Genomic DNA, 106,287 nt, shown 5'->3' on the forward strand with positions numbered 1-106,287 from the left:
CCTGGCCAACATGGTGAAACCCCATCTCTACTAAAAATACAAAAATTAGCCGGGCATTGTGGTGGGCGCCTGTAATCCCAGCTACTTGGGAGGCTGAGGCAGGAGAATCGCTTGAACCCGGGAGGCGGAGGTTGCAGTGAGGTGAGATCGATCGTGCCATTGCACTCCAGTCTGGGCGACAAGAGCAAGACTCCATCTCAGGAAAAGAAAAAAAGAAGAAGAAGAAGAAGAAAGGTAAGAACCTCAGAAGCTAGAAGTGGCTGCTCCATCACCTTTTCCTTCCGTAGGAGCCTGAGTATGCCACAGCACTTACCACCTATCCTAACATCCTCAAGTATTGGCTTGTCTGCTCCTCTTGCAGCAGGTGAAGACAGGGCCCCTCCCCTACCTGTCCTAGGGCAGCAGGTGTGAAATTAATCTATAAACTCAGATATGCAAGAAATACTACTTTTGAAATGTTCCTTAAATGAACTTAATTCCTACTCCAAGCTACTGCACTAGAGTGCTGATGAGAAATTCAACATCAGGCACTCTTGGGGGATCCCATCTGCCAAGGGTTATGCAAAGGTCACAGAAACCTCAAGACCCAAGGGAGGCCTCCTACCTGCCTCCTACACCATCCCATCATTGGACATCAGTCTCACCAGTGAGTGTTCTGACCCCTGTGGTTCCAGCAGGTATATCTCTTCAAGTCCTAGACTCTGCATTTGAGACATAAGAATTCAGATATGACAGCCTCTGGGCTTGGACTTGACCTCCCCAGATACCCCCTGAAGCCATCTACTCAACAGTCCCGTCAGTTGCCCCGTCACAGACAGAAATTAGAGCTCAGTGCCCACTCTGGCTGGATGTACACACTAATCCCTTCGCAGTCCTAAAGAATTCTCTCCCTCTCCTCAGCCCCTCCAGGGCATAACCTCTTCCCCAAGTTTACAAGTTTACTTTTTTTTTTTTAAGACTTTTTTTTTTTTTTTAAGGCTTGCTTTGTGGTCCAGGCTGGAGTGCAAAGGTAGGATCATAGCTCACTGTAACCTCAAACTCCTGGGCTCAAGGGATCCTCCTGTCTCAGGCTCCAAGTTGCTGGGATTACAGGTGTGAGCCTCTATGCCTGGCATTTTCCCCTGGTGTAAGACATTTACAAAAGGCCTTTGACATCAGGCTCGCTTTGCCATCAGGACATCACTCCCAGACCTGCCAAAACTATTGCCTACTCTATAGTGAAAAGAAAAACATAGGCAGAAAAAACAAAACTCTCTATTTCACTAAATTCTCCTGCCACACCTGCATGCCTGGTATTTGCTTCAAGCCCTGCTCTGAGTAAGCATACAATATATTATTTATTCCATCAGATCATGAGGGGCCACTCTCCTTGTCTGCCTTCATCTTTGACAACATTGTCCTGTTCTTTCTCTTTTCTCTCTTATTCTCTTGATGCATAATTCAAAAAATATCACATAATACACACTCACAGTTAAAAAATATATCCAAAAGCACCAAAAGGTTTATTCTGAATAACATCATTTCCTACAAGTTTAACTCTTATGCTATTTCTTAGTGCCATATGTCTAAGTACTTTGCCTATACCTCTGTTTCTTGATTTACCTATTTTAAACATTACCAGATGACTTCCTACTATAAAAAGTGAAGATTTAACTCTCTTGCCAACTCTCCTCTCCTGTCACTGCATCCTCTAAATATAGTCATACCATGATATATAGATCATGATCATATTATCATATTGAGATCATAATTACAGTTTATATTATTGTGGATTACTATTACATAATATGTATTATCACATATTACATTATTTTGACTATATAAATGTTCTCTGCAGACAAAAGTAGTGCACTTTTCCTTTGTCACTCATCTTTTCGTTTTTCTTAAAGGTTCTAATGCCCTTCTCTTTTTAAAATACCTCTATCTTGATATTGCCTTTCAAATTCTTCATCATATGAGATGGATTCAAAACATAATGTTTAAGATATACTTAGAAGAAAATATAGGTGAATGTGTTTATAACTTCGAGGTATAAAATAACTTTTTTTTTTTAATAAAATGGAGACCGGGTCTCACTATGTTGCCCAAGCTGGTCTTGAACTCCTGGGCTCAAGCGCTCCACCCGCCTCAGCCTCCCAAAGTGTTGGGATTACAGGCATGAGCCACTCTGCTTGGCCAAAAAGAGTTTCTTAAACAAGTCATAAAACCATAAAACATAAATCATTAAAGTTCAACACCATTAAATTTAAAAACAAATGGGAGTTCAGGGTAGGGATGGAAAATTAATTACATGCCTTTATTTTCACTTCTCACTAAGCCCCGACTAAAACTACAGTAAATTTTTTTGGTGCATGTATGCGTGTAAAGGCATAAACCAAGACCAGGCGCAGTGGCTTACACCTGTAATCCCAACACTTTGGGAGGCCAAGACACTCACTTCAGCTCAGGAGTTTGAGACCAACCTGGGCAACACAATGAGACCTCGTCTGTACAAAAAATCAAAAAAGTAGCCGGTGTGGTGGCGTGTGCCTGTGGTCCCAACTATTCAGGAGGCTGAGGTGGGAGGACCACTTGAGCCTGGGAGCCATATAGCCTGGGCTAAAAAGTGAGAGATCCTGTCTCAAAGTAAATAAATTAATTTTAAAAATAAAATAAAGGCATAAACCCACAAAAGCCCAAATGGGAGAGGAGATAAAGGTAACTTTCCAAAAGCCCACTGCTGAGACACATAAATATTTCAATAAAAATAGATACAAAGCATAAAATAAAATTATAAATATGAAGGATTTCTAATGTCTTATTCGTGAATACAGTAAAAATTCATATTGACTGAATATTCATATGCCAGTATCCAACAGAGAAACAATTAATGACTTCTACTAGAAATGTAAAAAGAAAAAAAAAAATCCTAAAGATGAATTATCTCTAAAATCTACAAAATCTTCATTCCTTGAGCATGAAAACTCATTTTAATCCCTGGAATCCTGACTTTTCTTTATCACAGCACCACAGAAGCACTTCATTGCTTTAAAAGTCAGTTATCACTATTTTCTAACAATGAGTCCTCCTCAGTGTCATCCAGAAAATTATTAATACCATGTATTTTTGTTGTTCTTATTTGCTCCTTTTTTGAGATAGGGTCTTGCTCTGTCACCCAGGCTGAAGTGAGTGGCGCAATCTCAGCTCACTGCAGCCTCAACCTCCTGGGCTCAAGCAATCCTTCCACCTCAGCCTCCTGAGTAGGTAGGACTACAGGCACACACCACCATGCCCAGCTAATTTTGTTCATTTTTTGTAGAGATGAGCTCTCACTATGTTGCCCAGGCTGGTCTTAAAACTCCTGAGCTCAAGGGATCCTCCCACCTAGGCCTCCCAAAGTGCTGGGATTACAGGCATGAGCCACTGTGCCTGGCCATACCATGTTTTTAAATAATTTCACCACTATCTCTTCCATGAAATGATAACATACACACACACACTAATGAAATCATGGGCTGACTCCTACTTGTCAATGTTGCCTCAGAATCTCCTTCTGCTTCTCCCGGTTCACTCCTTCCTTGTCAATATTTTAAGGGCTTCTTTCTTTGATACAGATATAGAGGATAGGTGGGACTAGTAAAGAATTAGAGCTAGCTAGGCATGGCGGCTCACGCCTATAATCCCAGCACTTTGGGAGGCTGAGTCGGGCAGCTGGCTTGAAGCCAGGAGTTTGAAGCCAGCCTGGGCAACAAAGCAAGACCCCTGTCTCTACAAAAAAAAAAAAAAAGAAAAGAAAAGAAAAAATTAGCCAGGCATGGTGGCACATGCCTATTGTCCTAGCGACTTGGAGGCTGAGGTGGGAGGATCACTTGATTGCCTAGGAGTTCGAGGCTGCAGTGAGCTATGATCACACCACTGCAGACTGGGTGACAGAGCAATACCCCATCTTTAAAAAACAAAAAATTAGAGCCAATAGATCTTCAGGCCAGGAGCCATGGCTCATGCCTGTAATCCCAGCACTTTGGGAGGCTGAGGTGGGAGGATCTCTTGAACTCGTTCGAGGCTGCAGTGAAAAACAAACAAGCCTCAGTTAGTCCTATGAACCTGCAACCAATTCCAAAGTAAGCAGTTGGCCAGGCGCGGTGGCACACACCTGTAATCTCAGCACTTTGGGAAGCAGAGGTAGGAGAACGGCTTGAGCCCAAGAGTTTGAGACCAGACTGAACAACATGGCAAGACGCTGTCTCTACATTTTACTACAAGAAACTGTTTTTTAAGTGAAAGCAAGTTTATTAAGAAAGTAGAGGAATAAAAGAATGGTTATTCCATAGGCAAAGTAGCCTACAAAAAAACTTTTTTAGAGTAAGCAACTAGGTTTCTTAAGAACCCCTCCCTTCAGGATACTTGAGCCACACTTTGGCTGGCCACAATTCCTACTCATTAATGATATCCTTTTAGAGGGCTGTGATTACCAACAACTGTCGGGTTCTTTCTTTTGATACCTTTCTTTTAAAAATTAAAAATTATGGGCTGGGGGCAGTGGCTTATGCCTGCCATCCCAGTACTTTGGGAGGCCAAGGCAGGTGGATCACCTGAGGTCAGGTGTTCGAAACCAGCCTGGGCAACATGGTGAAACTCCATCTCTACTAAAAATACAGAAATTAGCCAGGCATGGTGGTGGGTGCCTGTAATCCCAGCTATTCGGGAGGCTGAGGCAGGAGAATTGCTTGAACCCAGGAGGTTGCAGTGAGCCGAGGTCACACCATTGCGCTCCAGCCTGGGCAACAGAGCAAGGCTCCGTCTCAAAAAAAAAATTAATTATGGGGCTACCAGAACAACACCTAGGTATCCTCTACCATGCCAAATGACCTAGTGAGAGTCAGAGGGGTGGGGTCTGTCACTTGTTGTCTATGAAAGGTGATGTTAATTTGTTTCCCAGCTGTAATCACTTACCTGTGAAATATGTCTTAAGCTTCAGCTGGTATCCTTTGTGAAGTACTTTCTCTTTCTCACATCCAGGCATTACTTCTCCTTGTATTTGGGGACAAAAAAATACTGTTTTGTTAAAGTCATCAACGTTTCTATCCTTTGCCATCAGTCTTGGGCTGGATTACCATTTTTATGGATGCTGAAGTTGCCAACTCTCTTTTTTTCTAACGCCTATATTTGTAATTCTTTTTTTGAGACAGGGTCTTGCTCTGTTGCCCAGGCTGGAGTGCAGTGGTGCAATAATAGCTCACTGCAGCCTCCAACTCTTGGCCTCAAGGGGTCCTCCAGCCTCATCCTCCCAAAGTGCTGGGATTACAGGTATGAGCCACTGTGTCAGGCCTCTATTTGTAATTCTTCTAGTAGTGCCTACTTTAAGGGGAATTGTATGACCTTGTGACCTTGGTGACCTACGTCTACTGCTATGTCAAGAAGCTGACAGCTCTGTTTTCTTCAAGACAACCATTTCTCAGTTGGCAGCAAACTAAAACACCCCAGAGAAACTCTGTTACCATATTCTTTGAGACTTTTGCTTTAGAATCATGGGTTGTGTTAATAATAAATTTCAATCCAATATTAAAAGAATAACTGAACACCACTTGTGAAGGCCTAAGCTGCCAGCGCCAGCTTCTGCTCGGAGTATCTCCTGCGCTTTGTGAGCCTCCGCCAGCTGGGAGGTGCTCACGGCCCCGCTCGGCCACCAGGAGGCTCTTCTTCTGGCAGCAGTCCTCTGTCTGCTAAAGGAAAACAGGCGTGGGGGTTGAATTTTCTATTCTCATTTCCTTCATCTTTCTAGGACCAATTTGTTTTCAATTATTTTTACGATTTGTTCTCACATGTGTCTCATTCTAGGCCAAAGGTTGCGCGTTTCCCTGTGTCCACTTATGAGCAAGACAAGTTCCTTTTCCGCCCATGTCAGGCTATAGCCCTTCATCCTCCAGCCCCAGCCTTGCGCCTCGCACACGGTTAGCATCTCAATACATTTCCGTGGAGTAAGGAAACCTTTCTTAGCGTTGGCCCCGTAATGAGTGGTGTAAGATATCTATCGAGTGCGAGGGAAGTGCCAGAGGTGATGTGAACCCTCCTTCAGCCTTTAAGCCAAACAGTAATTATTTCAAGACTTCAACATTGGGCACCTTGGGCTCTGGGTAAATCGGGAATATTTGGGGCGTGGGAGGGAAAGATAAATGCTTCATATTCGCCGACAAACACGGGCCTTCCCCCGGCCACCGGGCTGGGCCGGCCCCGCAGAGGACCCCCGGGGCTCGGGGGCCTGGGTGGCTGGGGTTTGGCGGGACGGGGGGTGCCCTAGTCTGGGGTAACTGTCGGCCTAGGTCATCGGAGGCGCGGGCACCACCCACAGCCTGAGCCTCCCCTCCATACGCCCGGCCCGCGCGCGGGGACCCCAGGGACGGCGGGGCCAGGGAGCCGGGAGGGCGCCAGAGGCTCTTCCAGGCCCAGGGACTTCGGACGCCCGCGCACCGCAGCCTCTCTGAGGAGCTCGCGGGGTCACAGCCGCGTGCGCCTACACCTCTGCCGCAGCCGCGCCCCGCTCCAGAGCCTCCCTTCCCAGGCTCAGGGCGCCCCCTGCAGGCCCAGACGGGGAGCTGCATGGGCACGCTCACGGGCGCGGACACATCCGCACACACGCCCCAGTCGCGCACAGCCCCACAGACACAGTTCGGGATACGCACATTCATGCCTGCGACATACACTAGCCATCTAGTCAGGGTCCTCTCCCTACGATCATTCACCCACCCCGACCCCCACCACGGACTTGGGTGACTCCCCTGCCCCAATGGCTAGTACGCCCGCATTCAGGATCTCCTACCCCTGAGGCAGGGATTTGGCCAGACCTGGGAGCACGAAAGTTGGGCAGGCTCCTTGAAAGACGTTGAGGCTAGGTTGGGCTGAGTGGGTTGATCTGCCCTGAGCTGGAAGAAGATTCCCAGGGCTCAGGCCGAACCAAGAACCCTGTATAGACGACTTGGCTGGGAAGAGGGTGAACAAGGCAAAGCACGTAGCGCTGATGCCTCTGTACCTGTGATCAGAAACTGTTTCAAAGACCTCCCTGACCTCCAGTCCCCCACCCCCATTGGATTATCTAAACCAACAGCTGTAGGTAGGTGCCTTAAACCCTTCACCCACCGGGCCTGTGTCCTTTCCCTTTTTGCCGTGATAGTGGGTACCTTCGTAACACCCTGACTGCCACCTCCTTCCCTGATTCCTCTTTCTCTTCCTGATCTGTTCATGTTGGCGAGGTCCAGGACTTAGAACTTGGACCTCTTCTATCTACACTCACTCTCTTGGTGACCTCATTGTCTTATACCTTTAAATACCATCCATTTACTCCCAAATTTGTGTCTTCATCTAGAATCTCTTCCCTGAACTCCAGACTCATCCCAGCTACCTACTTAACATTTCCATTAATATGCCCAACATGCAGCTTCAACTTAAGTCTATACCAGGGTCCTGATCTCCCCACAAACCCACTCCTCTTCAATCATCCTCATCTTGTTAACTAAAATCATATCCAAGTTCCTCAAGTCAAAAACCTTGCAGTATTCTCTCCTCTTCTTTCTCTCATATCCTATGCTGAACCCCTCAGCAAAGTCTATTGGCTCTACTTTGTTTCCAGAATCTGAGCACTTCTCACCAACTCCACGCACCATCATCTCCTCCCTGGATTGTTGCAACGGCCTCCACCCTGGTTTCCCTGCTTCCATTCTTGCACCAGTTTGGTCTACTTTCCATTCAACAGCTAGAGAGAGTTTATGTCAGATCATGTCACACTTGTTCAATACCTTCCAATAGCTCCCCATCTCACTCAGCAGAATATAACAATGGCCTACAAACCCTGTGTTATCTGGCCCCTGTTATTATCTAACTGTATGTCTCTACCACCCTCCCCTTTTGGCCTCCTTGCTATTCCTCAGATACGCTCTTGCCTCTTTGCCCTTGCTGTTTTCTCTACCTAGAACATCTTCCCACAGACCTCTGCATGAATTTCTCCCTCACCTTCTTCAGGTCAACTCTCTGCTCAAATGTTATTAGTAAAGGTTTTCCTGACTGCCTTATTTAAAATAAGCCTCCCTCAATACTCCCTAACCCTCTTGCCTTCTTTATTTTTCTTCATAGCACTTATTGCCATCTGAGATAGTATAGACGTTTCTTGTTTGCTTATTGTCTGTCTCTTTCATTAGCATAACAACTCTGCAAGAGCAGGAACGTGTATCTGTTGTGCTTACTGCTGTATCTCAGTGCCAAGAACGGTGTCTGGCACATAGGAGGCCCTCAGTAAATATTTATTGAATGAATGTGTAACAGATGCCTTGTTTATTATTATTTCATTATTTCACCCTTTCCTGCTGATTCTCAGGGTCCTTCCCAACAGGCACTCCAGGCAGATGGTATTGAAATTGAATTAAAACCTTTCCACCAGCTTTGCACTATATGATTGTGTCATTTAGGATCTTGGCAGGAAACAAATGGCATGCTCAAAAAAGGTTAATGGAAAAGAATTTAGTGAAGGGACCACTTACAGAGGTGAGAGCACGGTTGTTGTAGGCAGCCACTGCACATGAATTAGTATAGCGCCAAACCTCAGACCATCTCTTCTTCTAGGCAAAGTGTACACTAAATATACGGCCCTAAATTCTGTCCACTGAGAGGACTTCCCTTAACCACTGTATTTCAGGACCATCCCTGGTTGGGGCTGTAATCAGCTGTCTCTTCCAGCTAATGCCAGCATACCTAACAGACCCTCTGTTAACCGTTTGTAGAGAACATCTCCGTGAAGCTGTAAGTGTGATCAGAGGAAGAAGCAGAAAACAACACAAGTAGGAGTCCAAGCCATCTGACCATGCTTTTATTCATACCTTCTGAAACTTCCAAGGTCTGGTGTCATATATACAATTCATTTCATGATGAATGCTGCTGTGCACATCCAACTATATGATTTGCTTAGATAGCACCCTTAGGTCACATTGTCACTGGATGAACTATAATCTGAGTTTTAGACCAGGGCCCCAAGGCCTATCAAGAGCTGCTTTTCAAATAGAAAAGAACTGTTAGCAGAAGAAGCATGGCCTTACTCCACTACACTTAAGATTCTTTGCTTTAACTCTCTTATTAGGGCTCCTACAGCACACCCTTATCTGCCACAGACAACATGAAGTTCACTGGATTTGTGGGTCATTCAGCCAGAGCAGCGGGGCAACTTTCCCTGGAGCCTGGACCTCATTCAAAACTATCAGCTTCGGCTGGGCACGGTGGCTCACACCTGTAATCCCAGCACTTTGGGAGGCCGTGGCAGGTGGATCACCTGAGGTCGGGAGTTCAAGACCAACCTAAACAACACGGAGAAACCCCATCTCTACTAAAAAGACAAAATTAGCCAGGTGTGGTGGTGCATGCGCATAGTCCTAGCTACTCAGGAGGCTGAGGCAGGAGAATCACTTGAACCTGGGAGCTGAGATCGCGCGATTGCACTCCAGCCTGGGCAAACAAGAGTGAAACTCCATCTCAAAAAAGAAAAAAAAAAAACCTGTCATCTTTATGAGCCTTTATGCAATATCCAGTCAAAATTTTGCAGTAGTACATATAAATACGGTATATATTGCCTCTAAAACCCAAAATGCTCTTTAACGTTATGCCCTAGATGACTATTTTTCAGCTCGTCCCCATCTCCTTAGCCTGGAAATTTCACCACATCTTGAAAAACACTGACTAGGAGGAAGATTTATAGAATCCGCCTGTGAAAGAGATCCAGGATCTCCCAGCCCCCCACCCAATCAAGAGGATTCAGTTCTGGGAAACTGGCTTAAGTCTAGGAACTGGGTAAGACTGTAAATCCTTAATATAACCTGAAAATCAAGTTTCTACTTACCAGGTCTAGAATTTTTCCACTTGTATGGGTTGAGTAGAACATTAGTAAGCTGTCCATGTATTTCATTACTAGGAACACCATGATTAATTAGCTACCACCACATATTCCTATGGGGCAAAGTACATGATTACCACACGTGCCTACAGATTTCACAGTAATTTCACTCACCTCACTCATGGTTACGTGGTAACACCTGTCCTCTACCACGCAAGAATTCCATCATTCACCTTGAAATACCGGTCCCAAGAGAGCATCTCACAACCTCATGTCTAGCCTATTAAAGAAGTCACACAGTGCTTTTCAAAGAGTTGGCGTTACCCTCACTAATGTGTTCTTGCTGCCTTGAAGAAGAAAGTATCTTTCTGGGCCCTTCGGAGGTGTACAAAATAGGTAATTTCAACACTCATTTCTAACCTTTGAACCTCTTCCTCTACTTTACTATTCTAGGTATAGTCCAAGGACCACAGCATCAGCATCATTTAAAAGTTTGTGAAACATGAAGGCTGGGCACAGTGGCTCAGGCCTGTAATCCCAGCACTTTGGGAGGCTGAGGCGTGTGGATCATCTGAGGTCAGGAGTTCAAGACCAGCCTGGCCAACATGATGAAACCCTGTCTCTACTAAAAATACAAAAGTTAGCTGGGCGTGATGGCGTGTGCCTGTAATCCCAGCTACTTGGGAGGCTGAGGCAAGAGAATCGCTTGAACCCAGGAGGCAGAGGTTGCAGTGAGCCGAGATTGTGCCACTGCACTCCAGCCTGGGCGACAAAGGTGAAACTCCATCTCAAAAAAAAAAAAAAAAATTAGCCAGGCGTGGTGGTGCGTGCCTCTAATCCCAGCTACTTGGGTGGCTGAGGCAGGAGAATTGCTTGAACGTAGGAGGCAGAGGCTGCAGTTAGCTGAGATTGTGCCACTGCACTCCAGCCTGGGTGACATATTGAGACTCTGTATTAAAAAAAAAAAAAAAAAAAAAAAGAGAGATAGACCCGTGGAAGGGAGGCAACCCAAAAGGATCACTGTAGACCAGTGGGCCTCAATCTGTAGACCACTTTGGGAAGCCAAGGTGAGCCTTGGGATTCTCCTGCCTCAGCCTCCTGAGTAGCTGAGGAGTCAGGAGTTGAGATGGGGTTTCACCATGTTGGCCAGGCTGGTCTCAAACTCCTGTTCCAGATAAACAAAACTTAGGAAGTTCATTAATAGTAGACCTGCCCATAAGAAAAGCTAAAGGGAGAAACAAAAAACAAACAAACAAAGAAATGCTAAAGGGAGACCTTCAGAATGAAACAAAAGGACAAAAAGTAATAACTTACAGCCACACAAAGAAACAAAGATCTCTGATAAACATAACAACATAGCAGGCTGGGCGCAGTGAACTTCTTGGATATGTATATTCATACTTTTCATCAGATTTCAGATGTTTTGTCATTATTTCTTCAATTTTTTTAATGCCCTGTTCTCTCTATTCTCCTCCTGAGACTCCTGTGATGAGGTATATTTGATGGTATCCCTGAGGCTCATTTGGATCTCAAACTTTAGCACGTATCAGAGTCACCTGGAGGGTGTGTGAAAATGCAGTTTGCTGGACCCCATCCTCAGAGTCTCAGATGTGGTAAGTGGGAAATAAAATCTAAGAATTCGTGTTTCTAACAAGTTCCCAAGTGATGCTGCTGCTGCTACCCAAAGGCTACTCTTTGAGAACAACTGTCACAGGGGAAATTATTCACTGCCAGAACTGCAGCAAGATGAAGGATTTGGGGAATTAATACCCCAGCCTCTCTCTTTCCACCACTGATCTCATGTTGCTGTTTCCCATGGGCCAGCCCCAAACAGAAGCCAGAGAGCAGGGGACCCTGAGTAATGCTATCTGCAGAGGTCAGCCTTCCAGGGAGCAGAGCAGGGCCGTGACGAGTGGAGAATGGATAGGTTGAGGCAAACAGAATAACCAGAACCACCACGGACAGAAGAATGGATAGATCAATGGAAAGAGGGGTGGATGGATGAATTAATGAACAGATACCTGAATAAAAGGATAGAAGGCCAGGCATGGTGGTTCATGCCTGTAATCCCAACACTTTGGGAAGCGGAGGCGAGCAGATCATTTGAGGTCAGGAGTTCGAAACCAGCCTAGCCAACAAAGTGAAACCTCACCTCTACTAAAAATACAAAAATTAGCTGGATGTGATGGTGGGTGCCTGTAATCCCAGCTACTCAGGAGGCTGAGGCAGGAGAATCCCTTGAGCCCGGGAGGTGGAGGTTGCTCTGAGCCAAGATCATGCCATTGTACTCCAGCCTGGGTGACAGAGTGAGACTCTGTCTCAAAAAAAAAAAAAAAAAAAAAAAGGACAAAAGAAGAACAATGGCTAACAGAGCTTATTGTGCGTCAGCCTCTAAGCTAAGAGCTTTACTCAGGGTACCTCATTTAATCCTAAGAAGCAGATCTTCTACCATTCCCATTTTACATATAAGGACACTAAGACACAGAGACTGGAGAATTTTCACCTTGTCGCAGTTATTAAGTGGTAGAATCTGAATCCCAAGCTAGGCGCTCTGTCTACAGTCTCCCTCCTCTGTACCGTGTACTACCTGCGCTGTGCCATGACCAAGTGGCAGACAGGCGGTGTGGGGTTGAGGTAAAGAATGAAAACCCTAGAGCACACCTGGGTCCAAATCATGCTCCAGTTACTTACTAACTGTGTGGCTTTGTGCTCTGAGCCTCATCTTCCTTATGTGTAAAATAAGAATAATAACATGAAAATAAGAAAAACTACATCAATGGTATTGTTTTGGGAAAGTTAAGCAAGGTAATAGTGGCAAAGTCCTTGACATAGAGCCTAGCACATTGTAAACAATCAAAAATACCATTACTATTATTATGATTGATGAATGGGAAGAAGCTAAGTCAGAAATTTAAGAGGAAAATGTTCCCTCTCCCTCTCCACATCCAAAAGAGGGTCTAGGGCTTGGGTGACGATGGGTGAATGGGTGTTTCATATTTAGTTTCTCTTTCAAGGCCTTCTCTTCTGACCTTTCTCATAAGGATGGGAAGTCACTTGTCCCCTCCCCCATCAGCCAATTCCTTGAAATTTTAAGATTTGTCTGAATATGAGCTGGCCAGCCCCTCTCCTTAGAAATCCCCTCTTGGTTCCCAGGACTGAGAAAAGGGGGAAAATGAAGGGGGCTATTCCAAGCCAGGCTCCCTCCAGCTGTTCCTTTGACCCAGGTGTTGGACATAGGAAAACGGTAAATAGAGGAAGGGGAGGGTTTGCTGAGCCCCAGAGGCCTGAGATGTGGGATGGGGGTCCTGGGTCTCCTCCCAAGGTACCTGGCCTTTCAGCTCTGCTTGCCCCAAGGGAAGGACTGGTTCCCACATGGTGGGTGGGCAGGCACTGTGATGACCTTGGAGGCCACCCCAGGCTCTCATGGTTGTCCCGAGGGTGCCAGTGAGCCTTCTTCACCGCCAGCCTCCCAAGAAAGAAGCACCAGTGAGGACAAGGGATAAACCTGAGGAAGGGAGCACAGTTCCTCACCGTGGCCCCTACCTTTGACCGTCACTTCTGAACCCCAGCTTCATGGTTGATGATTCAAATGCCCCCAGTGGGATGACAGGGCAATCCCTCTCGCTGGAGAAACAGTGCACAGCCCCTTTACTGGGCCAGACTGCAGACTTAAGTTCTCAGAGCAAGAGCCAAGGAAAGCAGAAGGAAAGGGCAACTGCAGGGGAAGAAGGGGGGCGGGGTGAGGTTCTGCCGGAAAGAGGGGGGTAACCGGGGAATCACAGAATGGGACGTGAAGGGGAATTTCAGGCAGAGAAAGTGAAGCTCTGGCCATAAATAGGAGTCAGCTGCAGGGCTCACATTCCCAGCCTCACATCACTCACACCTTGCATTTCACCCCTGCGTCCCAGTCGCCCTGCAGCCTCACACAGATCCTGCGCACACCCAGACAGCTCGCGCTCACATATTCGCCATTGGCCTGCCTCTGTTCACCCTCCATGGCCCTGCTACTGGCCCTCAGCCTGCTGGTTCTCTGGACTTCCCCAGGTAAGGCTGAAGGGAGAGTCAGGGTCAGGGGCAGTGGGGGGCTGGCTGTAGGTAATGTCTAGATCTCAGATTGCCTGGCACTGGACGTAAGGGATATGGTGAGTTCAGGTGAATGCTTAGGTCTGCATGTTTCGGTGAGCCTGGCTGGTCCCTGCATGTGTGCCTGTAAGTGTGGGTGTCCCTGTGCTCCTGAATCCCAACGCGGGTGTGTCTCTTAGCACATCCTGGGGCCTATGGCTGTGCAAGCTCTATTTCCTGCTGCCTCCGTTTCCCAGGCAGAAGGAGATTTGCTTAAGGTAGGGAGAATGGCAGACACTAAGCCAAGGCTGATATTAAAAAATTTTAGCAATTAATAAGGCTCCTAACACCAGCCTACCCCACCCCACGCCCCTCCCACACTATGACCTGCATTAACTCTTTACTTGCTGGATTGTCCTGGGAGAGAGGTTGGGGTGATCAGGGCACCAGGAAGTCATTTGTGGGGCTCAGGGCAGTGGTTATTTACAAAACAGTTTAGAAGTATGACAATATATTTAGCAACCAGTAGAGCCAGAGCCATATTAGTGCATACTGGCTGAATACCAGGTCTAACTCCTCCCCCACCCCACCAGACACACACACACACACACACACACACACACATACACAGATGTCCTCAATCCGACCTAGGGCCATGGCCACGCCACCCTCAAGGGTCCCTGTGTCCTGTGTCAACCTTCTTTCCCCATCCCAGCCCCAACTCTGAGTGGCACCAATGATGCTGAAGACTGCTGCCTGTCTGTGACCCAGAAACCCATCCCGGGGTACATCGTGAGGAACTTCCGCTACCTTCTCATCAAGGATGGCTGCAGGGTGCCTGCTGTAGTGTGAGTTGTGGGGAGGGTGTCTAGCCTCATCTCCCGTTTCAGCCCTTGTTGAGAGTCCCACCTTCCTATTCCCCTTCTCCATGCCAAGCCCAACCCCTTCAAGGAAATCCCTGAAGCAGGTTCCCAGACATGGTCCCCATGCATGCTGGATTCTGGGGCTCCATTCTCTCTGGCCTCTCACCCCAGGTTCACCACACTGAGGGGCCGCCAGCTCTGTGCACCCCCAGACCAGCTCTGGGTAGAACGCATCATCCAGAGACTGCAGAGGACCTCAGCCAAGGCAAGCCTGGCCCTCCCTGGCCCTGTCTCCTCCCTCTGAGCTCCTGTCTAAGATTCCAGCCCTTGACCCTTCCTCTCCTTCCTCCTCTAGATGAAGCGCCGCAGCAGTTAACCCATGACAGCACCAGAGGGAGCCCGGAGTCCGAGTGAAGTGTTGTGAATTATTACCTAAGCTGGGGAACCGAGAACCAGAAGGAAGCACCAGGCCTCCAGCTCCTCTGCACCAGACCTGACCAGCCAGGACAGGGCCTGGGGTGTGTGTGAGTGTGAGTGTGAGCGAGAGGGTGAGTGTGGTCAGAGTAAAGCTGCTCCACCCCCAGACTGCAATGCTACCAATAAAGCCACATGGTGTTTACAACTAATTGATCACAACCAGTTACGGATTTCTTTGTTCTTTCTCCACTCCAACTGCTTGACTAGCCTTAAAAAAAAAAAAAAAAAAAAAAAAAAAAAGCCACCTGGCACCCATAGATCTGTCTGCTGTCTCTTTGCTGTCTAGCCAGGAGGACAGGAATAGGAAGTGGGAGGTGGAATGGCAGGATCTATTTTCTCTTCTGTGGCCTAGGGGGTCTCCTCGCTCACCCCCACTTAACAACCTGATGCTCTCAGGATCAGCCGCATTGCTTTCCATGGTTCAGCGACACTAAGCTTGGGTCAGTTCCCTGAATGAGCCAGTGTCTCATGCCTCCCAGTCTTTGCTCTCCAAGGCAGGTGTTCAAGCACCCAGGTGTCTGAGGGATCCAGTGTCACTGGGGGGAAGGGAGTTGTGGGGAACCAGCTCTCACGGCTGGGGGAGGTGGAGTGGGGCAAAGGGCCCAGCTCTACTGCCTGGGGGGAGAATACCCATCCACCCATGCCCTTCCCTTGGTCTGGCACACTCTTATCTCTCCTGTGCCCACCTGGCTTCCCATCTGGGTCCAGACACCTCTTCCTCCAGGAAGCCTTCCCTGACCCCACGCTGGGTTAGGTAGCCTCCTGCAGTGGCCCCTCACAGCATTCATCACACTGACTTGTATTTGCTGGTTTGTCCAAATTTGTCCATGTTCTTGGACTGGGATCACATCTATTTTGGGTTCCACTGTTTTTCTGGTGTCCAGCATGCTGCTTGGCACAAGGAAGTCCCTCCATAAACATTTGTTTAGAGAATGAATAAATATGTGAGGAAAGGCTCAGCAGCCAGGGCTGAGGGTCCATCTGTTCATTCTGTCCATACAGAATCTGACCTCCAGGCCAGCCTTCCTCTCTCAGCCAAACTGAGCAAGGTCCAGTCCCATCTTTGCAATCCTGGGGCCATGCCTCTCAGGGACACTGACAGACAGACCTTGGAGTCAGAGGTCAGAGACAGGAGACAGGCCCACGGGGTGGAAGAAGGAGTAGCCAGGGAAGCACAGGAGATTCCACATAGAGGAGCCCTACCACCACCCCTACAGTCTACATGGGCTCCAGGGCTCAAAGGCAATACTGAGACCAGAGACATCTCCCCAGATGAGACCAGAAAGGAATCTCAGCTCTGGGAGATGAGAGCCGTGTGACTCTTGGAGCATCCCACAGGGCTTCTCTGTACAGAGTGAGCACCTCGTACTTGAGAAGTGCCCTGGGGAAGCAGGCTAGCCTCCAGACGGTGTTCTCTAAGGGCCTCTCCAGCTGGAAGTGACAAGTCTGTGCCACTGGGGTCTGATGACAGCAAGGAGGCCAGATTAAGCACCCTTGCCTGGGAAGAGAGGTCATTATATCAGGTATACCTCAGCCAGCAACAAAACCAGGACTTGAAATGGGAGAAATGGTGAGGGAGTTGTGGCAGCCCCTCCTCACTGAGAGCATGACATCCTCTTCCTCTCGTCTGCTCCCAGATGCAGGTGCTCAAAACCTTGGGTATCCCAGGTCTCAGAATCACCTGGGATACCAGGTGGGTGGGAGGGATAGGGATAGTTTTCAAGAACAGCTGCAATAACCCATCCATTCATGCATCCATGCATCCATTCATTCAGCTGTTTCTGCATTCATCAGACCTCCATCCAGCCAACTGTCCACTCACCCACTTCCCACCCAGCCATTCTTTCATCCACCCACCAAGCCAGCCAGCCATGACGTTCTAGGTCTCCCAGCTGTGGACCCCGTGCCCTGCATCCCAGCAGGCTGGTGTCTCAGAGGACAAATGCACATGGGAGGGGAGCACATTGCCTGAAATCCTTCTCAGTGCCAGTGACATTTAGAGGAAGTCAGCCTGCCACAGAAGCAACAAAAGTGATCTTTCTGGACTATCGGAGGAACACACAGACAGAGCAGGGCAGGTGAGAGTGGGAGCCTTGAGGAAGATGCTACCAGGACAGGGGCCCCTGGACGCTACCTCCATGACACTGCCGCCAGGAGGTACAGAGCAAATCTTGAATTCACCGCCTGGGCCAGAGTCCCATGATCCTGTCTCTGCCCCACTCATTGTGTGACTCTGGGCAAGTTCCTTTTCCATTCTGCACCCCGAGACCCAGTTTCCCCATTTGTCAGACGGGAGAGAGGAGCTTGATTTTTGAGACTCCTTCCAAACAAAGACTTGACTCCTGAATCTTTGGTTCTCATGCTAAACCCCCAGCATTTGCATAGACACCCCACAAAGTCTTGCACATCCAGAAAACTCTCCCTGGGGCCACCCTCTGAGATCAAAGGAGATGCTGAGGCTCATAAAAAGAAAAATAATCTAGGAGCTTGTGAAGTGCCTTGGATTCAATTGACCCTGGAAGCCTGGGAAATGAAGAACTTGGAGGAAATCTGAGGGGGTGGACACCAGAGTCCCAGAGGAGCTGGCAGGCAACCCTCCCCACCCCTTCTACAGCCAATGCTTTTCATCCTAGCTTTCTGCCTTCCTCTTTTTCCTGCCCCCCAACCATACCAACCCATCCTGGGCACTGGGTCTTACCCCCGCCCAGGTACAATTGTATCTCCCCGCCAGGTACAATTGCCCAGCAATCTGAGCAATTGGAGCAACTGAGCATCCTGCCCCACTCTAACATTCTCAGCACTATGATTCCATTTAATCAACATCTGCTTCCTGTTTCACAGTGAGTCACTGACAATTGTTGCATTTTCATTTATCCAGAGTTCTGGTGGGCCAGGAGCCCACCAGAGATTGTCATCTCTCTGAGGAGTGGCGTGGACTCCTAGCTTCCCAGTTAGGATGTGGAGGCCTTGTTGCCTGCCTCTAGATAGACACCTTCTTCTCTAGGGCACATGGCATCTGTTACAGGTTCAAGGCCTGCAGCTGGGTGATACCTCCCATCCTAAAGGCCAATATCTCAGCAGCCAATATCTCCCTAAAAGTATCTGACATCCCTGCTCAGGTTGCTCTTAGCCTTTGGGGGATGAAAATCTCCCCCTCCTATTTGTTGAGAGAGCTCCCAAGGGAGAGGTTGGGCCTCACCCAACTCCATTGCTAACATTGCTCTGCCAGGGTCTGGCATGAAATAAGCCCCAATACACATATGATTAACAAAAATGGAACTGAACATGGCCTTTTCCCACCATGCCCCGCCCCCCACCAGGAGCACATCCAGTTCTCAAGACAGCTGGAGCTATCTCTGTTGTGTGGTTGAGCGTTTGTTCAGAGCCAGCTTCATACGGTTTTGATCATGTTTTGATCATCTCATATTCAACTTCTCGGCAGGCAAGCTCCATGTCACCCCCTCCTTCTAGGCTACGGGAAACTCAGAAACCACCAGAAAACCTTAGATATAAGAGTTTCATGAAGGCTCAGGACTCCTAATTGGGAAATTTCCTCCAAGTGCCCCTCTGTAGAACTCAGCAGGTATTTCTCCAGTCAGATAACTTTCTAGGTGATCCCTGAGACTTTGTCCACATGGAAAGACATGGCTGTGAGTATTAGCTAATTCACCACTGATGCTTACCAGGTACTGGGCACTGCTTTAAGTGCTATTACCATTCTTATGTTGCAGCTGAGAAAACTGAGGTACAGAGGTTAAGTCACCTGCCCAGGATGGACAGCTAGAAAAAAGGCAGAGCTGGGGTTCCTGTCTGGGCAGTTTGGCTCCAGAATATCTACTCTGAACTATTACTCATACCACTTCTCTGAGTTGACCTATCTCCTAATTACAAATGGAGAACAGTACAGCAAGGCCAGATGTGGAGAAGCGGCCCATGGGAATAGGGAAAGCCACTACTTTTGGGTGCTGGACATGTGCAAGTCTCCAAGCTGAGTCCTTTCTTGGCACTACATCACTGCATCCTCAAACGATCCCATGAGGTGTTCATTAGTACCATTCTGTGTATAAGGAATTTGAAGCACAGAGGAGAATGACCTCCCAAGTCAACTCAACTGGTGAGTGGCAAAGCTGGGATTGCAGTCTAAGCCTGACTGATGGGCAGTACTTGGACTGAGGGCTGGGGGGCTGGGAAGTCTAGTTGGGGTAGAAAAGTTCAGCTTGCTAGAAAGAGCTGGGGAAAAAACAAGAAAGGAAGCTGGTGGCCACATGTGGGGTCCTAACACTTGAATCCAGACACAAAGACACACCCTAGAGGGCTTCCAGCTTCCCGGGCCTCTGCAGTAGAAGGGGCATCAACTTCCCCAGAGCCTCAAAGAGGGAGTTTACTCAGGCCTCAGTTTTCCCAACAACAGAGTAGAGAAGGGGATTGGGCTACAGCAATGCCCACCCTACTCCTATTCCCAGGGGAGTATCAGATGCCAGGACCTGGTGATATTGAAGGAAATGAGGAATGTAGGAACAGCTCTGGGGATCTGGAGGGTAGGGATAGAGGCAGGACAAGGAACCTTGTGACAGGCAGGGCTTCTGGAAAGGAGTGGGGCCAGGCGTCTGATCGGCAGATGGCAGAGGACCTCTGAAGAGCAAAGCATCTGAGGGCAGCAAGGCAGCATCAACTCTCAAAAGGTCCATTTCTGAGAGACACTCCATCTCCCAAGGGGCCAGGGGCAGGCAGGGCAAGGTTGGAGGAAAAGAGCAGGGACAGAACCTCTAAGGATCAGGGTAGATGAGGGAATCAGGCCTCCCCACCCTACTTCTAGGGCCTTTGGGTCTTCCCCGTGGCTCCAGGGGGATGCAGAAGATGTGAGCCGCCCTGGGCTCCAACCTGGCAGAGGTGGGAGAGCTTTCACCCCAGCCGCAGGAACACTACCATTCTGGGACAACCAGATCTCCTAGGGCTTTTGATCTCAGAATCCCAGTCCCTGGAAATCTGAGCCTAACACCATCCAAACCCCAATCACCACGTCAACGTCATTTCTGTCAAACCATCATTTCAAGGGTCCTCTCCCAAGAGGAAGCCAGCCCTTCTTTCAGGGCCTCAACACTGTAAAGTGCTCATCAGTTGAGGAACCCCCATCCCTGACAGGATGTCCCAATGCCTATTATGTCCTCATTGCTGACAGGACACCCATTAATGTCAAGGTCCCCCCGTTACTATCAAGCCACCATTCCTCTCAGGAAACCCCACCACTGTCAGGAACACTTAAACCTGTCAGGCAGGACAGCAGCACTGCACACCTCCAGGGGGCACCATCCTCTCTGTAGTCTACATAAATGGCTCCTGGTATGGCAGCACTGAGTGCCAGAGTATCACTCTGAATGTTAGTGTAGGGCCCCCAGCAGTCTCAGCGCTGCCATCACATAGGTTTCCAGCCCTGGGAAAACCCCTCGTGTCTAAAGTGATGCCTCATCGTCTGCAACCCAGAACACTTATTCATGCCAGGCACTATTCTAGGTGCTGGTGATACGATAGTGAACAAGACAGATACGGTCTTGGTCTTCATGAAGCTTCCCCCTCTCCTCCAAAAACAAAAGGCAAATAAACAAGTGTTGATCAGGATTCTTACTTGCAAGCCACTGAAACTCAATGGCTGATTCCAACAGAAAAGGAGTTTATTATAAAAAGACCCTGGGAAGATGCAGAAAATAGCAAGAATAAGTGAGCCTAGGCAGCCAGAACCACTCCCAGAGCATACAGTACAGTACAGATGGTCCAGACAGGCCTCCAAGACAGCATGGTGGCACCACCAAAAGGGGATGCCAAGTGGCCAGGACAATGCTTATATCCAGACAACTGGAGCCTTTGCCCTGCATCCCATGTTGTAGATGACCCTGATCTGGCCCTCCTCTAATCATATCTCTGGACACAGGAAAAAAAAGTCCACAGGACCAAGGGAGTACCCACCCAGAACTCATTCTTTTCTTCTAGGCCACATTTCAGGAATTGAAAAACAGAGAATTTCCTGCCCAAATGCCCCCAAGTAGCTTCCAATATCATTATGGGCCTCTTCCTCAGATTTGTTCTTCCTAGGATAGACTATGTTACTGATATACACACTACCAGGTCCAGAGGGTAGCCAAGAAGTAGCTATTTACAGGGAATGTAGAAGGAGCTTGTATGTATGGGGCTGGAGCGTTTACACCCAGACACATGAGACCCTTCATGGTGCAGGATAGAACTGTGGATAGGAAGAGGAGAGGGACAAGTGGAGGGCTAGTGATGGGCTCTCCCCTTACCACCTCATTCCATCATGGATCTCCAAGGAGTTCAAGAATTCTCAACTTGAACCTAGCCTCCAAGTTGTTTTGAAAGTATATTTTTTGGCTGGGCATGGTGGCTCACGCCTTTAATCCCAGCACTTTGGGAGGCCAAGGTGGGTGGATCACCTGAGGTCAGGAGTTCGAGACCAGCTTGGCCAACATGGCAAAACCCTTTCTCTGTTAAAAATACAAAAATTTGCCAGGTATGGTGGCGCATGCCTGTAATCCCAGCTACTTGGGAGGCTGAGGCAGGAGAATCTCTTGAACCCAGGAGGCAAAGGTTGCAGTGAGCTGAGATCGTGCCATTGCACTCCAGCCTGGGCAACAGAGCAAAACTCCGTCTCAAAAAAACAAAAAGAAAAAAAAGAGAAAGAAAGAAAGTATATTTTTCAAGGTAAGGAAGACAGACACATTTTTTATTTGACAACTTGTTCGCTTGATTTTTACCTTTTAAATATTTAGATAGTGGGCCTCCATTTGTACTATTGCCCCAAGCTTCACCAGTGTTAGGTGGTCAGCCTGCCAGATGCCACCTCTGGAATCATAGCTACAGCTGCCCCTGTAAAATAGACATCACTTTCACCACCACTGCTACCACCACCAAAAATGGATTCTCTAATAATCCCACTCCTTCACATCACTACTAGTTTCCTATTCGCAGTCTTATGATTAGCAAAGCCTAGGTCATGTGTCCAAGTCCTAGTGCAGAGGGGGCTGGGAAAATTAGTATGTGACCTTTGGAGATTCTATGATGGAAAGCAAAGTCTACCAGTAACCAAGAGTAATATAATAGGAAATTTCTCAAACACAGAAAGGGGCTAACTTTGTGGGCAATGAAAATAATAATAATAAATATCTCTATAGTCCACACTATGGCTATCCAAGATCAACATACATCCTTCTTCCCAAACCCTAGACTTCTTAGAAAATTAAGAGTATCACCTAACATAATATCACCTTTGTTTATACAGCCAAAAAAAATTCACCCCTCCCCAAAGACAGACAACTCAGAGCCTTAGAAATTACCACATCCATCTTAGTCTGTTTAGGTTGTCATAACAAAATACCATAGACTGTGTAGCTTAAACAACAGAAATTTATTTTCTCACAGTTCTGAAGGTTAGAAGTCCATGATCAAAAGTGCTAAGATGGGCCAGGCTCAGTGGCTCATGACTGTAATCCCTGCACTTTGGGAGGCCAAAGCAGGAAGATCATTTCAGCCCAGGAATTTGAGACCAGTCTGGGCAATGGCTCTACAAACAAAAAAGAAATAATTAGCCAGGTGTGGTGGCAGGTGCCTGTAGTCCCAGTTACTTGGGAAGCTGAGCTGGGAGGAACTCTCGAGCCTGGGAGGTTGAGACTGCAGTGAGCCGTGATCATGACACTGCACTCCATCCTGGGCAACAGCAAGACCCTGCGTCAAAAAAAAAAGTGCCAAGATAGTCACTTTCTGGTGAGGGCTTTTTGTGTGGCTTGCAACCAGCCAGCCGCCTTCTTACTATGTGACAGAGAGAGACAAAGAGAGGTCCCTTCCTCTTCTTCTAAGTCTATACTCCTATCGGATTATGACCTCATTTAACCTCTTTTTTTTCTTCTTTTTTGAGATGGAGTCTCACTCTGTCACCCAGGCTGGAGTACAGTGGCATGATCTTGGCTCAATGCAATCTCCACCTCCTAGGTTCAAGCAATTCTCCTGCCTCAGCCTCCCAAGTAGCTGGGACTACAGGTACACACCACCACACCCAGCTAATTTTTGTATTTTTAGTAGAGACAGGGCTTCACCATGTTGGCCAAGCTGGTCTTGAACTCCTGACCTCAGGTGATCCACCCACCTCGGTCTCCCAAAGGGCTGGGATTACAGGTGTGAGCCACCACATCTGGCATCATTTAACCTTAACTACCTCCTAAAGACCCCATCTTCAGATACAGTCACATTTAGGGTCACATACGAATTTGGGGGGGACACAATTCATTCCATAGCAACATCTGATTCTAAATCCAAGATATTGGGGTGACATGTTTTCCCCCTCCAGTTTTATTGTAATCTTACATCTCTATTTTCTAACAGCTGGTAACCACCACCAACACACCTGATTGGTCAGAATAGGCTAGGTAATGCTGTAATAACAAATGGCATCCAAATCTGAGGAGCATAATGCAACAAAATTCTATTCCCCATGCGTACCAAGCCTGCTGTGGGTCCAGGCAAGTCTCCAGCACAGCTGTAGTCCATGTGGCTGCTCAAGTTTTCAAGTGTTTTGATCTTTTGGCAAGCTTCTTCATCTCAACACAGGCTTCCATGGTCGCTCCAGTCAAGGAAGACAGCAAGGGAAATTCTTGCTTAAATGTTTTTGTCCACAAGTGACATATGCCATTTCTGTTCACATTTTATTGGCCAAAGTGGGTCACACAGCCATACCTAACATCGAGGTGGTAACTCCCAAGATGAGAAGTAAAACCAGAATCTTGCTGAGTAGTAGTAATACCACCACAACCTATATTCAAGAATGCAATAAAGGAGGATAAAAGAAAAGAGGAGTCAGTTAAAGAACAGAAAAATAGACACATTTCACAAGGAAGGGAATATGGATAAAAGTTACAATCAGTAGTTCTGCAACTGGTTCTGGGACTTAGCTGACATTTATTATCCTCTTCTTGTATTGGTTTTCTTATTTTATTTTATTTTATTTTATTTTATTTTTTGAGACAGGGTCTCCCTCGGTCACCCAGACTGGAGTGCAGTGGTGCGATCTCGGCTCACTGCAACCTCCGCCTCCCAGATTCAAGCAATTCTCCCGCCTCAGCCTCCTGAGTAGCTGGGACTACAGGCACCCCCCACCATGCTTGGCTAATTTTTGTATTTTTAGTAGAGATGGGGTTTTACCATGTTGGCCAGGCTGGTCTCAAACTCCTGACCTCAGGTGATCTGCCCACCTTGTCCTCCAAAGTGTTGAGATTACAGGCATGAGCCACTGCACCCAGCCTTGTATTGGTTTTCTATTGCTGTAAAAGAAATCACCACAAATTTAGCAGCTTAAAATAACTCAAATTTATTATCTCACAGCTTCTGTGAGCCAGAAGTGTAGGTCTAGGTTGACTGGGTCCTCTGATCTTGGCCTCACTAGGCTGAACTCAAGGTGTCATACAAACATATTCAGACTGTCAGGCAAAAATAAAAATTAAAAATATAAAAGAAATGAACTCAAGGTGTCATCCAGCACTGCAATCTCATCAGAGGCTCAGAGCTCTCTTCCAAACTCACTGCTATTTTTGGTAGTTGTGCTTGTAGGACTGAAGCTCCCAGTTCTTAGAACTGCCTGCCATTCACTGACACATCATCCTCTCCACAATATGGAAGTTTTTTGAGAAGGAGTCTTGCTCTGTCACCAGGCTGGAGTGCAGTGCCGCGATCTCGGCTCACTGCAACCTCCGGCTCCTGGGTTCAAGCAATTCTCATGCCTCACCCTCCTGAGTAGCTGGAATTACAGGCACGTGCCACCACACCCAGCTAATTTTTGTATTTTTAGTAGAGACGGGGTTTCACCATGTTGGCCAGGATGGTCTCGATCTCCTGACCGCGTGATCCACCCGCCACTGTCTTTCAGGATCACCCTGAATGGGGCCTTAATGCTATAGTGATCCACCCTAAACTAGTTCCAGAAAATTGTGCAGAATAATATATACCCAGCTGAAAAATTGGATTATGAGTTAATGGTCATCAAGAACTCTCCATGAGGCTGCAGGTGCAGACTAAGGGAAAGGTGACAATGACCCAGGAGCAAGCATGCTGGAAATGTGAGCAACCTGCTCTTGGGCTTCATACTGCATGTTAATTGGCCACAGACACCTCAAACACCACTGGATCTGCTGAGTCAAAGGGCCAAGTGAGAGACAATGGCACTGCCACCAATTCTACTGCCACCACCAAAATGGATTCCCCATGGTCCTTGCTTCTTTGCATCACTAGTACTTGATTCACAGCCCTGAGAAGGTACATCCAGATTGGCTGGACTTTCTTAGATGCAAGGGACGCTGGGAATGTGAGTATCTGGCCTGTTAGGCTTTTATGCAGGAAGGGGGTTCAAACCTGACAGGTGTTAGCTTAAACTCTAAAGGGACGGAAATAATGGAATAGACATACCTAAAGGGGCCGGGTGTGATGGCTCAGGCCTGTAATCCCAGCACTTTGGGAGGCCAAGGCGGACGGATCACCTGAGGTCAGGGGTTTGAGACCAGCTGGCCAACATGGTGAAACCCCATCTCTACTAAAAATACAAAAATTAGCCGGGCATGGTAGCCCATGCCTGTAGTCCCAGAGACTCAGGAGGCTGAGGTGGAAGAATTGCCTGAACCCAGGAGGCGGAGGTTGCAGTGAGCCGAGATCGCGTCACTGCACTCCAGCCTGGGTGACAGAGCAAGACTCTGTCTCAAAAAAAAAAAAAAAAGAAAGAAAGAAAGAAAGAGCCAGGCGTGGTGGCTCTTAATCCCAGCACTTTGGAAAGCCGAGGCGGGTGGATCACCTGAGGTCAGAAGTTCAAGAACAGCCTGGTCAACATGGTGAAACCCTGTCTCTACTAAATATGCAAAAATTAGCTGGGCGTGGTGGCAGGCGCCTGTAATCCCAGCTACTCAGGAGGCTGAGGCAGGAGAATCGCTTGAACCCAGGAGGCAGAGATTGCAGAGTGAGCCAATATCGTGCCATTGCGCTCCAGCCTGGGCAACAAGAGCAAAACGTCATTACAAAAAAAGAAAAAAGAAAGGAAGGAAGGAAAGAAGGAAGGAAGGAAGGAAAGAAGCAAGGAAGGAAGAAAGGAAAGAAAGAAATATATAAAGGGGGGGAGTTTAGTAAGTATTAACTCACATGATCACAAGGTCCCACAATAGGCCGTCTGCAGGCTGAGGAGCAAGGAGAGCCAGTCCGAGTCCCCAGACTGAAGAACTTGGAGTCCAACGTTCAAGGCCAGGAAACATCCAGGACGGGAGAAAGATGTAGGCTGGGAGGCTAGGCCAGTCTCTCTTTTCACATTTTTCTGCCTGCATATATTGCCAGCAGCAATTAGATTGTGCTCACTCACGTTAAGGGTGGGTCTGTCTTTCCCAGCCCACTGACTCAAATGTTAATCTTCTTTGGCAACACCCTCACAGACACACCCAGGATCAATACTTTGTATCCTTCACTCCAATCAAATTGACACTCAGTATTAACCACCAGGACACCTAAAAGAGAAGAAGCCAGCCATTCAAGGAGGAATGACCAGTGTGGCCAGAGGACAATGGACGAGGAGGAGATGGCATAAGAAGAGGTAGGACACAGAGGCTGGAATCATAGGATCCAAGTCTTTGCAGGCCACAGGAAGGAGTGAGCATTTTCTTCTATAAGTGCTGTGAAAGATTTAATCTGAGGAGTAACATGATCTCATTAACAGTTTACTGGCCGGGCACGGTGGCTCACGCTTGTAATTGCAGCACTTTGGGAGGCCCAGGTGGGCGGATCACGAGGTCAGGAGATCGAGAACATCCTGGCTAACACGGTGAAACCCCGTCTCTACTAAAAATACAAAAAATTAGCAGGGCGTGGTGGCAGGCGCCTGCAGTCCCAGCTACTCGGGAGGCTGAGGCAGGAGAATGGCACGAACCCGGGAGGCGGAGCTTGCAGTGAGCCAAGATTGCGCCACTGCACTCCAGCCTGGGCGACAGAGTGAGACTCCGTCTCAAAAAAACAACAAAACAAAACAAAACAAAAAACAGTTTACAAAGACCCTATCAGCAGTCTGGAAAAATTAATTGTACAAAGAATGGGGAAGTCAGAGGGCTTTTCCAGTAGTCTAGGAAAGAGATGATGCTGGCCTAACCTAGGTGGTGGCAGTTGGAATAGAGAAGAGGAATCCAATACGGACTTACAAGTAGAACAAGAGGCTGAGCTGATGGATTATATTTGAAGCATAAGGGCAAGGAAAAACCAGGGATGACACCAGGCTTCAGGCTTGAGCCCCTGGAGGGACGGTGGCTTCCTTTTCTGAGATGGATAACTGGGGAGAAGACAAGCTAGGAAGGAGGTGTTGAGAATCAGGAGTTTGGTTTTGGAATAAGGTATCTGATATAGTTTGGAAATGTGTCCCTGCCCAAATCTCATGTTGAATCGTCATCCCCAGTATTGGAAATGGGGCCTGGCGGGAGGTGATTGGATCATGGCAATGGATTTCTCATGGATGACTTAGCACCATCCCCTTGGTGCTGTCCTCCCGAAAATGAGTGAGTTCTCATGTGATCTAGCTGTTTAAGAGTGTGTGGCATCTCCTCTATTTCTCTCTTGCTCCTGCCCCTGCCATATGAGACGCCTGCTCCCCCTTCACCTTCTGCCATGATTGTAAGCTTCCTGAGGCCTCCTCAGAAGCAAATGCCAGTGTTATGCTTCTGTATTGCTTGCAGAACTGTGAGCCAACTAAACCTTTTTTCTTATAAATTACCCAGTTTCAGGTATTTCTTTATAACAATGCAAAAACAGCCCAATCCAGTATCTGTAAGAAAGCCAAGGAAATCGCAAATAGGCAGTTGGCTCTGCAGCCTGGAACCCAGAAGTAGATCTGTACACCATCCCTGGCTCTTCCAGGGTCTCACTCTGTTGCCCAGACTGGAGTGCAGTGGCATAATCATGGCTCACTTCAGCCTCAACTTCCCAGGCTCAAGAGATCCTCCACCTCAGCCTCCTGAGAAGCTGGGACTACAGGTGCCTGCCACCATGCCCAGCAAAGTTTTGTATTTTTTGTAGTGATGTGGTTTCCCCATTGTGCCTAGGCTGGTCTTGAACTCCTGGGCTCAAGTGATCCACCTGCCTTGGCCTTCCAAAGTGCTGGGATTACAGGCATGAGCCACCATGCCCAGCCCAACTTCTACCTCTTTAATGTCTCTGGTATCTGTGCCACTTCTTCAGCCCTGCTACTACAGCCCAGCCCTGACTTCAGCCTCTTTCCTAAGGGCAGTTGCAACATCTGGGCTTGGCCATCCCCATGGCTCCTTCCTCAGGAATTTTTCAAAATTATATATGACCAGAAATAACTCCCCCACTCCACCTCCCACACACATATAGCCTCTCCCACCACTAGCCCTTTCCCCACCCCACCTACATTGGGATTAATCACAAACTCTTATGTCCCTCCTCTGAGCCTTTGTGCTTGCTGTTCATTCTATCCGGAATGTCCTTTCTCCATTCCCACCCATCCTTGAGGTTCTTTTTGCAAAGCTCTCTCCTTCAGGCAGCCTCCCCTCCCTACTTCCCTCTGACGCCCCAGGGCTCCCCATCTCCAACCACACAGCAGAGGTCACCCTCAGCTTTGCATCCAGGGGCCCTTGTTTCCTGAGCTTCTCCCAAGCAAGCTCAGCCCAGGCCCAGGCACCCTGAGGTTCGAAGTGACCCAAATTGCAGGGAATAGAGGAGATAACTATTGAGGAAATCCTGGCAGTGGCGTTACTTCAAGCTCCAGGGGATAGGAGGCAGGGAAGCGGTGTATGCTATTGCTCAAGACTTCTTCCTATCCTGATATCCCATCACCTCCAGAAGTTCTGTGCAATGTTCCACCCACACTCTGGACTGCAGAGCCAAGCTCTGCCCCTCCAGCTGGACTGAGACCCTCCAGACATGAATAGAGGATTTCCAAAAGGATAGGAAGTGAAGCAGACCCCTTCCCAGGATCAGGGACTTTCAGAAGTTGAGTAATTTGGTTTCTTGCTCATTTCCAGCTCGTTTCTGGAACAAGACATGACAGCCCACTTAGGCCAGATCCCCACTTCCACAGGCCAGGAACCACACACTCCATTTTCTCTGTATGCTAGATGCCCTCTGCAGGCCCCATGAGGTTGAGAATCCAGGCCAGGAGCCCCTTTTCCCTAGGCACTGGACGCCCCCTGCAGGCCCTGGAGATTGAGAACCACAAAGAGATGGATTGAAAAAGCAGCCAGAAAACAAACCCACCCAGCGCAGGGGCTCACACCTGTACTCCTAGCACTGCGGGAGGCCAAGGCGGGCGGATCACTTGAGCCCAGGAGTTTGAGACCAGCCTGGGCAACACGGTGAAACCCCATCTCTACTAAAAATACAAAAAATTAGTGGGGTGTGGTGGCACGCACCTGTAGTCCCAGCTACTTGGGAGGTGGGAGGATAGCTTGAGCCCAGTGGCGGTTACAGTGAGCCGAGATCACGCCACTGCATTCCAGCCTGAGTGACACAGAGAGACCCTGTCTCAAAAAACAAAAACAACAACAACAACAAAAACATACACAAACACATAATTGCTGACACCCTTACCCACCTACGCATCTCTACCCACACACATACATACACAGACACATAATCAATCACACAGCCAATCACTCACATACACCAAGGACACACTACAATCGTTTAAGCATACAATCACAGTGCAAACACAAGGGCACTCCCTGTTCATGTTCCCAATAATAGAATATAATATGTCTTCCCCATTGATCCAGATTAGGATTGGCAAACTATGGCCCATGGGCCAAATGCAGCCTGCCACCTGTTTCTGTAAATAGAGTTTTATTGGAATACAGCCATGCTTATTCATTTAAATATATCTATGGCTGCTTTTGTGCTACAACAGCAAAGCTGAGTAGTTACTACAAAGACTGTATGGCCCACAGAATCTTAAATATTTACTATCTGGACATTTACTGAAAGTTTACCAATCCTGATCCAGACTCAGCTTCAGAATTGAAGTTGGCAAGTGAAACAAGACTAATTGCCTTCAGTGTCTTGGCATTGAAAGATGCTCAGAGAAATAAATGGATGGGACGGATGGATGGATAGATGGGCAGATGGACACATACAGGTAATAAAGCAGAGTTTTGCTCCAAATACCAGTGTTCCACTCGATATAAAGTGGGAAATCTTGGGAAAATTAACCTTTCTGGGTCTTAGTTTCCCCATGTGTATAATAGGGATAATACAGTCATTTTTACTAAGGGCTTTTTCGGTTGCAAATGGCAAAAACCCAATTCAAATCAGCTTAAGCAAAAAGTTAAATTTGTTATATCAAAACTAGGTATGAGGCCAGGTGCAGTGGCTCACGCCTATAATCCCAGCACTTTGGGAGGCTGAGGCAGGTGGCTTGCTTAACCTCAGGACTTTGACACCTGCCTGGGCAACATGGCGAAATTCTGTCTCTATAAAAATTAGCCAGGCTGGCCGGGTGTGGTGGCTCACACCTGTAATCCCAGCACTCTGGGAGGCCAAGGCAGGCAGATCACAAGGTCAGGAGATCGAGACCATCCTGGCTAACATGGTGAAACCCCATCTCTACTAAAAATACAAAAAATTAGCCAGGCGTGGCGGCAGGTGCCTGTAGTCCCAGCTACTCGGGAGGCTGAGGCAGGAGAATGGCGTGAACCCAGGAGGCGGAGCTTGCAGTGAGCTAAGATCGCACCACTGCACTCCAGCATGGGCGACAGAGCGAGACTCTGTCTCAAAAAAAAAAAAAAAATTAGCCAGGCTGTGGCACCCACCTACTCAGGAGGCTGAGGTGGGAGAATCACTTGAGCCCAAGAGGCAGAGGTTGCAGTGAGCTGAGATCGCACCACTGCACTCCAGACTAGGCAACAGAGCGAGGCTCCATCTTAAAAAAACAAACGAACAACAACAACAAAAAAGCTTCTCGTTAAGGAGAAGATTATCTGCAACCCTGGCTGGATCCAGGGGTTGAAATGTTGTTATCTCCTTCTCTTACCTTAATTCCTCTCTTTTTTTTTTTTTTTTTTTGAAATAGAGTCTCGCTCTGTAGCCCGGACCGGACTGCAGTGGCACGATCTCGGCTCACTGCAACCTCCCGCTCCCAGGTTAGAGAATTCTCCTACCTCATCTCTCGAGTAGCTGGGACTGCAGATACATGCCACCATGACTGGCTAATTTTTGTATTTTTAGTAGAGACAGGATTTCACTAGGTTGGCTAGGCTGGTGTCAAACTTCTGACCCCAGGTGATCTGCCCGCCTTGGCCTCCCAAAATGCTGGGATTACAGGCATGAGCCACCGTGCCTTGACTAATCTTTTTGTGTAGGGATCTCATTCCTGTCATAGACAGGTTGCTATGGTTTGAATATTTGTCCCCTCCAAAACTCATGCTGAAATTTAATCCCTGGCTGGGCATGGTGGTGCACACCTGTAGCTGTAGTCTCAGCTACTTGGGAAGCTGAGGCAGAAGAACTGGCTGAGACCAGGAGTTCAAGGCTGCAGTGAGCCATGATCATGCCACTGCACTCCAGCCTGGGCGACAGAGTGAGACTTCGTCTCTTAAAAATATATAACAAATTAAAAATAAATAAAAGAAATGTAATCCCAAATGTGGCAATATTGAAAGGTGGGGCCTTTAAGTAGTGATTGGGTCATGAGGGCTCTGCCTTGATGAATGGATGAATCCATCCATGGAGTAATGGGTTATTATGGGTGTGGGACTAGGGGCTTCCTAAGAAGAGACACGGGCTAGGACACTCAGCCCCCTCACCATGTGATGCCCTGTGCCACACCTCAGGACCCTGCAGAGAGTCCCCACCGGCAAGAAGGATCTCACCAGGTATGGCCCCTCAATCTTGGACTTCTCAGCCTCCATAACTGTAAGAAATAAATTTTTTCTTTATAAATTGCTCAGATTTAGGTATTCTGTTTTAAGCAACAGAAAATGGTCTAAGATACAGGTGCTCTTCTAGTAGCAAGAAATATGGCCACTAGAAGCCTCAAGCCTAAATTTTTATATTGATTGATCTAAAAGAGACTCTTTCTCCTAGCATCCAAACACCAAATCTCATAGAAAGCTCTGGTTAACTGTACTTGTGATACATATTCAGTTCTTCAGTCTATCACAGTGGCCAGGAAAAGGGGTACTCTGATCAGAGCACTGTAGCTGACAGCCCCACCAAGACCATGTTAAGTGGGAAAGGAGTTTCCTACAGGAACCACAAAAAGGGGTATAGAAAAGTAGAAAAGTGGTCTGCATGAACAAAAACAGCCCACAGCAATCTACTTCATAGATTTGTCATGAGACAATGAATTTAAAGCATTTAGCATGGTGCCTGGCACTTAAGTATCAATAAATGTTAATTATTACCATAACTGAGGGACAAATAAATGAAGGGAAACAATAAATGAATAATGGTTGAACATACAGATGAACAGGTCACAATGAATATATGAAAAAATAAATGAAAGATGAAAGAAGGAAGAATGGGCTGATGAAGAGACAAAGATGAGTGGACATATAGACACATGGATGGATGGATGGATGGATGGATGGATGGATGGGGCAGAAAAATACAGGCAATTAAATCTGCTCCATTATATACTCTAGATCTGGAATGGGAAACAGAATAGCACTCCACAATAGTGTCTTCTGAGAGGTCTATCTCTTGGGTCTGGCAGAACAGTTCTCTGGGTGACCGTACACTGACCCAGTTCTCCTCCCTTTCTCACTTGGAATGCAAAATCTTGAGATAAGGAAGAGGTGACAGAAACAGATAAGCAACAGGCTCTGTTCTAGTCCCACCCCAGAAACAGAATATCCTTCAATGTTTTAGCCCAGGAATTCACATTGTCCTGGGGTATAAAACCCAAGGCAGGCTGCTTTCTGGAGTCCTTGGCTGCAGCGCAAGTGCAGCATAGGCAGATGAAACCATCTGCCCTGGGCAGCTTTCCTGAGCCTCGGGGGCTGCCTCACAATTAATCCTGGGATTCTGTTTCCCTTGCTGCCTACCTGAAAGTAATAAATCCATTTCATATAACTTGTTGGATGTGTTCTCCCACTGGACTCAGACAAATTGGCAACCAGTACACAGTAAGCCTGCTTCACAGGACTCCCTCATTCCTTTCTTTCCCTGTTACTCTGTGAGCTGACCAAACCCTCTCCTCAAAATCCCTCTCAATTCCCAGGATAGGGAGGCCACGGTAGAGAACAGGCGTGTTCTAGGCCAAGTTCTCCTCCAGCTATTCTAACTCAGCTTTGGGGCATAGGAAAATGGGTCAATAAGGGAGAGGGACAGTGCTGTCTGGGCCAGGAAGGTGAAGTCCTAGAGTCCAGAGATGAGAGACAGGGGAGCTGAACCTGCTTCCAAAGAATGTTCCCTTTAGCTTCACTTTCCAAGGGAGGAATGGATCTCAGATGGTGGATATATAGGCACTGTGATGGGCCCAGGGAGGTCTGGAGAATCTGGGAGGGGACCTTCTCATCCCTACCCTGCTCCAGTGATTGTCTCTCAGGGAATCCAGGAGGTGGCTATGTCCCATCTTTCCCACTCCTCCTACTCCCAGGTGTCTTAGTACTACAGAGAAGAGCCGGCAGTGAGGAACCTAGGGAAGAGACACATTCCTACCTCTGACCCTAACTCCCAGCCTTGAGACTGATGGCTCAAATGCCTCCAAAGGAGCAACATCACAAACCTTGCAAATCTTCCCCTAATGGTAATAGTGCAAACACTCCTCCCCTTGTCCAAACTGCTTATTGCTGAGATTCTCAGAGCTGAAGCCAAAAAGTGAAAAACAGGTGCAGTCTACTGCGGAGAGTTGTGAAAGAGAAAAGAGTTTCCTCCACAAAAAGGGAGAGAGAGGCAATGGGGAGCTATCCAGCAGGAAGGTATTCTGCTACCAACTCATGGACTGCAATTCACTTGTGACACTAGCCATGTAGAGTTAGCACCAGATTCCACAGATTTAAGGGAAAGATCCCCAACAGACTGTCCCCAGTTTAGATACCAGCCACAAGTAGGGTCTCCAAGCCACCCACATTTCTGGCCAACTGGCTACAAGTCTGAGAGTTTCCCAAAACCCCTGTCAGTTTTGATAATTTGCTAGAGTGACTCACAGAACTCAGGAAAGTGCTGTGTTTAATTAGTTTATTAAGGGTATAAATCAGAAACAGCCAAATGAAAAGACACACAGGATGAAGTCTAGGAGGGTCTCAAATGCAGAGCTTCTCTCAGTGGTTTCTCCTTGTGGAGACAAGGTGCATCAGCCTCCTGGGACATCAATGTGTTCATCAACCAGAAAGTTTTATGAGCTTTGGTGTCCAGTTTTTATTGAGGTTTCCTTACATCAGCATAATTGAATTACTGGCCACATACCTGAATTCAATCTCCAGCGCCCCCTTCCTCCCCAGAGGTCAGCCTGGCCCAAAGTCTCAACTCTCTAATCACATGGTTGGTCTTTACGGTGGACCAACCTCTAACCTGAGTCATCTCATCTCTTAGCATAAACCCAGGTGTGTTCCAAGGGGCTCATGAGTAATAAAGACACTCCTATTACTTGGGAAATTCCAAAGGTTTCGTCTCCCTCTCAGGAGCCAGGGACAAAGGCCAGTCAAATTATTTATTACACACCAGAAGGGGAGGAAGTTTCTGAACGTAGAAAATGAAAGTTTTAGGGGGCCATAAATAGGAGACAGCCACAGCCTCCTACAGATCCACACACACTCATGGACCCTCAGTCTTCCAAGGACTCCCTCGCCCTCATGATCATGATCCCTCCCCTGCTTGCTCTCCCCATTCAACCTCACACACAGTCTCACAGACTCCACACAAGCAGAAGGCCTCCTGCACACCCATGCACACCTGCTGCTCCCAGGGACTCTCCTCATTTTTCCATCTGTGCTCATCCTCCATGGCCTCTTGTGTGGCACCACTTCTCTTCTCAGCATACTGGTTTTCTTGCCACGAGTGAGTAAAATGGGGCAGGGGTTAAACGGTAAGGTGAGGGGCATGGCAGGGATCAATGCGCAGGTCTCAGGGAGTCTGTAAAGGAAGCTGAGTTCATGTTGTGAATCCAAAAGTATCTGAGATGGGTCTCAATCAATTTAGAAAGTTTATTTTGCCAAGGTTGAGCACACACTCATGACATGATACAGCCTCAAGAGGTTCTGACAACACGTGCTAAAGGTGGTCGGGGCACAGCTTGGTTTTATACATTTTGGGGAGACATAAGACATCAATCAATACGTGTAAGTGTACACTGGTTCAGTCTGGAAAGGCGGGACAACTCGAAGTGGGGGCTTCCAGGTCATAGGTAGATAAGAGACAAAAGCCTGCGTTTTTTTGGGTCTTTGATCAGTCTTTCAACGAATACACAATTTACATGGAGTGGGGAATAAAGGAACAGTCACACTGATGCCTTAGTCTGGCTCAGTGGATCTGCATTTTTGCATAAACAATAAGGCAGAAGAAGCAATCAGATACGCATTTGTCTCAGGTGAGCAGAGGGATGACTTTGAGTTCTGTCTATTGTCCTGCACCTGTGAAGATAAGCTATCAGTTTACATTGCCAGGGTGAAATTCAACACAACTGTTTTAAGGTAAAGATCTTGAGGCCCACAAGGAATTTCCCTGTGGACAAATTGTGAGGGAGGTATGTAGCTTTTTCTTTGTAGCTATCTCTTTTAGGAATAAAACGAGAGGCAGGTTTGCCTGACACAATTCCCAGCTTGACTTTCCCCTTGGCTTAATGATTTGGGGGTTCTGAGATTTATTCTCCTTTCACAATGTCAACGTCCAGGTCCAAGTATGAACCTGAGACTGTACATATGCCAAATGGGTGTGCCCTTGTGATGACTGCACATCCTGTGTGACATGGGTATACCTGTGCATCGTGTGTATTCCTTTGCAGTCTATGTGTGTGCCTGTGTGGTGTGGGTATGCCTATACCCTTTGTGTGCACCTGTGTGATGTAGATGTGCCTGTACCCCAGCTGTTCCTGTATGTATCAGTGCCTGGATGGGTCCTGGAGCCTCTGGCTGCTCTTCTCTTTATAGGATCTGTCTCTCTAGCCTGGACTTCCCAGAGGAAGAAGAGCACAGTGCATGGGGGTGGAGTAGAGAGCAACACTAAAGCTCTGGACACAGATATCCCAAGTTCCAGTCAGGCCTGTGGCCTTCCCATCTTAAGCCCTAAAGCTAATACTCACTCCCTAGCTCTGGGTGATACCAACAACTCTGAGGACTCTGCCTCTTAGCAAATCAACACCCAATTCCTGGGAACATTTTTGGTGCCTTCTGCGACCTCCTCTTCAGGGATGGCTGCAGGGCACTTTGTCCTATGAGTCGGGGTGGAGAATGTCCAGTCTCCTCCCCTCCCAATCACTTCCTCCATCATCCAGGTCTCCATTCACCATCTTACTTCCTTCACTTCTCCTTGCCCAATCCCTCCCACAAGGAAGCCCCTAAAACAGGTTCCCAGATCTGGTCCCCAGCATCTGCCCCTCACACCAGGGCCTTTCGGGAAGATGAGTTCTACGGCTCCATTCTCTCTGACTCCAGATTCACCACACTGAAAGACAGCCTCTAGATCAGCCCTGGATGGATTGCACCATCTGGAGACTGCAGAAGACTTCTGCCAAGGAAAGTCTGGCCCTCCCCAGTCCTGTCTGCCCCCTCTGAGCCCCGTCTAAGATTACAGCCCATGGCCCTTCCTCTCCTTCCTTTCCCAGAGCAAGAGCCACAGCAGTTAGCCCATGAGAGTGCTAGAGAGAGGCCTGGCCTGGGGAACCAAGGACCAGAAGGGAAGACCAGGCCTCTAGTCCCTCGGCACCAGACCTGACCCAGCCAGGCCTGGAATGTCAACATGAGTGTGAATGTGAGTGACAGGGTGAACGTGGTGAAAGCATAGCTTCCCAACTCCCAGAATGCAGTGCTTCCAATAAAACCACCTAGCACCCATGGATCTCTCTGTCTGCTATCTGTATGTGGCTCAGGCAAGGGAAGACAAGAATGAGAGGGAGAAAGAGGGTGGGATGGGGGACAGAAGAGGGGTATCCATTCCTCACATTTCAACCAGAGGAAACTTTCACCCCACTTATTTCTGGTCACTCCCTCCTATACAGTCAGCCCAGCCCCAAGACTGTCTTTCCCCTTACTCAAACCAACTACAGCTCAGTATTAGGCCTTGACTGGGATGTCAGAGGTCTGGGGCAGCTATTTCCAACCTCCCACACTGGGTTAATTGCCCTTTCTTGGCACCTTCTACTTCTTCCAGCCAGCCTGCTCCATTTATAGTAACAATCTCACTATTCTCTTTTGATCCTCCCAGCTCTACCCCTACCTCTCAGAGGGCAGACAAGGCGCCTGTCTTGTGTTTTGTTTTGTTTTGTTTTGTTTTCTTTGTTTTTTGTTTTGTTTTGTTTTGTTTGAGACGGAGTCTCACTCTGTCACCCAGGCTGGAGTGCAGTGGTGCGATCTCAGCTCATAGCAACCTCCGCCTCCCAGTTTCAAGCAATTCTCTGCCTCAGCCTCCCGAGTAGCTGGGATTACAGGAGCCTGCCACCACGCCAGGCTAACTTCTGTATTTTTAGTAGAGACGGGGTTTCACCATCTTGGCCAGGCTGGTCTTGAACTCTGAACTCGTGATCCACCCACCTCGGCCTCCCAAAGTGCTGGGATTAAAGGCGAAAGCCACCGTGCCCGGCCACCTGTCTTCTTTACTACTACATCCCCATGCCCAGCACAGTGCCTAACACAGGTGGTCATTCAGCAAATATTTGTTGATTGAATGAATGTAGCAAAAAAAAAAAAAAATCACAGGAAGATAGGTCTCAGGCCAGAGAGGAAGGGCAATGACCCTCCGGCCATTCAGTGACTTAGCCGAGGCCACTCAACCAGGTATTTCCGTAACCTGGCCTTTTCTAGACTGGACTCTATCTGAGGACCTATTCCTCCTCAGCCCAGGGTCATACAAGGGGAGGGAGGCAGGCAAGAGAGGCACTTGGCAGGGCAGAAGCCCAGGGAGGGGTAGAGGAGACGTGGGGATTGGGAAAACAGTACTGGACTTAGTCCCAACTCTCTTTTCTTGCTGCCTGCTGCGGAAGCCTCGGCCCCCCAAGGTGTAGCTCCAAAACCTGACTTGACAACTATAAAAGAGGGTCCTTTGCCCGCATCTTAATCAACCGACTCCGCCCCTGGCCTCACCCCGTAAGATGACGTTTCGACTCCGCCTCCTCTGGGAGACATGCACATCCCACCCCTTCCGGGGGACAGGCAAACCTAGTGCGCAACGGCATCCCTGTGACGTAATAGTAACGGTCCGTTTCCGGGGTGGAGCCAGGGAGGGCGGGAGTTTAGGCTGCGCTGACCCCTCTCAGCCCCCCCTCCAGGTGACCCCAGCCCCTGAAAATCCTCACCCAGGGCCCCAAATCTCCCAGCCCCATGACCGCCAAACCTCTCGCCCTGGCCCCCTAAATGCCCCAGGCCCCGGAGATGACCGGCCTCCTCACCCCTTAACTTCCAGTGCCTCCCAAATCTCCAAGCCCACCCTGTCCCGTGGTGGCAACTGAGGCTTCCCGGGGGCATCAGCCTCAGATTACCTGAGAACTGGGCAGCTTCGCCCTTAGAATGACGGAGAAGGGGACCTGGGGCTAGGGAATCCCTGATTCAATCATGCCGCTCCCCAGGAGACGTTCGGAGCCCAGGACATGTCGGGAATGAGGAGATACGAGGTGGCGCTGGAGGCGGAGGAGGAGTGAGTGGAGGCGGGTTCTGCGGAGGAGGAACCAGGCGGCTCCGGGGTGGGGGAGGGTGGAGTTCTGCGGGGGCGAGGGGTGGGCAGGGCGAGCCTCCCAGGGGCGTGGGCGCGAAGGGAGCCGCTTTTAGGAGCGGGGCGGAGCCTTCCTCGAGGGCGAGGCACCGCAGGGCGGAGTCTGTAGGGTCAGCTCCTCCCCGCCCCGCCCCGCCCCGCCCGGCTCTGCCCTCTCTCTGCAGGATCTACTGGGGCTGTTTCTACTTTTTCCCCTGGCTTCGCATGTGGCGGAGGGAGCGGAGGTGAGGGGGCTGCGATACCGCGGACCCGCCCTGGGCATGGACGGGACTCAGTCTCTGAGGATCCATCGGGGGGAATCCGGTAGCTCCCGCCCCGCCTCATGCCAGTGTCGGGTCGCCCCACAGCTCGGCGCACCCCGGGGAGCAGAAGCTGGAGCCTCTGCGAGGCCTGATGAGCTGTCTGTCCAGCGGCCTGGGTCCTACTCCCCAGCGCTCGGGTCGTGGCCTCCCCCGCCGCAGCCCCACCGCCGCTGCCCAGCCAGGCAGTGCATTAAAGATTTAAACCGAAGCCCACCGTACTGACCTCCTGACTCTGCCGCCGCTGTCGCCATTCGAGCCGAGCGCCCCTCCCCACACTGGCTCTGTTCCGTACTGACAGGACGTCCCTCCCTGGAAGGGTGCCCTTCCACGTCAAAGCCCCTCATCAGTGTCAGGCTTCCTGTTACTATCAATGACTGTCTCCCCCAATCCCAACCCCCAAAAACCCATACTGTGAGTCGCCTATATGGAGAAAATTAAATAATCCTGCCTGTTACTCCCTTCCTCGGAGCCAGAACTTTGCCAGCTGTCTGAAGAATCTTCTCTGCTGGGAGTGTATCTAAAACATTTTAAGCAGAGGTGTAGGATGCAGGCTGTAAATGATAAGAGGGGGAGATTTCCTAGAAGCTGCCTGCCACAGAGGAGCGACTTGGGTTGGCGACCTTTTCTACAGTTCATACCCCAGCTTTTGGCTCCTCCAGTCTGATCCCAAGTTTAGAGATCCTTGGCATCAGCCTACCTAACAGTTCTTGCTCCCTCCCTAGGAGAGTCCAAGGTCCACTGCTCTCTGCCGCCCCCTTCTGTCACCCAATCAGCCTGGGACCCACTAACTCCTCAAGTGGTGAGAATCAGGGACTGCTATGTGGGCCTGCCTTCAGTTAGGGACTGGACCCAGCACCAGAAAGGGCACCACAAGATTAAGTTAAAGAAACAGACGGCCCAGTTTCTGGCTGGGGCCAAAGCTACAGCAGATTGTGGCTGGGGAGAAGACTTGGTCTTAAAGGGGAGAGATGGGTGCACACCCAAAAGCATTTGTTTTCTGCCTTCCGAAGGCCTCTGGACCGACAAGTCCAGGGAAGACCAGAAAGTAGGTAGCGCACAGCCAACTGATGAAGAAGGTCTATGACAAGACCGAGGAACCTGGGAGATTTCCTTGGGATTTCCTCAGTGGCTACACCCAACAAGCCTTGGGACACAAGAGAAAGGCCTAAGCCCTATCCCAAAAGAAAGCCTACTCCATAGAGAGTGGCTGACCCTACAGCAGACGACTGCAACAAGATAAGGGCTGGATTACTGCGTTATGACTTGGTTTATGTTTCAAATATAGAGCAGGACTTGCAGATTGAGATCCCTGGACCAGGAGTGGGAAATTCTTAAAGGAGCCAGGGGCACTGAACTTGGCAGCATACCCCCACCCTAGGCAGCTCCCAGCTTCCTGGAAAGGACTGGATAAAGATGAATAGGAGCTTTGCATTGCGGGGAGGGGGTAAAGAACGGAGTGACAGCTGGGTATGGGATTAGGAGAGAAGCGGCTATACCTGGAGGGTGGGATGCAGGGGGTATAGCAGTTGGACATGAGGGTGTGACTGAACCCGGGTAGGGAGGGGGGATGTTCCTCCAGGCCCAGGAAGGAGGCTGGAATTTGAGTAAAACAAAGATGTAATTGAGTGCTTGAGTCCGATGTCTTCAACAAGTCAGGGACTGGATCTGGAGACCCTAGGCCCCTGCTGGCAAGAGGTTGGCATTCCTGGAACAGGACTAGACAAAAACAGGAAGGTAAGATTCATTGGGCCTTTTACCTGTTTTGACAACAGTAACCTAGCACCAAAGAGCTTTTATCTTCCCTCCTTATCTACCCCACCTTTCCTCCCTGTCTCATCATCCTGGGAAAGCTGCCCCACCTCAGCATCTCCAAAACACCCTTAATATTACCATAAAGGGCCTTCCCCCAGCTTCTCTGAATGTGGCTGGCCTCAGCCAAGAACCCTCCTCAGCCAGAAGGTCCTGCTCTAGGGACCCATTCCCATCAGTTTCTTCTGATAAGACAGGCAGGCCAAGCCAGGAAGTGGGGAGGAGAAGGTGAAGGCAAGTTGGTGCTGGCCTGCCCTCTGCTCCCACCCCACTCACAACTCCCCTATCAGAATCTGTGTGTGCTAGTGTGAATTTGCTTGTGATTGGATGACTGTGAAAACACAACTGGGTGGGAGAGGGACTTTGAGTATAACCGGGGCTATATAATTTTGTCTATGGTTGTCTGATCATGAGTATGACTTTGTGAGGTTGACCAAGTGATTGAGGAGTGACTTTGAATGTGTGGTTATGGGTATTTGAGTGTGAATGTCTATCATTAGATGCTGCTGTGGATGCTTGACTGCCCTTACTCATTGTTCTATCAGTCTCTACATCACACACTAATCCTTTCCCCAGCTTCACTGCCCAGGGCTTAGGAGCACATGGGAAATGGCTATCCTAGATGAGGAAGGAGTCTGTGGCAACAGGCCGAGAATTAGGGCCCAGGAGTGTCACAGGTTACTACAATACATCTCCAACTGCCTCTGACTCACCTAGTGCCCCAGGTAAAAGACACCCAGATAAAAGGTAGGGGAGGAGGAGAGAGAGAGAAGGAAGAGTCTAGGCTGAGCAACATGAAGGGGCCCTCAACCTTCTGCAGCCTCCTGCTGCTGTCATTGCTCCTGAGCCCAGACCCTACAGCAGGTGAGTACTTGGGGGTATAGAAAGCTGGGGGTCTGGGTGAATGGGATGAAGTTGAAAAAGACCCAGGAAATCCAACCTAACCTCCAGCTATCTGGCAGAGAGGTTCTTGGTCAGGATCCCTCTGAACACATGGCCCTGTTGCCCCCTAGCATTCCTACTGCCACCCAGCACTGCCTGCTGTACTCAGCTCTACCGAAAGCCACTCTCAGACAAGCTACTGAGAAAGGTCATCCAGGTGGAACTGCAGGAGGCTGATGGGGACTGTCACCTCCAGGCTTTCGTGTGAGCTCCCACCCCTGATACCCCTGACTCTGACCTCAGTCCCAACCCCTAATGCTGATCCCAACCCCAGCCCTAACTGCTAATTCTGATACCAACTCAGGTTTTCATCTGGTCCTTGCTCCTAACCCCTAATTAGGGTCATTGGGGATGACCCTAATCTCATCCCCAAGCTATGGTCATAGCTTTGGACCTTTCTCTACCCAGGCTTCACCTGGCTCAACGCAGCATCTGCATCCACCCCCAGAACCCCAGCCTGTCACAGTGGTTTGAGCACCAAGAGAGAAAGCTCCACGGGACTCTGCCCAAGCTGAATTTTGGGATGCTAAGGAAAATGGGCTGAAGCCCCCAATAGCCAAATAATAAAGCAGCATTGGATAATAATCTCTAAGTATAATCTCCAAGAACTTCCTTATTCTCTTTATTCACACCTGCACAGTCCCTGCAAGGGGAAAGGCCAAGAGCCAAGGACCCACACACACTCCCCAGGTACCTACATACATGCATGCAGAGAATACATGTTCCCTGCCTCACAGACACATGGTCACACATGGACACAGATGTACACATTACACACGTTCCTCGAGCAGAACTCCAACTCTGGGGTGAAATCAGAGGTACAAGCACCTTTCAGCTGCAAATTTGAAATATAGGGTCTCACAGAAATGGGCTCCAAACAGAACTTCCAGCTGAGACCCAACCATAGGGATCTACTGTCCTGCATGGTTTCTATCTGTCCATCCATCCACACCAGCAAGACAGAATTATAGGTGGAATCTGCCGAAGCCCTCCTGGGTCCGCTACAGGTTTGGAGCTCCTAGAAGAAGCAGGAGGCAAATCAGGAGAGACAGTAAGACCAGATCTTGGCCCAGACACCCTGAGAATGAGGAAGGTGACTCAGGTCTAAGCTTAAGACTCTTAAGATGAGTAGAGGAGCCCAGCTCTGAGGGAGCCTCTTCAACACACTGAAGATACGGGAGTGGACCTAGCTCTGGGCCCAGGCACATTAAGAATGAAGGAGGGGACCTAGCACTGATCCAAGACACCTGGAAAAAAAAGGATGAATATCCAGCTCTGAGTCTAATACCCTGGAAGAGTATTAATACTAATACTAATACCCTGAAGGGAAATCCACCTGGGGTCCTTCCTCAGTACCCTGAGAGGAGGGAAAGAGACCTACTTCTGAGCCCAGGGACTCAAGAATGAAAGGCCCAGCCCTCAGCCTAGACATCATTAAAATGAGGAGACCCAACTTGGATTCCCAGCATGTTTAAAATGACTAGGGCAGCCAGCTTTTAATCTGGACATTCAAAATAGGGGCACACATCTCCAAGTCCAAATCTGGATGTCCTACTCACCTGGATGCCTGTCCACTGGAATCACTGAGGCCAAGAACCCAGGCTTTGGGGATCCATCCTTCCCGCCCCGTCTCAGCCTCAGCCTGGGGCATAGAAAGTCAGCTGTCTCTCCAACAATGTGGGGTATCTCAGTCTCCTCCAAAGGGTTTATTAGTAAAGGGTCAGGAGAGGAATCAGTTAAAATCAAGTGGGGCATGGGGGATGGAGGTATGGGGAGGTAGTTCCAGAATCAGACAGGTTCAGCGGGCAGTCATGAAGGGTGGAGATGAATGTGGTCTATGGGCATCAGAGCATTTGTGAGGATCAGAGGCTGAGGGACCAATGGCAGTCACTTACCAGAGCCCCAGTGCCAGGGCCCCAGCCACCAGTCCCAGGAAAGAAAGGATTCCCAAAGACACCAGCACAGCTACCTGCTCCACAGAGTCCCTGTGATCTGAGGGGGAGGGCCACATGTCACTGAGAGCAAGCCTGACCAAGCTCGGTGTCCCCTTTTCTCTGGGGTTTTCAGTCCTTTACAAGTCTTGCCCATCTGCCCAAGCTCACCAAGTAGCCGAGGATGTGGTTGGAGGGAAGGCCTTGGAGGAGCAGGGCTGTCCACCTGAGGCTCCACCTCTGGCTGCGTGTGTAGCTGGCCCCAAGCTGGTATCTCCTTTGGTACGGTCCCTAAAGGAAGGCAAGACCCAATAAGTGTCCATACGCTGGTGGGGACGGGGGTCACGTCCTGTGCTCTAGGCCAAGGCCTAGGTTGGAAGTCAAGGTACCTAGGAGGAGGAGCCTGATAGGGCATGGCCAGCTCCTAGGGAGCATGGCAAGCTCCAAGCTTGTAGAAGTGGAGCCTGTAACTGCAGGAGTGGAGGCCAAGGGGCAGGACTTAAGCTAAGACAGGGCTGTAGGCAAACAAGTCTGAAGTCTGGGGCAGCAATTGCCGTGCCTGTGTGGGCAGGGCATGTGCCACCTGGCTGTCTTTTGGAACTGGTTCAGCTGATAGATGCTTTGGGATGGGGCCTCTGCCCTTTTCTTTGGCTTTGTCTCTCACCAGTGCTCGGGGTTCCCCAGGCCTCCGGGCTCCAGGTGCTCCAGGTGCCAGCATCTAGAAAGTCCCGGGCACTGACTCGTACAGCATGGGGCAGCCCAGCCACAGCATCTGTGATCACCTCCTCCAGTCCAGCTGGCTCCACCTGGGGGTAAACATGACTCACTGTTACCCAGCTTGTAAGTGCAGGGCCTTCCCAGCCACCATCTACAAAGAGCACCCCTTGCTCCCAGTCTCATCCTAAAGCCTAGTGGAGCTGTCTAGGTCTCATGTTGGGTGTCTGGTGGGGCTGAGTCTACACCTAGTGTTTGTAAGACGGCAGTAGTGATTACTTAGAGAGGCTGTGGCATCAGGCGGCCTGGGTTCAAATCTTTGGTGAACCACATATTGAATGACCCTTTGGGCCTCTCTGTGACTCAGTTTCTTCATTTGTAAAATAGAGGTGAATACACCTAAACAAAACAATGTATGCAAAAAGTGTAGCCAGGTACCCCACAGGCAGGCAGCACTAAATAAATATTAGTTATTATCTGATGCTGCTGCTCCCTAGTCCTGATACCAGCCAATCTTTAACATCTCCTGAGACACAAATTCACTGCTATCCTTAGCTGAGTATATGAGTGTTTGTAGGAGAATGTGCCTCTAGGTGAAAGGCACTCCTTTTCCTAAGAGTTATTTTTAGGCCGGGTGCCGTGGCTCACACCTGTAATCTCAGCACTTTGGGAGGCCGAGGTGGGCAGATCGTGAGGTCATGAGTTCGAGACCAGCCTGGGCAATATGGTGAAACCCCATCTCTACTAAAAATACAAAAATTAGCCAGGCATGGTGGTGGGCACCTGTAGTCCCAGCTACTCGGGAGGCTGAGGCAGAAGAATTGCTTGAACCCGGGAGGTGGAGGTTGCAGTGAGCCGAGATCACACCACTGCACTCCAGCCTGGGTGACAGAGCGAGACTCCCTCTCAAAAAAAAAAGAGTTATTTTTTTAAAAGCCATTGCTATCTTCCCACAGATGGGCTTTACATCATAGTTATAGCCCACAGGACAGACATTCAGTCTGTCAGTCACCGCTGCAACCCAGCACCCAGTACAAAGCCTGGCCCACAGGGAAGTGTTGGGTCTTCAGTGACCTGCCAGCACTGGAAAGCTATACAGAACACCCAGGATCATGAAATCAGAGACAGGACCCACAGCCGCGGGTTGGGACACACTCCAGGCCTCACCGTGGACCAGGCTGGATGCTGCGCCGGACGGTACTGCAAACGGAACTTGAGCAGGAAGTGGGGCTGGCGCGGCCAGGAGGCAGGGTATGTCCAGCTGGCTCGCAGGCGTCGGGGGTAACCTGGTACCGACTCTACCCGCAGGCCCTGGGGTGGGTCAGGGCGCACTAAGGGCATCAAGACACAAAGTTAGGGTAGGCTATGGGTCTCCGTCACTTCCCCACCACTTCCCAAAGTGTGTGTTTAAAGGAGCCTTAGCCAGACACTGTTGAGAGGGGAGGGGAAATCTTAAACTTGATCATCCATTAGACTCAGACCGGTCATCTGTATTATGAAATGGGCTGAGGCCGGGTGTGGTGGCTCGTGCCTGTAATCCCAGCACTCTGGAAGACTGAGGCGGGAGGATCACTTGATGCCACGAGTTTGAGACCAGCGTGGGCAACATAGCAAAACCCTGTCTCTACAAAAAACTTTAAAAATTAACCAGACATGGTGGCACATGCCTGTAATCTCAGCTACTTGGGAGGCTGAAGTGAGGGGATAGCTTGAGCCCAGAAGTTGCAGGCCGCAGTGAGCCAAGATCACACCACTGAACTTCATCCAGCCTGGGCACAAAGTGAGACCCTATCTCAACAAAAAAAGGAAGAGAAAGAAAAAAAGAAACCACCTGAGATCTGCGGGTGGACTTTTGAAGTGCTTGTTGAGTGAATAAAAGAGCAATTCTTATTTTCATCCAAGGAAGACAAATTGGCCCAAATTCCAGCTAGAGTTTTAGTGTCCCACTCCCATGCACAGGTCAAGGAAGGAGGGGCCAGCAAGGGAGGACATGACATATGGCTGCATTCGGTACAGGGCCCAGAGCAGGGCCTGCTCTGAGGCTAGGCAGCCAATCCGGCAGTGTGGGTAGCAGCAGCAGCCTCTAGAGTGTGTGCTGAAATAACCATGCCTCCTGGGCTCTGATCCCTTTGCCTTCTCAGGCTCCACAGGGCCTTCTCTGTGTGAAATGGAGTCTATGTTGGGAGGAAACTGGGAGCTGTGGGAGTGGAGAGATCTGAGTCCATTTGGGGTCTCTATGATGGGGGTCTGGGGTGGGTACTCACAGATGCTCTGCAAGCTCACATCCAGCAGGCGTGTGCTGGCACCCAGTGGGTTCACCTCAGTCACATTAATCCGGTACTGGCTCCAGAACTCAGCCCCGTGGACAACACAGCGGGCAGCCCCTAGGGGATCCTGTGGGCATGGCCAGGGCCCTGTGGATGGACTCCTCCTAGAAGGGAGGACGTGGTCTTCGGCTTTGAAAATGCCTACTGTGGGACCCAGCTGGAGCCCCCATATGCTCCCTCACGTCCTACCTCTGGCTATCAGCTCCTAGGACTGTCTTCTTCCTGGTGGGGAGGGGGCCATCTGAAGTCAGGAAGGAAAAGTGGGCCTTCTGCCCTCTCTGAGGCTTTCCTCAGAACCTACCTCCCTGCCTCCCACACCCACATTGCGTCAGCATACCCAAATGTGTAGGCATCCACACCTGATCACGCACACACCTGTAGGAGGTGAGGTAGCGGGTGGGTAAACCGCTGATCTGGCTGGGACTCCAAGTGCAAGAGAAGTTCTCATAGTCGGCTGCTTGGCAGGAGACAACAGGGCGGGCTGGAGGGTCTAGAGGCAGAGGGTACACCTGGAGACTGAGCAGTCCTCAGGTCCTCCTGGTCCCAGAGGGCTTACTTAGATCCTATACTCCCTCAGGATCCCTATGTGTCATCAGTGCCACCCTCCCCAACTCACAGCCCAGCTGCAGGGTCACTGTGCCCCCAAGTGCACCATCCAGGGTCCGGCAGATGTAGGTGCCCTCATCAGTGCTGTCTGCCTGGGCCAGGACCAGTTCATGCCCTAGCCCAGAGTCAGGTCCCTGGAGCAGCTTTGGCTCCCCGTCCCGAAACCAGGACACTGGGTCCCTGGAAGTAAGATGAGGTGACAATGGACAAAGACAAGATGTCAAACATAAGTCAGACCATGCCACAGCTCTCCATTGGCTTCTAGCTGCATTTGCAATAGAACCCAAATTTCTTTTACTGGCTTTCAAAGCCCCTTGTGAGCCAGCCCTTGCCTTCCTTTCCTTCTTCAGCTCCTGTCTCTCTCCCCCTCACCCACTGAAAACTCCAGCTACATTGGTCTTCTTTCTATTCCTCGGGGGTATTGAGCTCATTCCCACCTCAGGGCATTTTGCACTAGCTGTTCCCTCTGTCAGGAGCGCTTATACCTTAATGCGTGCATAGCTGCCTCCTTCCTGACCTTCAGAAATCAGCTTCAACATCACCTCCTCAGAGAGACCTTTCCTAACTACCAGTTAAAAGGTAACCACGGGCCAGCACGGTGGCTCACGCCTGTAATCTAGCACTTTGGGAGGCTGAGGCGGGTGGATTACTTGAAGTCAGGAGTTCGAAGCCTGACCAACATGATAAAACACCGTCTCTACTAAAAATACAAAAAAAAATTAGCCGGGCCTGGTGGCGCATGCCTGTAATCCCAGCTACTTGGGAGGCTGAGGCGGGAGAATTGCTTGAACCCAGGAGGCAGAGGTTGCAGTGAGCCCAGATTGCACCACTGCACTCCAGCCTGGGCAACAGAGTGAGACTGTCTCAAAAAAAAAAAAAAGTAACCACTCAGTTGTCCTCTTTGACATCCCTCTCTTTGGTTTTTCTGCCCTGCAGGTATTACTATCTGGCAAGATTCTCCTTTGCTTATTGTCTTCCCCACTAAGATGTAAGCTCTGAGAAGGCAGGCACCTTGCCTGGCATTAGCACTGCTGTATCCCAGAGCCTAGAATAGACCTGGCACTTGGCAGGTGCTCAAAACATACCAGTTGAATTTTCTGTTGAATAAGGATAATTAGAGGGTTAGGACAGATAGAGAGGTGAGGATTACAGACAGAGCGGGCAAGGACGGGAGGGGCGGGACATGAGGACTAGGCAGAGTCAAGAAAGGGTCATGAGTGTCAGACCAACAGGCAGGTGGGGCACTTACCCGGCAGTCACTCCAGGACAACACAGCTTCACAGACCTGCCGGGCTGCCCATACTGGACCCCTGTGGAGGGCACTTCTGAGGTGAGGCTCTTCTTTTACCCCCCTCCCCACTTTGTGAGAATGACAGATAAGAAGCAGACTGTTAAAACCTGGGTGGTGGGGGGCTCACTGGATCAAAGCATCATGTTATAATCTGGAGACAGAGGTCAGAGAACAGGGTAGAGAGGGGACCCAGGTTGGATGACAAGAGCAGGGGTGGTGTCACAAGTTAGGCATGGGAAGGGGCCACAGTGAGGATGGCAAGTCACAAGTCAGAGTTGGGGGGTTGTAGAGCAGGGTTCTTCTCACCTGGGGGGCCCCAGGCCTGGGGGCAGGGGGAGGAGGCAGACACCAGGGCTGTAGCCACGGCCACCAGGACCCTGCTCAGCCCTGAGCAGCTGCTGCTCATCTGTGGGGAGAGGTAGAGTCAGAAATCCCCGACCCCTGAGATGGGAGGCTAAAGCCTGGCTCTTTCTCTCCAAAACTGAGGCTTCCTAGGAGAAAAATTGATGCAGCAAGTGGGGTAAGGCTGTTAGAAATCACTGGGGGAACTGACCTGAGGTCCCCTTTCCCACTGTATAGGCAGTGCTTCGCATGTGCGTGCACACACACACACACATATACACGGACACACACACCCCCTCACACCCTCCATCTCAGTCCTGGGCTTAGGGCCCAGAACAAAAGCCGGAGGCAACAGACTGTGCCAGCAACTCCCCCTCCACCGCCCTTGGCGCCCACCCCTGGCACCAAGCACTGGCACCAGCTCAGCCACTCCCATTAACCCCTCCAGTCCAGCTGTTGGGAATTCTGGTATTTACCCCCACCTGGTCCAGGGCTTATCACTGCCTCTGATTAACCTGGGCAGACCTTATCACCCTGGGGGAAGGGTGTCACTATGGATCTGAGCCCATCCTGCACTCCCGCCCTGAGGCCTACCCCTGCTCTGGTTGCCAGGCTTCTCGCCTGAACCTGGCTCCTTGCTCTGGCTACTTGGGCCATTCAGCTGGGCCTGGCTCTTGACACTTCGTTGGTCTCCAGTCTGTGAAGCTGGATGGGGCTAGGGTGCAGGCTGGGGCTGTGTAGTTAAGCAGATCCAGATGCCCTGGCTGCTGCCAGAGGCTGGGAGTGGGCGAGGAGCCAGCAGATGGAAATGGAGACAGGGTGGCGGGGAGGGGAGGGGAGGGAAGGGGATGAGAGGCTGAGAGGAACTGGGAGCCTGCAGGGACAGGCATGGGGGCCACAGCACCAAGACATACTCAGAGATCAGGACTAGGAGGTGATGGGGCAGTGTGGGAAGTGTTGGAAAGACTGGATTGGGGTCAGCGGAAACTCAAAAAGCTAACAGTGTGTCTATATGGCAGGTGGGGGATGCTAGGAGAGAGAGATTCTGGACGAGGGGGAGCAGAAGGAGGAAGGCAGTGGTGAAGTGGATGGAGAACGAAGGGGCAGGCGGGGAAAGGGCTCTGGGAACAAGACCAGAAGAGGAAGAGCATGGACCCTTCAGGAGTAGCAGTAGAGCAGAGCAGGGCCTCCACCTGTCTGTGTGTCTGTCTGAGTGTGTCCAGTTGGCTCACCCCTGGCCACCCAGCCACACTTACCCTGCTTAGCCCCACCCTACCTCGGTGATCCCAGCAGCAGAGTGTCCATGGCCTCCAGGACTTCCTCTCACCAGCTACAGCCCCCGTCTCCTACTCCACTCAGTTCTGGGACCCCAGAGCCATCCCCTCCTTCCCCTTCCCTGCCCCGCCCCCTCTAAGCCCTGGAGCTCCGCCGCCCCTAGCCAGGCCCCCTCCCCGCTCCTGCCTCCTCCCTCCTTCCCTCCCACCCAAGGCCCTGGGAAGGGAAGAGGCCTCCCCCAAGTCTGGAAAGGAAGCCACAGACACAGCCAAGGCCAGCAAGAGGGAAAGGAGGGTGGCTAATACTTATGTCCCTGTCAGTGAGAGATGCCCTGTGTTTTCACACAGCCAGACATAGTCACATTCACACATAGACTCAAGAGGCACAGTTAACAAAAGGGCATGACTTTGAACACACGTGGACACAATCAAATGAAAAATCAGATACAAAGTCCCCCTCTTTTCACTCCTCACCAAATGTTTCCTTAGGGTACAGCTGGCTGTGCTTCCAGGGGAAGGGAGGCCCCAGGTTGGGGGATATAAGGAGAGGCCAAAGAGTCCAGTTCCCCCTCCCCTGGAAGTTCCAGCCATTTCTCACCTCCCCCTCCATTCTTTGGGCCCCAGCACCAGGAAATGCCTTTGGTCCCTTGGTGCCAGATACACAAGACCCACAGTTACCCTCAGACTCACACACTCTTACATGCGGTCACTCACAGTCACACGGGCACAGTCACACGGGCACAGCCACACAGCCTCAGACTCAGACACACTTACACATATTCATACACTCACGCAGTCACACACGCACACAGCCCCTACCAGGGCTCACAGCACCGCCTAAAAGCAACTCTTCATCATGGTCTAAGCCCCCTCTCTCAGGGAGCTCTTAGCAGTGGCAGACCCGCATCTCATCACTGTTACAAGCCCCGAACTAGCCAGAGATCAAGATCAGCAGGGAAGGCAGGCATAGGGGCACAGGGAGAGACAGAGAGGCAGGAGAGGCAAAACTGGAAATGCACCCACACAGAGAGACCAGGGGAACAAAGCTGTGATGAAACACACAGAGGTAAGACAGCAATAGGGAGAGAAAACGGCACGTAAGGGAAACTGAGCCAAGCAGGGAAACAGAAAATAAGGAGCAGTAGACCTGATGCTGGGGATTCTTGAGCAGAGGAAGAAGGAGGGGAAGCCACGTGTGTTGTGGGTGTGTCTGTCCATGCTGGACACTTAAGAGAAAGGTCAGTCCCATGGGCTCTTGAAGTAGGTCCCCCAATACATGAATACAGCTGTAGTCCCACACGGTTTAAGTTAGGACCCAGGACACACACATAGTCACAAACCTCACTTTTGCTCTGCTACTGCTGAAGTCACACATTGGCACACACAAAGCCAGCCACCCACTCTCACGCTGGCAGACATGGTCTCAAACCCCACAGAGACCTTCCCAAAACATATTCCCTCATGTGGTCACAGTCCCTCTCACACAAACACACAACCCAGTCCCATCAAAAATGTGCATTGACAGATACACACATAATCCCACACTTGCACAGCCACATGCACCCCCAGCTCCATGCACACTGACACACGCAGTCACATTAGCTGACAGCTGCACCAAGTGACACTCAGAATCGCACACAATGATACTGTCACACAGACACAGCCTCACAGGCACACACACACTGACAGTCGTTAGTCACTCCCGGCCTTTCAGATCATACATCACCCTGCCCCGCCCACTCCTGACAAGACTTTGGCGTCTACACCAGGCCTCACCTTCCGCGGCCGCTGCCGCCAGCGCCCTCTGCCCTCGCCCTCTGCCCCGGCCTCTACTCCCTCCCGCCCTGGGCCCCCGCAGCGGGGGCGGCTCCGCCCAGGCGCCAATGGAAGGAGAGGAGCAAAATAGGGGGGCTCCTGGCCCATTGGAGACTCCAACTGCCAATCACCTCCACCCCCACCTCCGCCGGACACTTCCTGTCCCGTCCCGGACTGAAGAGGCGGCCTGGGACAGTGTCTGGAGCTGGATTCCTGGGTCTCCGCCTGAAGGCCCATCCACCCTGCAACAGCAGGACTGGAAACAACAGCCACTGGCCAGGTGATTGGAGAAGCTGAAGGTGCCCCTGACTCCAGATAAGATAAAGAAGAAGGAGGGCTGTGTAGGGCAGTGGTTCTCAAACTTTGCTGGATATTGTGGTTTGAAAACTGCAAAACCCCACCCCATACCAATTAAATCAGAATCTCTGGAGGTTGGACCTAGGCATCAGTATTGTTTAAAACTTCCCAGATGATTCCAAAATGCGGCCAAATCAGAGGTGTGAGGTGTGTTGGGTATATGTATGCCTCAAGAAACCAGCCACCCACCCAGGGTTCTCATCTACTCCCCAGTCATGGGAAGCTCGAGGGAAATGTGTGCATACTATGTCTATCAGATCTTCTAGACCAGGGCAACACTCCCAAGTTCCAGGTACTTCCCCTCCAGGATCTCAGGGAAGAAAAACCCTGGTCTGGAAGGCAGGCAGCTAAGTTTCTCCTGGGCCAGATTCAGTCACTGTCCAGCCTTAGTGTGATTTCCCTACCCACAGGCTTGGTTCCCCTGGGAAAAGAATGAAGGCAAAAACCATTCTGGCCATCCCTGCATCATTCACAATCCCTGCCTTCACCTTCAAATTTGGAGGACACCAGGTGGCATCAGGTCTCCTGTGTTGCATAGACTGTTGTTCCCACAGCGTTGCCAGGGAAACAGGTCCAGAGGGGACTGAATAAACCCCAGGTCACTCTGAGAGCCATACCTTCCTTCCAGGCCCTAGGGTTCCTAACTCTAGCAGTCCCTTCTCTGTCAGAGCTGTTTCTGTTTGTGCAATGATTGGGGCACAAGGGCAGCAGAAGTATATGGTGCCCGCACATGTGAGAGTCTGGAGGAGCCAAGGACACAAAGCCACGTACACGCTCCCTACACGCTCCCTACCCGCCCCTTTAGCCCCTGTGGGCTGGAGCAGAGCCAAGCTGCAGCCACTCACAAAGCCAGGGTTCTGGCCAGCAGCCCAGGATCTGGCCACTGACCACTGAGATCAGGATCCAGCTCACCCGCTCCCCATCAAACCCTCAGGCCCAGGCTTGGAGCTGACACCGTAGGGGTGGTGGCAAAGGGGGCTCTGGCCTTCCCAAAGCCTCAGCCACAACCAAGACACAAGATTTTACAACAGTTTCCTAAACTGGGAATGCTGTCATTACACCAAGAGTAAGAGAATCTATAGGCCAGATATAATACTGAATATTAATTTTGTTCAGAAATTTGGGGTAAATTTTTGCATCAAGATTTTACACATCTGTAGACAGAAAAGTTGTAGCTGGAGCTATGCCTTTAGCTTTTAACCCTGGATCTCTGAAGGTTCACACTCCTCTGATATTAGAGTATGTGATAAAAGTTTGAGATGCACAGTTTTATTAATGCTATATCTGCCCAAATTCTAGGCCAAGATTCAAGGCCCTTTCTGCTTAATTTAGCAAGACTGTTGAAAAAAAAAAAGGATTCAAGGCCTTGTGGTCGGCGTGGTCAGGCGATGGTTGCTGTCTCCCTGTCCTTCTGCCCCAGGCGGTAATGAACCTCAGGAAGTGCCCTTAGTCTCTCTGCAGCCTGGAAAAGGGACAGGGAGCAATTAAGGAGGATAAAGGCTGGGCTGCCAAGAATGGTGGCATGGACTTCTTTTTTTCTTTTTCTTTTTTTTTTTTTTTGAGACAAGGTCTTGCTCTGTTGCCCAGGCTGGAATGCAATGATGCCATGATCATGGCTCACTGCAGCCTCAAACTCCTGGGCCCAAGTGATCCTATCTCAGCCTCCCAAGTATCTGGGACCACAGGTATATGCCACCACACCTGGCTAACTTTTTAAATTTTTTTGGTAGAGACGGGGGTTTCCTATGTTTCCCAGGCTAGTCTCAAACTTCTGGGCTCAAGCAATCCTCCCATCTTGACCTCCCAAAGTGCTGGGATTAAGGCATGAGCCACCACACCTGGCCAATGGTATGGAGTTCTGGGTGCTCAGGAGACATTTTGCTGGATATTGTGGTTTGAAATATGAATATGAAATATGAATATGAATATGAAATATGAATGCCACAGGCCTACTGGGTATGTGCCACCAGGGGATGAAAGAGTTGAGCAGCTCCTGAGTCCCAAGGAATGCACAGGTTGTTATGGGAACTATCAGGGTCAGACTGTTGGGTTCGCTGGAGGAAGCAGAAGAGAAAGGGGATCTGAGGACCATACTCTCCTTCCAGGCCCTAGGGCTCCTAACTTTGGCAGTCCCTTCCTGCCAGAGCTGTTTTCTGCCTTGTGCAATGACTGGAGCACAAGCGCAACAGAAGTATCAGGTGCCTGCACATACTGCATGTGAGAGTCTGGAGACGCCAGACTGCTCTGAGTCCTGACCTGCTCAGGGGTGAGGTCCCTCTGAGCCTGAGCAAGCATTTCGTAGCCAACCATGAATTTCCGGACAGTGGCAGAGCGCAGGAGCGGAGGGTAGTAATGAGCGTGCAGCTGCCAGTGGTCCCAGTTGGCCCCAGCCTCTGATCCTGTGGGAGCCCCTGACAGAAAGAAGAGAGACAGTGGGGAGAGAGAGCCCTTTTACAGTTATCCAGCTTAGCACCTACCCCCAAACCCAACCAGGTATCTGAAAACTACATCTCCCAGGATCCCCTGCCTGAGAAGAGCTGGCAGGAGATTAGAAAGCACATTGGAGACATAGTTTCACCAAGTTTGCTGCTCCACCCTCAGTCCCAGCATCTCTGCTCTGGCCACTTCCCCCAGCAACTGTTTCAAGGCTTACTCCTTTGGGGTTGCAGTTCACTGGGCTGAGCCCCAGGAGCCCAGAAATGGTGTTGGGGCTAGATATAGGTACTTGAAAAGCCTCACCATGCCAGCCCATGGAGTAGGGAAAGGACGTCTCAAAGAGGTTGTCATACTTGGTCAAGAGCTTCTTCATGATGGAGGCTAGATCTGGAATCAGAGCCTGACTCTCAGCCTGGGGTCCAGATGCTGACCCTACTGGGAGCAACCCCCGTCCAGTGCCTAGCCCCAGGATCCTACTTGGGAGACTGACCATCACGCTCAGCAGGCGTCAGCTCAGGTAGCCGCCGCACATGCCGAAGGGGCAGCAGCAGTGTCTGGTAGGGCCATGTTGCCCAGAAGGGGACCAGTACTAACCAGTGCTCACTGGTTAGGACCAGACGTTCCTAGGCAGACAGAATGGATAGGAGGCCATCAAGGTGACATAGGAGCCGGAGTGGGGTCAGCAAATAGGCAGGGGAAGCAGAAGAAAAGAATGTGCCCAGGATCTGATGTCTTCTCACCACCTCTACCACTAACCACCCGAGTCTAAGTCACCATCATCTTTCCTTTAGATTACTGGATTATTGCTAAGGCCTCCTAGCAAGTCTCTCTCTACTAGTTCCCCTCTAGCTTTCTCCTTTACACACCTCTCTCTCGTGGGATAAGAAAGTTAGGGACTCCTTGGGGACACAGGGCTTGGCTCTCTCCCACCTTCCTGAGTAGCTCCTGGCGGCTGTACTCCATTAGCAGGGGCTCTCCATGCTGACTCTTATAGGCCTGCTGAGATCGCTCCTCACGCTGGGCAATATCTGGCAGGAAACTGCTGGCCCATACCTGTCAAGGGGCAAAAGCAGAGAAGAACAGGCAGGTCCTTTACCTCCAAGCCTCCACATCATTGGCATATCTCCTTTGTCCCATCCATTAATCCTGTTCCCATGTCCACAGTGCTGGCTCAGACTCAGCCAAGAAACCCACTGGAGTCCCTGACACCCTTACCTGGCAGTGGGGGTGGGGGTTGGAACAGCCCATCATGGCACCTTTGTTTTCAAAGATCTATCAGATAGGGATAGGGACCTTTGTTAGCCAAAAGACACCAAGTCAACTCCCTCCTGACCACACCCTGTGGAAACAGAAATGTTACTCCCCAGAACCAAAGCTTCATCACCCCCTTCCTGCCCATCCAGGGGAAGGGGCGACCTCACAAACCTGCACCCAAGGGTACTGGGCACCCAGCTCCTCTGTGACTGAGGCCCATGCATCAACAACAGCCCGGATCTCAGGGACCGACATGAGTGGCAGCGTTACATCCGACCAGGGGTGGAAGCACATGACCTTACTGGGTGGTGACGGGAGAAAAGATAATCAAGAGGTAGGGCTTGGCTGTGCTACGGGCAGGGCCCAACCCCGAAGCTGAGTCTCCAACCCTGGTTTGAAAGTTATAAGAGGGGAAATCCATAGTTACCAGACTCCTCGAGCAGACTTTGCTTGGAAAAGGGGATGATCACTGGGTCCTGAGGTAAAGGAGTATCACTCTCTGCAGCAGAAGTCCCTCAAGAGGTCTAGCCACCCTCCTCCCCAGCAGCAGTTGGAGCCAGGTTACCTGGACTGGGGGCATCAGGCTGCAGAGCTGGGAAGTCGTTGTCAAACAGGAAGGTGCTATCGTAGTGGGGATTCACCTACTGACAAGGATGGGCTAGAAGCACTCACTGCCCCATACCACCAGTTACCTGGTGGGCTTCAAAGACTGGACAGGCTACAAGGGAGTAGGGAAGGCCCACCCTAGGGGACCAAAAAGCTTAGTGGGACATGATCCAGAAGGAGGTTCACTATCCCTGTGGGTGGAGGACAGCTCTAAGAGGGAACTACTCCCCGTGGCCCAGCCTGCAGATGCAGGGCTCTGCAGGCTTACCTCTCCATTGGCTCGGATGGCCCCAGGACACAGAGGGTTGAGGGGGTCATGGCGGGGCACTGTCTTCAGAAGCTGGGGCTCCACTTGACCCTGCCAGGGCCGCTTCATGCGGTGAGCTGACACCAGCACCCACTCATCCTGCAGCGGGTTGTAGCGGATATGCTGATGGTCTGGGGGCAGACAGTCAAGATCAGTCCTCAGAGCTCTCTAGCTCCCTCTCTCCTGGGTCTCACCCACCAGCAGGCCCAAGCTCGGGAGCGCCCTCTCAGCCCTGTCCCGCTCAGGAGCTAGAGGCCCAGGATTGGACTTTCCCAGCGCCAATTGGCCTGCAGCTCGTCGTACACGGGCGATTGTACGCCTTGTCGGTCTGGCTCGGGATGAGCGTTCCAACCTTCGGAGGGGACGAAAGCTTCCTAAGGAAGGGGAGGGCTCGGCTCCGCGCCCCAGCGAGTCCCTGCCGCGGTGCAGTTACCGTTTGCCCGGAAGGTTGCTGCTGCGGTGTCCGTCTCCGACGCCTGCTGGCGTTGCTCAGAATCGGTTCCACTGCGCAACATGAGTCCACCGGGGGATCCGCTGGAAAATCTGCAGGGCCGTGCCTCACCCTTCACTTTCTCCGTCTACACCACCCCTCCCCGCGCCGCCCCCGATGATTGGCCAGCCGCCAGCACGTGACTGACTGACTGGGCTGCCCTGCCACCTGGGGGCGGGGCTCAGAACAGCTGTGAACCCTGGGGACCGACATTGATGATCCTACTTCACCCAGAGCTAGAGCCACTACACTGGAAGAACCTCTGTGAAAGCTGCCTACTGCAGAATCCTTGGGCTCCAGGATGCCTACAGGACTTGCTTGCTGCAATCATTCATTTGATCTTTCATTCAGCAAATATTTACCGAGCATCTAGCATGTGCTGGGCACCTAGGCTGTGTAAAGCATTGGGATACACATGTCAGGCATGGCCTCTGCCCTGCCTGAGCTTACATTCTAGGGCGAGTAAGGATATGACCCTGGATCAACAGCGCCTCAGTCACCTGCTCAGTGGCTGTAGCGGAGGAGAGGCAAACTTGGTGGGGTCTGTGTGGAGTACTTCACCATAACCATATCCTATCCCCAAAAGCAAAAACAGATTTTTTTTTTTTGCTGAGTAACCATATTCTCTTTTTCTCTCACTCTTGCTCTCCTTCCTCTCTCTCTCTCTCTTTCATACACGCACCAAGACAGCACAAGAAGTGGGAGGGGTAAAAGGGCTATAAAAATATCTAAAAATGGCCGGGCTCGGTGGCTCACGCCTGTAATCCCAACACTTTAGGAGACCGAGGCGGGCGGATCACGAGGTCAAGAGATTGAGACCATCCTGGCCAACATGGTGAAACCCCGCCAACATGGTGAAACCCCGTCTGTAGTAAAAAAAAAAAAAATTAGCTGGTCGTGGTGGCGTGCACCTGTAGTCCCACCTACTCGGGAGGCTGAGGCAGGAGAATCACTTGAACCCCGGAGGCAGAGGTTGCAGTGAGCCGAGATCGCGCCCCTGCACTCTAGCCTGGCGACAGAGCAGACTCCATCACAAAAAAAAAAAAAAAAAAGTAAAAGAAAGTCTGAAAATGTGGAGAGTACAAGACTATCAGAAACTCCAGCCACCATCTAGGTGGGGCCTAGTGTTTCCTTTACACATCCCCTTCCCTTTTCTAAATTTTCCTTGGATGGGACCAATTGGCTAACACTAGGATAAAATTCAAATTAATTCCTCCCCTGGTACTTTTGTTTGTTTGTTTGTTTGTTTGTTTGAGAGAGAGTCTCACTCTGCCACCCAGGCTGGAGTGCAGTGGCGTGATCTTGGCTCACTGCAACCTCCACCTCCCAGGTTCAAGCAATTCTTCTGCCTCAGCCTCCCGAGTAGCTGGGATTACAGCTGTGTGCCACCACACCCGGCTAATTTTTGTATTTTTAGTAGAGACGGGGTTTCACATGTTGGCCAGGCTGGTCTTGAACTCCTGACTTCAAGTGATCCTCCCGCCTCAGCCTCCCAAACAGCTGGCCCCCTGGTAATTTTAAAGAGCCATCTAAATATTGTCTAAACCTCTTCCCCATTTCACAGTGGGGGCCAGAGGACTCAAGGTCACCCAGAGAATTAGTGGCCAAGCTGAGATTTGAATGCAAGTTTCCAAGGCTTTTTCCAGTGCTGTGAGATGCCTCTGAGACTTCAGTGGAATGCAGGACAGAGACCCAGTGAGTTAGAAGTTGAGCCATAGCAGGGACATCCCTTCCCCCAGTCAAGACCAAGCCAAGCCAGGTGTTTTGCAATTGAGCTGCAAAAACTAGGTCATGGGTCATTTACTTGATCTCTGCCCTAGGGTCCTCAGACTGGAATAGGAAGAGGCTACCTTCAGAGGTAGGGGGCAGGGAGCTGAGGACTGAGAAACGGGGGTTTTACCTGTCCCACTAGCTGTTCATATTACCCAAAGAGGTGAGACAGGAACAGGAGATCTGCTTTTCCATTCTCTCAGTTATATTTGTTTGAGTGACTAGAGTTTGTAGACAGCTCCATTTTCCCAAGAACACCAGTGCTTCAGTGCCACCCCCTGAATCATGCTAACTGCATCCTGACCCCCATCAGGAACATCTCTTCAGGAACATCTCCATAACTCTCCTCTATGACTCCCCAACGTCATTTTTTGGAGGAAGAGGAGAATGACTAAGATGGGGCCTAACCAGCTCCCTCCCTGCCAGATCCCAGAGGTGTTGTTACAGTAAAGGGGTCCCAATCCAGACCCCAAGAGAGGATTCTTGGATCTTACACAAGAAAGAATTCAAGGTGAGTCCATAGTGTGAAGTGAAAGCAAGTTTATCAGGAAAGTGAAGGAATAAAAAAATGGCTGCTCTATAGACAGAGCACCCCTGAGGGCTGCTGGTTGTCCATTTTTATGGGTTTTTTTTTTTTTTTTGAGACAGAGTTTCACTCTGTTGCCCAGGCTGGAGTGCAGTGGCTTGATCTCGGCTCACCGCCACCTCTGCCTCCCAGGTTCAAGTGATTCTCCTGCCTCAGCCTCCCAAGTAGCTGGAATTACAGGCACCCACCATCACGCCTGGCTAATTTTTGTATTTTTTAGAGACAGGGTTTCACCATGTTGGCCAGGCTGGTCTTGAACGCCTGACCTCAGGTAATCTGCCCATCTCGGCCTTCCCAAAGTGCTGGGATTACAGACATAAGCCACCACACCTGGAAAGGCATGGAAAAGCTTTCTGAAAGACCAGATAGGGGAGGTGTAGGCCCAGATGATCCCGGAAAGCTGTTCCTGGAATGGGGAGCAGAGACCAAATTTGGGAGCTAATCCCTGCTGCCCAGGGTTCTTAGTGAATTGTCGAGTCGGGAATGCCACAGAAGCCAGAACCAATACAAAAACATGTTCCCTCAATCCTGCATTCTCCTCTAGATAATCCCTTCTTTATCCTTAATTTCTCTGCCAAGTTTCTTTTTTTTTTTTTTTTTTTTTTTTTAGATGGAGTCTCGTTCTGTCGCCCAGGCTGGAGTGCAGTGGTGCAATCTAGGCTCACTGCAACATCCGCCTCCTGGATTCAAGTGATTCTCCTGCCTCAGCCTCCCCAGTAGCTGGGATTACAGGCATGCACCACCACACCCAGCTAATTTTTGTATTTGTAGTAGAGACAGGGTTTCACCATGTTGGCCAGGCTGGTCTCAAATTCCTGATCTCAGGTGATCTGCCTGCCTCTGCCGCCTAAAGTACTGGGATTACAGGCGTGAGCCACCGTGCCCGGCCTGCCAAATTTCTTAAAAACAGAGGCCATCTTTCTGGTCTCTACTCTTAGCTGCATGGTATATTGTAACACATCTTTTGCCCTATATTTGTCAGGGTAAGTAATCTTAATTGCTGTAACAAACACTCCCAAAACTCAATGGCTTAGCACTACAGTCAATTCTGGGGGTAACAGGGAGCTCTGTTCCAAGCAGTATTTAGGGATCCAGGTGCCATCCATCTAGTAGCTATGTCATTTCCTAGGGCCTCAGAATATTCCACTAGAGATCCTCTATAACTACAGTAATAGACGAGGGAAGAAAGAAAATGAAAAGAAATTCAAGCTGGGCATGGTAGTATGTGCCTGTAGTCCCCCAGCTCTTGGGAAGCCAAGGTGGGAGATCACTTGAGCCCAAGAGTTTGATACCAGTCTGGGAATGACATAGCACAATCCTGTCTCTTAAAAAGAGAAAGAGAAAAAAAAAAAAATGAATCTCAGAGGAGACTTTAGGAGCCAGCCCTAGAAATGTCATACATCATGTCTATCTATATTTCATTGGCCAGAATGCAATCACATGATCCAGAGTAGACTGTGGAATGTAATCTAGCTGTCCAAGAGCAAAAGGAAATGGATTTGTGAATGTATAGCATTGTCTCTGCCACATGCCCCTACTGAGAAGTCTAATTATCATTTCCCATCATCTCATTGAATCTCACAATTATATTTCACTGTGTTAACCCTTCATTCTGTCACTCTTTTTTAAATTTTTTTAGATGGAGTTTCGCTCTCGTTGCCCAAGCTGGAGTGCAATGGCGTGATCTCAGCTCACAGCAACCTCCGCCTCCCAGGTTCAAGCGATTCTCCTGCCTCAGCCTCCCGAGTAGCTGGGATTACAGGTATGCGCCACCACACCTGGCTAATTTTGTATTTTTAGAAGAGATGGGGTTTCTCCATGTTGGTCAGGCTGGTCTTGAACTGCCAACCTCAGGTGATTCCCCCATCTTGGCCTCCCAAAGTGCTGGGATTACAGGTGTGAGCCACCGTGCCTGGCCCATTCCATCACTCTTGAGAAAGAAAAGAAACTTTTTATCTGAGAAATGCCAGCCCCTTTTAATTATCAGGCCCAGAGAGGCATTAAAATGTGACAGCATGGGCCTGGCGCGGTGGCTCACGCCTGTAATCCCAGCAATTTGGGAGGCCAAGGTGGGCGAATCACGAGGTCAGGAGTTCAAGACCAGCCTGGCCAACATGGTGAAACCCCGTCTCTACTAAAAATACAAAAAAATTAACTGGGCATGGTGGCGGGCGCCTGTAATCCCAGCTACTCAGGAGGCTGAGGCAGGAGAATTGCTTGAACCCAGGAGGCAGAGGTTGCAGTGAGCCAGGATCGCGCCACTGCACTCCAGCCCCGGCGACAGTGCAAGAGACTCCGTTTCAAAATAATAATAATAGTAATAATTTTTAAAAGAAAAAAAAAAGGCTGGATGCGGTGGCTCACGCTTGTAATCCCAGCACACTGGGAAACCAAGGCGGGCAGGATCACTTGAGGTCAGGAGTTTGAGACCAGCCTGGCCATTATGGTGAAACCCTGTCTCTACTAAAAATACAAAAAGCTGGGCGTAGTGGCAGGTGCTTGTAATTCCAGCTACTCGGGTGGTGGAGGCAGGAGAATCGCTTCAACCCAGGAGGCAGAGGTTGCAGTGAGCCGAGATTGCGCCACTGCACTTCAGCCTGGGCGACAGGGTATGACTCAGTCTCAAAAAAAAAAAAAAAAAAAAGTGACAGCATGTAACAGCAGTCATATCTCACCTTCCCCCACCCCCATGGAGCTAAATAATTACCTCTTGAAGCCACTTGCTATGTGGGCTCTAAATTGATACCACATAGCCATAAAATGCCATAGTCTAGACACCATAACTCATACCCTATAGTTCAACAAGGTATAGCCAATCACTAATCAATGTTGTTTCTGTAAACCAGTAAGAATTTCTGTTAAACAATTTTGTATCAGCCCACTCCTTGTCCTCTTTTGCCTTTAAAAACTTGCTTGTGGCTGAGTATGATGGTTCATACCTGTAATTCCAGCACTTTGGGAGGCTGAGGCAGGATGATCCCTTGAGCCCAAGAGGTCAAGGCTGCAATGAGCTGTGATCATGCCACTGAACTCCAGCCTGGATAACAGAGCAAGATCCGGTCTCAAAAAATAAAAATAGGCCGGGCGCAGTGGCTCATGCCTATGATCCCAGCACTTTGGGAGGCCGAGGCGGGCGAATCACAAGGTCAGAGTTCAAGACCAGCCTGGCCAACATGGTGAAACCCCATCTCTACTAAAAAAAAAAAAATTAGCTGGATGTTGTGGCGGGCGCCTGTAGTCCCAGCTACTCGGGAGGCTGAGGCAGGAGAATTTCTTGAACTGGGAGGCAGAGGTTGCAGTAAGCCAAGATTGTGCCACTGCACTCCAGCCTGGGCGACAGTGGAGACACCGTCTCAAAAAAATAAAATTAAATTACGTTAAAATAAAGTGTCTGGGTGCAGTGGCTCACACCTGTAGTCCCACACTTTGGGAGGCCGAGGAGGGTGGATCACCTGAGGTCAGGAGTTAGAGACCAGCCTGGCCAACATGGCAAAAACCTGTCTCCACTAAAACTACAAAAATTAGCCAGGCACGGTGGTGCACACCTGTGGTCCCAGCTACTCGGAAGGCTGAGGGAGGAGGATAGCTTGAACCTGAGAGGCGGGAGTTGCAGTGAGCCAAGATTGCACCACTGCACTGCAGCCTAGGCAACAGAGTAAGAATCCATCTCCAAGAAAATAAAAAATAGAAATAAAAACAACTTATAAAAATAAAAAATGCTTGTATCAACATTTCCCCAAGGCAACTTGGAAGAGTGTCCCGAGCAGTCGTTCTCTACCTTGGCCCAAATAAACTCTCTATATTAATTTTGCCTCAGCTTTTTTTTTTCCTCACTGTTGTTTTTGTTTGTGTGTTTTTCTTTTTTGAGACAGAGTCTCACTCTGTCGCCCAGGCTGGAGTGCAATGGTGCAATCTCCACTCACTGCAACTTCCACCTCCCGGGTTCAAACGATTCTCCTGCCTCAGCCCCCCAAGTAGCTGGGCCAAGTGGGTGGCACACGCCACCGCGCCTGGCTAATTTTTGTATTTTTTAGTAGAGATGGGGTTTCACCATGTTGGTCAGGCTGGTCTCGAACTCCTGACCTCGTGATCCGCCTGCCTTGGCCTCCCAAAGTGCTGGGATTACAGGCGTGAGCCACCGTGCCCGGCCTGTTTTGTTTTTTTGAGACGGAGTTTCGCTCTTTCACAGAGGCTGGAGTGCAATGGCATGATCTCGGCTCATCGCAACCTCCGCCTCCTGGGTTCAAGTGATTCTCCTGCCTCAGCCTCCCGAGTAGCTGGGATTACAAGCATGCGCCACCACACCCAGCTAATTTTGTATTTTAGTAGAGACAGGGTTTCTCCGTGTTGGTCAGGCTGGTCTCAAACTCCCAACCTCAGGTGATCCACCTGCCTCGGCCTCCCAAAATGCTGGGATTACAGGCGTGACCCACAGTGCCCGGCCCCTTTTCTTTCTTTTTTTTTTTTTTTTTGGAGACAGGGTCTCCCTCTGTTGCCCAGGCTGGAGTGCAGTGGCACGATCTTGGCTCATTGCAACCTCCACCTTCTGGGTTCAAGCGATTCTCCTGCTTCAGCCTCCTGAGTAGCTGGGACTACAGGCACCTGCTACCACGCCCGGCTAATTTTTTTGTATTTTAGTAGAGACGAGGTTTCACCATGTTGCCCAGGGTGGTCTCGAACTTCTGAGCTCAGGAAATCTGCCTGCCCGTCTTGGCCTCCCAAAGTGCTGGGACTACAGATGTGTGCCACTGCGCCCAGCCCTTTTTTTTTTTTTTTTTTTTTTTTTGAGGCAGAGTCTCGCTCTGTTGGCTCACTGCAACCTCCACTTCCCAGGCTCAAGCAGTCCTCCCACTTCAGCCTCCTGAGTAGCTGGGACTACAGGTGTGTGCCCCCACTCCTAATTTTTGTACTTTTTGCAGAGATGGGGTTTCACCATGTTGCCAAGGCTGGTCTCGAATACCTGGACTCAAGTGTTCCGTCTGCCTCAGCCTCCCAAAGTGTTGGGATTACAGGTGTGAGCCACCTCGCCCAGCCTCAGTTTCTTTCTTTAAGGTCAAAAACGTATGAGGGTACTCTCTTCCAGTTCCTTTATGTTTTATATATATAACCATCACATAAAATGCTCACCATGTGAGGCACTAAATGCTTTATAAATATTAACCCATCTAATCTCATCACAATGAAGATATGTACTATGAGGTAGGTACTTTTCTCCATTCCATTTTACAGGTAAGAAAACTAAGTTACAGAGATTTTAAGTAACCTGCCCAAGATCAGACAATTAGTAGGTAGCAGGAGCCAGGCTTTGAACTCACGCAGTCCAGCTCCAGAGTTTATTTCTTAATCACTGCACAATGCTGCCTCTTTTCTCTTTTGTTTCTTTTCCTTTTTGCTTTCTTCTTCCTCTGCCTACCCTTTGCTGTTGGTGCTCTCCAGGCTCTGTCTTTAGCCTTATCTTACTCTATTCTCTCTCCCTGTGAGATTTCATCCATTCTTACAGGTTTTCTGTAGACTCTCCAGTGAGATCTCTAAGCTGGGGAGTGGGACCATTGTTTCTAGCCATATCCCTAGTGGTCACCACAGAACTTGGCACACACAAGTGCAAACAAAATATCTGAATGAATGACAACTCCCAGCTCTATCTCCAGACTGGAGCTGAGCTTCCAGACCTGGACACTCAACTGCCCACTAGACATGCAAAGGATGTTAGCCAAATAAGGGGAAAGTGGGGATAGGAAAAAGGGGGAAAGAGTATTCCAGGAAGAAGAGATCAAGCCCTGCCAACTCCATTTCCAGAGTTCTTAAGCTCATTTCTTTCTTCCATCTCCACTGACACAGACCTTCCCTCTTACCTGGCCCACAGTCATGGTCTCCCTGACTCATCTTGCTCCCCTCCACTCGACAGTCCTGTGTCACTCGGTGGCAAAATCTAATCCCCTTCCTCCCTTGCTGATAACCCTCAGCTGGTTTACAAGGCCTCCTCTCACATTTTGTACTGCAGAACAGAGAAGGAATTGTAGGCCCCTGAAGACCCCAAGCTGTCTCTCCTCGGAGGCCTTTGCTCTAGGGGCTGGTCCCTGTGGGCTGGCATGCCCCTTCTGCGCGCTCTTAAAGACACTGCTCAGGTGTCACTGCCTCTGGAATGCCCACTCTGGGGCTCCCAGCTTGAACTGCCTCCTCTCCGCTTCAGTCTCGGGAAAGGCGGGCCTTAACAATCGTTGAGTCCCAGAAGGCTCCACTTCCGGGCTCGTCTGCTTCACCAGCCAGTGAGCTCGGGCGAGCCAGTCCATTCTGGGTCTCACTACCCCCACACCTATCCGTCTGTAGAGTAGCGCTAGGTCAGACCTCGCCTGAAGACCCTGACATCTGCCGCTGGGCGACTTGGCCCCGCCCCCTTGCCTCTCTTGCGCGGCGCCGCCCCACTCCTCCGTGCTTCCCCCGAGGAAATGGTTCAACCGAAGGGGCGGTGCCAAGGTGCCCGGGCCGCTCCGATTGGTCGGGGCGAGCCGTACCACGGCGGTGGCGGGGGAGCGCTTCGTGGGCAGCCGGCGGGCTCCGAGGCCGTGAGCGCAAAGCCTCAGGCCCCGGCTCTCTCCTGAGCTGTGCCGTGCCAGGCCGCCCGCCGGGATGCAGTGGGCCGTGGGCCGGCGGTGGGCGTGGGCCGCGCTGCTCCTGGCTGTCGCAGCGGTGCTGACCCAGGTCGTCTGGCTCTGGCTGGGTACGCAGAGCTTCGTCTTCCAGCGCGAAGAGATAGCGCAGTTGGCGCGGCAGTACGCTGGTGAGCGGGCAGAGGGCAGGGAGGGGAGCGGCCGGCCCGGGAGCGGAGCCTAGGGTTCCGGAGGCGCCATCCCCGGACCCAGGACAGGTGCCAGCCCTGACTCCGCCGCCCTTCTGCCTCCGCCAGGGCTGGACCACGAGCTGGCCTTCTCTCGACTGATCGTGGAGCTGCGGCGGCTGCACCCAGGCCACGTGCTGCCCGACGAGGAGCTGCAGTGGGTGTTCGTGAATGCGGGTGGCTGGATGGGCGCCATGTGCCTTCTACACGCCTCGCTGTCCGAGTATGTGCTGCTCTTCGGCACCGCCTTGGGCTCCCGCGGCCACTCGGGTCAGTGCTAGCGGCGGGCCGGACTGGGAGGCTGGGGTTGTAAAGGGGTCCATGCCCTCCTTTCTGATGTTTGGCTGGGCCATGCAATGGCGCGAATACCCTGATAGTGTCACTGTGCGATTGTCACTCAGGGCGCTACTGGGCTGAGATCTCGGATACCATCATCTCTGGCACCTTCCACCAGTGGAGAGAGGGCACCACCAAAAGTGAGGTCTTTTACCCAGGTGGGTAAGAAGGCTCTGTCAGAGAAGTGGGTCCCTTCACGCAGGGGGTGCCCACAATTGCGGGGAGCATGGCATGGAAAAGGAGTGTGTTGGGGGGGCCCTCCTCATTGTTCCCTTCCTCCACCCTCCCATAAGCCACAGGTGATTGGTTGGGGCAGAGCTGAGGGACTCTTGCTGTCCTCTGTCAAGGGGAAACAAAACTTAACAACTTCCTGTTAAACATGTCTGATTTTTATCTGCCCAGGCACAATTTTGCCCAGACAATATTCCAACAACTGTTGGGGAGACAGTGGGTAATCAGAAATGCTCTCAATACCCCAAAAGACAAGACAGACAGTTATCTTTTTGTTTGTTTGTTTGTTTTTTGAGACGGAGTCTTGCTCAGTCGCCCAGGCTGGCGCGCAGTGGCGCGATCTCGGCTCACTGCAAGCCCCGACTCCCGGGTTCACGCCATTCTCCTGCCTCAGCCTCCCGAATAGCTGGGACTACAGGCGCCCGCCATCACGCCCGGCTAATTTTTTTTGTATTTTTAGTAGAGACGGGGTTTCACCATGCCAGCCAGGATGGTCTCGATCTCCTGACTTCGTGATCCACCAGCCTCACCTCCCAAAGTTCTGGGATTACAGAAGTGAGCCACCGCGCACGGCCCCCCTACTTTTTTTTTTTTTTTTTTTTTAATAGTGAAACAATTTACTTAAGAAATAGAGCACTGGACTTCCCAGTATATTTGAGGTTGGGTGTATGCATCGCAGGCATGGTGGTTGAACAGCTACACTTTTCAGATAAAGCCTCACAAGTCCTGGAACTACCCCTTTCCTAGCTACAAGCCCAGCCCAGGTTTAGCTAAATTTCTGCTTGATTTAAGTGAGGCTTGGGAGTGCAGACTTCCATACAGTGGGTCCATGGCCAAGCGAGGTAGCCATCCATGGCTTCCCCAAAGAGAGGACATGGGTCAGATGATGCCACAGAACATTTAGGAGTGGCGGTCTGGGCCAGCCCAGTGAGGTAGGGCTTTTTGTTTTTCTGAAGCTCCCTCTCCATTCCCCACCCCTAGTTAGTCCATGGGCCAGGGAAGCAGCAGCCATGGAAGGGCAGGGCAGAGCTGGCTTTTCACTTGGGTGCTCCCTGTCCCCCAGGGGAGACGGTAGTGCACGGGCCTGGTGAGGCAACAGCTGTGGAGTGGGGGCCAAACACATGGATGGTGGAGTATGGCCGGGGTGTCATCCCATCCACCCTGGCCTTCGCGCTGGCCGACACCGTCTTCAGCACCCAGGACTTCCTCACCCTCTTCTATACTCTTCGCTCCTATGCTCGGGGCCTCCGGCTTGAGCTCACCACCTACCTCTTCGGCCAGGACCCTTGACCAGCCAGGCCTGAAGGAAGACCTGTGGATGGACAGGAGCGGGCAGGCCCGCACATATCCACTTGCTGGAGCCCATGTTTACAGACAGGGACATACACCATGCAGATCCTGAGTTCCTGCTGTATGAGCAGGGATATCCATGCTTATGTATCCAAACAAAGAGACCCATGGGAACAAACGAGACACATACAGATACTGAGACCTGTGTGTACAGTAGGACCATGCACTCACACCCATCTGGAGAGGGAGCCCCTGGTATACCAAGGGAGCCAGTTGTGTTCAGACACACACATCACAAGCTTGACTCACTAACTCAGGCCTTTCCAGAGCTCCACAGCTTCCCACTTCCTCCCCACCGAACCGGGGTTCTGGAGTTAAGGATGGGGGAGGGTATTATACTGCCTCAGTCTGACTCCTCAACCCAGCAGCAATTTGAGGGGATGAGGGGGAAGAGGAGCTGCCTTTTGGAGGCCCCCTTCACCTGCAGCTATGATGCCCTTCCCCTTCTCCCCTGTCCTCACCATATGCCTTATCCCCGTTCTACTCCCCTGCTATGCAAGTGCCCCTGTGGCTTGTCCCCAACCCCCTCAGCAACCAAGCTCAGCTGGGGAACCAGAGTAACGTGAAGAATGCTTGAAGTCAGCGTCTTCCATTCCAGAAAGACCCCCATTCTTTGGGGGTATGATGTGGAAGCTGGTTTCAGCCCAGGACTCACCACTGAGGAGAGGATCTAGACAGGTGGGCCTAATTCCAAGGGGCCCTTCCTGGCCTGGAGAAGGCCTTTTACACACACACAACACACACACACACACACACACATCACAGTTTTCAGACAGCCCCCACTGCATTCTCTGTCCATCTGTCTGTTTCTATTAATAAAGATTTGTTGATCTGTTCCATCTTTTTATGTGTCTGAGCAGCCGGAAAAAGCCTCTGACTCCTGGGGACCTCAGGAAGATCTCTCTCTTGCTGTGTGATTCATGGTAGATTTTTTTTTTTTTTTTTAAGAGATGGGGTCTCCTCTGTTGCCCAGGCTGGAGTGCAGTGGCACAGCGACATGATCATAGCTCCCTGCAGCCTTGAACTCGTGGTCCCAAACAATTTTCCTGCCTTAGCCTTATGAGTAGCTGGGACTATAGGCAAAGGCCACCATGCCTGGTTAGCTTTTTACATTTTTTTTAGAGATGGGGTCTTGCTATGTTGCCCCGGCTGATCTCCAGCTCCTGGCCTCAAGTGATCCTTCCTCAGTCTCCAGAGTAGCTGGGATAACAGAAACAAGCCACCGTGCCTGGCAAGACAGTGGCTTTTGACTAGTAGGGACTATATACTTAAGTGTGCCTTAGAATCACCTAGGACACTCTTTGAGTCAGTAACTCAGACTACTGAGCTCCATTGCCAGAGATCAACATGTTCAATAAGATTCCCTCCAACACAGCTGCAAATGCCACAATTTGAGAAATTCAGGGCAGGGTGACCTGGAGTGTGTCTTGGCCTTACCTCTGCAGGTGCAATCCTGGGAACAGTCCTAAGAATCTTCCCCTGGATGGCCACAGGGTGGCAATGTGCACCCACTTTTTAGCTGAAAGGCATAGTTCTCAGTCGGCTTTTTTTCTGGGCTCCCAGAGTGGTGTCTGCCCCCACCCAGAACAGGAGTTCCTCCAGTCTATGGTCTACCTTCTCCAGGACCCACCACTAATGTGGAGGCTCCCACAGTGAAAGGCAGGCACACTACCTGGCAGTATGTGAGGTAGGTAGGGCCTGGACTCAGGTAAGGCAAGAGAGGTGCCTGACGTGCATTCATCCCCAAAGACCCTGCTCTTGCCTTAACTTCTGTGTCTTACACACCAAGCATGCCTCACCCTTGTCCTGGCCCCGTTCTGAGGGTAAGGCATAGATCACTCCTGCTTCTCAGGATTCCTGGTATTTTAAAAATGGAAGAAACATGGTTATAAAAATTAGATATTTTAACATTCTAAAGAACACAAATCCGAAAGACTATATGTATAACTGCATTTAGAAACAACATCAAAAATCAATTTGTGACTGAATGTGGAGTCCAGGTAAGTTGGCCAACCTGAACCCAACTCTTCACCCCCAATACCGTGTCAGGCATAGTAGGCCCTGGCTGGCTGCTCTCCATTGACCCCAGGTTGCAAATCCATGCCTCCTTGGGGGATTCCTACTCTGTAACCCAGCTCTGCCTCTAGGCTCAGAGCCCACGTGTCAGGGATGACCCAGCTTGCCCTGTCATTCCTCCCAAACGTCCACAAAGGACTAGGCTCCCAGGCCCCTCCCAATCTCTGCTGCTAAATCCATTGGTCATTTCATAGTTCTTAGCTTTCATTTGACACAGGGTAATCACTCTGAAGGCACTCTTAGCTTCTGGGACACTACTCTTCCTTAATTGCCTCCTTTACTGGATTTTTTTTTTTTTTTTTTTTTTTTTTAGTAGAGACAAGAGTTTCACCACGTTGGCCAGGCTGGTCTCAAACTCCTGACCTCAAGTGATCCGCCCATGTTGGCCTTACAAAGTGCTGGGATTACAGGTGTGAGCCACTGCACCCAGCTACTGGATTCCTATCTCCTCATTCTCTGACTTTCTTGGGCTTAGTCCTCAAACCTCTTCTCTGTTTACACCCCTTCCCAGGTGATTCTGTGACTTTACCGTCTATATATCTTGACTTCTAAATTTTTGTCTCAGCCTAAATCTCTGCCCTGAGCACCAGAGTTGGAAATCTTACTGCCTTCATCTCTACTCAAGATCTCCACTTGGCTGTCTAATAGGTATCTCAGACTTGAGATATCCAAAGCAAACCGAATTCTCTCCCAGCCCCACACCACCACCATCCTGTAGTCTTTACTGTCTGAATTAAGGGCACCTCCATTTACCCAGCTGCCCAGAGTCATTTTGGACACATCTGTTTCTCTCATGTCCCACATCCAATCCACCATCAAATACTGTTTTTATCTGCAGAATATATCCAGACTCTAATCATGTCTTCTCACCTCCACTGCCCCCACCCTAGTCTAAGACACCATCATCTCTTGCCTATAGACTATTGCAATGGCCCCTTAACTGATCTTCACGCATGCATGCTGTGTGGAGGGTTCTCCACGCAGCAGCCAGTCAGATTTTCGCTCTGTGCTGAGACATATCCAGTGGCTTTCCATCTCATTCTGTCCTTTCACTCCTTACAAGAGCCTACTCCAAGGCCCATGTTTCCTCTGATAGACATTCCAACCACTCACCCCTTCAGCCCCCCTATTCCAACCCAGTGGCTTCCTTGCTTTTCTTCCAACACATCAAGCAAAATTCTATCCCAGGATATTTGTACCTGCTATTCTGACCACAGTGCTCATCCCTAGGTATCCACGTAGTCATAGCTCTCTTCCTCCCCTCCTTCAATTCCTGCTCACTGAGTTCTTCAACACTTATATAATAGTATCTCTTGCATGGTGATTTTAAATACCTTCACAAAATTTTTGATGCTCTGTCCTTCAAGAGATGAAGCCTAAATTCCTTCCCCTGGAGTGGGCTAGACTTAATTATGTACTTTCACAAATAATGTGGCATAAATAACAGTGTGTGACTTCTAGGACTAGGCCATAAAAAGCATTGCTGCCTAAAGAGTCTCTCTTGGATCATTCTGGGGGAAACCAACTGCCATGTTGAGAGGACATACAAGCAATCCTATGGAGAGGCCCACATTGCAGGGGAACAGGCCCCTGCCAAGGGCCATGCAAGTGAGCCATCTTGGAAGTAGATCCTCCAGTTCCAGTCAAGCCTTCAGATGACTGCAGCCCTGGCCAACCTTTTTACTACAACACCTTAGAGGACAATGAGTCAGAACCATCCAGACCCACAGAACTGTGAGAAAATAAATGTTTTTTGTTTTAAGCTGCTAAATTATGGGGTGATTTGTTACACAGCAATAGGTAACTAATGCCCCCCTTTATGTTCCCCCCAACCCAGCTACATTTTTCTCCATGGTACTTACCACTATCTGACACACTGTATATTTTTGCCACTTAGAATTGTACCATTATAATAAGGACTTTGTTTTATTTGCTCCTGTGTCCAACAGTGCCTGGCAAAAAAATAGATAATAAATATGTGTTGGATGAATGAAGCATGGGTCTCTGAAGGTCTAGATCTGTCTCCGTCTCTGTGAGGTATAAGACTGGACTGTGGGTGTGAGAGGCAGCCTTTCCTTTTCACAGATGAAGAGAGATAAACCAAGTCCCAGTCAAGCATATTCCTTCCCCTCAGCCCTTCCCAGTTGTAGCCCTCCTGGCCCAGACCCCAAAAGTGGATTAACTTTGCTTTGATTTGGGGGCTGGGGGAGTGATTGCCCAGCCCCTTGCTGCTCAACCCAAACCCTACAAAGTGATCTCCAAACACTCACAACTGGAACTTCCCCAAGCCAATTCCTACCTTTCCAGGAAGACTCTGACTACCTACCTTTGTCCATGCACCTCCTCTGAGCAGCCAGGGGAAGCTGTGGTGGGGAAAAGGGAGCAAGCAGGACACAAGGGTTCTACAGATTGCTACCCTCTGCTCTCCAGTCTTCCAGTAGACTTCCAGGGCATGTCTGTCTGCCTGGCACACTCACTGATTCTTCCCTCCCAGCATCAGGGAGGGTTGGGCAGAGGAGGAGGCTTGGCTCTGCCCCAGGATACTCACACCAAACAAAGCCATGGGGGAGGAGGCATCAGTACCGACAGTGATTGGATCACTGGAGCTTCTGGAGGCTGGGGGGTTCTGATGGGCTCAGAGGTCTGAAATCTGAGGTGGAGGACACTGGGGCAGCCAAAGGAATGAATGGGGCTGAGCCTCAGTGTGGCCAGGAATGGGCCATAGAGACCCAGGACTTAGTGCTGCAGTAGAAGCTGGGCACAGAAGGGTGCAGAGAAGGGTGGCGGCTGGAGGCAGGGAGAGCAGGGAGGAGGCACCCACCATGGGATCCTGGTCAGAAGAGCTGGTGGTTTGAGCCAGAGCAAGCTGAGGCTGAGAGGAGTGGACTGATTGGGAGAGGACAAGGGAGGAGGGAGGAGACAAAGGTCATGCCGGGATTCCTGCCTTTTGGGGGTGTGAGGTCAGAAGACAGTCTCTGGTGCCACAGTTTCATACCTATGCCAGGTGTCACCCCTACAGACACCTGCTGTTCACTTACACACTTGGCATCATCTCACAGTGTCCCTCTGTTTGGTAGGTGGTCCCCTTGGACACAGGAAGAAGTAGGAAGTATGAGGATTCCCAGGAGGAGTGGGGTCCAGGCTGTTCAGAGCAGAAATTCTGAGAGGCCTGCCACTCAGAACCCCCAAGTAAGGAACAGCATTTCAGCGTCTTGGGAATAGTTAGGGGCAGGGCGCAAAGCAGTGGGCTGAGGGAGTCTGGAGATACAGATGTGGCAGTCAGGCACACATAGGTGGAGAATGTGTGTGAACATGGGCGAAGTGCCGGTCACTGTTGAAACAAACCTATGATGAGTACCAGAGGTTCATTATGCTATTCACTGGTCTATGTTTCACAATTTTCATAATATAGGCTGGGTACGGTAGCTCACGCCTGTAATCCCAGCACTTGGGGTGGCCAGGGTTGGAGGATCACTTGAGGTCAGGAGTTCGAGACCAGCCTAGCCAAAATGGTGAAACTCCATCTCTACTAAAAAGACAAAAATTAGCCGGGCCTGGTGGTAGGCGCCTGTAATCCCAGCTAATTCCAGCTATTCGGGAGGCTGAGGCAGGAGAATCACTTGAACCTGGGAGGCGGAGGCTGCAATGAGCCCAGATCACGCCACTGCACTCCAGCCTGGGTGACAGAGTGAGACTCTGTCTCCAAAAAAGAAAAAAAAAGAAAGAAAAAGCAAAGAAAAGAAAATTTCCATAATAGAATGTCAAAAGAGACAAAAACTGTGTGTGGCTGTGTATCTGCATGCGGTGAGTGTGCAGTCAGCTTAAAGACCTCTGAGTGTGTGTGAGTGCATAGGTGTGGGTCCACCACCATGTGCACTGCATGTGTGCAGACCGCAGCATGCCTGCAGTTGGGGACAGCACGTGGGCAGGGCAGGGGTGGTCAAGGCAAAGGGAGAAGCTTCTATTCTGACCAGGCCCTCCACGCACACCCTAGCATCTTGCAGAGGGATTCCCCTCCTGATCACAGCGTGCCCAGGCCATTGGCACTGTGGTGGCCATGTCACCGAACGTGTGAGACTGGGCAGCTGTGCGCCTGAACTTGTGACAAGGTGTGTTGGTGTGTGGGTGCGGCTGTTTGTGTGTGGAAGCCCAGTGCCGAGTGTGGGTGTCGGGGGCACGACTTGTGAGGCTGGATGGGGCTCTGGTCCCGAGTCCGGTGGCAGTGGAGCCCTCACTTTCGCACGATTCCCCCGCAGCTCTCCAGCGCCCCCTGCCCCCGAAGCTGGCTGGAAGGAAGGTGGGAGACACCTGTTGGGGAGCTGAGAGCGAAAGAGCCCACAGGGGCCTCTCCTCATGCGCCCCGCCCGCCCTGCCCCGCTCGGGTCCCGCCCCCGCGGCCGCCGCAAGCAGCGCGGCGAGTGAGCGCACAGCCGCCAGAGGAGCTCAGGGCAGCGGGAGCGCACCGCCGGGACCCAGCCGAGGCCAGGGCCGCCTGGGAGGCAGGCGGAGCAAAGGCAGCGCCGTGGAGACGCCGGGGGCAGCGGGCCACGCCAGGCAGGTGAGTGCGGCCGCGGGGCGCCCGGAGCGAGGGAGCGGGGCGTCGCGACTCCGCCGCCTCCTGCCCGTCCGGTCCCGTGCCCATCCCAGGCTCTGCCCCACCGCCCTCCATCCCCGCAACTCCTTGGTCCCTGTCCCCTGCCCCTCTCTCCGGCTGTTTTTCCCGTCCCTGTCTCTGTCTGTCCCTCTCTATTTAACTATCTCTTTCTAATCTCTCTCTTCTGTCTGTTTCCTGCTGTCTTGGTCTTTCCCTATCTCTCAACCCCTGTCTATTTGTCTGTCTCCGCCTCTGTCTCTCCGTCTCTGTCCGTCTCTGAGCTACCTGTCACTTAGGTCTTTTATCTGTTGCTCCTCTACCTCTCTTACCCTCCCTGTCTCTCTACCTAATATTCTATTTCTCTCCATCTCTGTCTCTCTACCCTGTCTCTGCCTGATACCTCTGCCTCTCTCCATCTTGGTCCCTCTCAGTCTCTGTGTCACCCCACTTCTGTCTCTCCTTGTCACCCTGTTCCATCTCTATTTTCACATCTCCCTGTCATTGTCTCTGTCGGACATCACCCTTCTCCTTTTCTTTCCCTCTCCCTTCCTTCACCATTTCCCGATGTCTCTTGGTCCCTGTCACCCTCTCTGATCTGCTCACTCTTCCAGTCCTCAGTCAATGGCCATTTCTGATTCCCCGGGTCTGGTCCTGTTTCTGTTCACCTCTGGGAAAGCCATCTTTCTGCCTCTTTCCTTATGACCCCTGCACTTCCCTGAATCCATGACCACCTCCCCCTGTGTTGGGGGGCTCTGGGGGCAGTAGGGCCCAGCACCCATAATTCCCTCCCCCACAGGCGGCCCTTTCCTCGGGGTCCCGCCTGGTACCAGGGCCCCCCTCAGCTGGGGGACTGCGCCTGGAAGCTGTCATGGAGGTCCTGCAGAAGCAGCAGGCAGCTCGGCTGGCCCAGGGGGTGGGGCCATTGGCCCCTGCATGCCCGCTGCTGCCACCGCGGCCTCCCCTGCCTGACCACCGGACCCCACAGGCCCCTGAGGGGGCCTTGGGGGAGGTTGAGGCTGAGGAAGAGGAAGATGCTGAAGAAGATGAGGAGAAGGGGGAGGAAGCCGGGGCAGAGGAGGAGGCAGCTGAGGAGAGCCTTCCAGGAGCCCAGGGCCCCAGCTCGCCTTCTAGCCAGACCCCTGGACTCCATCGCCACGAGTGGACCTACGAGGAACAATTCAAGCAGGTAGGACCTATGCCCTCAATGTCCGGCCCTCTCCCCTATCTCTGTCTTCTGGCAAAAGCACAGCCAGGTGATTAGCAGCCCACCCACCCACACCACCCTCTGCAAGATGAAAACAGACACAGAGACACGGAGACCTATAGAAAGACAGAGAGAAGATTGGAGGATAGTGACACGGAGGGAAAGACAGATGCCTGGCTAATTTTTTAAAATTTCTTTTGTAAAGACAAGGTCTTCTTTTATTGCCCAGGCTGGTCTCGAACTCTTGACCTCAAGTGATCCTCCCACCTCAGCTTCCCAAAGTGCTGAGATTACAGGCATGAGCCACCATGCCCAGCCAGGTGTAGGGAAGGCAATCTGGGGGCTGGGGATTCCAATGCCAGCACCACCCTGCCTACCTTCTCACACATCAAGTCACAAGGTCATATTCCAGTGACCAGTGGGGGTGTCCCAGTTGCTTCCTCTGTCTTTGGAAGCAGAATGGAGGTTATCACTCCCTTGGCAGGCTGATACACCTTTCCTTTCTTTCCTGTCACCTCCCCCTAACCCTGGCCCCATGCGAATCTCCCTGGCCTGAGTTCCACGGATGATAGTTCCCAGCCTGTGATGGCCACTACAGCCGCAGTATGACTGAAGTGCTCCTCTGCAACTCAGAATGACAAGACTTCATTCACAGGGCCTTAATCTGAGGTTCTTTCTCCCTGGAGAACCCTTCTGGGTGTTATTCTAAGGACACTACTCAAGGCTGTCACTATGAAGGTGTTACACAGGGCTGTGACTCCAGGTGTGCTATTCTGGTACTTGTAGGATGTTGGTCTAGGTATATTCCAAAAGTGTTGATCTGTGACTAGTATTCTGGCATTAGTATAAAACTGAGTGTTACTCAGGGCTCTGTTCTGGATATGTGGCTCTACAGACTGTTTCTCCTTGGTATAATTCTAGGGGTTATTACTTGGATCTAAGTAATAACATCTTAGACTTAGGGCTCAATTTTTGTGGGAATGTGGCTCTAAAAGCAGATCTGGGGTTTATTACTCATGGGTATTTTGTTTGTTTTATACTCTGAGGATTCTTATGGGGATGGAGTGATGGAATATTATCTATAGGTGTTACTCAAGGACTGTTACTCTGGGTCAATGACTCTAGGGGTGGTTCTCTTGACTAGTATTCAGGAGTTGATGCAGGAGGTGGGACTCCAGATTACCAGGAAAAGTTGAGATGGTGTGTGGATCCTTTAAACTCTGACCCCACAGGTCCTAGGTGGCACAGGGCCAGTGCCTCTATAGCAGCTTCTGTAGGCAGGGTAACTGCCTCTGAAAGGAAATCAGACCAGAAGATGAGCTGAAGGGCCCTGGGTGTCAATCCAGGAGCTTCTGAGCATCACCCTGCCTGAGGGGTGGGTTAGGAGCATCTCTGCCCTTCACTCACCCCTAGCCCTGGCATACAGGGATGTGAACACCATGAAGTCCTTGCATGAATGAATCAGAGCATCAGATATATGTTTGTCTCCTCAGTCTGGTATACAACCCCAGCCTAGCTTCCTTCCTGGGGCTCTAAATTTCCCATCAGGGTAGGGAAGACTGAGCCTCAGAGGGCAGGCTGAGCCTCCAAGCTCCATCCTGTTCTCTCTTCCCTTACTCCCCAGATGGGTGGTTTGAATGGCCCAGGGTACAACTACCAGTACCAGTCTCTGCATGTACTAGAAAAAGGCACCCCTGCCTGCCCCTAGGCGGAGAGAGCCTAATGCTAATGCCAGGGAGTCCACATTGAGATCCTACTGACTCCTTCAGCTAGGGACCCTTGTTCAGGGTACAACCTGAATTGGGGTCAAGGGAGGGAGGGGGGGTCAGCAGAGCTGTAGGATGACCCCAATCCTTCCCTAGCTGTATGAGCTCGATGCAGACCCCAAGAGGAAGGAATTTCTGGATGACCTGTTTAGCTTCATGCAAAAGAGGGGTGAGTGGCATGATGTGGGGGAAGGGCCCTGGAATTGCCCCCTTACCAGGTTTGAGGAAACCCGGTTGGGTTCTCCCTGCAGAGGCCTGAGCTTGGCAGCACCTGTCCTTTGGGCCCTCAATAGCGTCTTTAACCTCTGACCCTGCACCCCTCCTCCACCCCAGGATTAATTAGTGGCCAGCCCACTGGCAGGTTAATGAGTGTGGGATCAATTGGGAGGGTGGGGGGGGGAACTGATGGGAGGCTGGCCTGGGGTGGGAGGGTCCCAGAATCAGAGGGCTGAGAATGCCTTGGTTCTCTGTCCAGGGTCCTTCCTCCATCCATGTCTTTCCTGTTTTCCCTTGATTCAGGCAGGGGACACCTTATGTGCTCTACAGCAGGAAGGACTAGGATTAGACTGAAGGAAAGACTTCCCAAGGGGTGGGCTGGGGACTATGTGAGTTGAGGCTGTGGAGGAGGAGAAATTCCTTTCCAGGAATGTCAGAGCTGGAGGAGAACGCAAGAAGGGTCCAGGAGGGCATCAGGGTGGGTGGCAGTCCATCACTTCGGCTTCTCCCCAGATTCATGGGACCGAACACTGACTCATTATCTCTCTCTACAAAGCTAATTAACTCACTCAGAGCGCAGCCTGATAAGCCGCTAATTAACTGGCTGCACTGTCCCCCCACCCTCCCCACACCGCCTTTAGTGCAGCTGCTGGCCCACTTCCCGCCCCCGGCCCTCACCCCAGCCCCAGCACCCCTTTCGGGTCCCTTCCCTTCCCAGGGACCCTCAGTAGGGCCCTAAGTCCTTTTGGTTCCCAGGGAGGCCCATTCTGGTTCCAGTGTTCCCTCTCTGGCCCTTCCTCGAGGCCTCCCCTCCACTGGGGTAGCGGGTGTGAACCGATCCCAGCATTGCCTGCCCGCCCCTCCCCACTAGGTCTTCTCCCTTCGGTCCCTGCCTCCCACAGCTCCAGCTGCAGGGGGAGGGGGTCCCGCGGGGCCGATAATTTTCCCCCATTAATCAGGCCGCAGCTAATTGTTCGGGTCCAAAGGCGCGGCGGAAGGGGACGGGATCGGTAAGGAATTAACTGGGGCCCATCGCTCAGCGCAGACAGGCCCCTTTGTCAGGACTGGCTGGCGGGGGCGGCGCGGGCTGCGGAGTCGGCGGCCCGAGGCGGGAGTTGATTCTTTTCCCTCCCGTCATCCCCCAGCCTTGGGCAGCCACCTGGGGGCTGCTGCTTAGGGGAGGCCGGCTCTTCAGCACTGTCCAGAAGTCCTTCCTGCGGTCTACCCCAGGGGACAGCAAACTAAAGTTTGCAGGCCAAACCCAGCTGCCTGCAAGATAAGAATGGTTTTTACTTGTTTAAATAGTTGGGGGACAAAATTAAAAGATGAATAACATCTCCAGACTGGTGAAATTCGAATTTCAGAGTCTATATTATTGGAACACAGCCGCATCCATTCCTTTAAGTATTCTCTATGGCCGCCTTTAGGCTACAATGCCAGCGTTGAGTAGTTGTGACAGAGATCATTTAGCCATCTGGCCTTTTACAGAACTTTGCCCACCCCTGTTCTAGCCTCCTGTCCTTCCTGCTAAAATAGAGACCCTGGGGTTCTGTGGGCTCCGCCCAAGTCTCCCTCTTTCCCGCCCTCCCCGGAGCTCCCGTCCTGTATCAGTCCCTGGGGATGCTGCAGACAGGGTCTTCGTCTCAGTGTCTTGACGGCAGCCCGCTCCCCACCAGGGACGCCAGTGAACCGCGTGCCCATCATGGCGAAGCAGGTGCTCGACCTGTACGCTCTGTTTCGCCTGGTGACCGCCAAGGGCGGCCTGGTGGAAGTCATCAACCGCAAAGTGTGGCGGGAAGTCACGCGCGGCCTCAGCCTACCCACCACCATCACCTCGGCCGCCTTCACTCTACGCACCCAGTGAGGCCAGGGGCGCAAGCGGAAGGGAAGGGGGCACGGGGTCGGACTGGGGCGGGGCGGGGAGGGTCCCCGGGCGGGCGTCCGGGTGTGTGACTTGCCCAGCTGGGCCCAGCCTCCCACACACTCACCGCCCGCTGTCCGCCCCTAGGTACATGAAGTACCTGTACCCGTACGAGTGCGAGACTCGAGCGCTCAGCTCACCAGGGGAGCTCCAGGCCGCTATAGACAGCAATCGGCGCGAGGGCCGTCGCCAGGCTTACACCTCTACTCCGCTCTTCGGCTTGGCAGGGCCGCCCCCTCGGGGTGCTCAGGGCCCAGCCTTGGGTCCCGGCCCCGCCTCTCCGGCGACCCAGTCCAGCCCCGGCCCAGCCCAGGGTTCCGCCTCCGGCCTGCCAGCGCACGCATGCGCTCAGTTGAGTCCAAGCCCTATTAAGAAAGGTGCGAGGGGAGAATGGTGGAGGTTTCGGGGTCTTTGAGGTTTAGGTGGGCGCTAAGATATAGCAACCATTAAAATGTGAGGACTGAGGTCTGGGGAGGCATTGAGGTATGGGAGCAGTAAGGTCTGACGGGCTTCTGAGGTTTGGGGGTCACTAAGGTTTAGGGGTCCTGAGGTTTGCGCTCAAATGAGAGCTCTGGGGTACGGGTTAGTGAAGTGTAGGGGCTGAAGTTCAGGAAAAGGTCCTTTTTTTTTCTCTTTTTTTTTTTTTTTTGGTGAGACGGACTCTCGTTCCGTCGCCCAGACTGGAGTACAGTGGCGCGATCTCAGCTCACCGCAACCTCCGCCTCCCGGGTTCAAGCGATTCTCCTGCCTCAGCCTCCCGAGTAGCTGGGGCTACAGGCGCCTGCCACCATGGCCGGCTAATTTTTGTATTTTTAGTAGAGACGGGGTTTCACCGTGTTAGCCAGGATGGTCTCGATCTCCTGACCACGTGATCCGCCCGCCTCGGCCTCCCAAAGTGTTGGGATTACAGGCTAAGCCACCGCGCCCGGCCAGGAAAAGGTCCTTTAATCACAGCAGCTCCATTCCGCACATGTCCACCCAGTGCTCCTATCTGCATATAGTTTGTGCCTCTTGTGACCTGGATTATTTAATAACCAACAGCCAAAAACAATCCCCCAAATTCTCTAGACATGTACGTTGATCCTTTGGGCTCTAGAGAAAAGCTTCAGGGCTTCCAGGCTGAGGCTCTGGATGGGAAGATAGATCGAATGAAGGATGAGAGATTGGTACATGAGCTTGAGTTACCTCTTTTGGTCCCAGGCCTGGGGGAGAACCAATGCAGAGATGGGTTGGTTTGGCCAGGGGAGCTGAATAACCTGTTCTTCTAGAGGAGAGTGGAATTCCAACCCCTCGCCTGGCACTGCCTGTGGGCCTGGCATTGGGACCCACATGGGAGAAATTGGCACCAGAGGAGCCCCCAGAGAAGAGAGCTGTGCTGATGGGGCCTATGGACCCACCTCGACCTGGCATGCCCCCCAGTTTCCTGCCCCGTGGCAAGGTTCCCCTGAGGGGTGAGGAGGGGCTTGTTGTGAGGGGGCTTCGGGACTGTACACTGAGGGAGGATTGACCCATCACCTAATAGGTGTTAGAGACGGGGCAGACAGATTCCTCTATAGACAACTGTGTGAGTATAGGTGTGGGGCTGAAGTGGAATGGGGGCTGTCTACGAGGATGGAAGGGGGAAATTCTATTAATAAGTCTGAAGTCTGATTCTCCAAAATGTGATTCCTCTGCCCCCTCCTGGACAGAAGAGCGGCAGGATGGGCCTCTTAATCTGGCAGGCAGTGGCATCAGCAGTATCAACATGGCCCTAGAGATCAACGGGGTGGTCTACACTGGTATGGGTACTGCAGGCTGTCTACACTGGCATGGGGTCAGGGGTATTTAGGCTGGCATGGGGATTTTAGACTTCCTCTACTAGCATGAAGTTCAGGGATATCTAAACTTGCATGGGTAACATGGGGTTCAGGGGATTGCTAGACTGGCATGGGTTAAAGGGGGTGTCTACATAGCATGGGATCCAAGGCATGACCTCTCTGGCATGAGTACCAGGGGATATCTGCCTTGTCTTGGGCCTATGTATCAGCATAAATATTCCTTGTTTACCTGTTTGAGGGTATCTACATTAGCAATGGAGTCTCTTACTGACCCAAGGAGCTTGTCCTCATTGGTTTGTGGCAGGGGTACGTGTGTAGTGTTCTAGCAACCAGAACACTTACTTTTGTTCCCCTCTTCTGTTTCCATACCCTACCCCCTCCTGCTTGTTTTTGCCCTCTACCATCTCCTCACCCCTTTGCCAGGTGTCCTCTTTGCCCGCCGCCAGCGTGTGCCAGCTTCCCAGGGTCCAACCAACCCTGCACCCCCACCCTCCACAGGGCCCCCTTCCAGCACCTTGCCCTGAGAGGTCCTACTTGAAACTAAGAGTCCCAGCCCCATTGCTGAGGGGGGAGGAGACCCCCTGCTTTGATTCTTTCTGGCTGCCCACTCTGGGACCCAGCCCTGGAAGGGGACCACACCTCCCATGCCATGTGGACTTAAAACCAAAGTTTCTTTTGATGTTACACCTACCTCATTGTAAAGGGAGGCCACCTCCTCCCTGGCCAATTCCAGCAGCATCTACCAAAGGGTTCTTCCTCCAGTAACCCCCATCATCTCCTCATGTGTCCCCTCTGTCAATGTCATCTCTAGGACCCTACCCTTTTGAGTCAGCCCTGCTTCTCTTCAGGAGCCAAGTGAAAGGTTGGGTTGGGGTACTGTGAAAGAGACATCCCTCAGGTCACATCTAGACAATAAAGCTGCGATCCCTCCCTCTCTGATGCCTCCTTTCTTGTTTGGGTATGGGAGGTGGGAAGGAATGATGTGGAACATAGGCTGCCTTGGGCCAGGGGCTTTCAGAGGGGAAGGCAGAATAGCAAAGTTTCGTGAGAATAGAAGAGCTCCGTCTCTTGAATCAGACAGCCTGAGTTCAAGTCCCATTTCTGTCCCTATAGTGCTGGGTGGCCTTGGGCAAGTTACTTAATCAACTGAACCTTAGAAGACTCCAAAAGTTTATGGTAACTCACGGAGCCTCCTAATGATGTATCTATGGGAATGGACCTATCCTGGAACACGTGCAAACTCAGGGAATGGCGTGGGGAAAGCTCTTTGGTACCCGAAAAGCAAAGGTTATCTTGACAACCAGGCGCTGGAAGCCGAGGGAGGGCTGGGACAGAGCCGTTGCCAAGGTAATCAGCTTTTGACAGCTCCGAGCAGTAACTTCCGGCACTGAAGGGCTGAATCATGGCGTCACTTCCTGCATAAAGGGCCGCTCGTGCACTCGGATTGGCTAGCCTTCTTATTTGGACGGACGTCCCGCCCTCTGGCCGTTTCCTGGCCGAGGTGGGTCGGTAGTAGCGATGGCGGGTCTGAGTGACTTGCAGCGGCTACAGGCCCGAATGGAAGAGCTGGAGCGCTGGGTGTACGGGCCGGGCGGGGCGCGCGGCTCGCGGAAGGTGAGTAGTCTGGTCCGGTAGTCCATTTCTGGAGCAGAGCAAGAGCGGTCCACTGTCCTGGCCCTCGGGATGCAACCGCTCCAGTCCTGTTCTCCGCAGCCCGGCCTTTGAAATAACAAAGGTCCGGGACCTCCCAGAGCTGATTGGACCATCCGGGTCCATTGTCATAGGGGGCTCTGCGGGTGGTTAAGCCAGCCTGAGAGTGGGCTCAGTACCTACTGTGGCTGAGACTCCGCCCTTGCCCTCGCGGGCTATAGTTTGGGAGACCTGACACACTCGAGAAGCTGACTAATGAGAGTTTCAATAAGAGCTGAAGTCCACGATAGGAAGGCCCGTCATGGAGCCCTGCATAATTAATTGCTAAATGAATTGTGCAGGAAGAGGTCCATGGGACCCCTGGGGAGGCAGAGCAGAGGTGGATAAGGAAAACTCCAAAGGGTGAGAAGTGAGGTCTGAAAGGACCAGGATTAGGAAGGGAAGAGATTGGGTACTGGGTATTCAGATGTGGACTAGCACTGCTTTATACCAGTGACAGAATTTTGACGACTAAGATGCTCAGGTGCCCTCTCCTCCCCTTTCTACTATGGGAAGACCTTTTATTGAAGAACTTCTGATGGCGTGTCAGGCATGTCCTGGAGCTAAGTGCGTCCAAGATAATGATGTCTGTTTGTACACTAAATGAGGAATTAGTTGCCACTAGCCGACTGTGCGCCCATTTCAGAACTAACTTCTCAAACATTCTCTTCCTTTGGGATCTATGACGCTGACCCTCCTGGTTTTCCTTCTACCTCTTACTGCTGCTTCTCAGTGTTATTTGCCTCCCCCCTGGCATTCCTCATCCTCTACCCTAAAAACTGGGTGAGTGCAGTCACTTCCTTAGTCTCCTCCTCTATTTGACCCTTTAATATTGGGATTCTTTACATTCTACCCCTAAACTTTAGGTAGGCTCACTCGCTTCCATGGTGTCAATTACTATTTACATGTCGATATGTCTCAAATGTATATCTCTGGTCCAGATTTCTGTTCTGAGAACCAGACTTTTATGTCCAGTTGTCTACTGGACTTTTCCACTTGAATATCCAATAGTCATCTCAAACTCAATCTGTATGCTCTTAACTGTACTTTTTCTCTCCCCTAACCTGATTCTCTTCTGTATTCCCTAATTCAGTGATTACACCATCATTGGGATCCCAGTTGTTTGGACTCTTCCATCTCCCACACTAAATTTGATGTGGAGGGGATAGGGCTAGAGGTAGGCCAGCCAATCTAGAGGTCATGAAGGCTTGAATGAGGATGCTTGCATTTCTCATGCCCAAACCCAGGACTTAGGAACCAGAAAATATATTGTGTATACTATATATTCCATAGACTCTAAAATAGTTCATTATCTTCCCCATCAGACTTGAAACTTCCCAGGGAGTACATGATTCTCTCTCTCCACTTTAAGGATTCCTGGAAGGTGGGGCTGCATCTCCTTTAATATTAGAGAAGGGAGGCCAACCTAGATTACTGGGATGCAGGTTTGAGAGTCTGGGAGAATGAGGGTTCTTTAACTTTTCCAAGCCTTGAGCCAGGTAGTATATCTTGGAATTAACCACCACTTCTCTTACAGGTGGCTGACGGCCTGGTCAAGGTGCAGGTGGCTTTGGGGAACATTTCCAGCAAGAGGGAGAGGGTGAAGATTCTCTACAAAAAGAGTAAGTGCTTCCATGATGTGCCTGCCTGCCCAACATCCCACCCCTCGGCTTCCTGGGACCTGGCCCTAGCCCTTCAGTTCATTAGGTCACTGGAATAGCCCTTTGGGGATAGAAAGATTATGAGGACATTTACCTGCACCCAATTCAATTGGTAAATTGTGGTGTGCTTTTCTACCTTGTGGCTAAACCTCAAGCCCATGACAATGTCCTAAGTTATGAGATAAGAGCTCTACCTGAAAGCTTCTCTTGGTGAAGGAGGGTAAAAAGGGTATGGGATTTCCCAGGCAAGGTTAAGGGGCAGGAAACAAATTAGACACTGAGAGCCTGGTTATGTCAGAGCTAGTAACCTGCTTAGTAACTAGAAATTAGACAAAGCTCTGGCTTGTCTTGGTGACATCTATAAGAAAAGAGGCCTTCTACCCTTGGTGAGGATAGGTCAGTGAGAATGCTAAGGGCCCAGAGTGGTGGTGGCAATTCTGTTTTCAGCTCTGAAGCCTGATGTCAGAAGAGACCTCAAGAGAAGAGAGTGGAGAGATAGGGAAGTGGGGATAGGGAGCCTGGTGGAGCCCTGCTCATGTGGCACTGTTGGGTATCAGCTTCTCATTGAAGGCTCTCCTCAAGGCTGACCACTTGTCAAACATCCTTCATAAGGCAGAGCTCTACTGCCCAACCCTATTCCATTTTCCATCTCGCTACTTTTCTAGTTGAAGATCTGATCAAGTACCTGGATCCTGAGTACATCGACCGCATTGCCATACCTGATGCCTCTAAGCTGCAATTCATCTTAGCAGGTAATGCTGGACTACATGTGTACATGCATCTGAGGATGTGGGTCATCGGGGAGGTTAAGCACAGAGATGGCCTCTCCATCCAGTCTTCTGATGGATACAAGCCCTGGATGCTGCTCTCTGGAATTATGGCCTGGTTCTGGGTTGAGGATCCTATGGATCCTCTAGTAGACATTGAGTACAGTATACCTCTGCGCCAGCTGCAGGCCATGGTGCCAGCCACAGTGGGAGCTAGTCCGGTGTTCTATCAATAGTCTGCCTCTTGGATTTTCCTTCAGAACCTTCCTCACTTCTGCTCACTAGACAGAGGAGCTTCTAGGAAAGGGTAGGGGTAGAGAGCATTGCCATTAAAGAAAAGAGAGAGTATTGGCATGACTTTCAATATCTTTCTTTCATGTGAGAAAGCTCTGCAGTGTCAGAGGTCTAGGCAGGAACTATTGCCTTGGCAATGTCTGCTAATCAGTCAGCCATTCTATAAGCTAGGGTTTTTTGAGCTTCGTTATTCATCCAAAAGATGTATAATGATCATCTACTCTGATCCAGGTTCTTTCCTAGGTGAGGAAGCATACAGTGGTGAACCAGAAAGTCCCTGCCCTCATGGGCACAGCCAGAGCTAGGGGAGACAGGGTCCCTGCTTCAGGCACCTGAGCTCATAACCCAGATGGGAGATCAGTCTCCCAGGAGACTGATCAGTGCAATGCAACACTGAGGACTGGGTAAGGATGGGCCACTCCTGCTAAAAGGGCTGTCAGAGTTCCCAAAGGGCTCTTGATCAATTGCCATGGCTCAAGCACCAAGTTTAGATATTCTCCTGCACTGACTCTTGAGTCCAGCCTCTCCATCCCTCGCTGTGGCACTGCCTCAGGAATTGTGCATCCACTTGCATATGAATGGTTGCACAGTCTCCTAAATCATACTCTTGACCCTAATCTTTCCCTTCCTGCATGTGGTTCAGTCTCACCCTCACAAAAACATGTTTCCAACATGTCACTTTGCCTACTTTGGAACCTCAGTGTCTCCTGCCTTGCTAGGATAAAGTCCTAATTCCATAGTCTACCATTCAAAGCCTTTCAGTCGGCCGGGTCTACCCTCCCATCCAACTCTGTTTCCTGTGCTCTCCCTACTCCAGTTCAGCTAATTGAATTCTTTCTCCTCTACTAATTGACAGGCATTCCTGCCTCTAAGCATTTGCATGTGACAGTTCTCTCTCTTGAATACTCTTCCCACTCTATGGATTTCAGTGCATTGAAATCCCCTGTGCATACAGGGCCTAGCCCAGATCCTGCTCTCCTCACTGGACTCTTCCATTACTGTCCCAGCTCTCCTCCAGCATATAATTGTCTATGCCTCTGAGAGCCACTGAGCAGAACCTGCCTGGCGTAGTCTGCCACATATCTCCTCTTTTAGACCTTCCTGGGGACCCTTGGGTGTGGGGATCCAAGTCTGAAGTACTTTGTATCCCGTGGCCTAGGAGTTGCTCCCTGAGTTTGTTGATAGGAGGCTGGAAGAAGAGGTCTTGAAGTTAAACCTTGGAGAAAGGTGGGATTTGGAGAAATTGAGAGGCTCCTTAGGCTCAGATGGGTCAGACCTGAGGCATCCAGGAGAGTTGGGGGCAGGATGGAAATGTGCACCTAGAGAAGGGGGCAGTGGACAGAGTCACTGTCCAAAGCTCTAGGACCTAGCCATCTCCCTTGCCAGGTCCTCAGGCCCTTACATGGGCTGAGTAGCAATGCCCAGGTTTGCTTCACTGCAACTATCTTGTCCATTTTTGCTTTAGAGGAGCAGTTTATCCTTTCCCAGGTTGCACTCCTGGAGCAGGTGAATGCCTTGGTGCCCATGCTGGACAGTGCTCACATCAAAGGTATCTCTCTGGGGTTATAGCTTCACTACTCTGGTTGGGGAGGTAGGTGGATGGATGGGCAAGACTTTCCTGTATTTCAGGTTGTGTGGATTTGGGTTGGGTCTGTTCCTTATCTTTTTTTTTTTTTGGACAGAGTCGTACTCTGTCACCCAGGCTGGAGTGCAGTGGCATGATCTTGACTCACTGCAACCGCTGCCTCCTGGTTCAAACAAACTTCCCACCTCAGCCTCCCAAGTAGCTAGGATTACAGGTGTGTGCCACCACACCTGGCTATTTTTAGTAGAGACGGGGTTTCACCATGTTGGCCAGGCTGGTCTCGAACTCCTGGCCCCATGTGATCCACCCGCCTCAGCCTTCCAGAGTGCTGGGATTACAGGCGTGAGCTACTGTGCCTGGCCTGTTCCTTATCTTTATCCTCACCCTGAGGTACTTGCCACATCCACCAATTAAAATTACCAGGTTAGAGAGCCCAGTTTTAGGACCTCAGGCAATTTGGGCCTGAGAATACTAGCCTAAGCTCTAGCAGTCCCCAGTTCTGGGGATTCCTTCTGCCTTCTACCTACCCCCAAGCATCTCTTCTTCAAGGTGCTGCAGAACCCAGATTTTACTATCAGAGTCTCTGCCAGGTCCATGAATGTATGTGAATTCTTTCTGCTGCACTGCTGAGAGCAGTCCCTGGGCCTGGATTTTGACAAGCAGATAGTGGCTTTAATTGAATCCAGATATCCATCTTGTCTGTCTCTGGAGGTATTTTTCCCAGCTCCCCCTCCCTACCCCAGATCAGCTGCCCGCTGAGTATCTGACAGCCTTAAGCTTTGAGCCCAGCATGGTGGCCAAGCCTTGGCATGTTGGATTCCAGCTTAGGGACCTGGCATCCATCTTCAGACTCCCTGTTCCCTAGGCCAGGCAGACCTGCCCCCGCTGGGCTGAGAGCAAAGGGAGAGGTCCTATAATAGCCAAAGCTCTCTTTACCTGGTCCTGCTTATAGCACTGGGGTGGGGGTAGGGAGCAACACTGGGAACCCCAAGGTTTTGTCTTCTCCTTGGGACATGTATCTTCCCCTCCCCTATGGGTCCTGGAGTAAGACTGGAGTGGGCAGGGAGCCCCACCGCCACCTTCAGCTGCAGTGGTCGATGAAGTCTGGCGTTTGTTTAGCTTCTCCACTCAATACTCTAATCCTGCCAAAGACCTAATAGACTATTGAGCAGTCCTGGGGGAGGGCACAAGCATCATCCAGCAGTGTGCGTTGTGTTTTACAGCCGTTCCTGAGCATGCTGCCCGCCTGCAGCGCTTGGCCCAGATCCACATTCAGCAGCAGGTATGGGAGGGAAGATGACTAGAAGGGAAGATGGAGGTGGCACAGCACCTCATCCCAACTCATGCCACCTGGGGAAGCAGCTTCAGGCCTTTCTGTTGTAAGCTCAGCAGAAACTTTTGGGTTTATCCTTTATCTTGCATATGCCCCAGGGAGGTAAAGGGACTTGCCTAGGTTCATGTACAAACCTTCTGCTTCCAGAGCAGGACTTTATTGAGACACCATAAGGTTGAGGCTGGGAGGTACCCAAGAATTCCTGGGGATGGTATGTCATTGACTGTGGGTAGAGGGGCTCTTTTTTCACTATTCCCAGGCCCTAGTGTAAAGTTCAAAGAGAGTTCAGAAATAAGGACAGAAGAAGAGACATATACTAGGGGGAATGTTTACTTAATGTATGGCCACTCCCTTTTCCATCAGTCTTTGGACTGCTGTTAGGGCACCCATCCTGGAACCTGAAAGTGCTCCCATAGCCATTTGCTCCTTTGGCTTTGGGGTTAAGCATCATCTTTTTTAGGCTCCATGGGGAGTGGGAGTCTCTGATGAGGCAGGAAGTTTAGTGGAAGATGTGGGCTTTGCCCAGCTCCTTTCTGTGCTACACTTTGGCCCTACAGGACCAGTGTGTGGAGATCACTGAGGAGTCCAAGGCTCTCCTGGAGGAATACAACAAGACTGTATCCTTTCTGCTCAACTAGGACCCTAATGGGTGCTGTCCCTAAGCCCTGTCCTTTTGTTCCACCTCTAGCTCTCTCTCGTCCTATCCCACCCACCTATGTTTGCCTGCTCCCCACTTTCCATGAACTTCCTCACTCAGATTCCTATTCTCACCTTGACCTACAACCAGACAATGCTTCTCTCCAAGCAATTCGTGCAGTGGGATGAGCTACTTTGCCAGCTAGAGGCTGCCACGCAAGTGAAGCCAGCAGAGGAGTGACAGCTGTTCCCTATCCCAAAGTGGGCCTGGGCATTCAGGCTCCAGGGCCCTATGCCAACCTGCTTTTGTTACAAGGCAGAGGAAGCTTTGTATTTATTGGATTCAAGGCCCACCTCTCTGTACTCTGGGCTCTAAAGTTGGAGGTCAGGTTACCTGAGGTTTGCAATTTGCAACACCCACCCTCCCCCCAGTCAGTGTTCTTATTCCAGTGACAATAAACCATAGAGATGACTGGAGGAGTGTGCTGGCTTCTTGGTCTAGGATGGAGGTGGTGGGGGGCAGAGGTGTTAGCCTGCCTAATCGTTTGACTGGGAACTAAACTCATCTTGGTCTGGCTTTCTGGCAGATGTAGAACTCTCAAGATGAAGGCTCTCATTTGATTATGTGAATAGGATATTCCTTTATGTATCCATTTATCCCACATTTGCCAATAAGAAACCTCCAAATGTCAGATGATGGGAGTAGATAGGGCTCACCTAATCCCTGCCCTGCACGGGCTAGCAGGATAGACAGTAAAGGAAAAGGGCAGTCCTATCAGGTGGACACAGAAGAAAAAAGGGACTGAAGGGACCTGATAAGTGATATCCAGGGACTTTCAGAGCCAAGGGAGCAGCATGTGCAAAGTCCTTTAAATTTCTCTCTTGGGAGCCTACCTGCTGCCACTAGCCGAGAAGGGCAGCCTAAGAGGTTTGGATGCAGGAAGTTTTGGTCCTGGGGAGGGGAAGTTCGGAAGTAGGGGCGCTGGGGCAAGCATGTTGAGAAACAGATTGGCACCGTAGTCCACCAAATGTTTGCTGCCCCCTTGTGGTCTCAGGGAGTGCTCTGGCTCCAGACCCTTTTTCCAACGGCCCGCTGGCCGCCCCGCCTGTGCGACCTCTCTGGCACCTCAAATTCAGCGTGTCCAAACCGCTCTGAAATCTGGGAGTCACCCTAGATCGGAATTTCCTACTTCTCCGTCCAAACAGTGGCCAACACGTCACCGAACTTACTAGTATCTCCCAACTTAATCTTTTTTCCATTCCCACTGCGATTTCTCTGGTTCATTAATGTAACAAATCATTTAACAAATATTGAGCGCCGGTCATACGCCAGGCACCATACTAGGCTCCGTGGGCACCCCCGCCCCCCTCAGCCCCCAGACTCCGCGGCAGGTGTCGTCAGGGGCTGTGGCCCGATTTCCCCACCCCTTCCTCCTCGGCTCCCTGCACAAGATCTGGTTCGACTGGCCCCTCGAAAACCCCCGTGGTCCGCCAGCGCCCACAGGATGAGGTCGAAGCTCAGAAGTCGGTAACTAAGGCTCTCGCCCATGCAACAGCAGCCACTACAAACTGAAGCCTTTGTTCGCACCCACGGTGAAACCCACAGCTCCCTCTTTGCTCAACAGCTAACGCCAGCCCTCCCATCTTCTAAGGGCCAGATCCCCCTCCTTCAGACGCAGGACTTCCCCGACGGCCGCTCCTTTCTACCGCAGGGAACTGTCCTGCCTCCCTCCCGGGCGTAACAGCGGAGGCTGCCCTCGTGTTCCCATTCCCACTGGGACTAGTCCAGAGCGCCCTGGCCGGCGGGTTGTTTCCGCGGCGGAGATGCCTCGGGGCCCGTCCCTCATGTCCCGCCCCCTATGCCCCGCCCCCTCGGGGCGTGCGCGGCCCCGCGGCCTTAGTGCGCTCCGGGCCCGCGCGCCATCTTGGCTCCGGATCGTGCGTGAGGCGGCTTCGGTGAGAGCCGGAACCGGGCGGGCAGAGGGGCGCTCGTAGGGTGGGGGGACGCCTGCGGCTTGGCTGCAGCGGCCGGCAAGACCCTGGAAGAGACCGTGGCTATGGAAACGGCCAAGGCTGTCTTGGAATAGCCTGAGCAGCCCTCCGAGTCGAGCCTCTGCCCCCGAGTTTCTGAGTGACCTGGGTTGATATAGATCGACCCTGGTAATCTCTGGGAGAGGGGGTCAGTTCTGTTTGGGGGCAGCACTGGATAAGGGTTCTTGGCTGTTTCCCGGGGGGCCTGGGGCGAAGGGCCTTGTCCCTGTCCTTGTAGAGCCCCAAGTGAGGAGCGCTCTCTATTGGTATTAGTCTGGGGTGAGGGTTCCAGGCCGTGTTCCAAGGAGTCCAGGATAAGGGGGGCTAAGCCCCAGTCCTGGAGAGTTTGGGATGAGGGGGCCTGGCGCTTTCCCAAAAAGCTCAGTGTTTGGGAAATGTGGTCCTTCCTCTGGGACTCCAGGATTGGAGGTGGGGTTGTTATGGCCCTTGTAGAGGAACGGGGTGTATGGGATACAGCCGTTTCCCAGACTGCGGCAGGCATGGCCCTTGTCACGAGATGCTAAGGACGAGGGGACATGATCCTGTTTCTGGAAAGTCTGGAACGGGGAGCAGGGCCATATCCTGAATGGAGATAAGGGATGGTGGACAGTGACTTGGGGCACATTGCTTAGCACTTATCTGATGCTTCCCTGCAGTGGGCAGCGAGAGTCACAGACAAGACAGCAAGCAGGATGGAGCACTACCGGAAAGCTGGCTCTGTAGAGCTCCCAGCGCCTTCCCCAATGCCCCAGCTACCTCCTGATACCCTTGAGATGCGGGTCCGAGATGGCAGCAAAATTCGCAACCTGCTGGGGTTGGCTCTGGGTCGGTTGGAGGGCGGCAGTGCACGGCATGTAGTGTTCTCAGGGTCTGGCAGGGCTGCAGGAAAGGCTGTCAGCTGCGCTGAGATTGTCAAGCGGCGGGTCCCAGGCCTGCATCAGCTCACCAAGCTACGTTTCCTTCAGACTGAGGACAGCTGGGTCCCAGCCTCACCTGACACAGGGCTAGACCCCCTCACAGTGCGCCGCCATGTGCCTGCAGTGTGGGTGCTGCTCAGCCGGGATCCCCTGGACCCCAATGAGTGTGGTTACCAACCCCCAGGAGCACCCCCTGGCCTGGGTTCCATGCCCAGCTCCAGCTGTGGCCCTCGTTCCCGAAGAAGGGCTCGAGACACCCGATCGTGAAGACCTGCTGAGCCAGCCTGTTCTCCGGGCCTGAATGTCTGGGGTGCTTGTGCCTTTTCTGAGAAGCCCTGTGACTGCTCAACATCCCCATCAAGGTTTGAGTCCACAAAAGTGGACCTCCCTATCATGCTTCCCCTTCCCTCTAGCATGTGGGAAGAGACTGCTGTGAAGAATGACAGATATGGGGCCTCTGCCAAGTTCCACATTGCTAAGTAAGGGCTTACTCTGCCTTCTACCTGCAATGCATCTGAACTGCCTTCTTAAAGAGGTCCAGGGAGGGATTTAGGAAATAAAGTTTCTACCTATTTGATGAGCCTCTACTCAGCCTGCTGTGTGGAGTGGGATTAAGGAAATGGGAGTCCCCGCCCTTACCCCAGGGGGCTGATCGGGTGAAGACAGAGGAAGAGTAGGCTCAGGCCGGTGCTGGGAGAATATAGTGTCTACAAGAAGCCTCAGTCAGTACTGAATATATCTAATTCCCTGGGTAGTTATTTGTCCCTGCTTTGGCCTGGTTTAGGAACACTGCCAGGTCAGACATTTCTCTCCATCTGCAGCATACAGTATAATATAGTGGTTGTGAGCGTGGACTCTGGTACCAACCTGCCTGGGTTTCAATCCTGGTCTGCCACTTATTAGCAAGTTACTGCTCTGTGCCTTAGTGGTCTTATCCGTAAAACAGGAATACGATAGTGTTTATCACATAGGATTGTTATGAGATTAAATAAGGAAATATACATATATGACATTTAGATACCACGTTGGCACATAGTGCTATTAAGTGTTAATTGCTATTATCGTTATTAAAGACTTACTTATCCCAAATGCAACAACTGTCTCACACCTCCTTCCCTCCAGCTTCCTTGCCCCAATCTCAGCTATGGAGCTGGACTCCTGCTTTGAAGAGATAGAGGCCTTTCGAACTCCCTCATGTTCCATCTTCACCTCCAGACCTATCTGTATACACATTTATCAACTCCATTAGTTTGCAAACATGCTTTTTCCTATCTTAGAATCATATCTTTGGGTTGGGCACAGTGGCTGATGCCTGTAATCCCAGCACTTTGGGAGGCTGAGGCAGGAGGATTGCTTGATCCCAGGAGTTGGAGACCAGCCTGGGCAACATAGTAGGGAGACCCTGTCTCTACAAAAACATCTAAAAATTAGCTAGGCATAGTGGTGTGCACCTTTAGTCCTAGCTACTTGGGAGGCTGAGGCAAAAGGATCACTTGAGCCCAGGAGGTTGAGGCTGCAGTGAGCCATGATTGTGCTACTGCACTTCGGCCTGGGTGACAGAGTGAGACCCTGTCTCAAAAACAGAAAACAGGCTGGGTGCAGTGGCTCACACCTGTAGTCCCAGCACTTTGGGAGGCCAAGACGAGTGGATCACTTGAGGTCAAGACCAGCCTGGTCAACTTGGTGAAGCCCCATCTCTACTAAAAATACAAAAAATTAGCTGGGCGTGGTGGTGCATGCCTGTAATCCCAGTTACTTGGGAGGCTGAGGCAGGAGAATAGCTTGAACCCAGGAGGAAGAAGTTGCAGTGAGCCGGGATTGCACCACTGCACTCCAGCCTGGGTGACAGAGCAAGACTCTGCCTCAAAAAGACAAAACAGGCCGGGCGCGGTGGCTCAAGCCTGTAATCCCAGCACTTTGGGAGGCCGAGGAGGGCAGATAACAAGGTCAGGAGTTCGAGACCAGCCTGGTCAACATGGTGAAACCCTTTCTCTAGTAAAAATACAAAAATTAGTTGGGTGTGGTGGTGCACGCCTGTAATCCCAGCTACTTGGGAGGCTGAGGCAGGAGAATCGCTTGAACCCAGGAGGCAGAGGTTGCAGTGAGCCAAGATCGCACCATTGCACTCCAGCCTGGGCAATAGAATGAGGCTCCATCTTAAAAAAAAAAAAAAAAAAAAAAAAAGCCGGGGCGGTGGCTCACGCCTGTAATTCCAGCACTTTGGGAGGCCGTAGTGGGCGGATCACAAGGTCAGGAGTTTGAGACCACCCCAACCAACATGGTGAAACCCTGTCTCTACTAAAAATACAAAAAAAAATTAACCAGGCATGGTGGTGGGCACCTGTAATCCCAACTCCGTGGGAGACTGAGGCAGGAGAATTGCTTGAACCCAGGAGGCGGAGGTTGCAGTGAACCGCCACTGCACTTCAGCCTGGGCAACAGAGCGAGACTCCATCTAAAAAAAAAAAAGGCCAGGCATGGTGGCTCACGCCTGTAATCCTAGCACTTTGGGAGGCGGAGGCAGGCGGATCACGAGGTCAGGAGATCAAGACCATCCTGGCTAACACAGTGAAACCCTGTCTCTACTAAAAATACAAAAAATTAGCTGGGTGTGGTGGTGGGCACCTGTAGTCCCAGCTACTCGGGAGGCTGAGGCAGGAGAATGGCGTGAACCCGGGAGGCAGAGCTTGCAGTGAGCTGAGATTGCGCCACTGCACTCCAGCCTGGGCAACAGAGCGAGACTCTATCTCAAAAAAAAAAAAAAAAAAAAAAAAACACCTCAATCCCAAATCTCTCTCCAGGTCTCATCCTTGCCTTTTACTTTATTTATTTATTTATTTATTTATTTATATTTTTATATATATATATTTTTTTGAGATGGAGTTTTGCTCTTGTTGCCCAGGCTGGAGTGCAATGGCATAATCTCAGCTCACTGCAACCTCTGCCTCCCGGGTTCAAGAGATTCTCCTGCCTCAGCCTCCAGAGTAGCTGGGACTACAGGCATGCGCCACCATGCCCGGCTAATTTTGCATTTTCAGTAGAGACGGGGTTTCTCCATGTTGGCCAGGCTGGTCTTGAACTCCTGACCTCAGGTGATCCGCCTGCTTTGGCCTCCCAAAGTGCTGGGATTACAAGCGTGAGCCACCGCGCCTGGCCACATCCTTGCCTTTTTTCTCTTTGCTGCTCCTTTTCTGCTTTGCCTTGGCCTTAAACTCTCAGGGTCAGGAGCATGAGAAGAGAAGTGAAGGTTGCATAGAAGAGAAGTGAAGGTTGCATCAGTAGCAGGGGGTGCTGCGGGAACTAGAGCAGGATTATGGGCAGTAGTGAACTCTGAAGAATTGAATCAGTTGGCTCTCCCATGGATCTTGAGATTTTCTCCAATGTGTCCAGCAGCCTGGGTGTCCAGTCATGAGGAAAGCAGAAGGCTGGGGTTCTTCTGGGCTCACATTGTAGTAGAATGGGCCCAGCAATGTAAGGATGTTGCAGTGATACTTAACCGAGACCAGGCAGGAGGGATTGAGAAGGAGAGGGAATTGGAGGACTGAAGCCCTTGATAAGGGCTTAGAAGAGGGGTGTGGTGACCACAGGGCCAGCAGGCAGTTTTCAAAACTTTAAATACTGCATCCTTTGCTTTCAAAGATAGGTTTAGCTCTGAGTGATGTGGAGGACCCTGGGGGAGGGGTAGGTGATGAGGATTCAGAGGAGATTAGGAGAGAAAACCTCAGTGGCTGCCGAGCAGGTCTCTCAAATGCACAGGGTCGTGAAGCATCTAATACACTCCTAAAGTCAATTATGGCTGCAGTGGCAGTGACTCAGGTGTCTTGCTGCCAGCAACTGACTGACTTCCCCCATTCTCCTCGCAGCTAATTCAGGAATTTTGTTCCCTCTCAGCTTCTGCATACCGCTTTTTCTCTGAACATCTTCACTTGTGTGTCTTCTGCCATCAGCAGTTCTCTGAGTATCATTGGATCTCCAGAGCTTTGAGGCCAGGCTACCTTGCAGACTATTGACCTTTGGCTGATGATCTCATCCCATCTGCTGATGGCCAGGGTGGAGGGATCACATGTAATAATTATGGTGATCTGGGCTGAAGGTGGCATTGCGAGCTCTGGAGTCCCAGGAGGGGCATTTTCTCTCCATCTTTGGTCTCTACGGGGCCCAGCTGGGGCCTGCAGGAGGGATGGCAGGGAGGGGACCAGAGACATGAGCCCTTTGGAGTCAGAAAGGCTGACCAGCTTTACAAGAGAGCACAAGAGTTGTGTCTAGTTCTGTCCACTTTCTCCTTAATTCACTGCAATGTGGCTTCTGCCACCATAAGGTCACGTCTTGGCACAAAAGGTAAGGAAGTAGAGACAGCTCTTTCAAGAAATTGGATTGTGAATGGGTGGAAAGGGGTGATAGATAGCAGGAGAGGAATGTAGAGTACAGAGAGTGTTGGGTTTTGTTTTTGTTGTTGTTGTTGTCGTAGTTTTTAATATACTAGCAGAGACTTCAGCATGTTTATAGGCTGACAGACGAAGCCAGTAGGGAAAGAGATGAAGGATGCAGGAGATTGTGGATAACTCACAGCATGAGGTTCCTGAGCAGGTAAAAGCAAATGGGATCCAGAAGCATGGAGGTAAGGGCCTCCCAAGGGAAGAGGAGGGATGACTTCCTGTAACAGGAGGGATGGAGTTGAGGACAGATATGTATGCAGATAAGTCTAGAGGTGAAGATGGGACATGAGGGAGTTCAGAAGGCCTCTATCTCCTCAAAGCAGGAGTCCAGCTCCATAGCTGAGAGTGGGGCGAGGAAGCTAGAGGGAAGGATGTGTGAGATAGTTGCTGCAGTTGGGAGAGGTGACTAGGGAGGTGACTAGGAGAGTTACAGGATGATGACCAGGCAGGGCCAAAAGCCCACTGTAGGCTGGTGACTATGAACTTGTAGGGTCATTGGTCAGGGTGTGTGAGCTCTAGCAGCACCCACAGGATAGGTGAGGACTCAGAAAAAGCACAGTTGCATTCTTCCAGACTGACTTTAACACAGGTAGGAATGATGGAAGATGCATGCGGAGACTAGCAAGAGAGTACATGTAGTGAACGACCAAGGCATCCAAACTGGGCTAGGAGGGAAGTGAGGGAAAAGGGACAGGAGTCAGTGGCCTGGAGATCCCCATGAAGATGGAGTGGAGTGAGATGGACTATCCTAGGACAGGAACGTTGTAGCTGTATGGTTTCCTAGGCAGCCGTAACAAAGTGCCACAAACTGGGGGGCTTAGAACAACAGAATTTATTGTCTCACCATTCTGGAGCTGGAAGTCTGAAATCAAGGTGTTGGCAGGGCCACACTCCCTCTGAAATCTGTGGGGGAATCCTTTCTTGCCTCGTCCTGGTGATTTGCCAGCATCCTTTGGCATGCTTGACTTACAGGTGCATCATGCCAATCTTCACGTGGCATTTTCCCTGTGTCTCCACCCCACTTCCCTTTTTGTGTGTCTTTGTATCCAAATTTCTTCTTTTTGTAAGGACACCACTTATATTGGATAAGGGCCCACCCTAATGAATTCATTTTAATTTGACTATCTCTATAAAGGCCCTATTTCTAAATAAAGTCACATTCTGAGGGATGAAGATATCTATAAATGGTTTTGGTTGGGGGGCGGTGGGAGTGGAGGGCACAGTTTAACCCATAACCACAGCTAAAGGATGGGAAGGTATTAATAGGGTTGAGGGTTTTTGGAGCTGATAGGATTTGTGGGCATGAGAGTGGATGGCTGGAGGGTCTGGAGAAAGAGACACGGAAGATGAGCTGGTGAGTTGAGGCTGGGAAAGGTGAGGTGAGGAGCATTCTGGTCGGCAATGGAGTCATCCAGGATGGAATGTGTTGAGCACTCTCACTACCTGTCTTAGAGGTGGCATGTCTAGCCACCTTGTGTTTGTTCCCTTGAAATGGGGACATCAGAACACAATATGCCTGGAGGAGTTATGTGCCTCCCATATCCAAGCAGGCACCAAGTTCTGCCCGTTTTGCCTTTTAGGTCTCCATCCCCAAAGCCTCTGTTGGTTTATGCCACTCATTATTGCTCAGCAGTTTCCATACTCATCTCTGTGCTTCACTCCCCTCAGAGCTCTCCCCCAAACCAAGCCACTGGCTATTCCCTTTGTTTAGAATGCTCTTCCCCCCATACTTGCATGGTTATCTCCCTCCCTCCTTTAAGTCTTTGCTAAAATGTCACCTTCATGAGGCCTACTCTGGCCACTTCATTTAAAATTGCAGTCCAGCACTTTCGATCTTCCTTACCCTGCCTTTCTCCCTACTCCAGTTTTTCTTAACCTCTATGATATTTACGTCTTTAAAATAATACTTTTGTTTATTGTCTCCTCCTGATGAGAATGTAAGCTCCAAAAGGGCAAGAATCTTTGTTTAATTCCCTTATGTAACCTAAGGATCTTGAACATCACTTGGCACATAGTAGGTACTCAATAAATATTTAGTGAGTACATGAATGAATATTGAGCCCCCCCCCCCCCAATATGGTGCCATACTCAGATCTGACCTTGTCATTCCTCTATTCCCTTAGCCTCCATGCCAAGATTAGAGGACAGGATCCAAGTTCATTCACTACATTCACTAGGTGTTTGGTTTTTTCTTCTTTTCCTTTTTCTTTCTTTCTTTTTTCTTTTTTTTTTTTTTTTTGAGATGGAGTTTTGCTCTTGTCGCCCAGACTGGGGTGCAATGGTGCAATCTCAGCTCACCGCAACCTCTGCCTTCCAGGTTCAAGCGATTCTCCTGCCTCAGCCTCTGAGTAGCTGGGATTACAGGCATGTGCCACCATGCCCGGCTAATTTTGTATTTTTAGTAGAAACAGGGTTTCTCCATGTTGGTCAGGCTGGTCTCGAACTCCCGACCTCAGGTGATCTGCCCGCCTTAGCCTCCCAAAGTGCTAGGATTACAGGCCTGAGCCACCGCACCCGGCCCACTGGGTGGTTTTAAAGGACCCCTTTGCTTGGCCCCTGCCCATGGCTTAGTCCGTCTTTGGCCTGGTCCTCTTGGACCCTAGGCTGTGACCACAGTCACACTTCCCAAGTGCCATAAGATTTTCTGCCTGTGAGTCTTTGTTCTTGTCATTCTGTCTGCTTAGAACTCCTCAAGAATGTTCAAAGGACACGGGTGCTGGCCTCTGAGCACTCCCTTGGGACCTACTACCTCCCCACTCCTTACTGTAATACTTGTCTGGTCCAGCTCTCACATTGATAGGTGATGTTCTGGCTACACTCACTTCTGGCTTTGGCCACAAGGTGGCAGCATTTGCAAAGGGATAGCCCATTCCTTTCCGGGGTCTGTGCAGAGGGCCTCAGGACTCCCAAGACACAGAGACTTGAAATTTGATCATTAATGGGCTCAGTGACCCTTCAGTTATTCAACAAACAGCTGATGATCATCCACAATGTGACAAATATAGTCACTGGGCTTGGAACCTCCAACCCCACGAGGACTATAGCCACATATATAATTTCCCTATGGAGGCTGGATGCGGTGGCTCACGCCTGTGGTCCCAGCACTTTGGGAGGCCGAGGCGGGCAGATCATTTGAGGTCAGGAGTTCGAGGCCAGCCTGGCCAACATGGTGAAACCCTGTCTCTACTAAAAATACAAAAATTAGCCGGTCCTGATGGTGCATGCCTGTAATCCCAGCTACTTGGGAGGCTGAGGCAGGAGAATGGCTTGAACAGGGGAGGCGGAGGTTGCAGTGAGCCAAGATCCAGCCACTGCACTCCAGCCTGAGCAACAGAGTGAGACTCCATTTAAAAAAAAAAAAGTTTCCCTATGGTGCGACAAGTACACAGATTAGGCAAGTTTACTGCTGCATGAGTTCAGACAGAGCCCGTATTCTAACCTTTAGAGACACACAAAGATTTAAAGAAGAGAAGGTGATACCTGTGTGGAATCTTGAATAGCTTAGGAGAGAAGTGGGCATGACATTCCAGGTGAAGGGAAGGGATAAGCCAAGGCATAGAAGCAGCATAGAGATGATCACTGGAGCATGAAATTCAAGGCAGAGAGTAAGGGATGAGGCTCAGAGGTGAGTGGGGGTCAGACAGGGAGGCCTGCAAGCCTGGCCAAAGATGCTTCGACTGTATCTTGAGGGAGATGGAACGTCACTGAAGGCTTCAAGGTGGGAGTTCTGTGGAATATCAGATTGTGTTTAGAAAGAGAACTCTGGCTACAATGTGGAGAGTGGATTGGGGTACAGGGCAGGAAGAGCAGTGAGAAAGCTGCTGTAGGGATCCAGGGGGTAGTCAATGAGGCCAAAATTATAAGCAGAGCAGGCCCGGAAGAAGCTCCTCCCAGCCCACAAGGCCATTCAATGCCTGGCACTTTGAAAGGGTTCTTGGCCCTAGGAACTCTCTTCCCCACCATCTGAGCCGCCTCAGCCCCTCTGTTCCTGAGATTCCTTTTGGTGCTATCTCAGCTCCTCTGATTATTCTAGCTGGAACCACGGGCTTTGTCAGTTTCCATATGGAGGCCACTGTGTCCTAGGTAGCTCTATGTTGGTAGATTTGTTAGACTCCAGCTCAGCCTACACCCCAGCCTCTCTCAGTGTGACCCTTTCAAGCACCCCCCAGTTAGGAATGTGACTGAAGGATCGCCTCCACCAGGGAGCCAAGATGAGCCCTGCTCACCCTTGTCATCTCCTGCTACTCCTTACCAGAGGCCACTGGCAGGACTGACGCTGAGGGAAGGGCATCCCCTGCAGGCAGAGGAGCATAACCTGAAGAAAGGCCTAGAGGTAGGAAAATGCAAAAGATGTTTGGGGAGGAGGGGCTGTCATTGTTAGCAGGGTCTGGCAGGGAGAGGTCAAGGCCTACAAAACCAGGCTCAGAGCCATACCGTATACTACAAAGCAGGGGATACCATAGCCAGGTTTTGAGCAGGGACTGAGAGTCACCTTCATTCATTATCTCATGAATATGCACAGAAACCTGTTGAATTATTCAAATAGAAAGGATGTAAATGTGTATGCAAATTTGGCACTGCCCTCCCTGTTGCTATGGAAACCAGAGAATAGCAAAGTAAGGGTCCAACACCCTGGGGAGACCAGGCTAGAGAGACTGAGGCCAGGAAACTCCTTTGTCCCTCGCCCACTTTTCCCACTCCTGATGTTTTGATCTCTTTCTTTGCCTCACCCTGTCTTTGCTTCCTTCTGCCTTGTCCTCTGTCCATCTCTCTGCCTCTCTTGATCTTGCTGTCGCTGTCCTCCTCTCTCTCTTCTCCATCTCTCTGTCTCTCTCTCAATTGTTTTTTTTTCTCCCTGTCTCTGTGTTTCTCTGTCTGAGTCTGTCTCCACATTGTTGCTCTGTGACTGAGAGAGTTTCTCTCTGATTTCCTATCCCTCCCTATCTTGGTCTCTGTGTCTTTAATTCCATGGCTCTGTCTTCTGCATTTCCCTGTCTGTGTCTCTGACTCACATCTCTTTCTCTGCATCTTTGTTTTTGTGCCTGACTGTGTCTCTGAGAGTTTCTATTTCTCGGTCTGTCTCCCAGGCTCTCTCTTCTCTCTTTTGCTCTGATTCTATGTCTCTGAACCTTTTGTCTCAATGCTTGTCTTTACCTAACAAGAAGGACAAGAAGCTGCACATCTGTCCTTACCTGATGGGACATTCCGCCCCTTGCCCAGCTGCCCACATGTTCGAGGATTCCTGGCTTCTCTCCCCACATAAAATCCTGTTTCGGGTCTGGCCCCCATCACTGTACTGGCATAGGATCCTCATGACAGGCCCAGGCTGTCTACCAGGACACCAGACTCCTGCCTCAGCCTCTGCCTGCCATGTGCCCCTGCAGTTTCTCCCTGTCTGGCTCTGCATTCCCAGCACTCTGCTTGAAGCTGGTGGGCACCTTGAGGCAACGGTGTGTGGGGAGTAGGGAAGTGATGGGGGATCTTAGTGGCTCACCCATCTGGCTGTCTACCCAAGAGCTGACGTGAAGGGGCTGGCCAGGGCCCAGGTGTGGCGGCATCTAGGGCTAGTTGAGACCAATCCTGACCCCCGAAGAAGACTGCTTGTTGAGCCACAAAGTTGAGCAGCAGCCTTTCCATAGTCTGTCCATGTTCCTGCCTGCTATAGCCTCAGCCATTCAGTTCTTTGTTTGGAGTTCTCTGTTTGCCCCTCCTTCATTTGGTTTATATTTGATGAGCACCTATTCTATGCCATGCCCCCTGCCTTCACAGGTCCACAGCGATATGGAAATGACATCTGGATTTCTTGTGTTCGCCCCACCACCACCACCAAGAAGGAGCTTTTTGGACCAGGTGAGGAACACAGACTCTTCAACCCCTGCAGTTTCTTATCCCTGGTGGTCTTAGCTTAGGGGTGCGAGGCTTATGCAGTTGCCAAAGTCATAGATTGAGATTGAGAAGACAGAGACACAGAGATAGAGACAGAGATAGGAAGAGCCAGAGACAAGAGAAATAGATCTATGGAGGCAATGTGCTTCCATACAGGGTTCGGGATGGGGTATGGGAGGCTCAGGGCAGAACTTGGAAGAGGGTGGGCCAGAATGTTTTGAGGTCAGGTAAGCAACCCTGTGTGGAGGTAGAGGGCTACCCCTTTCAGTTCTGGCCTTTGGGCAGGTTGCTTCACCTCCAGGCAGGCACTAGTTATGGGGATCTGGCCTGGGTCTGGGTGTGGGGGCGGCCCAGAACAGTCAGGACAAGTCCCCCCCTCCTCCAAGAGGACTGCCAGAGTGAGCCCCCAGCTCTCCTGCCCAGTCAGAAAGGGCCATAGACAGAAGTACTCACCCCAATGATTGTGGTTCACCTATGTTCAGGCTCAGGCATGACGCTGCTGCCATGAATGCCATATTTGAATTTACCTTCCTGGACACCCCTACCCTACCTCACCTAGGCCAATTGTGCCAGAGGGTTGGAGCAGGGTCATGCAGGCAAGGCCAGATACAAGGAGAGCCCAAGAGATCATGAGAAAGACAGTAAAAGACAGAGACAGAGGATAATGTTGACAGAGAGATGGGGAGAAAGGCCGTGACAGAGGAGACATAGACATCGACTGGGAGGAAGCCAAAGCCAGCAGACGAAGGGGGCTTTAGCACTTGCCAGGGCAGGAGAGAGATTCCAGCCACACACAATTCCTTATCTGACCTTCTCACTTCCTTCTACCCTGGTGTGTAGCCTGTACTGCCCCTGTCACAGATCTGGCCAGCCAACACCTCCCTCTGGTGGGGTCCAGGCTTTGAGATCTATTTTTCTCCACATATTTATTGAGCACCTGCTAGCTGACGGGCACTCCTGCGCTACATCTACCTCCTCCCTTTCTTTTTCACTATTGCAAAATTGTTCCCATTGTCTAACTTCAACTTGCTAGGTTCTGCAAAAAGGGATTATTAAGACTAGAATTTGGGATGCCTCAATATGAAGAGGTTAGCCTGGTATACACTAAGCTTTTCTGAGAGCAGAGAAGAGGTCCCTGAGGGCTGGCTTTGGGTGCCTTCTGGTTGGAGGCCCCTTCTAGTTGGTTTGAGGAGGAGGGTCAGCAGCCCAGCTGCTGGGGGCCTGGGAGAGCTGAGCTGTCAACAGCAGGGAGGATCAGGGTGAGAAGAAAACCAGGAGCTATCCTGGGGGAGCCGCAGAGTCAGCGTTATGGTTTCTAATGTCTTAGCCCTGGTTTCAATTACCCCCAGGGTCCCCAGGGTTCCCCAACCACTGCATGCTCCTGAGCTTGAGGAAGGCTCAGAACTCTCCTGGGGAGACGAAAAACCAGGGGCTCAGGGATGGAAGTCTAGGGGCCTGGGAGGAGCTTTTTGATTCTTCTGCCTGGCTGAGAGAGGCCCCCAACCCAAGCAGGGCTCCAGGGAACAGCATGGAGGCTGGGGAAGTAGGGGTCTACACTCTACTCACAGGCCCCTGTGGAGGAGTCTACACCAGCCTGTTCCATACCCCCAGCTTTGTCCCCTTGGCCCCACCTGTCTCCTGGCTGCTAAAGACCTGGGCTCTTCCTTGGTCCTACCAGGCTATTTCTGGCCTCGTGCAACCTTGATTCTTCTATCCCTAGGACCACTACACCTTCCCTGTCTTCTGGAAGTCCCTCATCTTTCCTCTGTTTTATTTTTATTTTATTTATTTATTTATTTTAGTTTTTTTGAGACAGAGTCTTACTCTGTTACTCAGGCTGGAGTGCAGTGGTGTGATCTTGGCTCACTGCAACCTCTGCCTCCCTGGTTCAAGCGATTCACCCGCCTTAGCTTCCCAAGTAGCTGGGATTACAGGTACCCACCATCACGCCTGGTTAATTTTTGTATTTTTAGTAGAGATGGGGTTTCACCATGTTGGCCAGGCGGGTCTCCAACTCCCAACCTCAGGTGATCTATCTGCCTCAGCCTCCCAAAGTGCTGGGATTACAGGAGTGAGCCATCGCGCCTGGCCCTTTATTTTTATTTTTATTGATTTATTTTTGTTTTATTTATTTATTTATTTTTACTACTCCTCCCGCCCCCAATTTTGTTGTTGTTGTTGAGACACAGTCTCAGTCTGTTGCCCAGGCTGGAGTGCAATGGCACAATCACGGCTTGTTGCAGCCTCTACTTCCTGGGCTCAAGTGATCCTGCCACCTCAACCTCCTGAGTAGCTGGGACTACAGGTGTGTGCTACCATGCCCGGCTAATTTTTATATTTTTTGTAGAGACAGGGTCTCAGTATGTTGCCCTGGCTGGTCTCAGACTCCCAGGCTCAAGGTGATCCGCCAGG

The 106,287-nt window shown here is 50.8% G+C and overlaps 9 protein-coding genes and 2 long non-coding RNA genes across 27 annotated transcripts; 7 read left to right on the forward strand and 4 right to left on the reverse strand.

Moving 5' to 3' along the window:
- Positions 1-13,648: 13,648 nt before the first annotated feature.
- Positions 13,649-15,124, forward strand: CCL19 (C-C motif chemokine ligand 19). The gene is made up of 3 exons (XM_002819665.4): positions 13,649-13,891; positions 14,625-14,757; positions 14,944-15,124. Exons 1-3 carry the CDS (start codon positions 13,843-13,845, stop codon positions 15,074-15,076), a joined length of 315 nt encoding a protein of 104 aa, XP_002819711.2. The 5' UTR covers positions 13,649-13,842; the 3' UTR covers positions 15,077-15,124.
- A 7,548-nt stretch (positions 15,125-22,672) lies between these two features.
- On the reverse strand, positions 22,673-26,600 carry LOC129048058 (uncharacterized). The gene is made up of 3 exons (XR_008510073.2): positions 26,428-26,600; positions 24,451-24,569; positions 22,673-24,061 (listed from the first exon to the last, which is right to left on the reverse strand). It is a non-coding gene; the product is annotated as an uncharacterized LOC129048058 (long non-coding RNA).
- Positions 26,601-35,849: 9,249 nt separating this feature from the next.
- LOC100453830 (uncharacterized) lies at positions 35,850-39,917 on the forward strand. Of its 2 annotated transcripts, XM_024252898.3 has the most exons (4): positions 35,850-38,695; positions 38,993-39,060; positions 39,300-39,359; positions 39,483-39,917. In XM_024252898.3, the coding sequence occupies exons 1-4, from the start codon at positions 38,519-38,521 to the stop codon at positions 39,637-39,639; spliced, it is 462 nt and encodes a 153-aa protein (XP_024108666.2). In that variant the 5' UTR covers positions 35,850-38,518; the 3' UTR covers positions 39,640-39,917. The 2 variants fall into 2 exon arrangements, with proteins under 2 accessions (XP_024108666.2, XP_054376966.1); XM_054520991.2 differs by lacking the exon at positions 39,300-39,359 and having other exon boundaries at positions 39,483-39,891.
- A 103-nt stretch (positions 39,918-40,020) lies between these two features.
- Positions 40,021-42,780, forward strand: CCL27 (C-C motif chemokine ligand 27). 4 transcript variants are annotated; one of them, XM_063713957.1, is made up of 5 exons: positions 40,021-40,236; positions 41,094-41,171; positions 41,964-42,110; positions 42,260-42,392; positions 42,597-42,780. In XM_063713957.1, the coding sequence occupies exons 3-5, from the start codon at positions 42,041-42,043 to the stop codon at positions 42,730-42,732; spliced, it is 339 nt and encodes a 112-aa protein (XP_063570027.1). In that variant the 5' UTR covers positions 40,021-40,236; positions 41,094-41,171; positions 41,964-42,040; the 3' UTR covers positions 42,733-42,780. The 4 variants fall into 4 exon arrangements, with proteins under 4 accessions (XP_063570027.1, XP_054376968.1, XP_002819716.1 ...); XM_054520993.2 differs by having other exon boundaries at positions 40,065-41,171; positions 41,823-42,110; XM_002819670.5 differs by having other exon boundaries at positions 40,065-41,171.
- IL11RA (interleukin 11 receptor subunit alpha) lies at positions 42,768-53,974 on the reverse strand. 5 transcript variants are annotated; one of them, XM_054519574.2, is made up of 13 exons: positions 52,620-53,974; positions 49,364-49,463; positions 49,016-49,076; positions 47,777-47,946; positions 47,536-47,650; positions 47,350-47,382; positions 47,098-47,264; positions 46,001-46,164; positions 44,784-44,925; positions 44,291-44,410; positions 44,084-44,180; positions 43,748-43,830; positions 42,768-43,206 (listed from the first exon to the last, which is right to left on the reverse strand). In XM_054519574.2, exons 2-13 carry the CDS (start codon positions 49,461-49,463, stop codon positions 43,190-43,192), a joined length of 1,269 nt encoding a protein of 422 aa, XP_054375549.1. In that variant the 5' UTR covers positions 52,620-53,974; the 3' UTR covers positions 42,768-43,189.
- A 120-nt stretch (positions 53,975-54,094) lies between these two features.
- GALT (galactose-1-phosphate uridylyltransferase) lies at positions 54,095-66,695 on the reverse strand. Of its 3 annotated transcripts, none has more exons than XM_054520989.2 (12): positions 66,282-66,695; positions 57,882-57,991; positions 57,410-57,579; positions 57,101-57,176; positions 56,963-57,011; positions 56,707-56,836; positions 56,497-56,553; positions 56,212-56,334; positions 55,772-55,904; positions 55,585-55,668; positions 55,102-55,256; positions 54,095-54,307 (listed from the first exon to the last, which is right to left on the reverse strand). In XM_054520989.2, the coding sequence occupies exons 1-12, from the start codon at positions 66,383-66,385 to the stop codon at positions 54,227-54,229; spliced, it is 1,272 nt and encodes a 423-aa protein (XP_054376964.2). In that variant the 5' UTR covers positions 66,386-66,695; the 3' UTR covers positions 54,095-54,226. The 3 variants fall into 3 exon arrangements, with proteins under 3 accessions (XP_054376964.2, XP_054376965.2, XP_063570026.1); XM_054520990.2 differs by lacking the exon at positions 66,282-66,695 and adding an exon at positions 66,147-66,269; XM_063713956.1 differs by lacking the exon at positions 56,212-56,334 and having other exon boundaries at positions 66,282-66,502.
- A 75-nt stretch (positions 66,696-66,770) lies between these two features.
- On the forward strand, positions 66,771-69,883 carry SIGMAR1 (sigma non-opioid intracellular receptor 1). Of its 4 annotated transcripts, none has more exons than XM_002819666.6 (4): positions 66,771-67,072; positions 67,199-67,399; positions 67,531-67,623; positions 68,760-69,883. In XM_002819666.6, the coding sequence occupies exons 1-4, from the start codon at positions 66,922-66,924 to the stop codon at positions 68,984-68,986; spliced, it is 672 nt and encodes a 223-aa protein (XP_002819712.1). In that variant the 5' UTR covers positions 66,771-66,921; the 3' UTR covers positions 68,987-69,883. The 4 variants fall into 4 exon arrangements, with proteins under 4 accessions (XP_002819712.1, XP_054376970.1, XP_054376969.1 ...); XM_054520994.2 differs by having other exon boundaries at positions 66,793-67,072; positions 67,507-67,623; XM_054520995.2 differs by lacking the exon at positions 67,531-67,623 and having other exon boundaries at positions 66,792-67,072.
- A 5,497-nt stretch (positions 69,884-75,380) lies between these two features.
- ARID3C (AT-rich interaction domain 3C) lies at positions 75,381-83,573 on the forward strand. 2 transcript variants are annotated; one of them, XM_024252666.3, is made up of 8 exons: positions 75,381-75,680; positions 76,513-76,902; positions 78,783-78,855; positions 80,579-80,762; positions 80,911-81,200; positions 82,092-82,274; positions 82,512-82,601; positions 83,064-83,573. In XM_024252666.3, the coding sequence occupies exons 2-8, from the start codon at positions 76,585-76,587 to the stop codon at positions 83,162-83,164; spliced, it is 1,239 nt and encodes a 412-aa protein (XP_024108434.3). In that variant the 5' UTR covers positions 75,381-75,680; positions 76,513-76,584; the 3' UTR covers positions 83,165-83,573. The 2 variants fall into 2 exon arrangements, with proteins under 2 accessions (XP_024108434.3, XP_054376971.2); XM_054520996.2 differs by lacking the exon at positions 82,512-82,601 and having other exon boundaries at positions 75,385-75,680.
- On the reverse strand, positions 81,835-84,120 carry LOC129048059 (uncharacterized). 2 transcript variants are annotated; one of them, XR_008510080.1, is made up of 3 exons: positions 83,915-84,120; positions 83,332-83,516; positions 81,835-81,950 (listed from the first exon to the last, which is right to left on the reverse strand). It is a non-coding gene; the product is annotated as an uncharacterized LOC129048059 (long non-coding RNA). The 2 variants fall into 2 exon arrangements; XR_008510079.1 differs by having other exon boundaries at positions 81,835-82,025.
- Positions 84,107-91,077, forward strand: DCTN3 (dynactin subunit 3). The gene is made up of 7 exons (XM_002834857.4): positions 84,107-84,254; positions 85,867-85,951; positions 86,656-86,742; positions 88,517-88,600; positions 89,860-89,918; positions 90,527-90,586; positions 90,757-91,077. Exons 1-7 carry the CDS (start codon positions 84,159-84,161, stop codon positions 90,844-90,846), a joined length of 561 nt encoding a protein of 186 aa, XP_002834903.1. The 5' UTR covers positions 84,107-84,158; the 3' UTR covers positions 90,847-91,077.
- Positions 91,078-92,004: 927 nt separating this feature from the next.
- RPP25L (ribonuclease P/MRP subunit p25 like) lies at positions 92,005-94,130 on the forward strand. 2 transcript variants are annotated; one of them, XM_002834856.5, is made up of 2 exons: positions 92,005-92,561; positions 93,293-94,130. In XM_002834856.5, the coding sequence occupies exons 1-2, from the start codon at positions 92,430-92,432 to the stop codon at positions 93,818-93,820; spliced, it is 660 nt and encodes a 219-aa protein (XP_002834902.2). In that variant the 5' UTR covers positions 92,005-92,429; the 3' UTR covers positions 93,821-94,130. The 2 variants fall into 2 exon arrangements, with proteins under 2 accessions (XP_002834902.2, XP_002834901.1); XM_002834855.6 differs by lacking the exon at positions 92,005-92,561 and adding an exon at positions 92,575-92,765.
- Positions 94,131-106,287: the final 12,157 nt, after the last annotated feature.

The sequence above is a fragment of the Pongo abelii genome, chromosome 13 (assembly GCF_028885655.2).
Source record: "Pongo abelii isolate AG06213 chromosome 13, NHGRI_mPonAbe1-v2.0_pri, whole genome shotgun sequence".
In the NCBI taxonomy this organism is placed as follows: Eukaryota; Metazoa; Chordata; class Mammalia; order Primates; family Hominidae; genus Pongo; species Pongo abelii.

Excerpts from the sequence above, each read along its gene's own strand:
- CCL19 (XM_002819665.4), top strand. The coding sequence starts at position 13,843 with ATGGCCCTGCTACTGGCCCTCAGCCTGCTGGTTCTCTGGACTTCCCCA. Across the intron at positions 13,892-14,624 it reads GGTTCTCTGGACTTCCCCAG|CCCCAACTCTGAGTGGCACC; the intron begins GTAAGGCTGAAG and ends TCCCCATCCCAG. Across the intron at positions 14,758-14,943 it reads TGCAGGGTGCCTGCTGTAGT|GTTCACCACACTGAGGGGCC; the intron begins GTGAGTTGTGGG and ends CTCTCACCCCAG.
- LOC100453830 (XM_024252898.3), top strand. The coding sequence starts at position 38,519 with ATGACGTTTCGACTCCGCCTCCTCTGGGAGACATGCACATCCCACCCC. Across the intron at positions 39,061-39,299 it reads GCGCTGGAGGCGGAGGAGGA|GATCTACTGGGGCTGTTTCT; the intron begins GTGAGTGGAGGC and ends CTCTCTCTGCAG. Across the intron at positions 39,360-39,482 it reads ATGTGGCGGAGGGAGCGGAG|CTCGGCGCACCCCGGGGAGC; the intron begins GTGAGGGGGCTG and ends GTCGCCCCACAG.
- CCL27 (XM_063713957.1), top strand. The coding sequence starts at position 42,041 with ATGAAGGGGCCCTCAACCTTCTGCAGCCTCCTGCTGCTGTCATTGCTC. Across the intron at positions 42,111-42,259 it reads GAGCCCAGACCCTACAGCAG|CATTCCTACTGCCACCCAGC; the intron begins GTGAGTACTTGG and ends GTTGCCCCCTAG. Across the intron at positions 42,393-42,596 it reads TGTCACCTCCAGGCTTTCGT|GCTTCACCTGGCTCAACGCA; the intron begins GTGAGCTCCCAC and ends TTCTCTACCCAG.
- IL11RA (XM_054519570.2), bottom strand. The coding sequence starts at position 50,056 with ATGGCCCAAGTAGCCAGAGCAAGGAGCCAGGTTCAGGCGAGAAGCCTG. Across the intron at positions 49,464-49,993 it reads GCCTGGCAACCAGAGCAGGG|ATGAGCAGCAGCTGCTCAGG; the intron begins GTAGGCCTCAGG and ends CTCTCCCCACAG. Across the intron at positions 47,947-49,015 it reads TGTCCTGGAGTGACTGCCGG|GGACCCAGTGTCCTGGTTTC; the intron begins GTAAGTGCCCCA and ends TCTTACTTCCAG.
- GALT (XM_054520989.2), bottom strand. The coding sequence starts at position 66,385 with ATGCCAGCCCACAGGGACCAGCCCCTAGAGCAAAGGCCTCCGAGGAGA. Across the intron at positions 57,177-57,409 it reads CCATCCGAGCCAATGGAGAG|GTGAATCCCCACTACGATAG; the intron begins GTAAGCCTGCAG and ends CCTTGTCAGTAG. Across the intron at positions 55,905-56,211 it reads GCCAGGAGCTACTCAGGAAG|GAACGTCTGGTCCTAACCAG; the intron begins GTGGGAGAGAGC and ends CTGTCTGCCTAG.
- SIGMAR1 (XM_054520994.2), top strand. The coding sequence starts at position 66,922 with ATGCAGTGGGCCGTGGGCCGGCGGTGGGCGTGGGCCGCGCTGCTCCTG. Across the intron at positions 67,073-67,198 it reads GTTGGCGCGGCAGTACGCTG|GGCTGGACCACGAGCTGGCC; the intron begins GTGAGCGGGCAG and ends TGCCTCCGCCAG. Across the intron at positions 67,624-68,759 it reads AAGTGAGGTCTTTTACCCAG|GGGAGACGGTAGTGCACGGG; the intron begins GTGGGTAAGAAG and ends CCTGTCCCCCAG.
- ARID3C (XM_024252666.3), top strand. The coding sequence starts at position 76,585 with ATGGAGGTCCTGCAGAAGCAGCAGGCAGCTCGGCTGGCCCAGGGGGTG. Across the intron at positions 76,903-78,782 it reads ACGAGGAACAATTCAAGCAG|CTGTATGAGCTCGATGCAGA; the intron begins GTAGGACCTATG and ends ATCCTTCCCTAG. Across the intron at positions 82,602-83,063 it reads CAACGGGGTGGTCTACACTG|GTGTCCTCTTTGCCCGCCGC; the intron begins GTATGGGTACTG and ends CCCCTTTGCCAG.
- DCTN3 (XM_002834857.4), top strand. The coding sequence starts at position 84,159 with ATGGCGGGTCTGAGTGACTTGCAGCGGCTACAGGCCCGAATGGAAGAG. Across the intron at positions 84,255-85,866 it reads GGGCGCGCGGCTCGCGGAAG|GTGGCTGACGGCCTGGTCAA; the intron begins GTGAGTAGTCTG and ends CTTCTCTTACAG. Across the intron at positions 89,919-90,526 it reads AGATCCACATTCAGCAGCAG|GACCAGTGTGTGGAGATCAC; the intron begins GTATGGGAGGGA and ends TTGGCCCTACAG.
- RPP25L (XM_002834856.5), top strand. The coding sequence starts at position 92,430 with ATGCCTCGGGGCCCGTCCCTCATGTCCCGCCCCCTATGCCCCGCCCCC. Across the intron at positions 92,562-93,292 it reads TCGTGCGTGAGGCGGCTTCG|TGGGCAGCGAGAGTCACAGA; the intron begins GTGAGAGCCGGA and ends GCTTCCCTGCAG.